The following is a 144,179-nucleotide window of genomic DNA, read 5'->3' on the forward strand; positions in this document are numbered from 1 at the left end:
GATGACTGGATGTTGTGTGATGTCCTTAGGTTAGTTAGGTTTAAGTAGTTCTAAGTTCTACGGGACTGATGACCATAGATGTTAAGTCCCATAGTGCACAGAGCCATTTGTTAAGTAGTTCCTTGTTAAAACAGCTAGCTGCAGAGATAACCAAGTACTGTTAGATAGCTACAAGAAATTATTTTGTAGTACATAATATTTCAGAAAATTATGTAACACTTAATATATTATTTGTTTAGTCTGGATCCACTCAAAATGCACAAAGTGGCTACAGCCAGACAACTATTAAAATGTATGCCAGTTCAAATGGCTCTGAGCTCTATGGGACTTAACATCTACGGTCATCAGTCCCCTAGAACTTAGGACTACTTAAACCTAACTAACCTAAGGACATCACACAACACCCAGTCATCACGAGGCAGAGAAAATCCCTGACCCCGCCGGGAATCGAACCCGGGAACCCGGGCGTGGGAAGCGAGAACGCTACCGAAAATGTATGCCACTCTTCCGTATCAACACACATGTAGAATTTGTCAGATTTGGATGTAGCATATTGACAAATATGAAAATGATCTCAACAAAAAATGTGACTTATGTGAATGCGAAACAATCTAACGAAGAAAAGCACTGCTCTGTAAACAGATTCTTGTGATGAGCATAAAAACTTTTTATTTTGCTAATTAAACGAAATTTTTGCTGTAATATTCGAGTTGAAACCACTACGGACCGTTCAGAACCATTCGAAGAAATTTGAAGGCGATCCGAAGCTTTCTCAACACTATGGTTTTCCATCCATCTGTGGCGTGATCACGCGGAAGTGTAACGTTAACGTGTGCATGAATCAAACGACAAAGGGTCCCTCTAAGACGTACCAGTTTGACAAGATCCGTGGTGACACCTATGTACCTTTGCCGACCACTTTAGTAATTTAGCTTAAGTAATTTCGACAGTAAATCAACTTGGTGAATACTCTAGCTCCTATGGTTTAGGCAACTATTCGATATCCCTTGAGTGGGATTTGCTCACCTTCAGGTGCTAGAGCAACCGGCAGGATGGACTGGTGTCTGAGCTTCTGGCATCAAGGGTTTTGCCGAAATGGGGGGGGGGGGGTGTCTTAGAGACATCCTTTGCCAGTTTCTTCTCACATATGTTAGTATTGCACTCTCACGTGATGACACCATATGAGGGCGGAAAACAGGAGGGTAGAAATATCGGAAGTGCCTTTGCTGCTTTGGTTCACGTTCAGAAATAGTGGAATGGTTTTGAACAGTTCCTAGTAGGTCCAAATTGTACATTAGAGTAAATATTGCTGTCGCGCTGGACTCCAAAGGGGTGCGATCACGTTCAATGTGAATGCATTCCCACAATGCTCTTACACGAGAGCCGAAACGTCAGAGGGTGTCAGCATTGAGACAAAAATGCGGCATCTTTTGACAGCGGCAAGATCATCTTGATACTATAAGTTACAGGCCACATGTTTTGTGAATTCACCTTACGTGTGATTAATGCAGTGGTTTTCATTGCCTTCGTGCATCAGTATGTATTGGAAGTGAGAAATATGACAGAAAAATAGAACTAAAAATTAATTACTATCAAAAAGTCACTATACAATATGTTAACCCGATTCAGCATGACAGGTTACATCTATCAGCCACTAACGCAAATTAGGACGAGTCGTAAAATCACTGCAGCAAAAACTGGAATGCGTTAATAGAAGTGTGGAATTCCACTCCAGACTCTTGAATTCTCGAGCGCCTCTAATAAGCCCCTAGTAAGGATAGGAAAATACCGCCACCATGAGTCAGATGAAATTCCACTTTTATTGGACTTCATGATATTAAAAATGTTTCGTCCATAAATGACAGCTTGGATGTAAGGAGACGATATTTGTACGCTTTTCTTAGGCCGCAAATGTCAAATAACCAGTAGCAGAATTTGCAGCGCCAGTGAGGATTTAATATGTTTGCCAAAATTGTTCTGATTCATAATAATATCTCAGACGATTTTCGCGTGACACTGAAAGGCTACGAACCACTTAGTTTAAATTTTGGTGTCAAATCAGGGAAATTATGTACAAATAACCAAGAAAACTGCAACATTTTAGCATACTATTTCGGGGACCTTCTCAACCGTAAAGAGCCTCCATAGGAACCGGAATTCCAAAGTCCAGAAGAAATCACTGCAGAATGACATCCACCAACTCTAGATGAAGTCCGGCAAGCTATAAAATCCCTCTACATCTACATCTGCATCTACATGATTACTCTGCAATTCACATTTAAGTGTTTGGCAGAAGGTTCATCGAACCACAATCATACTATCTCTTTACTATTCCACTCCCGAACAGCGCGCGGGAAAAACGAGCACCTGAACTTTTCTGTTCGAGCTCTGATTTCTCTTATTTTATTTTCATGATCATTCCTACCTATGTAGGTTGGGCTCAACAAAATAATTTCGCATTCGGAAGAGAAAGTTGGGGACTGAAATTTCGTAAATAGATCTCGCCGCGGCGAAAAACGTCTTTGCTTTAATGACTTCCATCCCAACTCGCTTATCATATCTGCCACACTCTCTCCCTATTACGTGATAATACAAAACTAGCTGCCCCTTTTTGCACCCTTTCGATGTTCTCCGTGAAGCCCACCTGGTAAGGAGCCCACACCACGCAGCAATATTCTAACAGAGGACGAACGAGTGTAGTGTAAGCTGTCTCTTTAGTGTACTTGTTGCATCTTATAAGTGTCCCGCCAATGAAACGCAACCTTTGGCTCGCCTTCCCCACAATATTATCTATGTGGTCTTTGCAACTGATACTTCAGTACTTAGTTGAATTGACAACCTTGAGAATTGTACTATTTATCGAGTAATCGAATTCCAACGGATTTCTTTTGGAACTCATGTGGATCACCTCATACTTTTCGTTGTTTAGCGTCAACTGCCACCTGCCACACCATACAGCAATCTTTTCCAAATCGCTTTGCAACTGATACTGGTCATCGGATGACCTTACTAGACGGTAAATTACAGCATCATCGGCGAACAACCTAAGAGAACTGATCAGATTGTCACCCAGGTCATTTATATAGACCAGGAACACCTGGTATCACTTCAGTTTTAGTCGATGATTTGCCGTCTATTACTACGAACTGCGACCTTCCTGACAGGAAACCACGAATCCATTCGCACAACTGAGACGATACCCCATAGGCCCGCAGGTTGATTAGAGGTCGCTTGTGAGGAACGGTGTCAAAAGCTTTCCGTAAATCTAGAAATACGGAATCAACTTGAGATCCCCTGTCGACAGCGGCCATTACTTCGTGCGAATAAAGAGCTAGCTGCGTTGCACAAGAACGATGTTTTCTGAAACCATGCTAATTACGTATCAATAGATCGTTATCTTCGAGGTGATTCATAATGTTTCAATACAGTATATGCTCCAAAACCCTACTGCAGACCGACGTCAATGATATAGGTCTGTAGTTCGATGGATTACTCCTACTACCCTTCTTAAACACTGGTGCGACCTGCGCAATTTTCCAATCTGTAGGCACAGATCTATCGGTGAGCGAGCGGTTGTATATGATTGCTAAGTAGGGAGCAATTGTATCAGCGTAATCTGAAAGGAACCTAATCGGTATACAATCTGGACCTGAAGACTTGCCCGTATCATGCAATATGAGTTGCTTCGCAACCGCTAAGGTATCTACTTCTAAGAATAACAACAAATCTTCTGGTGGACATGGAATCATAGCCGATCTTTTGAAACTAGGCGAGGAAAAAATAGCACTACACCTGCGTACAATTATTAAGGAAATTTGGAGAACCGAGAAGATCCCAAAAGATTGGAGGACAGCACTTATACATCCACTTCACAAAAAGGGTAACAGATCAGACGTAAACAATTACAGGGGGATTTCGCTTCTATCCGTTCCATACAAGGTCCTTTCCAAAAAGTTACCAAATAGGATTGAACCAGCTCTCGATGATAGGAGAATACCAAAGTGGATTCAGAAAAGGGAGGAGCTGCTCGGAGCAATTTATTAACCTTAAAAACATAATTAGAACACGTGCTGGTCAACCACATGTTACGACGTTTATTGATTTTAGAAAAGCGTATGACTCCATACACAGAGAAAGGCTCATTAGAACTCGGGAGGGATTTGGAATTGACAGAAAAACTAGAGAGATAGTAAAGCAAACACTGCCAGTTACTAAGTCCAAAGTCAAATTTCGAGGCAAGATTTCTGAACCTTTTAAAATATAAACGGGTTTGAGACAAGGGGATGGACTCCCCCCAATTCTATTCAACATCACTTTGGAATAGATTATGAGGGAGTCACTGGAGGAATTTACATAAAAAAAAGTAAAGGGAATTTCTTTTGGAGAATCAGTTAAAGGCCTTACGATACATGCACTAGCTTTTGTAGATTATATTTCTCTCCTATCCCCAAATATAGCAGATGCAATTAAACAAATAGAAACCTTAGCAAAGCATGCAGCTAAACTTGGTTTACAGACATTACAAGAAAAAAACTAAATTCATGTCTAACAAATGTAAGGAAATCAAAGAATTGCACACAATTATTGCATGTACCGAAAGGGTCAAACACTTTAAATATTTGGGAGAAACAATAACGGATACTGGCACAGGAAAAGAAGCTGTGAAACTTCGAGTAGCTAAACTTAAGAGGACACATTTTAACACAGAAGCTGTAGAACAAAAAATGCCTATCTCGAAATGCAAAGTTATTGCAATATAGTGGCGAGAACAGAAGTTCAATATGGAGCAGAAACACTCTCCCTCAAGAGCAAAGAACTAATACATGAGTTGGAGAAGAAGGAAAGAGTAATTCTGAGGAAGATTCTTGGTGGACACAAAGGAATTTGAGAAAAATGGGTAAAGATGAGCAATGAGAAGATCTACCAATTTATTAATCCAGTCACAACGGAAATGGGAAGGAGAAGGCTGATGTTCTCTGGTCATCTGGTGGGAATGGATGATGGCAGGTTAACGAAGAAAATCTTCAATATAATTCAGCAGAGGAAAACACCCAACTCTTGGTTGCAAGGAGTAAAGAACTCGGTGAACTTGGGCTTACAGAAATGGACGAAATGAATAGGAACAAATACAGAAAGGCAATAAATAAATTCGAGATTTTTCAGGAGGTTCCAAAACCGAAGACCAACAGGAAGCTATCAGCTGAACATCTGGAAAAAACGGCGGCAGTCAGAAGAGCAGCACGAGAGAAGAGAAAGAAAGAAAGTGAACATGAAGTAAAATTTGTAACGCAGTCCTTAGTTGGCCAATTCGTGTAAATAAATAAATAAATGGTTAGTTTGTGCTAATAAGGATGTGACAATAAAGTTACGATATCGCCTTAGAGATACGATATTTCTGATTTCAACAGATTCTTGCGTACTGACGTATTCAGATTTCCACATTTTCACAACCTGTAATATTTTTGGCATGACAGTTTTGGAAGAAATTCTACCACAGGGGCTTTCATAACTCAGGCACAGCGTTCCAGAAGAATACTGGTATGCAAAACTTAAGGATGAAAGTAAGTAGCGCGTGATGTGTCAATGCAAAATTACGTAGTTTGATGAAACTTGGGTCGTACCTAGAAGTAACTGTTAGAGTAGAGTACAGAAAGTTAATTAAAGAATTGCGTAAGGAGACGAACAGCAAGAAAGACAATAATTACGATGAAGTGACCGCGATTTCTGACGGTCCTCTGACGGTCATCACGAAAGACGCGGCATGGCTCTTAAACGGTGTGTGATCACCAAGACGCCAATGCATAGTCTGTGACGTGCGCCCATGCTGGCCATGAGATTGGTAAGGAGCTGCATTCATCCACTATCGCATTTGACAGTTGTCGGATGGTCTCTAGCGTATGCGGTCGTGCCGTAATACATCTCCTCAGACCATCCCACATGAGCTCGAGTATCGTCTCATACCTGGAGCTCCTCCATCTGTGTGTTCGATGTGGTCACGCATTGTCATTCATATAAATGCAGTCGGTGTCAAATCCAGACGTGAAGCAAGGAGTAGAGTCTCACAATGACGTGAGTGTACCGTCTTAGCCCGCATCTCGTGGTCGTGCGGTAGCGTTCTCGCTTCCCACGCCCGGGTTCCCGGGTTCGATTCCCGGCGCGGTCAGGGATTTTCTCTGCCTCGTGATGGCTGGGTGTTGTGTGCTGTCCTTAGGTTAGTTAGGTTTAAGTAGTTCTAAGTTCTAGGGGACTTATGACCACAGCAGTTGAGTCCCATAGTGCTCAGAGCCATTTGAACCATTTGTACCGTCTTCAATAATTTTAAGGTCAGCGTACCCATCCCCACATCACAACACCCGGACCACCAAAATGATCATGTTCGACGCTTCTGGCCGTAACCACATATGGCGAAAGATTGGAACACGTAATACACCTGAAAACATCGAATATGATAGTTTAGGTGATCCAAGAGTTAAGATGTGGAGAGGCATAATGCTGCATGCGGCTATAGACCTCATACTCCTTGGACGCGATACACTCACCATCAACGTTAGTTGGCTACTGTACTGCACCCCAAGTGCCTCTTTTTCAGGAGCGTATTTGGCCATGGCTTCATTGCTATAAATGACACTGTGCGCCCGCATCTAAAGGTGCAGGCGGTGTGAGCTCTTCGAACGAGAGAATATTCAGTGAATAAACTGGCTTGCCTGTCCCCCGACTTAAATCCCATCGAGCAAGTGTGAGATGCTTTGGGGAGACGCATCGCAGAACGTTCACACGCACCAGTGACAATTTGGCAGTTGTCTACAGCGCTGGTGGTGGTATGGAATGCTCACCAACCTTGTGGTCAGTATGAGAAAACGTTTCAGAACATGCGTTACGGTCCGTGGTCATCACACACACTATTAAGAAGGACGTCCCGTCTTTTGTAATGTACAGGGATGATAATGAATCACGATGACTTGCGTATAATTACTGTATTTTCATAAAAGTCTCTTCTGCTTGTCTCATTCTTATTTATCTGTACCATACTGAGCTCTTTTTCTACATAAAATCCTAATTTTATCGATTTGTGTTACACAGCAGTGGCATATCATACGAAAATTACTTTACTCCTCCGTTTCACATTCCAGTGTATTTGGGTACTCAGAAAATAATATTATGAACGTTATTAAGAGTACATGATATTTATGTTATTAAATTAAGGCGATGTGTAGTAACTTATTATGAGGACACGGTATTAAATATGTTGTATCCAGTGTATTTAATGTGCCTATTCAGAACCTCATTTACTGCCATTTCTTATTGAGCTCTATTTTGAATATATTAATTATATAACAAGAATAATACGATGAAATGCCTTGAGCTATTCTCTAAGTGATAAACTGGAATTTATTTTCTGCTTAAATATATGAGGAATTTCTTAAGATTTACTCAGATCTGTACTATTGCTATTGGCACACAAGTAAAAGCTTAGCTGTTTTGACGAAATTTTGGTACGTACTCAATGCCAGGGGTGAAAATTGGCATTGGAAGCCATAAAATGTACTTATAATTTGTAGTTACTAGTGGCACAGTAGAAACTATATATATATAAAGAAAAACTATGTATAATGTATGTACTTTTAACTTTCAATACTATAAAGAAGAAGAAAAAACATAATTGCAAATGAGGCCTAAAATTATAAAATAAAATTCGAAATAGCATTAAATAATAATGCGAAGGAAAATAAGGCTAGTGGTTTTTAACAATATTCCAGGTGAAAAACTTCAAGTATTAAACTTAGAAACAAAGCAACTCATAAATGATTTAATCATGTAAGTTATCAATAATGAGTGCGCAGAAGAGCAAAGCAGATACCTCTGGAGATTACAAAACATTACGCTTCCTAAGTCACCCCTCGAAAATGCTGACAAGAATAATACAGATACTCATTAAGAACAAAAGTTAAGGGAATTTAGCTGAAGACCAATTTCGCTAACGAGACGGCAGAGGCACTAGAGAAGCTATCCAGTTCCTTCGCAGTATAATTAAAGAAAGCTTTAGGGTCATCACTAAAATTTACCTTTCTTTGGTAGACGTCAAGGGAGTCATTCGACACTGCTAACTGGAACTAAGTAATGGAAATTGTAAAACTGATTAATCTAGTCTAAAGAAACAGAAGAACAATTAAAGAACAAGCTACAACTCTTAGAGGCGATAGAGAACGATACAATGTGTCCCCTCCCTTACCCAACATCTATATAAGAGATGCGATATACAACTGCAAATCATCGTACGGCAGAGCTCTGAAAGTTCCAGGTGAAACAAATGTCCAAAGAACGTTAGAAGTCATGGATAAAGTAGTTTGCTAAGAGATGAGAAGAAAAACTGGAACAGAAACGCTCCCGCATTCCAAGGAATCACGAGAAGTAAACATTAAAATGAGGGGAAACAGACTGAAACAAATAAGACCATTCCACTATTCACAAAGTAAGATAACAAAAGATAGGAGTAGCAAAAAAAGACAAATTGTTAATGGTGATGAGGTTCGTACAAACCAAGGACTAGAACAGGGCTCTACTTAAAATGTCGTATAACATACACAAGTGTTTGTGAGTGTTGTTAAAGGAACCAACGACTTTTCCAGTGAAACTGGTGTACAGCAAGGTGACTGTATAATATAACCTGAACTGTTTTCAGTAATTCTAGGGAAAGCAACACCTAATTTTATTAAACTGGAAAACAAAGGGAATGCAGATTCTGGGAAAGAGATAATCAAATGGTTCAAATGGCTCTGAGCACCATGGGACTTACCTGCTGAGGTCATCAGTCCCCTAGAACTTAGAACTACTTAAACCTAACTAACCTAAGGACATCACACACATCCATGCCCGAGGCAGGATTTGAACCTCCGACCGTAGCGGTCACGCGGTTTGAGACTGAAGGGCCTAGAGCCGTTCGGCCACTCTGGCTGGCGAGATTAATCAGTCTCATTATTGCTAATGATGTTGTTCAATGTGCAAATACGAGGGTTGCAACATAAATAGTGGCAACTATTTATTCACAGCCGATACAAAAGAGTTACATGTTTGCACCTGTTACTGTCCTTAAAAGTAGTCACCAGCGTTGTGTAGAACCCGTTGCCAGCGATGTGGAAGGCGTAGTATGCCGTTAACAGAGTCTGTTCTGTTGATGGTCCGAATGGAGCGGCCTACTGCCTGTCGAATCTCTGGAACAGTTCTGAAGTGAATGCCACGAAGTGGTTCCTTCATCTTCGGAATCAAATCAAAGTCACGAGAACTTAAGTCCGGGTAGTATGGTGGATGGTACAGTACTTCCAAGAGTCATCGACCGAACAGAGCAGCCACAGCTTGCGCTGTAAGCGCCTGCGAATGGTCGTGCAAAGTGAGGGGTGGGTTGCGCAGAAAGTGTCGCCGCTTCTTTCCCATATCTGGTCGCAGGTGATGTTCCAAAAACGAACAGTAATAGTGTTCTTTGACGGTGTGCCGTGGGGGAACGTAATGCGTTAGGATAACACCATCGCAGTCGTACACGAGAATCACCATAACTTTAGACCGCAACATTCGCACCATCAACAGAACAAGCTCTGCTAACGGTATACTACGCCTTCCACATCGCTGTCAACGAGTTCTACACAACGCTGGTGACTACTTTGAAGGACAGTAACAGGTGCAAACATGTAACGCTTTTGTATCGGCTGTGAATAAATAGTTGCCACTATTTAAGTTCAGACCCTCGTAGTAGAGAAGAACTTCAGATATTAGTTATAGAACTTGGATTAATCTGCTCTGAAATTGGTCTAAAAATAAACTATGACAGAACCAAAATTTCGAGGAATGAATGAACACCAGAGGGAAATATATATTGGAAATATACAAGTGCAAATGCTCACGGACTATATCTGTCTGGATCAAGCTGCAAATACGAAGGGGTAATCAAAGCCAGAAATTTTTCGACGTGTTACATAGTGCTGGAGAGCTTGGGGATGATGCTCCTCTGATTTCAAGCTTAAGATATCGGAGGCAGCAAAGAAAACAGACTTGATCGACGTATACCACCAGTAATAACTTACGGCTCTGAGACATGGACGTTAAATGGTTCCACTGATAGAAATCCATAGAAGCTCACAGATCAATAAAACGATCAAAATTAGTACAAAAAGAAAGACAGAAAGAAAGCGGTAGATGTCAGACGTTGAACGAATTTCAGTGAGATAATGGAAATAGTAAATATGTCGAAACGGCAGTGGGCTTCTCATGGCGCTCGTAAACAAGGTGGCAGATGGTAGAAACTAATTCTAGACTGGAGCCCAATTTACCAAAAGAGACCAAGGTGAAGGCTACCGGACGCACGAGACGGAGACTTGCGAAACCTGAAGATCGGCAAGACTGGCATAACTTTCTGGAATCCTATGTTTCACGACAACTCAACAATCCCACATCATCTAGTGCTTAAATCAGCTGACGATTATAGTAATCATGGCAAGAAGAATGAGAGGAGGTAGGTCTATGGGTAGTTTGTTAAATAAACTGTAACTTGTATAGTTTGAAAAACTGTATTTGCGATTTTGATGATTAGTCGATGATCACGGATTTAATGTTGGCAGAAAAGTTTTGGTAAGGACTGCTGAGTTTTTGCAATTGCAAACGTGTTGTATCGTCATAGGCGAAAGCGGAACAACGACATAGATTTCGTCACACTGTGTAACCAGCAGCGCTGTTGCACCGAGTTACGCTCCACTGGCGTCGTAATTTCTCCTTTGTAGTGCGTAAACAAGTCAATGCCGCCTGAGTCCCACACGTAATGAGGCACATCGCCGCTGACTCTCAAATGACACCACCATCGCGCTTGACTCACATCATGCACTCGAAAATGATGCCATGAAAGAGCATACAGGAACAAACTATACCTTAAATTCAGATAAAACAAGGATTATTTAGGAACAAATATACCAGGTGTTTCAAAAAGAATGATCTGATTTTTGATGGTAGTAATTGCGAAACATGGTACGCGCCGGCAACTAAAAGTGTGGTGTTTGGATAGGAGTGGCCTAGAGTTGACGAAATCGCTGTTAGATGTCAGCCGATGTGTCTTCTCAGTTGGCGGTCACTAAGAAGTAAGATGGTGTCCGCTCAACAGAAGGCGTTTTGCGTGCTACAATTTGCAAAGAGTGAGTTAGAGACCGGTTCATCAGCGGCGTTTATCCACTAATTCACCGGCACTCAAAAACTTCGTCGTTGATGCCCCCAGTTTGAAGGGACTGGATACGTCTGCAAAGGTAAGAGTCTAAGTCGACCTGTAAGAGTACATAATAGTGTTAAGTTTATTACGAATTTAGCTAAGATTTTGTTCTGTACTGCTGCTAGTGAACACATACAGAATTTGTAATAGCGTAACTACAACTTTAAGATTTTGTGAGTATTTCGCAATCCACTCCATGCTTGTAGTACGTTTTTATCAATAAATATAGGGTTCTTTTGGACGCCGTATATGTTTTTCAGTCACGAATTACAATGTGAAACGCTATGTACGCTAAAGTTGAACTTTCTCAAAAATAAAAAGTTCGTGCTACGCTGATACCTTAGGGTTTCATTTGCAAATTCCATATTACCTGCCTCGACCAAACACGTCTCAGAGTAGGGGTATAGATTTCAATTCCACAGTCCTCTTCCTGCTACTCTTCCAAACACTCTAGAAGTTTATCCATGTTTTAATGTGTCCATGGTGGTTATTCCATCTTTACCAGTATGACCTGCTGCCAGATTCGAAGGATTAAGCCATCGTCTTCAAGTGCGTGTTAAACAGGATTACGTCACTGAAATACTCCAGTAGTAAATTAACTGTGAGTGATTAAAATTAGTTCCACTAACATAAAACCTTTACTGGTCATACAGCATCACAGACAAGTAGCTATCCGACAATCGAACATAACATATTCTGCACATAAAATTATTTAATCCCACAGCTGCAACAATTCATATTCACTTCCACTCAGAATAGAAACGTCACTAGCAAATCTTTTTTTAATATCCTTTCACCTTGAATTTTAGTCTCGCTTTTGAAACTTTCTTTTAGCTACTTCATTACTTATTTGATATAAAGATTGAATCATAGCGTCCAAAGACAGTATCCCTGTCTTACAAACGAGCATTATGTTCCTCATCCTCCGTCCATATTGTTTCCTCTTGTTTGTTGTACATTACCGTCTTTCCCTGCGGCTTAATCTTATATTTCTCAGTTTCTAACATACTGCCCTATTATACACCGTCGAACCCATTTTCCTTTCTTACAGATCCCTTGAACGTATCTTAATTTTTATTAAGTCATGCTTCCATTATCAATCGCTACCTTCTCTGATACACTGAAATTTCCGAAAGCCAAACTGATAGTCATGTAACACGTACTCAGTTTTCTTTTCCATTCTCCTGTATGCTATTCTTTGAATGCATCGGTCGTTAAGCTGATATGCGATAGCTTTCACACATATCCGCTCCTGCTGTCTTGGTGACTATCTGAATGGTATTTTTTCTGGAGGTCTGAAGGTATGTCTCCAAATGTGTAGATTCTACTAGCCAACTTGAATAGTCATTTGTCTGCACTTCCCCAGTGGTTTCTGCCTTATTTGATCTCAAGTCCTCCAAACCTTAATTAAATTCTCCCTAATACTGGACCACCTACTTCTGCTACACTGGCTCCCATTTTTTCTTACATAACGTGATCAGACAAGTCTTCCCCACGTAATGGCCTTCAGTATACTGTTTCGATCTATTCACTCACTCCTCTGCGCTTAACAGTGGAGTTGCCACTACACCTTAATTTTGACACCCATGCTCTTAATTTCACTGCAAGTTGTTTTGACTTTTCTTTATGTTGAATCCGTACTTACGACTACCAATTCTTTTTCGCTACCTTCATATTTTTTCATGTAACTATTTCGTCTTGCCCTAGGTACATTTCCTATTTATTTCAGTCTAAAGTGACTTTTATTTCTGTATTCCTGAATTTTCTACATTATTTTTGTACTTCCTTCCTTTGTAGACCAATTGAAGTTTCTCTTATCTTACCTAAGGTTTTTCGCTGTTACCTTCCTTGTACCTATGTTTGTCTCTTCAACTAATTCGAATGCCCTTTATAAAGATGTCCATTGCTCTTCAAATGAACTGTGGTGTTCCTATCTCGTTCCTGCTATGAAGTCCATTTGATCCCTTAAGTCTATCTTCTAATCATTCCCTTGCGACAGCGTCCTGATCACCCTTGATTATTAGATTATCATTTGCCTTTTCATACTGAAGTACCTGTCCAATATCGTAAAATTTTCTCTCTTTTGACTTCGGCATCTATACCTGAACTAATGTGTTGGTATGATTTGTTATCAATTTTGCTGAAGACAATCTTTTCACCAAACTGTTGGCAGTAACTCACTCTCTGCCCTATTTTAAGTTTCATAACAAATCATACTACCGTTACAAAATTTTTTGCTGATGTTGATATTACCCCATACTTATTTCAGTAGAAATACTTATCCTCCTTCATTTAACTTCACTGACCCAAATACCTCATCAGCATTGCCTCATTGTACCTTCAATTCAATACCACGTTCAAACACTTGATATTTCGCACTCAGACAAGTAGTATGTTACATTGGTTATTCAGTGTTTTCTTACAGTTACCGCCTCATCTACAGTTCCTTGCGGGAGATCCTAACTGGCAACAAATTTGGAATGTTTTGCCATTGAGGACATTATCATCGCCCACTTTTTCATTTACAGGCCACACATCCTGTCGATTCACCTTATATATTTTAATACGGGAGTTTATTTTGCCTCCTTCATACTCACGCAACTGACCATTGCCGCTATTTAGCGGCAGTTTCACAGCCCAAGGGCTGTGCTTTTTCAGTGAAATAACGTAAAAGCAGTTTGTGGATAATTGTTGTTGTAGACTGTCAAGAATTCTGGTGTAACGTAGAAAGTTTACTATTAGAGGCCACCAATCGTCGTCACCACGTCGAGAAGCAATGGACGCAACTTTCATTATGCCGTTCATGACGTGATAACCGACACCAAAGATCGGAGGAGTCCTAACTTATACAGAGACTGTCTTGGCTTCCACCTGAAGTTAAAAGGAATCTAGATTTAATCAAGGAGAGATGAACTTCATTGTAGCCAAAAAACTACAGGGAATGAATCAACCATGTACAGCACATTCAGTAACGCGGATCTTCACGCTGTCGCTAGTACGCTAAATGAAATAACGTATTGCCCCTCTTCATTCACGTCATTTCACGTCGCAGACTATTAGCGCAGGGAACTGCACAGAGTAGATGTCAAAGATATGGTTTCAGTCATCCTGACAGTAACTATGATGCTATCTGCTTTTCACTTGACATCGCAACACGAAGTTCTACGGTACGGAAGTGTTTCCATTTCCTACCTCGCTGAATGGACCTTTTATTCAGTGGCACCTGACATCATTAGGATGCTATGTAATAGGCTGCGTTCCTGTATCGTCGTTCAGTTTTTTACGTTTTATTATTCTTTTACACGAGATTCATTTTGTAATAGGTGTATGAGTTCGAGGTGATGTATTAATACCTAAGTGACGTCATACATACAAAGGCACAATTCTTTGTTCCTTTGTTTCAGACATTCTCACTGCTCTCAGTAAAGCTTGGAAAGTCTTATTTGTTACTATGTATGATAAAGTATTGCCAAGTGATAGCATAATGACATGATCATAAATATAGTTAATGGACCCTGCACTCCATAGCGCGACGAAATCGTTATTTTTCCTTTGTGAAACTGCTTTTTATAACCAGAACCGTGAATAGATAAAGAATACGCTCAGTACCACATTATTTGTGCAAAAATTTCTGGGTGTACTAACAAGGAGGCCATAAGGCAATTGGATTTTTGTAATTTTTCTTAATTTTTAAGATATGTGAAGTTCAGAAGCGAAACATCAGTTTTCTAAAGTACTCCGATGCAACTCTAAAAATTTCGCTAGGAAACAATATCTTTCCGACTGTCGATAATAGGAAGTGGCTGTAGTAGTATGCTCGCTTTTACCCTGGATTCGATTCCAGCTGATGCAAATTTTTAAACAAAAGTGCATGTTCTGCCAGCATTTCCGTCAAGGGTAAAATACATAAGGACGCAATATTAATCAGTAGCGCTCCGTGCTCGCAACCGCTGGTTTAAATCTCGTTTTGGTCATTATTTGTTTCCTTTCAGTTGGAATACCTGCGGCAATGAGAGTCATCAAATATACGCTAATTGACAAATACGTTAATGTCATCTTTATGAAAATGCAAATCTTCTTAGGACACTAAAATCCACTTTTTATCGAAAATACATGAGGTGCGACAGTAAAGTAATGAGACTGATGTGAAAGAATAATTTTGCTTACCGTTTTAGTCAGATTTAGTGTTGTCTCCTTCAAAGTAGTTCCCTTCTGATTGCACACACTTTTGCCAGCGCGTCTGCAATTGATGGTAACATTTCTGGAAATCATCTTTTGTAATATCCTCCAAGACTCTTATCACAGCCGTTTGGACAGCTTGTGTTGTTTGAAAATGGTGTCCCTTGACCGCCGTTTGGACTCTTGGATACAGAAAAAAGTCGCACGGAGCGATATTTGGTGAATGAGGTAGCTGTGGTAGTACTGAAATTTGTTTTGAGGTTAAAAATAGCTGTACTGACAGAGCAGTATGGGATGGGGCCTAATTGTGATGCAGAATCCAATTATGAGCAATGTTGGGACGGACAAGAAGAACTCTTTTATGAAGTGTTTTTAAAATTTCTTTGTAGTAATATTGGTTAACTGTTTGTCCAGGAGGCACCCACTCTTTATGAACAATTCCCTTTTTTTGGTCTGGGTGATACCTTAGGGCACCATTGCGAACTTTGGCGTTTTGTTTCTGGATCGTCGTGATGGAGCCAGCTTTCATCAGCAGTGAGAACACGGCTCAACAATTCTGGATTGATTTCAGTTTGCTCTAACAGGTCGGCTGCCAAATTTTTGCGTGTTTCTCGCTATTGTGGTGTGAGATTTATAGGGACAATTTTTGCACAAATATTTCTCATACCAAGATCTTCAATTATTACTAGACGAACCGTTTCTCAATTGAGGTTCAGTTCTTTTACAATCATTTTCACGGATAATCTTCCATCACATCGTACTAGTTCACACATCCTCACCTAGTTGACATCCATCCGTCCGTCCACTGCGGTATTCATCTTCGACGTTCGTTCTGCCTTCACTAAACATTTATGCGAACGAAATCTTGAGCTCTTGACACAATCTTCTCTCCAAAAGCCTACTGAAGCTAACCGTAAGTTGTCGTCACCTTTTCACACAATTTAACGCAAAAAGAAATGGCACACCGTTGGGCAATATTATGCGGCTCCATCTCCGTGACGAGAGACACAAACATGTCTTAATTTATTACAGCACAATTGATGACCGAGCAGTTACATCGATGTGCCGCTTGGACTAGAAGCAGCTTATAGACCAAGGTCAAAGTTATTCTGCCTACGCAAGCCTGCAGGATTGTCACATCTTGCAAAGAAAATTAGTCTCATTGCTCTATTGTTGCACCTCATAAGTTCTTAATTACTGAGCTTTTTAAAAAGGCTGTTGATAAACACTGACGGGAAAAAATATCGCAGCACCAAAGAGGAGTTGAGTGACATAAACTAAAAGTGGTAGGTGTGTTGCTACATCTGAAAGATTATACCTATTCAAATTTCGCACCACTCGCATAAGAGTAGTGGTGGTAGCGCTACAACGCGGTTGCAAATGAGGTATATTTTAAATACATACTGGAACGGTCATGAGCGTTAGTTACCTTTGAGACTGAACGTGGTGAGCTGATGTTAGTCAAGAAAGCCTTTAAGGCGACAAAGGCACCATTATCAATCCCCTCACTGAGATTAAACGAGATCGTGTACAAGCTACGAGAAGGTAGGTATTTATTCTGCGATATTGCAGAAAATGTAGCAGCCACGTGGCAATACCGAAAAATAAGACTTTTGTGTTCTGCGTATGGCTTTGACGCATCTTACTGCATCTGCAACAGCAATGTGAGTAGTATTTGCACCACAGTGACACGACGAACTGCTACAAATCGATTACTTCAAGGGCAGCTCCGAGCAAGAAGGCCTGTATCGTGCATTCCATTGAAATTTTGAAAATTTGTGGTAAGATCTTATGGGACCAAACTGCTGAGGTCATCCGTCCCTAACCTTACATACCATTTAGCCTACCTTAAACTAACTTACGCTAGGTATAACACACACACCCGTGCCCGAGGTACGACTTGAACGTCCGACGGGGCATTCCACCGATCCCAAACCACTGACATTTAATACTTCAGTAGTGTCAAGCGAGAGCTCATCTGGGAGTAGTTAGGAGGCCTGTTGTGCTTTCTGATGAAAGCTGGTTCTGCCTCGGGGACAGTGACGGCCACCTGTCGGTTGAAAGGAGACCAACTGATGGCCTGCATCCCACCTGTCTGCGTGCTAGATGCACGGGACTTGCAGCCGGAATTATGGTCTGGGGTACGACTTCGTTTGACTTCAGGAGCACTCTCGTGGTTGCCCCACGCGCCCTGACTGCAAAACTATATGTCAATCTGGTGATTCGATCTATTGTGTTACTATGAACAGCATTCCAGGGGCAGTTTTCCTACAGCATAATGTTCTCCAAAATACAGCTGTTGTAACCCAACATGCTCTGTCGTATTGCCTCCACCTGCTCGAACACCAGATTTGTCTCCAATCTAGGCCATGCGCGACATCATGGGACAGCAACACCAGCGTCATACACAAACAGCATTAACCGTCCCTGTGTTGACCGATAAAGTGCAACAGGCGTGGAACTCCATCCTGAAACGTACATACGGCGTCTGTACAACACAATACATGCATTTTTGCACCCTTCTATTCAACATTCTGGCAGTTACACCGGTTATTAACGTACCAGCAATTCGCATTTGCAATGGCTTATCTCGTGCTTAAATTAACCTGTGATCGTGTAGGGTCAATCACTTAACTATATTCCCTAGTCTTGTATATTTACGAAATTTCACCATTCTACATTAACTGTTTCTTCCCGTCAGTGTAGATCCTTAAATTTAAAAAAGAAACATTGTAAATTCAATTATTTTTAATCAAGGATTAATTTACGTCCTTCACGGAAATGCACCTACGTTTAAAAATTGGCTACAGCTGGGAATCGAACCTATGTCGCCTAATTGGAATGTGAGTATTTTACGAAACAGCCACGAGCTCCTTCCAGCAATAATGGACTTGCTTCAGCGTATTAACGATGACGGAAAAATCTTCAAAATCGATTTTCTCGGGAAATTGTGAGAGTTGCATGTGATTGCCTTGGGCGATTAATACCTGTGTTCTGAACTTCACCTATCATAAATATTAAACAATGTACAAAAATTCGATTGCTGTGTAGTCTTTTTGTAAGCTCTCTTAACCGCACCAAGCTGGGTAGGCTATGGGTTAAAACATAGTGATAATAAGGTCCCATACACCAAGAAGCGTAGGGGCGATGCGCGAGATTCGCACCGCTGTACTAGGCAAGGTCCCAGCGGAGGTGGTTTGCCATTGCCTTCCTTCGACCGTAATGGGGATGAATGATGAAGATCACACAACACGCAGTCATATCAAGGCTAGAAAAATTCCTTATCCCGCCTGGAATCGAACCCGAAACCCCGTGAACGGAAAGCGAGAACGCTACTCTTTTTTTTCTTTTCTTTTTTTTTCTTCTATTTTTCAATTTGTTCGGTGTGGTTCGTTGTATTTTGTCGTAGCGGACGTCGCATGACGTTCGTTGAAGTTCGTTGTTGATCGTTTCACTCAGTTTTTTTATTGCAGAGGCCAGACAGCTCTCTGACCGAACACGCTGAGCTACCGTGCCGGCATACTCCAAGACCACGAGCTGCTGGCAGGTAGAAACATGGGTTAAAGCATTTGTTGAATATCCGAAAGGTCGGTTCAGGTTCTCTTCCGACAATTCTCTTTTGTTTTCTGTGATTTTTTTTATGACGTCACTTCCGCGGCCTGACTCAAGGGAAACCGGCACCACGAGAGTTAGCAATCGTGGCAATCACTGTGTAATTTAATACGGACCGCACAGAATCACTTGCCTATTCAATAGTGGACATCAACAAATGATGAGTTGCTGTACCACGGGGAACCATCTCGCCACCACTCAACTCGAGTATCGAGGCATACCGCGCATCACAGACCAGAGACTGACGTGGTGGGGGTGGAATTACATTCTCATGCAACGAATGAGTTGAAGTACACGTTGATACAGGCCGTCGGCAGGGTACGAGGACGTCGAATACCACATGAAGCGATCTATTCCGTTCGGAAACTGGACTCATGTCAGTTCCCCTGAGGGAAATGTTCACGTGGTGTCACCTGATGCGTCTTTCATCACCTGTCACTGATAAACGATTCATGAGTCTGTAATTAGATAATATGTATCAGTTTATTCAGCTACGTCACCCTGCAAGCGATCTCTACCCGCAGCAAGACAATACGCGCCTGGGTAGCTGTGGTGTCCAACCCATACTTGTATGGGGAGACTCGGGGGTGGTCATTCTGATACGCGGTGGAAGAATTTTCATCCCCACTATTAGCTCGGTGACACTAGCAGAAGCGTTGGCGTGCAGCTCCGTTTTACCGGAATTCTTAGGAATTCCCTGAACGCGACACTTTTCGCAGAGCCTCATGGAGAGAGGACATGGGACACTGTTGCTGGTCGGAAGGGAGCATTAACTTCAGCAGCAGTTTTTGTGGTATTTGAGACGAATAGGCTCTATGGTGGCAACACATTTCACCCTCTTTCTCATTGCGCCAATCGCACAGACGTGTCACTAAGTTCGACATCCATGCATCACAGCCAGCTACCCGTATAGATACACATAAGACACAACACACGTGCACTTCGGCAAGGAAGCGTGTATGCAAAAGAAAAAAACTTTCCAGTTATCTCGCTGAACTACCGCTCACGGTTCTACCAGTCAACAACAAAATATCATTTCACAATGGCAAGTCAATTGAGTTCCCATGGTTCCGAACGCCAGGGTGTTCATGTGATCCACTTGTCACATGGGCTCAATCATAATGAACATATCTGGAACGCCTTGAACAAGAGGTACGAATAGTGGATCTGTTACCTGTGCATCAGGAAACTTCCCCAATGCTTTTAGGAGTCGATGATGAACAGGCAAAGTTCTGTTGTCTATTGTCAATAAAAATGTCGACTCCTAAAGCAGGATTAAAGGGGATTGTCTTCCCAACTACGCAGATACATTTACAATGAGTTCCCATCTGGCTGTGTCTAGCCTTACTGTGTTTACTACGCTGTATTTTACATGTCAAAAATTATAAACACATAATAGTGTACGATCAACTGATAACGGTTAAAATTCAATAACATGATTTATATACATAGCAAATTGCTGTTTCCCCAGAAGCTAATATCTTATTCACATATACAAGTCACTAAACCCAGATTAGGAAATAAGTGGTACAGCTATGAAACTCACCCCTTACAAACAGGTCTTTGTAGACTCATCCACAGCGACCGACGGCAGTGCTAAACTCAGCTGATAGGGATTACTGGATGCAGATAGGGAAGGCAATGTGACCAGTCATCGTCAGTTTCTGTAGCTGGAGCCATTATTTCTCAGTCAGGTAGCTTCTCAATTAGCCTCACAAGGGCTGAGCTCAACCCACTTGCCAACATTCGCAAACCTGGACGGTCACCCATCCAAACGATAGCGCTTGACTTCGGTGATCCGATGGGAATCAGTGTTAGCACGATGGCAAAGCCGTTGGCGGTACTCTTTTTACCATTTTATGTTTTTTCGTTAATCAGCTTCGTTCCTTGGCTTGTAAGTTATTTGCAAAGTACAACCATTCCTTTTTTTCAAACGATAGAAGACAGTTAAGAAGCACATTATAAATGAAATATTCATTTGCCAGTTACCAGTCACAGAACCCACTTAAGTTGATCTTACACACTACAAGGAAAATAAACTCTGACAACAGAAATAAACCAGATATTCCTATTGTAAAATACTTTGAAAAATTCTATTTATCACGACATACTTAAAAAAAATTTCGAAATCAAAGACAAATCTCATTTAATCTATTCTTCATTAATTCCTTAACAGTTGTATACGAATTGCAGTACTAGTACCAAATAGATTCCAAAGCGAACATTTTCCGAATCTCACTCTTTTTCTCCAGTACGTCTTGGAAACGCTACGGCCTAGAATTTAAAAAGAAACCGATTTTCTGCATAAAACTGTCTATTCATTTGATAATACGGGTATTAAAGTGGGTTAAAACTTCGTCTTATCACATCCAACTACTGTAAAAAAGAATCACAGATTGACTCACAGAGATTAAATAGAAGATACTGGCATGCTCGCGAAATGAAATACAATGACGGAGACGTTAAAAGTTGAAGTCGTAAAGATAAGACAATAGGGAGTATGAATTCTACAGAGAGAGACCACCCCAATATAACGTCACTCCGGAAGAAATAGCCACCATAGAAGAACATCACAGGAAGTGTTCAAACGGGCAAAGGAAACGCCCCCGCTTTAACGGATACAACAGAATACAATTGAGAAATGATTGTTTGTTTGTGTGACTATCTTTCGCAGCAGCTGTTAACATCTGTTAGTATAGATTATCTGTCTTGAGCTGCCTGCGATCTAATGAAAAAGAATTTTGTTTAATTAGATTGCAGTCATCTCAAGACAGGTAACCTATAATAACAGACAAAAAGGACACTATCTACAAGATAATTATGAGTGCTCCGATGGAGAAGTTTATTGAGGAAACGCAAGCTGTAATTCAAGACTCAGGGAATGACTACGACACAGCCAGCGAACTCACCGCCAAAGTCACGATTACATCAAAGATTTGCAGGATATCTAAGATCGATGAGGTAAACTGTCATTTCAGGTGTATATTTAATGGGATCGACGCACATACTTAAAGACTAGTTAAGTGTCTACTTATAAAATTACGTCTCTTTGTGTAACAAACAGAACCGTATGCCAAGGATTCGACGAACTTCAAGATACACAGGAACAATACCTACATCAGACTATCAGATTCGACATAAAGTCTCTCTTCATCGAAGTTCCAATAGAAGAGGCTACTGACATCGTTCAGGAACGGTGGCTCTGTTTATCGTCAAAATGTTTCACCTGGAGTGGCTAATACACTCAAACAGATGGAGTGGTAACGGGATATCCCCTCTCCGACAGAAGCGCATATCTTTATGCAATCCATATGTTCAACGCCTGCCGACGCCACCAGATCGTCTGGTATCGTTTCTTCTTCGGTATGGACATCAGAGGCACTGAGGGCAACCGTTCCATAGGCACACTGACGACATCGTCGTCCAGTTCTCAGATGCTGGAACGTAGGTTTGCTCAACAGGTAGTGTATAATCCGGACAAGGAGAAGTGTGCCGTTACGATGACGTGCGGTGCGTCCTCTTTTGTCGTTTACAAGAGCGTAGTTTATGCAGTTGTCTTGGGTGTCCGAAGACCGGAGGGAGTTGTCCCGGTGTGGCAGAAAGGCCGCCGTCGGGACAACCAGGAAATGAACCGAGGAGTTACGCCTGACATCAGCGTTGGCCGTAGGTGCAGTCGGAGCACAACCTGAACTGAGGACGTGGCTGAAGTCTTTAGTCACATCGTCCACAACCGATTCTAAAATGATCGTAACACTATTCATCAGCTATTCACATGATTAAGAGTGCCACCGGGCGGCAGGTGGTGACTTAAGCGCCGTCTCATAGGTGATCGAAAGTATCGTAGACGATGAGGGATGTATCACTCCTCCAGTCGGTAATGACGTTATACTTGGATTCAGGCATTCAGATACGATGTGGCCCCCTTCTCCACACCCAGAACAAGTACGGGGCTGTCTGTTGTACATGATTAGGGACCGACATCTGCTGATGTTCACATAAGACCGAGGATGGCTGTTCAGATCTATTGATATCTGACGCAAACCATTAAGAACAGAGTCTGTGCGGAAGTGGGCACAGCATTGTAATGTATAGCAGCTATGACGTCCTTTGCAGGTACATCGAATGTCACTTTGAACACGTGAATAGTTCTAATGCCTAACCTCGAGTGTTCGACTTGACCAATCCGACGTTACCGTCAGCGTGACTGAAATGGATTCCCTGTTTGGTAGCGTTTAAAATGCATAGCACTCGAGAGCAGCGTCATTGACCATTCTAACGTAAACGCCGTTACTGAGAATCAAGAGTTGGATACGCAGGAGTTCCGATGGCAGGATCTTCGTCTCCTCATGGAAGAAATGTCCCACATCTACGGCTTTCGGTCGTGCATATTCCGGACAGAAGTTGAAACTTAGTGCGGATTTTCTGAACTTATTTGCCATGATGACAATGCGCGGAGCCCACGCGCACGCAAAATCGTAATGTAAATAAACACGAGCTCATACACTCTGCAAGCGGAAGCATGACACGCCCTCTCCGGCCGGCCGCTGAAGTCGGATTGCTTACTAGGCAGAGACGCTGACCATTGCGCCATCCGACGTAGTGGGCATCGCAATTGCAGAGGCTACCCTAGCACGCCTCCCGTCAGATCTATTTTCAGCTTACCCATACACTAATAACGTAGTGCCCCTCTGCCACTATGCTCATTACTCGCGGCATTCCGACGATACCCGCAAAAGTGCATCCGCACTGAAGTGATCACTTGGTCGTCCTCACCTTAATTATGTGTGCAGGGTTTGTTCTCTCATACGGCGCAGTCCGCAGTAACCAGGAGATCCGGGTTCGATTCACGGCGCGGCAAAGATATTCAACTCTCCCCATTGATTTAGCCAATGCCCACTGGCAGCTAATATTCATTCCTTTGTTACTGCTTCATGATGGCTGTAGGATTAAAAATTGTGTCTATTCTTTCGTGAATGTCCGAAAGAACAGACACCAAATAAGTAATCACAATAACTGAACTTATACTTCTACGCTGTTAAGTAATATTTTAATTTTCAGTTAAAAGAAATCAGTATCTTTGTACAAGGAACATTTAAATAGTGATTTTAAAAGCAAATAGATTTCCGATGTGGCCACAAAAACGGATAATTTTTCCTATACATAATGTATAGCAATGCTACGTTCTTTTGTAGCTGATTGCACACAAATAACAGGACACACCATGTATACGCATGAAAAGTAATTTATATGTACATTTCTTCGCGTTAATACGAGTCGCTTCAGCTTGGAAAATGATATTTGGGCCGATTTCAAGCAGCTTTCGTCATGGCAAAGCCTAATTAGCTAGGGAGACGGAGTTCCAACTTACCGCTCTTCTAAGGATATCACCACACTGACGTCACATTTATTAGATTCTACTGGTCCTAGAAAGGTGCTGATCAGTGTTAGAGGGAAGGGATAAGTGGCTGACTACCTGCCGGCTGCATTGCTTGCTGGCAACTAATAGCCCGCTACGAATCAGAGACAAGCTTCTTAGGGCCGGGTTTTCCTGTTGTTCGTTGCAGCAAGACGATGCCTGCTGCGCACAACCGGTTTATCGATCGCGGCAATGTCTCGTAAAGCAGCTGTTCAGGGATCAACGTGGCCCGTCGTACCGATATTAGCGACAGAAGGGATACCGGGAGCTCGTAGCCACCGACCTTGTTGATGTGGAGAGGATGCTTCAGGATTTCAGTTGCCTCTCTTATTTTTCAAGTGGTCCTCCAGGTATGTCTTGCCAGGATTCATGCTTTTTGATACCTGATACTCTGCCCACAATTGCGATGCTGCTCCGCTAGTGCTAATCGGATGCGCTGCCCCAAAAGAAAATAGCTCTCACGCTCTGCTACTCGGTTGCTAAGAAGCTTTCCGGTGTCTCCGTTGTAGGCGACGCCGTACTCTCAGTGTATGTCGTATTCTCATACACTTGCGGCGTTGAGGGCTTTAGCTGCATCCTTAGGGAACACAGTCAAATCCTGGGCCCTGCGGCCAATCTGAGAGTGTAGTCCGATGCGTGGTGGGCTAAGCGAATCACGTATTCTATCGTTGACGCCCATGAAGTAAGCTAAGCGTACCGTCGGCAGCTGATCATTTAACTTTCTGCGTTTTTGATTTCGGTGAACTTCGTAGCACTTCATATTTTTTACTGTAGTAATCGTTAACTCCATAGGCACTATGAAGTTCATTCAATTCTTTTTGTGGTTTCCGTGCGTCAGTCAGTAAAAACGGGAACCTCACTGCAACGCTTTGCTGTCCGTCCGTCTGACAGTCTGTCGGAGTGTAAAGAAGCCATTTCATAAGGAACGTATCAAATAGAAATTTGTGTCACGTACTAAGGTCACCCAAGTCGAAAGTATTTGTATGGAGTGTAGCCATGTATGGAAGTGAAACATAGACGATAACTAGTTTAGACAAGAAGAAAACAGACGCATTCAAAATGTGGTGCTACGGAAGAATGCTGAAGATTATATGGGTAGACCACGTAATTAATGAGGAGGTACTGAATAGAACTGGGGTGAAGAGGTATTTGTGGCACAACTTGACCAGAACAAGTGATCGGTTGGTAGGATACGTTCTCAGGCTTGAAGGGATCATCAGTTTAATGTTGAAGGGAAGCGTGGAGGGTAAAAATCGTAGAGGGAGACCAATAGCTGAATATACCTAGCAAATTCAGAAGGATGAAGGTTGCAGTAGTTATTCGGAAACGAAGAGGCTTGCACAGGATAGAGCAGCATGGAGATCTACATCACACCATTCTCTGGGCTAAAGACCAAAACAACAGCAACAACAACAACAACTAAGGTCTATGGCCCCTCTGTCGTATAAAATTTTTAAGCTTCTAAAACAATGTAACAAGAAGATACTGCCATTTACGTCATATACTCGAAAACTCATTCATCAAAATCTATAGGGTACTTCCCCTTGACCTGGAATCACAAAATTTTCAGAGACGCTCAGTTTCACAGTATATATAAAGGAAAAAATCCGAAAATCGTTAACGTGTAATTATATAAAGCCGGCCGGAATGGCCGTGCGCTTCTAGGCGCTACAGTCTGGAGCCGAGCGACCGCTACGGTCGCAGGTTCGAATCCTGCCGCGGGCATGGATGTGTGTGATGTCCTTCGGTTAGTTAGGTTTAACTAGTTCTAAGTTCTAGGCGACTGATGACCTCAGAAGTTAAGTCGCATAGTGCTCAGAGCCATTTGAACCAATTATATAAAATGAAAACAAATTCTTTATCATTTCTATCCATCTGTCCGTATGTCCCTTTCTTAAGTCACCTTTTTCTCTGGAACTCTTTGGCGTATCAGATTCAAATTTATTTTCTTTACTAAAGTCTATGAACCCTTAGTGGTATAAAGCATTTAAGCTTCCAAGTCAATTCAGTCAAAGATTGGGCCATTTATGTCACATATTTCAGAACTCGCAAACCAACTCATCAAAATTTATATGGTGCTTCTCGTTGACGTAGAATCATGAAATTTGGCAAGAGGCTTGTTTTCAGAGTACAAGTGAAGTAAAAACTCTGAAAATTGTTGAACTGTAATTATATCACAAAAGTGTCTTTTGCCATTAGAACATACATTTCACTCATCATCCGTCAAAAGTCAAATAGACGAAAATTACTGAATGCAGAATGTAAGTTCCAGCCAAGTTTTAGTAAGAAAGTAAATAAATATTTTGTTAAATCTTCTTTATCTGCATACATACGCTGAATCCCCTGCCCGCTTCTTTTCGTTTGCCTGGGCCACTCTGAGGGACTTCCGTACAGATTCTGACAAAGTTTTGAATTCCCTGGACAGATATCTTTCCAGTATCTATTTCGAAAATAGGCAAAAATCGTCCAGATTCTCGATTCTCGGGATGAATAAAGTATATGTATACATAATCAAGTTTGTACAAAACCCTCAGTGCGCGCATCCTACTTGTTCTTGGCCATTTTTTATGTTTATCACTTAAGAGGTGCCCCGAGAGGTCACTTCAGAGGTGGATGATGATGAGATTCGCTGTGTAATTGCCTGCCTGCTGACGTGGGTAGTTCTCCGGTAGACCTTGTGTTCCAATTCTCTTCTGATAGTTTTGCAGATCTCCGTGTCCAAACACGAAATCACACCGTCGCTTTCTCGTTTCCACTTGAATTGGATGTTTTTATGCAGGTTATTGATATGAAAGTGTGACGAATGTGCGTTATCTTTGGATCAGCTTTACGTCGTCAACGCGTGGTACAGCGGCAGTCAACTTTCGTCGCGTTTTGAGAATTATCTCGTGATGATCAGTCACAAATCCCTACGCCGCCCCAATACTTTGCAGCGTATTTCCTACCTGATTGCCTATATGACATCCAGAATAATTCATATTGAACGGTTTCTACCGATGCCATTTACAATCATGCGGCGGCCCATAATATGGCCACGATGTATAGGTAGGTAGGTGGTAAGTTCCTGTAGGATCAAACTGCTGAGGTCATCGGTCCCTAGGCTTACACACCACTTAATCTAATTTAAACTAAAGTACGCTAGGGACAACACACACACCCATGCCCGAGAGAGGACTGGAACCTCCAATGTGGGGAGCCGCGCGAAACGTGACAAGGCGCCTCAGACCACGCGGCTACCCCGCGCGGCGCTACGATGTATAAACAGTGGTGCGGTGTGAAGGTCTTGAGTACACTCGATTTACATGCCGTCTTTGTGACAGTGTCTCTCTCCCCGCCGGTCCCAGTCGATAGCATCATGCCTGCGTTTGCACACGTGGCAGAGTTCACTAGGGATCTGAGTTATGCTCTCGGCGAACTTCCACGAACCCGCCGGCCGCGGGCAAGGGATTTTTACATCCTTTTGCCGTGTAGAGTGTTGCCTGCAACTTTGTTGAACGTTAGTTTCAATTTTTGTGATAGACTGTGATTTGGCGGCACATTCATTACAATTTATTTCGACTTCGTATTATGTAACCTGTGGAAAGTATCCAACTAATCAGCGGACTCTACCCTCTGCGCCGCGTGTTATAGCTCCGACGATGATCATCACCGATCCAACTGTGCAGACTATGTGGACGTCTGAGTGCTGCGGCGACAAATGGTCATGTGTTTTCTGCGAGCGCCACCGCATGTTATTGACCCAGAGTCAATTCTTTATCCAGTGGTGGAATATTTTCCTGCCAACAAGTCTCGGGTGGTTCTCTGGATAAAGTGCTCGACCATGCCGCATCTATACGCAGATGATCGTCACTCGCGCTTTGATTTTTGGCTGTTCTTGCATATTGCACACGTGCAGGTTACGCGCTGTTCACGTTATCGCACGTATTTTGCCAGTTAACTTAACAGCGTTTTTACCATGCCCTCACTAAGTTGCCTTGTTCCCGGCGTGGTAAGCGCCCAACGAATTCGGAACGGAGCATGACGCGCGTACACCTTGTACTCGACAAGTCTGCCACCCTGTATCATCTTGCACGGTTTTCAGCACTCCGGATGGGTGAATTAGTTTTATTCGGCCCCTGCCCACCGTCTCGCTTGCAGTCTGTAGCTGATTGTGACTACAAAAAAAAAAAAAAAAACGTAATGTTTTGCTTGTTTCAAACCACTGAGAAATTTTGATTAATTTGTTACTGAAAAAAATAAGCAGCAGGCACAGGTTCGAATCCCGGTTTGGCAGAAATTTTCAGCTTTCATTTGTCCCGAAGAAAAAAAGTGTATTTTATTTAAACTCTTGAGTTTAACAAGTCCCTTCTTATAGAAAATTCATAATACTTCAACATCTCAGGTGCCGTAGATTTGTGGAGCTGAAGATTCTGTACTAGCCAGTGCCGTTCGTGCTGCTAAACTCAGTCGATACCTGTGACTCAGGCTCTTTTTAGTCAAGTTTTACGCTAGACAAGCAGGAGACCACGTAGGTAGACGCAGTGTAGTGTCCTCCAGTGAATATCGAACGCTGGCTTCCGAGCTTTACTGTATAAAGATAGTTCCTCTGAAAATGGATCTAATTTGGTGGAAGTGGACCGTGTGCAGCTTCGAAGCGACAATCAGACTTCATTGGAGCCGACTGTGTATACGTACACTTACACTCTCCAGCAGTCTTCAGATTGAGTACGAACGGCATCAGTGCAATATCCTCAACACGTTGCAGCTCACTACATTCGAATATAGGCACGCTGTTGGTGCTACAATGGTGGCTGCTTCGGAGATTTATACTGCATAAAGGAAAGCGGGAAAACGTCATTCGCTGAGTGACGACGCGGACGAAAATGTGATTTGAGTGATCGTGACAGACGGTCATTGTAGAGGATTGCGACGAACAATAAGAGGACGACAGCTGCAAAAGTCACTGCAGAATTGAATTTCGCACTCACGAACCGTAAAACCACCAAAACAACATGAATGGGGATCCATAAGCACAGCGAGTTGGAATTCCAAAACCATCAGTGAAGTAAATGGTGTAACAGAAAACGTGCCAAAGCGAAAAAACCTGGACTAGGGAGCAATGGAAGAATTTCATTTGGGCGATGAATATTGATTCACACTGTTTCCAACTTCTGGCTGAGTCGACCGCCAAAGAATCAAGCATGATGGGGATCCGGTGCTGATTTGGGCAGCCATGTAGCGGTATTCAATCGGAGTCATGGCTTCTGTATAAGGTAGCGTTACTGTCAAGTAGTATGTGGCCATTTCGGCTTATCATATCTATCTTTAGGAGCATCTGCTTGGTCTGCCCCATGAGGACAACCCGTTGACACCAAAAGTCCCGCCGTTTAGAATTTACTGAGGGCAGGTCACTTTGGATGCAAACTTCAGCAAGTCCTGTACACTTCCTGGAAGTAGGAAGCTGCTAACTTAACGTACCTGGCTTCACGGTACATACCGTACTCTCGGTACTCAGATTTAGTGCAGAGGGCCTTTCCATTATGAAGATGGTTGGTCGCAAGACACTCAGCTAGAAACAATAGCTGTTTGGATTTTAAAATTTCCCTACAGGCTGTAAGCAGTCAGCTCAACATTGAAAAAATAATAAGTACATGTAGTAGAACGTTACGAGATACAACGACTCGTATGTCGTTGTAGAACTGTGAGACGTCGAGGGGTTTTTCTCTCTCCGCACACAGTGGCCTTTTCCTTGCGGTGAGTGACAGTGGTTTAATGAAATGTATCTGTTAAGTGAAAATGACTGTAATAAATTTGTGTCTGTTTAGTTTGGTATTCTGTACTGCATAACGGTGAGGGGTCACTGTGAAACTCGGTGCCGATAAACGCTGATACGCCGGAACGTTATGACCACCAACTTAATACCCGTATGTCAATCGTTGGCACGGAAAACAGAGGCGACACGGCCCGGACTGGAATCAATGAGGCGCTGGTAGGTCGCTGTAGGGAGTTGGCACCACATCTGCACACACAAGTCACCAAATTCCCATAAATTCCGGGATGGGGACCATGAGCTCTTGCGTCACTTTCATTCACATGCCATATGTGATCGATCCGGCTCAGATCTGGCGAGATGGCGGCCAGCACATCAATTGGAATTCACCACTGTGTTCCTCTAACTACTTCACCACTCTCCTAGCCTTGTGATATGGCGCATCATCTTGTTGAAAAATGCCACTGCTGTTGGAAAACATGATTATCATGAAGGAGTGTACGTAGTCTGCAACCAGTGTACGATGTATGATACTCCTTGGTCGTCATGGTGCCTGACACGAGTGCCACTGGACCTATGGATACCCCGTGATTGTTCCCCACAGTATAACCGAGCCGACGGCAACTTGTCTCCATCCCGCAATAGAGGTGTCAAGGAGTTGTTCCCCTGGAAGAGGACGGACTTGTGCCCTCTCATCGGCATGACGAAGAACGTACCGGGACACGTCACACCATGCAACACAATGCCGTTGCGCCAACATCTCGAGCCGATGGTCACTTGCTCAATCCAGTCGTAGTTGTTGATGTTGTGATGTTAACACCGGCACGTTCATGGCTCTGTGGATGCGGAGTTCAATCGGCGGGAGTGGTTGGTGCATTGTGTGTTCGGACACATCTGTACTCTGCCCAGCATTAAAACCTGATGTTAGTTCCGTCACAGTTTCCCACCTGTCCTGATTTAGCAGTCATCCCAGCCTACGACGTCCGACGCCTATAAGAAGGGTGGACGCCCAACCCTACGACGTATGGAGATTGTTTCACCTCGGTTTCGCCACGTGTTGAAGACACTCAACAGAGCGCGTTCCCTATTTTGTACGTGGACAGCACGCTGACTTATACTAAACGCACCGTGCGTGTTCCTGATTAGCAATCATTCTTCGCCAGGTGACGCTGTTGTCGCCTGGACAGCTTTATACCGATAGTAGGTCGGTGGCCATGATGTTCTGTCTGATCAGTGTACATACTACTTCTTTCGAATAGCACCAAGATGGCCACCCTTGTCAATGTCCCCAGCAGACGGATTAACGTCTCCGGTTTCATATGTCCTCACTTAAAGATGTGCTGACATCCTCGCTGAATACAGCGGTTCCCGACAGATCACTGATGTTAAAGAACCCCCACGTGTCCAGTTCTTGGAGGGGTGACCCCTAGGACCGCCACGTACTGTCGGAAATTGTCCCTTTGCCTATCCAACAAAGAGGAGTGACGTTGGTGGCGTGATTTCCTGATCTTTGCGCCACTGTCCAAGATTAAATTCCAAACCTCTCCGCAGTGTCTCAACGAGTGATGGCTTGTGCACTGTTGATGATGATCTGCAAGCCGGAAGTGGACGTTAAGCTCGACGGCCGCCTTGGTGCTGTTCGAGAGGAGAAGGCTAGTGTCGCCACCGGATTTTAGCCTTTCCTTCTCCCACTACACGACGGAAAAATGATACTACACTGTACACACCCATACCAATTCCTGACGTTTATATGTATCACATACACTTAACACATGAAAGTTGTGCGTCTATGATTCTTCTGTATGCATACACAAACTCTGCGTCTGAGATATTATCGCGAGTAGTAGCAAGCGAGCAGGTGTCAAGAGGACGTATGATGCAGTGGAGACAAACCGCGAGACATGAGAGTTCGCAGCCTGCCTTGATCGAGCTAGTCGCGCCGAAGGAGACTATGGTACTGATTGAGGATTTTCTTGTACTTTGCCTTTTGCTGAACGTAGTTATTGGTTGCTTGCGCACTGGAGGAATTTTGTCAGATCTGTGTTTGGATACACTCAAAATAATATTCGTATCTTTGTTGTGGTCAGAACTGTGTTTATTGAGTATAGACAGTGTGGAATAATTAAAAGTCTGTGTAGAGTCTGTCAGCGGTTAAATCGTCAATACAGTAAATCGAAAATTTTATTGGTTTCTTTCATTTTTCTTTACATCGTTTAAAGTTAGTTGACCAAACCCCTCCTAATCATTCAATTTCTATGTATAAAAGTATGGCAGCTACTGTTGCAGTTAGTCCATGCATTACACTCTGCATGGATCGCAGTATTGTTTTTTGAAATATTTTAGCATATTTCTGATCACGCAGTTGCAGCGGCAAGACGAGGTAAGTTGTCAGTTGGGTACAGGAGCATTGTAGAACAGTTGTTAAGAGACGTTAGACAATATTTTAAAACTCGCAGTCACATGGTTGAGAATTGATTTGTAATTAATTTCGTGTTGTTTGTTCACAATCAGAATACTATCATTGTCAGGGAAGGAAACTGACACATTTCCGTTCCTTTTTTAAATTAATTATGAACCCTTTTCAGACACATATTTCACACTTCGCAGAGGGAAGGTGGTAGTGAGTGTGAGGTAGGTGGAACCTTTCCATTTAAGAGGCTGAATCTGACACTCTGTGTCTCCCAGACCACCGTACCTTGCGACTACTTCTTACATCATAAGACTCTGCAGAAAGGTTTGGCGTTTAATCCAAGACATTGGGCAAACTCTGGTGCCCTTGACCTTTACGTCTTCCCCCATGCTGGTAAGGTGGTGAATTTCTTTTTTCATTGCTGGAAATCGAACCGCTTACCTCCGCTGCGAGGGCCACCATAAAGACGTTCGTCAGCAACGCCGGCTGTGATCAGCATGCCAACGAGCAACTTAATGAAACTGTACTACTCGTAAGTTACTAGCTTCACTGCTCTGTTAAAAACAGGGAACAATCACGAAGTTTACAACTTTAGATAGAGAATATCCTGCGGTTCTTCATTCAACAAAATCTGAAACAATATCCTCCTTCTCTTTTCTTCTTTTCCGGTAACGTCTCTAAATTATACTTTATTTAGGCCATTTTGTATATTACGAAGATATTCCATTTTCCCAGGGATGTTTCTATGTGCTGAGTAACATTTCTAATGAAGGGGGAAATATGTCTGTACAGACAAATTTTAAGTCATTCCGACGCATTCGTAGCCATTACAGCATCATTATTATGCAAGAAGAAGAATGTTACGAAAATACAAAGATTATTCTGTACATTACCTCGGTTCAAGGATATTCTTCATTCTGTCTGCTACTTTTCACCTCTCTTCGTCTCTTTATTGGGTGGTGATTTGAGTTCTTAACTAAGTAACGATCATCGCATTACAATTTCCAACAAATTTTGTGGCACAGGCTACGATCTCATTTCTATAAGACTTATGCACAAAAATGTTTTATTTTGTAATCCTATTTTTCATCGTGTTAAAATAAGAGGCATAGCATACAGGCTGATATAATAATTTTATGTTGTTAGATGACAGTAACTTCAAATAGTTCATTATTTCGGTAGCTCTCGGTGACACATAATGCTGTAGACAGCGGCTCCCATGTTGATGCCGTGTTCCTTGACTTCAGGAAGGCATTTGAACTGTCCCTTATTGCCGTTTAAATGAAAATAATACGAGCTTATCGAGTATCGATCAAATTTGCGACTGGATTGGAGACTTCCTTGCAGATAGAACTCAACACGCTCACAAAATCGATGAATGTAAAGGTAACGTCCGGAGTACCCCATGCAAGTGTGATACGGCAGCTACTGTTCTAAATGTACTTAAATGATCCGGCAGAAAGCGACAGAAGCTCTTTAAGACTGTTCGCAAATGACGCGGTTGCCTATAAGAAAGTAGCAAGAAGATAGTACCGATTTGTAGACTGACCTGCTGGAGATCGATGAATGGTGCAGGCCCTGGGACTTGAAGGTGAACGTGAAAAAATGTAACAAACTGCACAAATATAGGAAAGATAAATGACTACTTTACAATTTTATTACCCGCTATTGATGAAAAACTGATGGAAACATTTTCTGCAGTAAAATATTTAGGAGTAACTATCGAATGGGAATGACCACATAAAACAAACAGCAGGAAAACAAAATGCAAGATTAATAGGAAGAATTTGTTTTTTTTTAGTTACGAGTCTTCTGACTGTTTTGATGCAGTACGCCACGAATTCCTCTCCTGTGCCAACCTCTTACTCTACAGATCTTACCCTCTGCAGCTCGGTTTCTAGTATCACTCGGTACCGAGTTCGAGTCTCGGTCCGACACACAGTTTTAATCTGCCAGGAAGTTTCATATCAGCGCACACTCCGCTGCAGAGGGAAAATCTCATTCTACATTCTATAATTGTTCTTCACTGTCATTAATGATACCAATATCATTAGCGAATCTGGTCGTTGATATCTTTTCACTCTTGAACCTTTGCTTCTTCGATGTATAGATTGAAAGGATGGGGCGAAAGACTACATCCGTCTCTTACACCCTTCTTAATCCGAGCACTTTGTTGTTGGGCTTTCACTATTATTGCTTCCTTGGGCGCTTGTACAAAGTGTACATTACACGTCTTTCCCTATAGCTTACCCATATTTTTCTTAGAATTTCCTACATCGTGCATCATTTGACACTGTCGTACTATTTTCCTGGTCAACAGATCGTATGAACGCTTCTTGATTTTCCTTTAGTCTTGTTTTCATTATCAAGAGCTACGTCAGAACTGCTTCCTGATGCCTTTACCTTTCCTAAACCCAAAGTGATCGTCATATCACACATCCTCAATTTTATTTACCACTCTTCTGCATATTACTCTTGTCAGTAACCCGGATGCATGATCTATTAAACTGATTGTGCGATCATTCTCGCACTTCTCGGTTCTTGCAGTCTTCGGAAGTGAGTGGATAATATTATACCGAAAGTCAGATGGTATGTCGCCAGAATAGTCGTCTTTCTACCATTTCCCCCAAATATTTTAGAAATTCTGGTGAAATGTTATCCATCCCTGCTGCCTTACTTGATTATAAGTTTTCCAAAGCCCTTTCAAATTCCGATTATAATACTGGGTACCTTATCTCTTCTATATCGACAACTGTTTCTCCCTCTATGACTTCATTTGACAGGTCTTCCCAATCATAGACGCCTCCAATGTACTCTTACCACGTACCCGCCCTCTCCATTGCATTTAACTGTGGAATTGAAAACGCACTCTTAATGTTATCACACTTGCTTTTAATTTCATCAAAGATTGGCTCAAATGACTCTGAGCACTACGGGACTTAACATCTATGGTCATCACTCCCCTAGAACTTAGAACTACTTAAACCTAACTAACCTAAGGTCATCATCAAAGATTGTTTTGACTTTATTTATATTGGGTCAGTCTTTCCGACAGCATTTGTTTTTCTATTTCTCCACGTTTTTCATTCAGCCATTAAATTACATGCACTTATTTCATTCCTAAGTGGCTTTTATTTTTATATTCCTGAATATTCCTGAACACTTTTGAACTTCTTTCTTTCATCGATCAACTGAAGTATTTCTCTTATTACCCACTGTTTTTTAGCGTTACCTGCTATCCAACTTCTGTGACTGGAGTTGACCATTCCTCTTCAACGTAACTGCCTACAGAGCTATTACTCTATATCCATAGAGAACTTCAAGCGTAACTCATCATTCCTGAATACTTCCGTATTCTACTTCTTTGTATATTGATTCTAGCTGACAAGCCTCTTAAACTTCAGCGTACTCTTCATCACTACTAAATTGAGATCTCAGACTACATCTACTCCTGGGAACACCTCAAATCTAGTATCTGATTTCATAATCTCTGCCTGACCATGATGTGAGCTATCTGAAATATTCCTGTGTCTCCCAGCCTTTTGCAAGTATACCTCCTCCTCTTGTGATTCTTATCAGCTGGAATTTATTGCAGAACTCAAGTAGTCTTTCTCCTTTCTCATTCCTAGTGGCAAGCCAATATTATCCTGTAACCCTTTCTTCTACTCCTTCCCCTACAACCACATCCCAGTCCCCCTTGAGTATTAGATTTTCATCTTCCTTTGGGTACTAAATTACCCGTTCAATAGCCTCATGTACCGGTAGATCAAAAAGTCAGTATAAATTTGAAAACTTAATAAACCACGGAATAATGTAGATAGAAATGTAAAAATTGACACACATCCTTGGAATGGCATGGGGTTTTATTAGAACAAAAGAAAAACAAAGTTCACAAAATGTTCGACAGATGGCACTGGACAGCAAAACTGCTACCGTAACGGGTGAGATGTACGCCGATATGTTACAAAACGCATCGTCCCCAGCCTGGCTGATAAACACCTGCTGGAACGTACGATGTTTATGCAGGATGGCGCTCCATCCAATACTGCTAGGCCCGTGAAAGATCTCTTGCGCGCGTCGTTTGGTAATGATCGTGTGCTCAGCCGCCACTTTCGTCATGCTTGGGCCTCCCAGGTCCCAAGACCTCAGTCCGTGCGAATATTGGCTTTGGGGTTACATGAAGTCGCAAGTGCATCGTGGTTCGACCGTCATCTCTAGGGATGCTGAAAGACAACATCCGACGCCAAGCCTCACCACAACTCTGGACATGCTTTACAATGCTGTTTACAACATTATTCCTCGACTACATCTATTGTTGAGGAATGATGGTGGACATATTCAGCATTTCCTGTAAAGAACATCATCTTTACTTTGTCTTACTTTGCTATGCTAATTATTGCTATTCTGATCAGATGAAGCGCCATCTGTCGGACATTTTTTGAACTTTTGTATTTTTTTGGTTCTAATAAACCACCGTCTCATTCCAAGCATGTGTGTCAATTTTTACCTCTCTATCTACATTATTCCGTGATTTATTCAGTTTTCTATTTTATACTGACTTTTTGATCACCCGGTACTTTCATTATCTCTTCGTCTTCGGTTTGCTGTGTTTGCATGTATACCAGGATCTTAGGGAAAGTAACTCTTGACTATTTCTCATCAGCACGTGATCCTTAGCATGAACGACTAATAGAAGGGGTAGAGAAAATCCAACGAAGTGCGGCTCCTCGTATCACGGGATCATTTAGTCAGCGAGAGAGCGTTAGAGTGAATCTCAACAAACACCAGTGGCAGAAGTTACGAGAGAGGCGTTGTGTATTACAGAGAGGTGTACTACTAAAATTAGTGATAGAGTAAGTACCCTCCGCCACACGCTGTTAGGTGGCGTGCAGGAAATAATATATATGTAAATGTAGGGAGAAAGAAAGAGAGAGAGGGGAGGAAGGTAGATAGGGAAGGAAGGAGAGAGGGAGAAAAATAGTGAGTCAAATAAGTCAAGGAGGATGCGTGAGGGAGACGTCGGCAGCGAGGGTAGAAGAAAAAGTTGGAGGAGAGAGATAGTGTTCAAACTGTAAACGGGATCAGTGAAGCCTGACATTGTCAGGGGGAAGACGGTTATCTTAATGTGGTGTATTAAGTTAAAGTACAATACCTTTATTGCCTAGGCCACAGTTTTCTTATCACAATTAAAGATCGATAATTAGTTTCGGTAGCTGTCTGCTACCATCTTCAGATCTTTAACAATATAGGATACGTAGCCTAAGAAGATTAGGTACAATCAAGTATAATACAAAAAACACTGTACAGAAGCTGAGCAGAAGTAATGGGTAGCCGATTTTAAAAGTAAAAGTGAACATTCGACAAATACATTTAACAGTGTAGTACAAAATATGTTAATGTTTTTAAGGTAACGCACCTTTCAGAATGAGAAAAGGCTGTGAATAAGCACTGGGAAGAGTCATTCTCTTTAGTCATACAACAACATGCAACCTCAAATACCAAAAAAATAATAGTACATACTTGAAAAACACCACCGTCAACAGGTCAAGTTGTAGATCTGTCGAAAGAATTGTAAACCAGAAATCTCAATCAGTTTAATTCAACATCCAAATGAATTTTAAAATTATGGAGATAACAATACATAAAATTAAATTTGCGGAGCAGAGATCTGTATTGCATCCTTAACCTACAACATGTCATTTGCAAGGAGCAGTAATTCAAGAATAAAATCCAACAAGCGCGTACCTAAGTCCAACTGATTTTAAAACCATAATAATAAGAGGTAAATGAAGCTGAAAACTACAAGATAGGGAAGCTCCTTATATAGCTATCTGGGAGCATGCCATATGTAAAAGATGGGTCATATGTGAGAGCCAAATGATAAAAACATCAAATTACAGAGTAGCGCTAACAAATGTAAATAAAAGAATAAAGAACAGAACATAAACGAGAGGCTACTGATAAAAACGTCTCTAAAAATATGTAGCGTACCATAATGTCGCAATAAGACGGAAATATATGAAAATGTCCAATAGAATGAGTAAAGGTTGGATCAAACGCACATTACTTGCAATAGTATAACAGGTATTACCGTGAGGACAGTATAACGGTTACAATAATTGTCAGCTATTTCGTAGCTGTTAACATACAAGCCAAAGAATTTGTATCAATATTTTAATAATGCTATGTGCTCTATACTAATAAAATGAGGGGAGGGGAATACGATACGATGGCTTACACAAGCCCACTTATTGTTAGTAGTGCAATGTGTATTATGGGATTGGATTTGTTGGTTTACTTCGTAATACAGCTTTTCTTGAACAGTTCTTCGCAAAAGTGACGCTAGTGCAACCTTTTTCGCAAGTTTTCTGGAGTCGCCGGTAAATTCACATCTATACAGCTTCACAGTTTCTATTTAGTTGACAGCACTCGTTTTGGTGGAGTAGGTAAGGAACGAACATGTCATTAATGTGACTGTATTGTCTATCCAAGACTTCTGATTTTGTGTTAGTTCGATAGCCATATACTGCAGCCTAAATAAACATACAACCTATGTTAATAAATATTTTAAACATTAAATGATATCATAAACTCTAAATGGTCAGCTGTGCCCCTCTCTCTCACTAATAGTGATCTAGCTTGTCATCCGCACCACTTGAAGCAAAATTACATTTTGGATTTTACCGTTGGTAAGAAATAAAAACTGTGAAAGAAAGAATTGTGTCCCGTCAGACACAAGATTACCTTAGAAATCGTACAAGCGCAAGCTGGATAGGTCCTTTCAAAAGAACCATCCCAGCATTTACCTTTAAGGATTCCCTAGGTAATTCATTCTAAATTTGCGTCAGGGCGATTATCTAATGTCACTCATTCTGCCGACCAGCGAGTCTATCGATCTCTCCATCAATTTCACTATGTGATCTATAGTATCTGGACACCCCCAAGAACATACGTTTTTCTTATTAGGTGCATTGTGCTGCCACCTACTGCCAGCCGGCCGCTGTGGTTCTAGGTGCTTCATTCCGGAAGCACCCGGCTGCTACAGTCGCAGGTTGGAATCCTGTCTTGGTCATGGATATGTGTGATGTCCTTAGATTAGTTAGATTTAAGTAGTTCTAACTCCAGGGGACTGATGAACCCAGACGTTAAGTCCCATGGTGCTTAGAGCCATTTTTGAACCTACTGCCAGTTACTCCATATCAGCGACCTCAGTAGTCGTTAGACATCGTGAGAGAGCAGAATGGGGCGCTCCGCGGAATTCACGGACTTCGAATGGGTCAGGTGATTGGGTGTCACTTGTGTCATACGTCTGTATGCAAGATTTCCACACTCATAAACATCCTTGGGTCCGATGTAATAGTGAAGTGGAAACGTGTGGGACACGTACAGCACAAGAGCGTACAGGCCGACCTCGCCTATTGACTTACAGAGACCGCCTACCGTTGAAGAGGGTCATAATGTGTAATAGGCAGGGACCTGCCCAGACCATCACACAGGAATTCTAAACTGCATCAGGATCCACTGCAGGGACTATGACAGTTAGGCTCCGGCCGAGGTGGCCGAGCGGTTCTATGCGCTACAGTCTGGAACCGCGCGACTGCTACGGTCGCAGGTTCGAATCCTGCCTCAGGCATGGATGTATGTGATGTCCTTAGGTTAGTTAGGTTTAAGTAGTTCTAAGTTCTATGGGACTGATGACCACAGAAGTTAAGTCTCATAGTGCTCAGAGCCATTTGAACCATGAGAGTTAGGCGGGATGTTAAAAAACTTGGATTTCTTGGTCGAGCGGTTGCTCGTAAGCCACACATCACGCCGGTAAATGCCAAACGACGCCTCGTATGGTGTAGGGACCATAAACATTGGACTATTGAACAGTGGAAAAATGTTGTGTGGAGTGACAGAACAGGGTACACAATGTGGCGATCCGATGGCAGGGTGTGGGTATGGCGAATCCCCGATGAACGTCATCTACCAGCGTGTGTAGTGCCAACAGTAAGTTTCGGAGGCGATGGTATTGGTCGTGTTTTTCATGGAGGGGGCTTGTACTACTCGTTGTTTTGCTTGGCTCTATCACCGCACAGGCCTACATCCCTGTTTTAAGCACCTTCTTGCTTCCCACTGTTGAGAAATTGGGGAATGGCGATTGCATCTTTCAACACGATCGAGCACCTGTTCATAATGCACTCCCTGTGGCGGAGTGGTTACACGACAATAACAACCCTGTAGTGGACTGCACTGCACAGAGACCCGACCTGAATCGTTAGGACACCTTTGGGATGTTTTGGAACACCGACTTCGTGCCAGGCCTCACCGACTGTTATCGATGCCTCTCCTCAGCGAAGCTCTCCGTGAAGAATGGGCTGCCATTCCCCACGAAACCTTCCTGCTCCTTATTGAACGTATGCCTGCGAGAGTGGAAGCAGTCTTCAAGGCTGAGGGTGCGCCAGCACCATATTGAATTCCAGCAATGCCGATGGAGGGCGCCACGAACTTGTAAGTCATTTTCGGCCAGATGTCCGGATACCTTTGATCACTTAGTGTAGCTTCGTCGGTTGTTTAAGAAAAATCCATTAATTTCTGCGTGGTGTACCCGAGTATAATGGCGCGCTCTGTAAGCAACGCATCTAAATAACATGCGGTGCTTATAAATTAGTTATACAAAGTTAGGGTAACCAGCTTACAGAAATGTTTGATACACCACTGACTGCTGTATATCTTTATGTTTTATTCACGCATAACTCGGTTATTTCCCGATGTTCCCGCTTGGTGGAATGCGCGAATCACTCGTTCCTACAGTCATCATGGGGACGTATAATGATGCTGAACTTCCGCAGTGTTGTCCAAGGTTTCTGGAACCAAAATCCGCTACTACAGCTCAGCTATAGTTGAGGACTAAATATTACAAGCAAGAACCTCACAGACAAACTTTTTTAACTGCTACAATCGTTTCACCGAGACTGATTGTGTATAGCATAGGACGCCGTGTCAGGGTCAGCCAGCAGTCATTGACGCTGCAACTGAACGAGGTCAGCAGTCCTACATTTGTAGTCTAGACAAATCAATGATAAGCGACGGCGTAGAATTGAATATGCTTAGTGTTACAGTGGGGAAGGTATTACAGAAGCGCTGTCATTCAAACTCTAGGAGTTGGATGACTTGCAACCTTTAAGAGAAAGTGACAAAGAAAAACGAGCTGAGTTTTGTGTAGCAATTTTTAACAAAATGCAGCCAGTATATAATTTTCTTAAGGAAACTGTGTTCAGTATCAAAATCACCATACAACTTGCGGTAAAATGAATCAGCATAATGTTCATATATGGTGTTAGCAGAACCACATCACATGATCGAACACGTTTGTGACTCGCCTAAGGTAAATGTTTTCTACGCTGTAAGCGGTAAAAAGATTTACCGTCCTTTCTTTTTCACGGTGAAGTACCTAACATTTCTGTATGCTACCTACCTTTTTCAGAATTAAAGGCTACTTTTGTATAAGTAATTTACAAACACTGTGTACTTTAACAAATTATGCTCACGAGTTTCTCAGATAAAAATAACCCTATAAAAAAGAACAAAGAAATGTTGTTACTTGAAGAGCTTTCAAGATGCCACACTACCTGTTCGTAGTTTTCAGCACTTATAAACTGCTCATAATGCCATCCGACACGAAAAGTTTAAACTCTCATCGCCTTGCACATGAACTCTTTGTACTCGTATTTTGGAATATTACAAAAGTCCTAAAGCTGAGTCCATAACATTAGCAAACAGACGTGACACGTTGATAAAGCTCGTCTTTTCACATTGTGGCGTTCGCTGTGTTATTCGGTAGTTTGGTATTTTATTAATTTGTAAATGAACATGGAAATCTTATTTTATTACATTGAGTAATTACTAAATAATTTTTCTCCCGGCTAAATATTTGGTCAAGTTGCTAAAGAACTCCAAGTTAACGTTGTGTAAGTTGCGTATGTGTCACTAAATCACAGTTCATACAGCAGATTCTATGCAACTATTGATTATGATGGAAACAGTTATCTTCAGCAAAATGATCATTAAAACTATAGAATATCGCCCGCGCACAACACTGACATATGGTACCTGAAACAATCTTCTTCGCAACTCATGCGTAATAAATTTCGGTTCCATACATCAGCTAGAAAAGTTTGTTATAACGATCGTGCTATGAGCACTGTTTATAAAGAACCAATCTGATTCGAATTGTTTTTATTAAAATGAGTTCGGGATCACCGGTGCACATTTTTTTTAGGTTCGGCATTTATATCTGCAGAGTTGCGTAATTTGAAGTTGCCACTGAGTTAGTTCTTAAGATGGCGGCAGACAATTGATAGAGACTTTCTATTGTTAAAGCAAATAAGATAAGTATTTGAAACGCTTATTAAACTTTACTTTCGTATTGTGCACTATTTAGACTAATTTTCATCAAGCAAACATTTGATACTTTTTTTTTTTTTTAAGGAAAACACAGACAAAAACGCGATACAAATCGCTATCATCAATGGCTGCGCTCCTTGCAACGGAAGGAAATAATTAACACAGATAATGCTTACTGAGAGAGGAATTAAAGTTACAAATAATTATTCACTCATACATATAATAATAATGAACCCTATTCTCAAGTAATAATTAACAAATAATTACAATTTCTTAACAGACATCAGTTTCATAAGCGTCCGCAAACTACAAAAGCCAACCAGCCAAAGGTTAAAGAAACAAAGGAAGACAAACGCAAATCATAAAAGGAATTTACAATTATCATTGTCTTTGTATGAAACATATCGATATGTCCAATTACATGATAAAATATTACATAAATAACTAATATTTATCATCGTTTTCACTGTTTTTTCATATGTTGAATAGATAATGTTTATAATTGTTAGAGGCATAATTTCCTCTCGTCCCACTGTAGCTAAAATTTATCTCGTGGATGTTACAACATCTCCACATTAAAAATATATTCATAAGACAGACATTGAGTGCACTTGCAGGTCATGAAACAGGGGTCCTCTTATTCACCCACTTGTTATGACAGATATTGCTCAGTGTATGTCGAGCTATTTATTTGAGTAAAATACGCTGAATTCCCGTCACGCACGAAGAACGGAAATTTCCACTGTCGTCAGGACTCAGTTTTGTAAGCGGTCGGCAGAATATTTGCTACGTTCAAAATGGTTCAAATGGCTCTCAGCACTATGGGACTTAACATCTGCGGTCATCAGTCCCCTAGAACTTAGAACTACTTAAACCTAACCAACCTAAGGACATCACACACATCCATGCCCGAGGCAGGATTCGAACCTGCGACCGTAGCGGTAACGCGGTTCCAGACTGAAGCGCCTAGAACCGCACGGCCACACCGGCCGGCTTATTTGCTACGAACCGTAACATTACATACTATCTTCTTACAATATTACATTAATAATTTTATGTGTACGTGAATGGGCAACGGTCTTGCCGCGGTGGATACACCGGTTCCCTTGTAATCATCGAAGTTACGCGCTGTCGGGCGTGGTCGGCACTTGGATGGGTGACCATCCAGGCCACCATGCGCTGTTGCCACTTTTCGGGGTGCACTCAGCCTCGTGATGCCAATGGAGGAGCTACTAGACCGAATAGCAGCGGCTTCGGTCAAGAATACCATCATAACGACTGGGAGAGTGGTGTGCTGCTCCACGCCCGTCCTATTCGCATCCCCTATGAGGGTGACACGGCTGTCGGATGGTCCCGGTAGGCCACTCGTGGCCTGACGACGGAGTGCTTTTTTTATGTATACGTGAATGTATTATTATATTACTATCGTATTTTCTATTTTAGTGTCCAGAATTCATACCTAAACGTTGTGCAGTTATCTGACACAAAATACTCGTATCTGAATTAACATCACTTTGTGGAAGTGAAGTCTAGCAATATCTAATCTGCAGATTTATCAAACCTGTAATTGTAAAGAGGATACAAAAAAGAAATATTGTGTTCTCGAAAAATGTTGTCTTATTTCGCAGCTCCACATGTTTTCCTATTTTCGAATGCTTTTGCGCTGTGTAAATGTAGCAATTTGTTAGTCTCAGTAGGATGTATAGCGTTTTAATGGAAACTCTGTTCACGCACTGTATAGTGGGACACGAAACGAGAGTTGGCGACTTAGTGAAAGGTGAGGTCATTAATTACTCTCACAGAGCCAGAGCTGTTTTCTGCTTACGTTAGATGGTTCGAATTGGATCGAAACAAGATGAAAGCCAGAATGAGAATGAAGGTAGGTCGTCGCTATTCGTGGAACAGCATGCCCGGGCCACTCCCAGAGTTTGAAAGATAGCTGGACACAGGCGTGACACGCAGTGGAGGACGGCACAGGTTGTCCAAAAGGGATTTTCCAAACAACAGAGTAGCCTTTGAAGTATTCGTTAATAAAGTCTGTTACGTGCCTATATCACTTTTGTGCAGCACGATTTCATCGCTCGTCTTTTCTTTAATGTCAGTGACAGTTCTACATAGGAAATACCTCAAGGTGTTCTTGTACACGGATGAAATTGCCTAACATGATAATACTATAAATTTTCAATGTTAAATTAAGTTTTCAAAATTGTTATTTATTTACTTATAACGCAGTAAAATTTATTTCGTTTTATTAGGAGATTTGTGGTAAGGACCATGGGACCAAACTGCTAAGGTCATCGGCCCCTAGGACAACGCAAGCACCCAAGCCCGAGTGAGGACTCGAACGGGGAGAGCCGCGCGAACCGTGACAAGACGCCATAGACTGGGCGGCTACACTGCGTGGCGATTTCATTCTAATACATGCTACAACCGTAATGTGTATTTTAAATTTTGAACCATACCGTAAGTGGATACCGAATAAGTAACTCAAGTCGGTACATTTACAAAGTCCGGGAAATATTGGCAGAAGGTCATTGTAAATTAGACAGTTTGTCAGTAAACGTCTATGGAAAAATAATTTTTTAGGGGTCTCAAATAACGCACATTATTAGGTAATTGCTTACGACGCTCCTTTTTGTCGGTTTCATCCACTGGTAATGAATGAAACTGTGTTTTGTAGTTAATTGAAAATGAAGACCTACGCGAGACGAAAATTATCAACACTTAACTGTTACACACAGTAACATTCAATATTTCCGCTTTGCAGAAAAAACTCACAAAACGGGGTAACAGATTTTGAGCTGAGTGCCTACACAGAACTCGTATATTCCCAGGCTTGCAGTCTTTACATACAAGCGGCCGACCACTGATAAAAAATTTGTAAGACTGCACAAGCTGCGAAGTATGTCCTGAAAAGTTAGATGTATACATTATAATGCGATGTCTAGATCAATAGGGATTTTTCACAAAGTTTCAAACCCTTACTCTGAATTTCCTCATGGTGAGAAATGAGAAGGAGCAAGTTGTACTATAATGTGGATTATCAATGACTAGAACATGCCAAGCTAACCTAAAAGGATACGCTAATCTGCATCTTACTGTACAGGGCTATTACAAATGATTGAAGCGATTTCATAAATTCACTGTAGCTCCATTCATTGACATATGGTCACGACACACTACAGATACGTAGAAAAACTCATAAGGTTTTGTTCGGCTGAAGCCGCACTTCAGGTTTCTGCCGCCAGAGCGCTCGAGAGCGCAGTGAGACAAACTGGCGACAGGAGCCGAGAGAGCGTATGTCGTGCTTGAAATGCACTCACATCAGTCAGTCATAACAGTGCAACGACACTTCAGGACGAAGTTCAACAAAGATCTACCCACTGCTAACTCCATTCGGCGATGGTATGTGCAGTTTAAAGCTTCTGGATGCCTCTGTAAGGGGAAATCAACGGATCGCCCTGCAGTGAGCGAAGAAACGGTTGAACGCGTGCAGGCAAGTTTCACACGCAGCCCGCGGAAGTCGACGAATAAAGCAAGCAGGGAGCTATTTTCATCTTTCAACAGGATGGTGCTCCACCGCACTTCCATCATGATGTTCGGCATTTCTGAAACAGGAGATAGGAAAACCGATGGATCGGTCGTGGTGGAGATCATGATCAGCAATTCATGTCATGGCCTCCACGCTCTCCCGACTTAACCCCATGCGATTTCTTTCTGTGGGGTTATGTGAAAGACTCAGTGTTTAAACCTCCTCTACCAAGAAACGTGCCAGAACTGCGAGCTCACATCAACGATGCTTTCTAACTCATTGATGGGGACATGCTGCGCCGAGTGTGGGAGGAACTTGATTATCGGCTTGATGTCTGCCGAATCACTAAAGGGGCACATATCGAACATTTGTGAATGCCTAAAAAAACTTTTTGAGTTTTTGTATGTGTGTGCAAAGCATTGTGAAAATATCTCAAATAATAAAGTTATTGTAGAGCTGTGAAATCGCTTCAATCATTTGTAATAACCCTGTATATTGTGAAATTTAAGCATTAACAGTTATCTATAAGTGGCACATACAGGAACAGGGTCATCTGGGCCAGGTGTTTTTTGATAGTAAATGTTTTATTTTTGACAAACATTAGTATAATCTGCTATAATTTATCAGCTAATATGGCAACATGCCATGCGGTTCCAACTCACAATGAACATGATTTGAAACAAAAGTTTTTGAAGACCGGAAGAGTACAGCAAAGTCCTTCGAAACCTGTTGTCGAAAATACGTTAAGTGTTATGCGATCTTGGCTATAGAAAGTTTTACCAAATCCTTAGAAAACTGGATGGCACTTAGCGATAACTTATATGTGTTTTATTGTCAAATACAATGTAGCTTTAACACGAGGAGTAACTTCCTTTGAGAACTTGTTGATTATTAAACTAGCTAACTAGGAGCCAGACCTCAACACCTACATACACGAGCTTTTTTGCAGACTCTGCTTTTCTCTATTACTACCCTTTCACCTGCCATAGAGACCGTTACTTTAAAGTCGAATAAACAATGAAAAAGCTTTGAGATTATCTATAACTTACCACCTCAGGCTGTAGCGATGAGTCAGCTACCAGTATATCGACGGTCACCCCAGGTAGGAGAGCGCTGCCTGATGTGCTTATCCTACAGGTTCTCGGTGAGCTTTGCATGTGTCGTTACGGCAGGTGTGAGTCCAACACCACAAGTTCCAATTATCCAAGAGGTTCGTGCGCACATATCACTGTTACCAACCATCTCCTGTAAGTCAAAACTCTGTAACTTATTCTTCCAGGTGATATTCAGCAATGTTGCAGCATATTTACAGGATGGATGAAAAATAGCTTTTTAAATGCCCTGAGCATAAACAGAGATATCTTCATGTTCCGTTTTTTAATATTTGCTCCAACTTTGGAAACATTTTGATATACTTTCTGAGTCCCCCCCCCCCCCATACTGCGCACTAATCCTTTAATGGCTGAACAAAAGGAAGCAAAAGAACAAAGAAAAAAAGGACAGTGATGTCTACGGAATACCACGCAAAACCTACGAGTGTCTCACCACAATCTTGGTCCATATTAACGTTCAATATACTTCTCATGAATTAACTTAGTGAATACACAACTCATCATAATTTCCCTACTTATTTACAATGCCACTTCCACTTTAAATTTAATTTAGCTTTGCCTTTTCCAATGGTACACGTAATTTGACTACAATGAGTGTTCAAGAAACCATTTAATTCAGTAAGTCGTTACTTTATGTTGATTTTCTTCTTAAATTTAATTTCTGATATTACACACTGTATTGACTGTACTAAAATTCATAAGGAAAACTAATATTATTTGAGTGAACAGAACGTGTTCCTAAAATTCGATGTAATGCTCAATTTCATTACTTTCAGACTTGAATTTTACAGCTCATAGCTTTGTATAGAACATGTATACTTTCTCTCTGTGAATATTCGGATTTCTCAGCAGGAATGTTTTCCTAAGAGACTGGACCAAGTGTACTTAATACACGTGTTTCGCTATATACTGTAAAAATTAGACTATATGCTTAGCACAACATTAAATTCTGGTATTAAACCTTCGTGCAAGTCCGTTAAACGTCTATTCATGCCAGTTGTTATTACGTTGCGTAAAGTAAGCTACCCCTATTCTGCATTTGCTATTTTCTTCTATAACCCTTCTAGTCAGCGTAATCGTAGTATACATGGGTCCTAACTTTAGACATGAGCGGAGCATATATCAGAATGCTTGTCATCCGACTTAAAGCAGAAGGCAGATTCAGCTGCAGCAGTTAGGCTTCCAAAAACGTTTCTGTATAGGTGCAAATATTACTGGTAACATCGGTGACAAATACCAAGCAGAATTTTCTTATTTCCTGTGATAAATCTGTCGTTGGATCCTAGTGCTGTATCGTTTTCTGAGATCTGTTCTGAGCATAATATTCAAATATAGCTGACAATCTGAGTACTGAAATGTGAAGTGCTGACAGTCGTACTCTGTTTAATGAATACACGACGTTGTGGTTTTTCTTGTCCCTGACGTTGACGTTCGGTTACCATCATGAACCTGCCACAACCTCGATTGGAAAGCTATTAGCCATATAGTAGGAATGTGATTGTTTGCAACAACGTATCTCTTTTGAAGAGGGTTAATCTCGCGTTTTTGTAAGTGTAAATCCATTCAGTCTTTATCGCAATTGTTACTCACTGAAAAGCCAGCTACCTAGATCTTTAACACATCAGCGTCCACTGGTGAGATATCAAAAGGGTCGCAACACGCATATCTCGGATTGTCTACTTTTATAGTTCACTTCTTCAGTTAGCCTCGCTAGGGTGGATAGGATGTGTGCATGTTGTGTGCAGACACAGGAAGAGCTGGCCGCAGTTCGGGAACAGCTGAACGTGTAGTTTCCTACGGTCAGTCACCTTCAGGCTGCTGCCTCAGGGTTTAGGGGTGGCGGAGAATCTGGCAGGACACATGGGACACCTTACGTACGCTTGTTTTGCCCACAGGCTCTGCTTCCGAGGTACCTCCTAGTGCACCCGACGCGGTGGATCCGCACTGACAGCAGGGTGAGTGGTGGCTGGTAAAGTGTTAAATTCGCTCGAGGTGGTGGGCCAATGTGAAGACTGGCTGCCTGGAGTCCCACATTCACCCTGTAAGTGGACAGGTGGCCGCTCCTTCTGCAGGCTCCGAGCAGGTTATTAAGAACTCCAATGTCAGGGGCGTTATGGAGCCCCTTAGGCAGATAGCGTTCAGGGCGGGAAGCAAAGAAATTGTGCACTCGGTATGCCTGCCAGCTGGGCATCATCCGTGATGTGGAGGCGGCCTTGCCTGTGGCTATTGACCTTGCAGGATGCAGTCGTCTGAATGTTGTGGCTCAAGCCACCACCAACAACGCCTGTCACCTGGATTCTGAGGCGATCCTCAGTTCGATCTGTGGCTGTCAAAGGTGGTGAAGACTGCTGGTCTCGCGCGCGGAGTGCAAGAGTTCCCAGAGTTGATCGGGGCCTTTGGTTTGGAGCCGAGTGGAGAGTCTCAACCAAAGGCTTCGTCTATGGTGGTCTTGGATGCAGATTTCTAGGCCTGCGTTATCGTGTGGGGATTTGTAGGACTCCCGTTAATAGGTCAGGGTTGGACTACACAAAGGAATCAGCTACTGGTAAAGCAGAGTACTTGTAGAGTGCATATGAGGGTTTCTTAGGTTAGGCGGTAGTTTGATGTGATCTAATCATCATTCGCCAGTTGATTCACACCTAGGGAGGTCAAACGGCGTTGAGAACAAAGACTCTTCGAATGTCGCTATCCTGTAAGTAAGCTATGGAAGTATTCGTAATGAACTTCGCGAATGAACTGCCCTCCAGTAAAGTTCTTGTGCTCACTACAGGTCATAGGAGGGGGGAGAGGGCGTTCATTGTAGTTGACAAAACTGTTTTCTCTGTTGAGGTCGAAGTTTAATGTGACAGTGAAGTCATCAGGTCGTGTATAACAAGTGTAGGTGGAACTAAATTAATTATTGGATGAATTCTACATCTACATTTATACTCCGCAAGCCACCCAACGGTGTGTGGCGGAGGCCACTTTACGTTCCACTGTCATTACCTCCCTGTCCTGTTCCAGTCGCGTATGGTTCGCGGGAAGAACGACTGCCGGAAAGCCTCCCAGCGCGCTCTAATCTCTCTAATTTTGCATTCGTGATCTCCACGGGATGTATAAGTAGGGGGAAGCAATATATTCGATACCTCATCCAGAAACGCACCTTCTCGAAACCAGGACAGCAAGCTATACCGCCTCTCTAGCAGAGTCTGCCACTTGAGTTTTTTAAACATCTCCGTAACGCTATCACGCTTACATAAAACCCTGTGACGAAACGTGCCACTCTTCTTTGGATCTTCTCTATCTCCACTGTCAATCGGACCAGGTACGGATCCCACACTGATGAGCAATACTCAAGTATAGGTCGAACGAGTGTTTTGTAAGCCACCTTCTTTGTTGATGGACTACATTTCCTAAGGACACTCCCAATGAATCTCAACCTGGTACCCGCCTTACCAACAATTCATTTTATATGATTATTCAACTACAAATCGTTTCGCACGCACACTCCCAGATATTTTACAGAAGTAACTGCTACCAGTGTTTGTTCCGCTATCATATAATCTTAAAATAAAGGATTCTTCTTTCTATGTATTTGCAATACATTACATTTGCCTATGTTAAGGGTCAGTCGCCATTCCCTGCACCAAGTGCCTATCCGCTGCAGATCTTGCTGCATTTTGCTGCAATTTTCTAATGCTGTAACTTCTCTGTATACTACAGCATCATCTGCGAAAAGCCGCATGGAACTTCCGACACTATCTACTAGCTCATTTATATATATTGTGAAAGGCAATGGCCCCATAACGCTCCCCTGTAGCTCGCCAGAGGTTACTTTAACGTCTGTAGACGTCTCTCCCTTGAGAACAACATGCTGTGTTCTGTTTGCTAATAACTCTTCAATCCAGCCACACAGCTGGTTTGATATTCCGTAGGCTCTTACTTTATCAGGCGACAGTGCGGAACTGTATCGAACGCCTTCCGGAAGTCAAGGAAAATAGCATCTACCTGGGAGCTTGTATCTAATATTTTCTGGGTCTCATGAACAAACAAAGCGAGTTGGGTCTCACACGATCGCTGTTTCCGGAAGCCATGTCGATTCCTACAGAGTTGATTCTGAGTTTCCAGAAACGACATGATACGCGAGCAAAAAACATGTTCTAAAATACTACAACAGATCGACGTCAGAGATATATGTCTTTAGTTTTGCACATCTGCTTGACGACCCTGCTTGAAGACTGGGACTACCTGTGCTCTTTTCCAATCATTTGGAACCTTCTGTTCCTCTAGAGACTTGCGGCACACGGCTGTTAGAAGGGGGACAAGTTCTTTCGCGTACTCTGTGTAGAATCGAATTGGTATCCCGTCTGGTCGAGTGGACTTCCCTCTGTTGAGTGATTTCAGTGGCTTTTCTATTCCTTGGACACTTATTTCGATGTCAGCCATTTTTTCGTTTGTGCGAGGATTTAGAGAAGGAACTTCAGTACCGTCTTCCTCTATGAAACAGATTTGTAAAAAGATGTTTAGTATTTCAGCTTTACGCGTGTCGTCCTCTGTTTCAATGCCATCATCATCCCGGAGTGTCTGGATATGCTGTTTCGAGCTACTTACTGATTTAACGTAAGACCACAACTTCCTAGGATTTTCTGTCAAGTCGGTACATAGAATTTTACTTTCGAATTCACTGAACGCTTCACGCCTAGCCCTCGTTACGCTGACTTTGACATTCACCAAGCAATTGACTCCGCTGTGACAGTTATTGAGTCATTAAAACAAAGTCTACGGTCGATAGCGTGTAAATATCCAGATGGTGCAATACTACACTCCTGGAAATGGAAAAAAGAACGCATTGACACCGGTGTGTCAGACCCACCATACTTGCTCCGGACACTGCGAGAGGGCTGTACAAGCAATGATCACACGCACGGCACAGCGGACACACCAGGAACTGCGGTGTTGGCCGTCGAATGGCGCAAGCTGCGCAGCATTTGTGCACCGCCGCCGTCAGTGTCAGCCAGTTTGCCGTGGCATACGGAGCTCCATCGCAGTCTTTAACACTGGTAGCATACCGCGACAGCGTGGACGTGAACCGTATGTGCAGTTGACGGACTTTGAGCGAGGGCGTATAGTGGGCATGCGGGAGGCCGGGTGGACGTACCGCCGAATTGCTCAACACGTGGGGCGTGAGGTCTCCACAGTATATCGATGTTGTCGCCAGTGGTCGGCGGAAGGTGCACGTGCCCGTCGACCTGGGACCGGACCGCAGCGACGCACGGATGCACGCCAAGACCGTAGGATCCTACGCAGTGCCGTAGGGGACCGCACCGCCACTTCCCAGCAAATTAGGGACACTGTTGCTCCTGGGGTATCGGCGAGGACCATTCGCAACCGTCTCCATGAAGCTGGGCTACGGTCCCGCACACCGTTAGGCCGTCACGCCCCAACATCGTGCTGCCCGCCTCCAGTGGTGTCGCGACAGGCGTGAATGGAGGGACGAATGGGGACGTGTCGTCTTCAGCGATGAGAGTCGCTTCTGCCTTGGTGCCAATGATGGTCGTATGCGTGTTTGGCGCCGTGCAGGTGAGCGCCACAATCAGGACTGCATATGACCGAAGCACACAGAGTCAACACCCGGCAACATGGTGTGGGGAGCGATCTCCTACACTGGCCGTACACCACTGGTGATCGTCGAGGGGACACTGAATAGTGCACGGTACATCCAAACCGTCATCGCACCCATCGTTCTACCATTCCTAGACCGGCAAGGGAACTTGCTGTTCCAACAGGACAATGCACGTCCGCATGTATCCCGTGCCACCCAACGTGCTCTACAAGGTGTAAGTCAACTACCCTGGCCAGCAAGATCTCCGGATCTGTCCCCCATTGAGCATGTTTGGGACTGGATGAAGCGTCGTCTCACGCGGTCTGCACGTCCAGCACGAACGCTGGTCCAACTGAGGCGCCAGGTGGAAATGGCATGGCAAGCCGTTCCACAGGACTACATCCAGCATCTCTACGATCGTCTCCATGGGAGAATAGCAGCCTGCATTGCTGCGAAAGGTGGATATACACTGTACTAGTGCCGACATTGTGCATGCTCTGTTGCCTGTGTCTATGTGCCTGTGGTTCTGTCAGTGTGATCATGTGATGTATCTGACCCCAGGAATGTGTCAATAAAGCTTCCCCTTTCTGGGACAATGAATTCACGGTGTTCTTATTTCAATTTCCAGGAGTGTAGTTGGAGGTGACTTTAACGTGCCGAGTATAGACAGCGTAGTCTATGGATTCATTGCGGGGCTTACAGACAAACAATGCCAAATACTTTTGAACACGTTTTCTGAAAATTGTCTTGAGCAGCTGGCTCGGCAGAAATATAGTAGATCTTGTAGCTAAAAATAGGTCGAATCTTACCGACAATGTCAGGATAGAAACGAGGGACTACGATCATGTAATTATAGGAACAATGATTAGAAAGTTAATAGATCAGTCAACAAGGCTACGAGAGTGTTTCTCCTTGATAAAACATATAAGCAGTTATTAACATTTCACTTAGTGAACTGGCATCACTTAGTTCCAGTAAGATGGATGTAGGGGATTTATAAGCACAGTTTCAGCTGAATGTACATCGTGGCCTGGAAAGTTACATGCCTATTAAAGACAACATACAAATGACGACAACCGAAGGATGGTAGAGATTCGTGCTTTAGTGAAAAGATCTATGCGCGAAGCATACAACAACCATCGTCACGCATTATCAAAAGATCTGGCAGAGAACCCGAGAAAATTATGGTCGTATGTAAAAACCGCTAAGCGGATCTAAATCGTCCATTCAGTCCCTTCTTGACCATTCTGGGGTGGCATTTGAAGATAGCAAAACGAAAGCCGAAGTTTTAAATTTCACGTTCAAGAAATCATTCACACAAGATAACCGTACAAACATATTTATGGTGAATCTCTCCCACTGCACAAAGTCGCAAGCGACTGGAAAAAGGCGCATCTAGAATACAACAAAGGTAAATCAACGGACCCACAAATATACAGGTCAATATCCCTAACTTCTGTTTGCTGCAGAATCCTTTAACATATTCTCAGTTCGTATATAGCAAACTTTCTTGAAACGAAGGAGCTTTTGGCTACGAATCAACATGGTTTCAGCAAGCGTCGCTAGTGTGAAGCTCGTCTTGCCTTTTCACACTTGATACACTGAGAATCGTTGATGAAGGGCAACAGGCAGATTCCATATTTGACCTAGAAAAGCATTTGACACGGTGTCCCATTGCAGGCTGTTAACGAAGGTACGAGCATATGGAATAACTTCACAGATATGAGTGGCTCGAAGACTTCATAAATAATAGAATCCAGTATGTTGTCCTCGACGGCGAGTGTTCATCAGAGACAAGGGTATCGTCAGGAGTGCCTCATGGAACTGTGAAAGGACCGCTGTTGTTCTCTATGTACACTACTGGCCATTAAAAGTGCTACACCAAGAAGGAATGCAGATGATAAACGGGTATTCATTGGACAAATATATTATGCTAGAACTGGCATGTGATTATCTTTTCAGGCAATTTGGGTGCATAGACCCTGAGAAATCAGCACCCAGAACAACCACCTCTGGCCGCAATAACGGCCTTGATACGCCTGGCCATTGAGTCAAACAGAACTTGGATGGCATGTACAGGTACAGCTGCCCATGCAGCTTCAACACGATACCACACCACGATAGCGACTGGCGTATTGTGACGAGCCAGTTGCTTTGCCACCATTGACCAGACGTTTCCAATTGGTGAGAGATCTGTAGAATGTGCTGGCCAGAGCAGCAGTCAAACATTTTCTGTATAAAGAAAGGTCCGTACAGGACCTGCAACATGCGGACGGGCATTATCCTGCTGAAATGTAGGGTTTCGCAGGGATCGAATGAAGGGTAGAGCCACGGGTCGTAACACATCTGAAATGTAACGTCCACCGTGCAAAGTGACGTCAATGCGAACAAGAGGTGACCGAAACGTCTAACTAATGGCACCCCATACCATCACGCCTGGTGATACGCCAGTATGGCGATGACGAACACAAGCTTCCAATATGCGTTCACCGCGATGTCGCCAACACGGATGCGACCGTCATGATGCTGTAAACAGAACCTGGATTCATCCGAAAAAAGGTCGTTTTGCCATTCGTGCGCCCAGGTTCGTCGTTGAGTACACCATCGTAGTCGCTCCTGTCTGTGATGCAGCGTCAAGGGTAACCGCAGCCATGGACTCCGAGCTGATAGTCCATGCTGCTGCAAACGTCGTCGAACTGTTCGTGCAGATGGTTGTTGTCTTGCAAAAGTCCCCATCTTTTGGCTCAGGGATCGAGATGTGGCTGCACGATCCGTTACAGCCATGCGAATAAGATGCCTGTCATCTCGACTGCTAGTGATACGAGGCCGTTGGGATCCAGAACGGCGTTCCGTATTACCCTCCTGAATCCACGGATTCCATATTCTACTAACAGTCATTGGATCTCGACCAACGCGAGCAGCATTGTCGTGATACGATAAACCGCAATCAATATAGGCTACAATCCGATCTTTATCAAAGTCGGAAACATTATGGTACGCATTTCTCCTCCTTACACGAGGCATCACAACAACGTTTCACCAGGCAACACCTGTCAACTGCTGTTTGTGTATGAGAAATCGGTTGGAAGCTTTCCTCATGTCAGCACGTTGTATGTGTCGCCACCGACGCCAACCTTGTGTGAATGCTCTGAAAAGCTCATCATTTGCATATCACAGCATCTTCTTCCTGTCGGTTAAATTTCACGTCTGTAGAACGTCATCTTCGTGTTGTATCAATTTTAGTGGCCAGTAGTGTACATAAATGATTTGGCTGACAGGTTGGGCAACAATCGGCTGCTGTTTGCTGATGATACGTGGGGTACGGTAACATGTCGAAGTTGAGTGACTGAAGGAAGATACAAAACGACTTAGAAAATATTTCCAGTTGGTGTAATGAATAGCAGCTAGCCCTAAATGTTGGTAAATGTAAGCTAATGCGGATGAGTGGGAAGAAAAAACCTATAATGTTCTGGTACAGTATTACTAGGTCCTGCTTGACACAGTCAAGACGTTTAAATATCTGGGCATAACGTAGCAAAGCGATATGAAGTGTAACGATCATGTGAAAGCTGTGGTAGGAAAGGCAAACGGTCGACTTCGTTTTATTGGGGGAATTCTAGGAAACAGTGGTTTACCTATGAAGGAAACTGCATATAGAACGCTGGTGCGACCTATTATTGAGTACTGCTCTTATGTTTGGGATCCATACCGGGTCGGATTGAAGCAAGACATTGAAGCAGTTCAGAGGCGGGCTGCTAGATTTGTTACCGGCAGGTTTGAACAGCACGTAAATGTTACAGAGGTGCTTCGGAAATTCAGATGGGAATCCCTGGAGAGAAGGCAACTCTCTTATCGGGAAACACTATTGAGAAAATTTGGAGAACTGGCATTTAATGCCGACTGCCGAACGACACTACTGCCGCCAACATCTTAAATCGCGTGAAAGGACCACGAGAAATTAGGGTTCACACGGAACCTGTAAATAAACATCACTTCTGCTCTTTTTATTGCTCATGAAAACCACACATTGCATGTTGGACCACTATACAGTCAGACCTTCAGAGGCGGTGTTCCAGATTGCTGTATTCACCGGTACCTCTAATACCCAGTATCACGCCCTCTTGCATTGATGCATGCCGGTATTAGTCGTGGCATTCTATTCACAAGTTCATCAAGGCACTTTTGGTCCAGATTGTCCCACTCCTCAACGGCAATTCGGCATAGATCCCTAAAAGTGATTGGTGTGTCACGTCGTGCTTAAACATCATTTTCAGTTTATCCCAGGCATCGATGTCGTTATCCTGAAGGAAGTCATTCGCAAGATGCGCATGATGGGTGTGCGAATTGTCGTCCATCAAGACGAATGCCTCGTCAATATGCAGCCGACATGGTTGCACTGTCGGTCTGAGGATGACATTCACGTATCGTACAACCGTTACGGAGCTTTCCGTCACCACCAGCGGCGTACGTCAGCTCCACATAATGCCACCCCGAAACAGCAGAGAGCCTCCACCTTGCTTCTCTCGCTGGACAGTGCGTTTAAGGCGTAAATAAATCCTGACGGGGTTGCCTCCAAATACGCCTCCTTCGATTGTCTGGTTGAAGGCATATACATCTACATCTACATCTATACTCCGCGAGCCACCTTACGGTGTGTGGCGGAGGGTACTTATTGTACCACTATCTGATCCCCCCTTCCCTGTTCCATTCACGAATTGTGCGTGGGAAGAACGACTGCTTGTAAGTCTCCGTATTTGCTCTAATTTCTCGGATCTTTTCGTTGTGATCATTACGCGAGATATATGTGGGCGATAGTAATATGTTGCCCATCTCTTCCCGGAATGTGCTCTCTCGTAATTTCGATAATAAACCTCTCCGTATTGCGTAACGCCTTTCTTGAAGTGTCCGCCACTGGAGCTTGTTCAGCATCTCCGTAACGCTCTCGCGCTGACTAAATGTCCCCATGACGAATCGCGCTGCTTTTCGCTGGATCATGTCTATCTCTTCTATTAATCCAACCTGGTAAGGGTCCCATACTGATGAGCAATACTCAAGAATCGGACGAACAAGCGTTTTGTAAGCTACTTCTTTCGTCGATGAGTCACATTTTCTTAGAATTCTTCCTATGAATCTCAACCTGGCGCCTGCTTTTCCCACTATTTGTTTTATGTGATCATTCCACTTCAGATCGCTCCGGATAGTAACTCCTAAGTATTTTACGGTCGTTACCGCTTCCAATGATTTACCACCTATGGCATAATCGTACTGGAATGGATTTCTGCCCCTATGTATGCGCATTATATTACATTTATCTACGTTTAGGGAAAGCTGCCAGCTGTCGCACCATGCATTAATCCTCTGCAGGTCCTCCTGGAGTACGTACGAATCTTCTGATGTTGCTACTTTCTTGTAGACAACCGTGGCATCTGCAAATAGCCTCACGGAGCTACCGATGTTGTCAACTAAGTCATTTATGTATATTGTAAACAATAAAGGTCCTATCACGCTTCCCTGCGGTACTCCCGAAATTACCTCTACATCTGCAGATTTTGAACCGTTAAGAATGACATGTTGTGTTCTTTCTTCTAGGAAATCCTGAATCCAATCACAAACCTGGTCCGATATTCCGTAAGCTCGTATTTTTTTCACTAAACGTAAGTGCGGAACCGTATCAAATGCCTTCCTGAAGTCCAGGAATACGGCATCAATCTGCTCGCCAGTGTCTACGGCACTGTGAATTTCTTGGGCAAATAGGGCGAGCTGAGTTTCACATGATCTCTGTTTGCGGAATCCATGTTGGTTATGATGAAGGAGATTTGTATTATCTAAGAACGTCATAATACGAGAACACAAAACATGTTCCATTATTCTACACTCATCGGTAAAGAGATCGTGATGCCAATCCTCAGCGGTCCATTCGGCATGTTACTGGGCTCATCTGTACCGCGCTGCGTGGTGTCATGGTTGCGAAGATGGACCTCGCCATGGACGTCGGGATTGGAGTTGCGCATCATGCAGCATATTGCGCACAGTTTGAGTCGTAACACGACGTCCTGTGGTTGCACGAAAAGCATGATTCAACATGGTGGCACTGCTGTCTGGGTTTCTCCGAGCCGTAATCCGTAGGTAGCAGTCAGGCATGCCAGGCATGCCATCGATAGTTCGTGTCTCTTTTTGCCTTCTCCATGGCCGAACAACGTCGCTTTGGTTCACTCCGAGACGCCTTTACACTGCCCTTCTTGAGAGCCCTTCCTGGCACAAAGTAACAATGCGGACGCGATCGAAATGCGGTATTGACAGTATATAGACCACACGAGCCAATTACCCTCTTCCTCGCGGAATGAGTGGAACTCATCGGCAGTCGGACCCCCTCCGTCTAATAGGCGCTGCTCGTGCATGGTTGTTTACATCTTTGGGCGGGTTTAGTGGCACCTCTGAACAGTCAAAGGGACTGTGTCTGTGATACAATATCCACAGTCAACGTCTATTTTCAGGAGTTCTGGGAACCGGGCTGATGTAAAACTTCTTTTGATGTGTGTATTTATGAATGCTTCCATTTTGATATTCCTTTTATTAGAAATTATTACATTAACGTATGAATTCTGATTCGGCTTTGATATTACTGTGGACACTGTTGTACATATAGGATTGCCGATAGATGTACATTGATAATTTGCATCTGACTTTGTTCGAGATGTTACCTAAACCGCTGCAAAGAAAAAAAATTATTACACTCGCTTTCACGAGACGTTCTGTGTCATGTATGATTCTCGAGCTTGCTGACACAATCAACGTTATTTTTATTAACTGATACTCTTAAGACAATATATGTTTTGGAATAGCAGCACCAAGGATGTTATAAATGAATTACATTGATATCTTTCGAAACATAAAGAAATTGCTGTGCAAGTTCTTTGGTATCAATTTTATGGGTAGGTCTTACTTATGGTTATGAATAAAAGTACAAACATAACAGCTTTTTAACTGTGACTCAGTGAAAACATTAAAAAAGAGAGGTAATAAATTCTGTGATTCATAATAGTGTTAATGTTCTCGCTTACAGCCGTTTCAGAGTATAAATATTGTGTGAGAGGTATTGAAGTTATACTCATAGAAAATATAGTCACTTTGATATACGAGCAGCTGCATTTTTTAGCTGACACGCTTTCATGTTCCCTGTGAAATAGTACCACACAGTACGTTCGCAACAACAGGAACGCTGCAGCTGTGTTGGTGTCATCATAGAGTTGCTTTAGCTGACTGATATCTAGCTACAAGTGTGCCACTTTCAGTGGAATGATACCAGTTTGACCTATCATTTATGCAATCCATTTGCAAAAGGCAAAATGAATATTAACCAAAATCACAGCGAGATGCCACTGACGTGGACGATATACGCCATTTCTCGTGTGTTTGACGACTGCCGTTAAATATTTGCCTCTACATCTCTTTTTCATATTCATGCTTTGACATCCATATAAAACAAACAGCCTTTTGAAAGAGACTACAACATTACTAGACAGTTTCTGCATCTCTTTTCGAGCTAACGCTTGCCAGTTTTAGTGATTAGTCGAAGTTCATAAAGGCTTTCGCTGGTAGAAAATCTACTCATTTTTAAACCAGTTTCAATTAAATTCTTGTTTCAGTTAACATTAAAGCGTATAAACTATGCAGTATTGGTTCTGGTGGAGTCCCAAATCTGCCAGACGACTATGTCTAGGAGTCGGAGAACGTCAAAATTGTAACGTAACGTAATAGGTATAACTGCTAGAAACTTGTGTTTGAATTGCTGTTGACACGTACATTATGTTTTGTGTTTGTTCGATACTAAGGTCTCAAAAGGATAAAGTACAATATGGATTCTTAAATTGTTTGATGCGACCGAAGAAAATGAGAATAAAGAAAAGTATTTAAAATGAATCAGGGAATGTTACAGTGATTAAGGAGGGCAATAGAAGAATACTAAGAATGTGACAGGAAGTGACAGTAAGTGTAAATATGTTGAAGCAGAATGAATGGGAAATACACGAACAGAAACTGAGAAAGTTGAGTTCGTCGATGGACTGACGCAATTTCACAGACGTAAAATGCATTAAAGTAGAAGGTAAAAGCAGGTAATATCATGCGGGTACTGTGGAATGAGTAATTGGTGATTAGAATCAATCGAAGACGCAAATGGAAAGGAAATGAGAAGCAAGAAAAAATGATTGTTTATCTTTAACACTAAGAAAACTTTTCATTAACTTGCTTATCTCCCCATATGCAGAAAAGGAATGAAAAGAAGCATTTAAACTCGCATATGTTTGCATTCTTTGTGTTAAAATAATTAAATAAGTGTTATGTGTCCACAGATACCGATGGAATTTTCCACAAATGCCTCTATTGATTATACCTAAAATCATAACAGAAGACCGACAACTCTGCCAGGTACGTAAAAATTACATGAAATAGTTACCCCTCATTTTCTATTCGATCACACCATTTAGATGAGCTAGCATGAGTATCACTGTTAAACACAGAGGGCAGATAGGTGGAAAGATTATACTGAAGGCCTCTGTGAGAAGAGAGCCTGTCAGATGACGCGACAGAAGTGCAAGTCCTAGCTGCTACAATACCTCTAAAAACATTTAAGGAAATGGCAACGAAGCGATTATTCAAGTAGGCGTGTAGAATCTTTGAAACTTGAGACATATCATCGAACCTCCAGGAACCTATCGTCAACACAACCCCGAAGACATAAGGTGCACGTATTTGTAGTAACTATTGCACAATCATCTTCAAGTACCACACATCCAAGAAGATGAAGTGAATAATACACAGAAGAAAGGAAAAGAAATAAACGGTCAACTGGGTGATAAATACACTACTGGCCATTAAAATTGCTACTCTAAGAAGAAATGCAGATGATGACTGCGAAATAGGAGGAGTGGAATGTCAGAAGCATGAAGAGGGAAGGGAAGTTATAAAGTCAGAATAGGATAATGCAAAGACTCAATCTAGATCTGTTGCAGTCAGTGAAGTGAAAAAGAAAAGAAGACAAGGATTTCTAGTCAGGCGAGTGTAAGGTGACATGAAAAGCCGCAGAAAATGGTATAATTGGAGTAGGATTAGTTATGAATAGGAAGGTAGGGTAGAGAATGGGTTACTGTGAATAGTTCAGTGACTAGGTTGCTCTCATCGGAATCGACTGCTAGCCAACACTGACAACAATAATTCAGTTATATGTGCCAAAGTCTCAAGCAGAATATAAAGCGCTTGAAGAGTACATCAGGATATTGAACGGATAGTTCAGTACCTAAAGGGAGATGAAAATCCAATGATCATGGAGGACTGGATTTTGGAGTAGGGAAAAGGAGTAGAAGAAAGGACGATGGGAGAACATGGGCTAGGTAGTAGGAAAGACAGTGGAGAATAATTCAGTTCTCCAATATAGACGAGCTGGTAATAGCGAATAATCTGTTCAGGAATCACAAGTGGAGGAGGTATACTTCGAAATGGCCGGGTGATATGGGAAGATTTGAGTTAGATTACGTTATGGTCAGGCAGAAATACACTCCTGGAAATGGAAAAAAGAACACATTGACACCGGTGTGTCAGACCCACCATACTTGCTCCGGACACTGCGAGAGGGCTGTACAAGCAATGATCACACGCACGGCACAGCGGACACACCAGGAACCGCGGTGTTGGCCGTCGAATGGCGCTAGTTGCGCAGCATTTGTGCACCGCCGCCGTCAGTGTCAGCCAGTTTGCCGTGGCATACGGAGCTCCATCGCAGTCTTTAACACTGGTAGCATGCCGCGACAGCGTGGACGTGAACCGCATGTGCAGTTGACGGACTTTGAGCGAGGGCGTATAGTGGGCATGCGGGAGGCCGGGTGGACGTACCGCCGAATTGCTCAACACGTGGGGCGTGAGGTCACCACAGTACATCGATGTTGTCGCCAGTGGTCGGCGGAAGGTGCATGTGCCCGTCGACCTGGGACCGGACCGCAGCGACGCACGGATGCACGCCAAGACCGTAGGATCCTACGCAGTGACGTAGGGGACCGCACTGCCACTTCCCAGCAAATTAGGGACACTGTTGCTCCTGGGGTATCGGCGAGGACCATTCGCAACCGTCTCCATGAAGCTGGGCTACGGTCCCGCACACCGTTAGGCCGTTTTCCGCTCACGCCCCAACAGCGTGCAGCCCGCCTCCAGTGGTGTCGCGACAGGCGTGAATGGAGGGACGAATGGAGACGTGTCGTCTTCAGCGATGAGAGTCGCTTCTGCCTTGGTGCCAATGATGGTCGTATGCGTGTTTGGCGCCGTGCAGGTGAGCGCCACAATCAGGACTGCATACGACCGAGGCACACAGGGCCAACACCCGGCATCATGGTGTGGGGAGCGATCTCCTACACTGGCCGTACACCACTGGTGATCGTCGAGGGGACACTGAATAGTGTACGGTACATCCAAACCGTCATCGAACCCATCGTTCTACCATTCCTAGACCGGCAAGGGAACTCGCTGTTCCAACAGGACAATGCACGTCCGCATGTATCCCGTGCCACCCAACGTGCTATAGAAGGTGTAAGTCAACTACCCTGGCCAGCAAGATCTCCGGATCTGTCCCCTATTGAGCATATTTGGGACTGGATGAGGCGTCGTCTCACGCGGTCTGCACGTCCAGCACGAACGCCGGTCCAACTGAGGCGCCAGGTGAAAATGGCATGGCAAGCCGTTCCACAGGACTACATCCAGCATCTCTACGATCGTCTCCATGGGAGAATAGCAGCCTGCATTGCTGCGAAAGGTGGATATACACTGTACTAGTGCCGACATTGTGCATGCTCTGTTGCCTGTGTCTATGTGCCTGTGGTTCTGTCAGTGTGATCATGTGATGTATCTGACCCCAGGAATGTGTCAAGAAAGTTTCCCCTTCCTGGGACAATGAATTCACGGTGTTCTTATTTCAATTTCCAGGAGTGTAGATATTAGATTTCAAGGCATATCCAAGAGGAGATACACACTTCGATCACAATTTAGTAATAATGAAGCGTATGTTCAAGAGAGCAGTCAAGAAGATGTGGGATACGACAGTACTAAGAAACGAAGAGATACGCTTTTAAGTTCTCTGACGCCACAGATACTGCAGTGAGGAATAGTTCGTTAGGCACTTCAGTTGAAGAGGAGTAGTCGTATTTAAAAAGAGAAATCACAGACGTCGCAAAGAGAAACGTAGGTATAATGAAGGTAACTGCAGACAAACCAGGGTAACAGAAGAAATAATTCAGTTGATCGGCGAAGAAGGAAGTACAAAAACGTTCAGGGATATTCAGGAATACAGAAATACAAGTCACTTAGGAATCAAATAAATAGGAAGTACAGGGAAGATAAGGCAAAGTGGCTGCATGAAAAGTGGTAATATAGAGGAGAGAGCGGATAGGTGCAAATGATACAATGAAGGACACATGACAGGTAGGACTTGTCTGATCACATGATAGAAGAAGAAACAGACGTCGAAAGAGAAAAGACAGTTGCATCCAATATTAGAATCAGAATTTGAAAGAGTTTTGGACAACTTAAGATCAAATAAGACTGTAAAGATAGATAACATTCCATGGCAATTTCTAAAATCTTTGTGTGAACTGGCAGTTAAACGGTTACTCAAGATGGTGCATAGAGTGTTTGACAATGGTTATGTACAATCATCCACACAACTCCGGAGGTAGCATGGGAATATAGATGTGAAAAACTATCGCACAATCAACTTAACATCGCATGTATACCACTTGCTGACAAGAATAATTTACAGAAAACGGAAAAGAAAATTGAGAATCTGTTAGATAACTATAACTTTTAAAGAAGCCAACGCAACACAGAGGCAGATCTCCCTCGATAACCGAAGCGATACTGAAAAAATATCGACACATTAATAGGGTTCGTCGACTTAGAAAAAGCGTTCGACAATATAAAATGGTGCGATGATTCCGCAATTCTATGAAAAATTGGAGTAATGTATAGCGAAAGATGGATAACATACAGTATGTAACTCTTCAGGCTTTCCCGACGATCTAATGACATCTTGGGTTGTCGGGTGTTCTGCCGGATATCAGCGTCGTACTTGCACGATATTTCGGTCACGTAGCTCATAACCTTCATCAGGTGCGACCTATCAGTCTCAGGTCGCACCTGATGAAGGTTACGAGCTACGTGACCGAAATACAGGGTGATTCAAAAAGAATACCACAACTTTAAAAATGTGTATTTAATGAAAGAAACATAATATAACCTTCTGTTATACATCATTACAAAGAGTATTTCAAAAGGTTTTTTTTTTCACTCAAAAACAAGTTCAGAGATGTTCAATATGGCCCCCTCCAGACACACGAGCAATATCAACCTGATACTCCAACTCGTTCACACTCTCTGTAGCATATCAGGCGTAACAGTTTGAATAGCTGCTGTTATTTCTCGTTTCAAATCATCAATGGTGGCTGGGAGAGGTGGCCGAAACACCATATCCTTAACATACCCCCATAAGAAAAAATCGCAGAGGGTAAGATCAGGGCTTCTTGGAGGCCAGTGATGAAGTGCTGTCACGGGCTGCCTGGCGGCCGATCCATCGCCTCGGGTAGTTGACGTTCAGGTTTCATAACTAACCTTTTTCGTAGGACTCTCCATACAGTTGATTGTGGAATTTGCAGCTCTCTGCTAGCTTTGTGAGTCGATTTTCCTGGGCTGCGAACAAATGCTTGTTGGATGCGTGCTACATTTTCATCACTCGTTCTCGGCCGTCCAGAACTTTTCCCTTTGCACAAACACCCATTCTCTGTAAACTGTTTATACCAACGTTTAATACACCACCTATCAGGAGGTTTGACACCATACTTCGTTCGAAATGCACGCTGAACAACTGTCGTCGATTCACTTCTGCCGTACTCAATAACACAAAGAGCTTTCTGTTGAGCGGTCGCCATCTTAGCATCAACTGACGCTGACGCCTAGTCAACAGCGCCTCAAGCGAACAAATGTACAACTAAATGAAACTTTATAGCTCCCTTAATTCGCCGACAGATAGTGCTTAGCTCTGCCTTTTTTCGTTGCAGAGTTTTAAATTCCTAAAGTTGTGGTATTCTTTTTGAATCACCCTGTATCGTGCAAGTACGACGCTGATATCCGGCAGAACACCCGACAACCCAAAAAAGAAACATACAGTATATTCATGCCCATACAGTTCAGTCTATACATCGTAAACCAATTAAGGAAATAAAAAAAAAGTTCAACAGTGGGATTAAAGGAACGAAATCAAGGATAAGATTCACTGAATACATTTCTATCCCATAACGTGAAGAAGAACTACGGAAGCTGTTGAATGGTTTCAAGAGCATAGCGAGCACAGAACATGCGAGTAAAGCGAACAAAGACGAATGTAATGAGAAGTATCGGAAGTGATAATAGCGAGAAATGTAACATCAAAATTGGTGATCACGAAGTAGACGAAAATGAGGTATTGTGCTATCTTGGAAGCAAAATAACTCATTAAGGACGAACTAGGACAGTAAAGAGGACATTATTGGCCAAGATAAATCTGCTGCTATCGACCACGGCAGTAATTTGAAGAGCAATTTACGTTTGGCAGTGGATTATATAGTGTGGGAAAGCAGGAAAAACAAAGGATCGAAGTACTTGGAATGTGGTACTCAAGAAGAATTTTCAAAGTGACGTGGAATGATGGAGAGAGAGAAGATTCTCCGCAGAGCCAGGAAAGGAACATATGGATATTTCTGACAAAAAGAATGGACAGGATGAGTAAACATCTGTTAAGACTTCAGACTGCAAGTGCATTTACACTCTAACTTCAAGAGAACGTGCGGTCTTATTGACATTAATACAACCACTGATTTTCACTAACAGAATTTAATGCAGTCAATCTTTAAATTGTAAGACGTTTTTAGGGGCAAATGTGGACTCTGATCACATTCTGTTGGTTATGAACTGTAGATTAAAACTGAAGAAACTGCAAAAAGGTGGGAATTTAAGGAGATGGACCTGGATAAACTGAAAGAACCAGAGGATGTCGAGAGTTTCAAGGAGAGCATTAGGGAACGACTGACAAGAATGGGAGAAAGAAATGCAGTAGAAAAAGAATGGGTAGCTTTGAGAGATGAAATAGTGACGGAAGCAGAGGATCAAGTAGGTAAAAAGACGAGGGCTAATACAAATCCTTGGGTAACAGAAGAGATATTGAATTTAATCGATGAAAGAAGAAAATACAAAAACGCAGTAAATGAAGCAGGCAACAAGGAATACAAACGTCTCAAAAATGAGATCGACAAAGAGTGCAAAATGGCCAAGCAGGGATGGCTAGAGGACAGATGTAAGGATATAGAGGCGCAAATCTCTAGGGGTAAGATAGATATTGCCTACAGGAAAATTAAAGAGACCTTTGAAGAAAAGAGAATCGCTTGCAAGAATATCAAGAGCTCAGATGGATACCCAGTTCTAAGCAAAGATGGGAAAGCAGAAAGGTGGAAGGAGTATATAGAGGGTCTATACAAGGGTGATGTTCTTGAGGACAATATTATGTAAATGGAAGAAGATGTAGATGAAGATGAAATAGGAGATATGATATTGCGTGGATAGTTTGACAGAGCACTGAAAGACCTAAGTCGAAACAAGGCCCTGGGAGTAGACAACATTCCGTTAGAACCACTGACAGCCTTGGGATAGCCAGGCATTACAATACTCTACCATCTAGTGAGCAATATGTATGAGACAGGCGAAATACCCTCAGACTTCAAGAACAATATAATAATTACAATCCCAAAGAAAGCAGGTGTTGACAGATGTGAAAATTACCGAACTATCAGTTTAAAAAACCACGGCTACAAAGTACTAACACCAATTCTTAACAGACGAATGAAAAACCGGTAGAATCCGACCTCGGGGAAGATCTGTTTGGGTTCACTAGAAATACGGGAACACGTGAGGCAATACTGACCTTACGAATTATCTTAGAAAGTAGGTTAAGGAATGGAAAACCTACGTTTCTAGCATTTGCAGACTTGGAGAAAGCTTTTGACAATGTTGACGGGAATACTCTCTTTCAAATTCGGAAGGTGTCAGGGATACAATACAGGGAGCGAAAGGCTATCTACAATTTGTACAGAAACCAGATGGCAGTTATAAGAGTCGAGGGGCATGAAAGGTAAGCAGTGGTTGGTAACGGAGTGAGAAAGGGTTGTAGCCTATCCGCGATGTTATTCAGTCAGTATATTGAGCAAGCAGTAAAGGAAAGAAAAGAAAAATTCGGAGTAGGAATTAAAATCCATGGAGAAGAAATAAAAACTTTGAGGTTCGCCGATGACATTTTAATTTTGTCAGAGACAGTAAAGGACCTGGAAGAGCAGTTGAACGGAATGGACAGTGTTTTGAAAAGAGGATATAAGATGAACATCAACAAAAGCAAAACGAGGATAATGCAATGTATCTGAATTAAATCGGATGATGCTGCGGGAATTAGATTAGGAAATGAGACGCGTAAAGTAGTAAATAAGTTTTGCTATTTGAGGAGCAAAATCACTGATGATGGTCGAAGTAGAGAGGATATAAAATGTATACTGGCAATGGCAAGGATAGCGTTTCTGAAGAAGATAAATTTGTTAACATCGAGTAAAGACTTTAAGTGTCAGGAAGTTGTTTCTGAAAGTATTTGTTTGGAGTGTAGCCATGTATGGAAGTGAAACGTGAACGCTAAATAGTTTAGACTAGAAGAGAATAGAAGCTTCCGAAATGTGGTGCTACAGAAGAATGCTGAAGGTTAGATGGGTAGAACACATAACTAATGGGAAGGTATTGAATAGAAGTGGACAGAAGAGAAATTTGTGGCACGACTTGACTAGAAGAAGGGATCGGTTGGTAGAGCATATTCTGAGGCATCAAGGGATCACCAGTTAAGTATTGTAGGGCAGCGTGGAAGGTAATAATCGTGGAGGGTAATAATCGTGGAGGGAGACCAAGAGATAAATATTTTTTTAAAGTTTGAACTGTTCTCTGGTATCCGACCGGGTAGCGTCGTAATTTCTCAACAATATTTCGGCAGACGTACAAGCTGCCATCTTCAGGTGGTTCCTGATGAATACTGTGCTGTTCCTCCCGGTGCCCTGTATATAATAGCCGTTACCCCCTCCACCGTTACTCTCCTGGTGTTTTCGGTGCGACCGGCGCGGCGGCTACTGGAGGTGATGGGGGAAGCGGCGCCTGGGTCTGAACTGGGGTGTGCAGTCTCCCTGCTGCGGCCGTCGGCGGCGGTCCTCAATCTCTGGGAGCGCAGCTTTCTCTCCAGGCTGAGTGCAGGGTTCCAAGTCTGACTAAGTTGAAGGCCGCTGTCTTTATTAATTAAATCGTCCTGTAGTCGGATTTCGACTTTAGTAACGCAGTCCCAGCAGTAGGAGGATTGACAGAGTATTTTTGTTTTTTCATAGTCCATAGTATGGCCAGTCTTTATACAATGGTCAGCCATGGCTGATTTAGTGGCCCGGCGTAATTCGGAAGGGCGCTTGTGTTCGCGGCACCTCTCACAAGTGTATGATTTTCAGCACTGACAGGGAATTTGATAAACGCCTGGTTTTCGAAGGCCTAGGTCATCTTTCACTGAACCCAGTAAAGTTTTTGCAGGGGATCGGAATACACATTCCACGTTGTGTTTCCCCGGGGTTCTACCGATTTTTCTTGAGGTTTTTCCGACAAACGGAATGCACGCCAATGACTTGTGTTCTTCTGTTTCTTTTTCTTGTTCTCTTGGCGCAGTCTGTCCGAGTGCGTGTCTTATTTGTTTCTGGTTGTACCCATATTTCCGAAATGTTGTCTCGAGGTGCTGCAGTTCTGCTGGAAGGCTCTCCTGATCGCAGATCGATCGTGCCATGTGAACAAGTGTGCGCAAAACGCCTTCACTGAAAAACTGAAGTCATTTAGGTACAATTCGGTGTGTGTAGGTTTTCTGTATACGCTGTGTCCCAGCTTGCCGCTAGGTGTGTCAAGCTGGGACACAGTGCCATGGACACTCCCCAACTGTGATTTGTGGTTGTATCCAATAGCATCCCACACCGTAAGGCCATGAGTTGGCACTGCATGTCTTGTACGAATGCAGTCACTATGATGACGCTTATCCCGCAGCGAACCAAAATGCGGCCATCATTTTCAAAGAAACGGAACCCGGTTTCGTACGAAAACACTATCTGAAGCCACTCCTGTCCACAATAGCGTTGATGAATACGGCATCGCCATCCGCACATTCGTCAAAGGTTGACGGAGAAGTGGGTGACTCGCAAGTAACCCATGTCGTAATAAATGGCGACGGACTGTCACTCGTGATAGTGTACGATGTGTTACACTGTTGCGACGCGGGGTAGCCGTGCGGTCTGGGGCGCCATGCCACAGTTCGCGCGGCTGCCTCCGTCGGAGGTTCGAGTCCTCCCCTCGGGCAAGAATGTGTGTGTTGTCCTTAGCATTAGTTAGGTTAAATTAGATTAAGCAGTAGTGTGTAAGCCTAGGGAATGATAACTTCAGCAGTTTGTTCTCATAGAACTTACCACAAATTTCACAATTTGTTACAATGGTCCACCGTTGCGCCACAACTGAGGAGGACGCAGACCTATCCTGAAAAGCCTTTTGGATGAGGTGTCGATATGCTAAGGGGGGGAGGGGGAGGGGTTGGTGGGGAGGGGGGGGGGAAAGGAGGGAGCGGTAAGACCTGACCCATCTCGTCACGTTCTACGGCCTTCCGCGAACCATTCGGCACACACCCGTTGCACTGCCGAAACACGTCCCACACGAGCAGCAATTTCCCGGAGTGATACGTCACATTCTGTCATGCCAATAATGTGCCCCCTTTCTAGCTCACTGATTTGACGGTACGGTTCGTGCATACTTCTGTGAGGCATCCTGTACTCTGCTCAAGTCACAGTTATCTCTTGCCTTCGATTTATAGTGACAACGACAGCCGCAGGCACACTTTACCGGTAGGTGACATCGATGTTGACATTGAACACGCGAGACGACATCGTTCATATCCTAATACCTTCTGCAGCACATACTAACGTACATGCCCGGTGAATATAAACGTCCTTCCCTAGCCATTCAAGGTGTTCAGCTTTTTTCTGAACATGAGTGTATTATCAGTACTATCACGATCAGAGGAGAAAACAAAGTTAAAAATAAAATATTCTGTGATAAAAAAGTCATGGTAGTTGTAGAAAGCTTTAGCAGCAATGATATTTTACTATTTTTGTAGTTGTTGCTGTACTGAAGTACCCCCATGAGCCATGGACTTTGCCGTTGGTGGGGAGGCTTGCGTGCCTCAGCGATACAGATGACAGTACCGTAGGTGCAACCACAAGGGAGGGGTATCTGTTGAGAGGCCAGACAAACGTGTGGTTCCTAAAGAGGGGCAGCAGCCTTTTCAGTAGTTGCAGGGGCAACAGTCTGGATGATTGACTGATCTGGCCTTGCAACACTAACCAAAACGGCCTTGCTGTGCTGGTACTGCGAACGGCTGAAAGCAAGGGGAAACTACAGCCATAATTTTTCCCGAGGGTATGCAGCTTTACTGTATGGTCAAATGATGATGGCGTCCTCTTGGGTCAATTTATTCCGGAGGTAAAATAGTCCCCCATGCGGATCTCCGGGCGGGGACTACTCAAGAGGACGTCGTTATCAGGAGAAAGAAAACTGACGTTCTACGGATCGGAGCGCGGAATGTCAGATCCCTTAATCCGGCAGGTAGTTTAGAAAATTTAAAAAGGGAAATGGATAGGTTGAAGTTATATATAGTGGGAATTAGTGAAGTTCGGTGGCAGGAGGAACAAGATTTTTGGTCAGGTGAATACAGGGTTATAAATACAAAATCAAATAGGGGTAAGGTAGTAGTAGGTTTAATAATGAATAAAAAAATAGGAGTGCGTGTAAGCTACTACCAACACCATAGTGAACGCATTATTGTGGCCAAGATAGACACGAAGCCCATGCCTACTACAGCAGTACAAGTTTATATGCCAACTAGCTCTGCAGATGATGAAGAAATTGATGAAATTTATGATGAGATAAAGGAAATTATTCAGGTAGTGAAGGGAGACGAAAGTTTAATAGTCATGGGTGACTGGAATTCGAGAGTAGGAAAAGGGAGAGAAGGAAACATAGTGGGTGAATATGGATTGGGGTAGAGAAATGAAAGAGGAAGCCGTCTGGTAGAATTTTGCACAGAGCATAATTTAATCATAGCTAACACTTGGTTCAAGAATCATAAAAGAAGGTTGTATACATGTATGAATCCTGGAGATACTAGAAGGTGTCAGATATGTTATATAATGGTAAAACAGAGATTTAGGAACCAGGTTTTAAATTGTAAGACATTTCGAGGGGCAGATGTGGACTCTGACCACAATCTATTGCTTATGACCTGTAGATTAAAACTGAAGAAACTGCAAAAACTAGGGAATTTAAGGAGATGGGACCTGGATAAACTGACTAAACCAGAGGCTGTACAGAGTTTCATGGAGAGCATAAGAGAACAGTTGACAGGAATGGGGGAAAGAAAAACAGTAGAAAAAGAAAGGGTAGCCCTGAGGGATGAAGTAGTGAAGGCAGCAGAGGATCAAGTAGGTAAAAAGACGAGGGCTAGTAGATACCCTTGGGTAACAGAAGAAATATTGAATTTAATTGATGAAAGGAGAAAATACAAAAATGAAGTAAATGAAGCAGGAAAAAAGGAATACAAACGTCTCAAAGATGAGATCGACAGGAAGTGCAAAATGGCAAAGCAGGGATGGCTAGAGGGCAAATGTAAGGATGTAGAGGCTTATCTCACTAGGGGTAAGATAGATACTGCATACAGGTAAATTAGAGAGACCCAGTTCTAAGCAAAGAAGAGAAAGCATAAAGGAGGAAGGAGTATATACAGGGTTTATACAAGGGCGATGTACTTGAGGACAATATTGTGGAAATGGAAGAGGATGTAGATGAAGATGAAATGGGAGATACGATACTGCGTGAAGAGTTTGACAGAGCACTGAAAGACCTAAGTCGAAACAAGGCCCCAGGAGTAGACAACATACCATTAGAACTACTGACGGCCTCGGGAGAGCCAGTTTTGACAAAACTCTACCATCTGGTGAGCAAGATGTATGAGACAGGCGAAATACCCTCAGACTTTCAGAAGAATATAATAATTACAATCCCAAAGAAAGCGGTGTTGACAGATGTGAAAATTACCGAACTATCAGTTTAATAAGTCAAAGCTGCAAAATACTAACGCGAATTCTTTACAGACGAATGGAAAAACTGGTAGAAGCCGACCTCGGCGAAGATCAGTTTGGATTCCTCAGAACAGAAATGTTGGAACACGTGAGGTAATACTGACCCTACGACTTATCTTAGAAAATAGATTAAGGAAAGGCAAACCTACATTTCTAGCATTTGTAGACTTAGAGAAAGCTTTTGATAGTGTTGACTGGAATACTCTCTTTCAAATTCTAAAGGTGGCAGGGGTAAAATACAGGGAGCGAAAGGCTATTTACAATTTGTACAGAAACCAAATGGCAGTTATAAAAGTCGAGGGGCACGAAAGGAAAGCAGTGGTTGGGAAGGGAGCGAGACAGGGTTGTAGCCTATCCGCGATGTTATTCAATCTGTATATTGAGCAAGCAGTAAAGGAAACAAAAGAAAAATTCGGAGTAGGTATTAATGTCCATGGAGAAGAAATAAAAACATTGAGGTTCGCTGATGACATTATAATTCTGTCAGAGACAGCAAAGGACTTGGAAGAGCTGTTGAACGGAATGGACAGTGTCTTGAAAGGAGGATATAAGACGAACATCAACAAAAGCAAAACGAGAATAATGGAATGTAGTCGAATTAAGTCGGATGATGCTGAGGGAATTAGATTAGGAAATGAGACACTTAAAGTAGTAAAGGAGTTTTGCTATTTGGGGAGCAAAATAACTGATGATGATCGAAGTAGAGAGGATATAAAAATTAGACTGGCAATGGCAAGGAAAGCATTTCTGATGAAGAGAAATTTGTTGACATCGGGAATGGATTTAAGTGTCAGGAAGACGTTTCTGAAAGTATTTGTGTGGAGTGTAGCCATGTATGGAAGTGAAACATGGACGATAAATAGTTTGGACAAGAAGAGAATAGAAGCTTTTGAAATGTGGTGCTACAGAAGAATGCTGAAGATTAGATGGGTAGATCACATAACTAATGAGGAAGTATTGAATAGGATTGGGGAGAAGAGAAATTTGTGGCACAAGTTGACTAGAAGAAGGGATCGGTTGGTAGGACATGTCCTGAGGCATCAAGGGATCACAAATTTAGCGTTGTAGAGCAGCGTGGAGGGTAAAAATCGTAGAGGGAGACCAAGAGATGAATACACTAAGTGGATTCAGAATGATGTAGGCTGCAGTAAGTACTGGGAGATGAAGAAGCTTGCACAGGATAGAGTAGCATGGAGAGCTGTATCAAACCGATCTCAGGACTGAAGACAACAACAGCTGTACTGAAATGGAGGTGCCTGGCTGTGGTGATAGTACTGGTAATGAATCCGAGTAATGTTACTTATGGAAACTGTTTTAACAGTGTAAATAAATATTTCGTTAGATGGGGAGAGAGCTTTACGGAGATGCTAAACAAACTCCACTGGCAGACGTTACAAGAGAGGCGTTGTGCATCACGGAGGGAATTAGTATTGAAATTTCGGGACAGCACTTTTCAGGAGGATTTGGTCAACGTATTACTTGCCCCACACACATTCGCGTATTGACCAAAAGGAGAAAATTCGAGAAATTAGAGCCAATACAGAGAATTACCGACAATCGTTCTGCCCACGCAGTATTCGCGGGTGGAACGGGGTTGGAGGCATCGGATAGTGGTACCGAAAGTACCCTCCACCACACACCATTTTCTGGCTTGCGCAGAATGATCTAGATGTAGACGAATACAACAAAACCCAATAAAAGTCAGAATAAATCTAACATATTGAAATTCGATTCCTTTCTTTCCGTGACAGAAGGTTTCACTTGACGACGATCATAAAAATGATTCTTGGGAAACTTGTCCATATGTAAAGTGATTTATTGGTCTCCCATCTGCAGGTAATTGGGTTTTCCACTGGAGTAATGTTCCTGTCACGTGGAATATGAAGACAAGGACTGGCAGTTCGTCGCTGCATTATAGCTGAATCTTAGGGCAGGTAGTTCTTTGCCTAATTGGTACGCCTTTTCACTACGCGGAAATTTACTATAAGGTAATTTTGGGATAACTTGACACCCTGGGAGGGAAACTAAAATTATAGGACCACTGATCAAAAAATTGTCCAATACACAATTTTCAGGTATTTGTTAGGCTTTTAACTTATTTATTTTGATACAACAGCAATATTTACTTAGCACAGGTCGTTTAATGTTTCAATCATTAGAATATAACGCAAAATGTCCGCTTCTTCCCAAAGTTTTGGAGGTATTGGCAGATGATTGTAGGTGACAGACAAAATCGGAAACAAAAATAAATAAATAACGATGAAACTTAAGAAAATGACAAGAAATTGCTGTCACATAGTTAACTTATAAAATCTGTGTAAATCATACAAAGTGAATATGTGCATGTAAAATTGAGTTCATCACTGTTTTCACCACACGTCTCTTGGAACCATCTGTTGCACTGACCAACATACTTGACCCACTTTTGTCCAGCAGTATCATCACAATAAAAACAATTGCATTCACCCCAGCATTCACAGTAATTACAATCAAATGACGTAAGTTTCACATAATTTTCGTAAATGGGTAGTTTTCATCACTCACTCACACATACACACACACACACATCTAAACATTTGTATTTCATCTCTCTGTCTGTCTGTCTGTCTCTCTCTCTCTCTCTCTCTCTTTCTCTATGTCTCTCTCTCTCTGGCTATCTCACTCTCTGTCGCTCACTCTCTTTCCCTCTGGTTGTGTGAAATAACTGCGCTGCTTCACTGTTCAATTTTATCCCATAGGTTAAAGAAAGTACGTTCAGTATTTCCACATCTGATTTATCAACAACATCATAATGAGTTAATCTGCGACAACACAAAAAATGTTTATGTCAAATACTGTACAGCATCAGTACTTTGCCGCCACCCCTCTCTCTCCCTCTCCCTCCCTCCCTCCCCCCTCTCTCTCTCTCTCCCCTCTCTCTCTCTATCCTTCTGTATTTGTTGCTTTAATTAACCATCAAGATTTCAATTCGTTACTTAGATCTAAACAAAACTGCTATAGTATAAATTTAATATAAATTCTTTACATACTTATACACTGAATCTTATTTTCATATGTATCTTAAAATCGCAATTAACTTTGTCTTGCAGCACAAATCGTCTGAAATATTACGCTGTCGTACAGTGCAAAAATATAAATTTAAGCACCTGCAACACTTTCTAGAAAATCATCTATTGTAAACAGTAGGTTGTTACAATTTGAGCGAACATTTGAGATATCTCCATCAGCTAAACAAGTTTTAACGTGTGTATATCTCTGTATCTGTCTTAGTAAAATCGAAATGTTGAATTGCATTTCAGGGTCAAACTGCATACAATAAAATTAATATTTCCTTAATGTAGAATCAACATTTTTTTTAAATATTGAAACTGAAACAGTTCAGTGCAACAAATATGTTCATTTCCGTCATACACATCAAAGTAATGGGGTTGAGAATTTGAAAAGCAGTACTTCTTGAGCGACGGTGTTCTTTTCATTCACTGTAAAAAAACATTTAGATTGTACTAAAGAACAATGACTATGTATTTGACGCCTAAACACTCCGTTGAATTAAACACACAGTCATAACAATTTTCTTTTAGGAAGTGACCATTAGTATCTCTTATAGTTCTCCTTAGTGATACGTTTTGAATGAACAGACATTTTTATGTACAGAGTTTTGTACGAGACGCATGCGGAAAAAAGTTGCACTAGTTCTTATGCCTATTTTACAAATCAGCTGCCTCCATCTTGTACACTCTATATCGATATATCACCACGATGCACCGTTGGGAAAGTCAAGTTCACCATCACTGATAGCCGAGAATCCGAACGTCACATATATTTTGCAGTCCTTCAGACAAACTCGCACTGCCACGCTAGAAGGTAGATGGAACGTCACATTCAGGATTTTGAATACGTTATGCAATTTCATTTACGGACAGTTACAACAGGCACATGATAGGAATCAAACAGCCGACTGGTTGGCTATGTGATTCCCATGCTGAAACTTATATACAGTTGCTGAGAGACAGCCATATTTAAACTTTGAGTTAAGAGAGGTTTTGTATTAGTCCGATTCTTGTGATTTTTTCGATATTTTATCAGGAAACGAGTCTAAAACGTATCTGTACAACGTACGCCGTATAGGACATTTAGTATGTCGTGTAGCGTGAAAAAGGTTACATGAGTTTTTAATGTTACGAGCAACCGGGTCGGAGATCATGTATTAACTTTCGGTATAAAAACTGAAGTGTTGTAAAATTGTAGAACATTAATTATAGTTGGTGATGTGCCTCCTATGAACAAAGCAAGGGTTTCGGGTGATAAAGCCGTTTAGAAGAAGGGCGTGAAGAGGTTGAAGATGACGAACGCCCTGGGCGCCCCATCGCATCATGAAACGATGAAATCGAGTAAAAATGGTTGTGGACGGCCGCCGAATCACAGTAAGACACGTCGCTAATGATGTTGGCATACCAAATCGCTTATGAATTTTTTTCAAATTTTTGCGTATAAAACGTGTTGAAAAATTGTTGGGGTATGCAGGTTCCGCAGGAGTCGCTATATGAAGTCAGCAGTGAAGCAGAACTACTGAAAGTTGTCGTAACATGTGCTGAAATATGAGTTCACGTAAAAAGCAGGACTCAGTTGTCGCAGTGGAAGTATTCTGGAATGCCAAGTCCCAAAAAATATTAAGATTATTCTCACAGCGTTCTTCCATTTGTAGCCTCATATCGCACTGTGAGTTGCCATAAGCTGGAACGAACAATAAGTAGAGTAACTTACTTCGTATAAGTTCAACACCACTCCCGTGAAGATAAAAAAAAGAGGGATTCGTGGCGAAACAGGTAATACTTGTTTGTGAATTTTTTGCCGAAAACAATTCTGTACTGTTGGCGCAGCTTTCATATTCACCAGACAGGGCCCGGTGTGACGCTTTTCTCCTCCACGAAATTAAAAAGCGTGAATGAGTCAAAGAATCACTGAGAGAAGTAAAAGCTATCCCAAAGGTCAAGCTATCGAAATGTTTCGGGGATTACAAAAAGCGATAGTATATATGTATAATATCTCCTGGTGGCAGTTATAAAGATGATAAAGCTTTTGTAGACGAACAAATAAATTCTTTCCAATAAATAAAATTTTTCAGTATTTTCTTAACACACCTCGTACCAGATTCATTACTCATCTCGGAACTAATCGTAATAACTACATGCGAGTACTTGCTTTCGGTGACGAATCTATTTTCGCTACTTAACTGACCTACGAAGTCGTGGTAAGTAAATCCAGAGCGGAGCGCGTGTGAAGTATACCCAACAAAGAGCCAGGCTTAATTCCCAGAGGCACTCTGTCCGCTTGGAGCGTTAACTAGCTGACTCGGTTAGATTATCCTTTTAACGAATTCCTGGCGATGATTTACGCTGCAAATACTGCGGTATTCTACTGGCACGCAGTTAATCCGTGAGCTAAGTTCCGTATCTGGTCACCTCCAGTTTTTTTCTACCTTTCGTTTCGGAGCAGTTTTCTTCTCTCGCCTCTATTTCCTTTTCTTCTCATCCTTTCCTCTTCAGAGAAAATCGTGTATTGGGGGCCAACCAAACGGCAACCTGCGCCCAGTGGCCGCCCGGGCTGCGAGGCGTGTAATCTGCTGAGAGCTGTGTGTGAGTGTGTGTGTGTCTGTGTGTGGGGGGGGGGGGGGGGGGGGCAGGTAGATGGAGCTATGGAGGGCCGCAAGCCGGCCATTGCCCCAGCGCCGCCGTCTGCCGACTGAACGCCTCTGGCTACGCTCTCGAAGCTCTGGCATTTAGAGGCGACCAAGTCGTAAAACGGACGGGAGGGCTGTCCGCTGCAGTTAAGTCAAGCACCGTGACACCGCTTTAGAGATTTTGAGATTTACGATGTGTCGAAACAGAGCGTCAGCTGGGTTGTAAACGGTACCTAGCACTTCATCGTTACAGACGCTATTTACTCGCACTATTGGTACAGACGCACAGGAGCCATACTTATGGATATCCCAGGCCGAGGCGTCTGTTTAATTTGGTCCCAGTTTCCCACAGTGCCACTAAACTCTGTCAAAAAGCGCGGGTTGTATAGCAAACCACGGAGTAATACAGGGTGATTATAAATTAAGTTAAACTTTCAAATCGCTGTAGGAATAACACCACTGGTCAGCATGACGTCAAATTTCAACACAATTTTAACGGAGGAGCGGGAAAACTATGGCAGAAGAAATAGTTATAACATGTAGCAATAGATGGCGCTGTAAGCATCACAATTTAATAGTGGTCGACTGAAAATAACAAATGAATCATGCAACAATACCTAAGGTGTACGTTTGACGTTAAACAAACTGTGCTACTCACAAGGGAACCTCTCCATCGCACCCCCCTCAGATTTAATTATAAATTGGCACAGTGGATAGGCCTTGAAAAACTGAACACAGATCAATCGAGAAAACAGGAAGAAGTTGTGTGAAACTATGAAAAAAGTAAGCAAAATATACAAACTGAGTAGTCCATGCACAAGATAGGCAACATCAATGACAATATGATCTCAGGGGCGTCGTGGTCCCGAGGTTAGCGTGAGCAGCTGCCGTTCGAGAGGTTCTTGGTTCAAGTCTTCCCTCGAGTGAAAGGTTTAACATTTTATGTAATCAATTTCGCTCTCCAAAATTCCAGGGCAAATTCGGATTTGCTTGGACATATGCAGGATTTGACGGTATACACACGGAAAAATTTTAAAACGTTAAAAACAATTGTTTTGACAGAGCACAGGGAAAACGGTGCGACTGTGAAACTGTTGCATTCATTTGTTGCAGTTTATGTGACAAACTCTTATGTTTTCGTCACTTTTTTGGGAGTGATTGTCACATCCACAAGAAAACCAAAATCGGGCAAGGTAGAAGAATCTTTTTACCCATTCGCCAAGTATACAAGTTAGGTGGGTCGACAATATATTCCTGTCATGTGACGCACATGGCGTCACCAGTGTCGTATAGATTATATCAGACGTGTTTTCCTGTGGAGGAATCGGTTGACCTATGACCTTGCGATCAAATGTTTTCGGTTCCCATTGGAGAGGCATGTCCTTTCGTCTACTAATCGCACGGTTTTGCGGTGCGGACGCAAAACACAGACACTAAATTTATTACAGTGAACAGAGACGTCAATGAACGTACGGACAGATCATAACTTTGCGAAAATAAACTTTTCACCCGAGGGAAGACTTGAACCAAGGACCTATCGTTTCACAGTTACTCACGCTAACCACAGGACCACGGCGCTCCAGAGCTCAGAATGCCATTGATGTTGCCTATCTTGTACATGGACTACTCAGTTTGTATATTTTGCTTATTTTTTCATAGTTCCACACAACTTTTTCCTGTTTTCTCGATTGGTCTGTGTTCAGTTTTTCAAGGCCTAGCCACTGTGCCAACTTATAACTAAATCTGAGGGGGGTGCGATGGGGAGGTTCCCTTGTCAGTGTGCGTGGGTGCACAGGTGTGATATTATTAGTTGCCATCCGTCACGGTAATATAATATCACATCGATGGAAAAAATCGGTTCTTAATTGTTCGAGGCCGATAACCGCATAGAAAGTACCACTCACATCGGTTTTTAATTGTCCTGAGGCAAAAAACCGCATAAAAAGCATCAATCTCATCAGTTTTTAATTTTCTTGAGGCTAAAAACAGCATAAAATGCATCAATACAAATCAAATGGGATTATTAATTTCCATGTGACTGGCACAAAACATGTTCAAAATGCTGCCCACCGTTTTATGCAACAAAAATCGAGAAACAACATGGTCCACAACTGATCGAAGTGTTTCCGGGGTCACGTTCAGAATGTGTTGCGCAGTGCGTGCCTTCAATGCAGCTAATTCAGCAATCGGAACACTGAACACAACATCTTTCAGCTAGCCCCACAGTCAGAAGTCACATGGACTAAGATCGGGTGATCGGGACGGCCAGGCTGTAGGGAAGTCGCAGCTGATAATTCTAGCATTTCCGAAATGGCGCTTCAGCAGCTGCTTAACTGGATGCGCAATGTGCGGAGTTGCGCCATCTTGCATAAAAATGATCCCATCCACACATTCACGCTGTTGGAGAGCTGGAATGACGTAGTTGCGCAAAAGACACTCATAGCGCTTACCAGTGACGGTATAGGTAACAGGACCGGAAGCACCTGTCTCTTCGAAAAAATATTGCCCTATAATAAAAGATCCTGAAAACCCGTACCATGCAGTGACCTTTTGAGGATGAAGTGGTACTGATGGATTTGCGTGTGGATTTCCCGTTCCCCATATTCGACAATTCTGTGTACTGACATATCCCGTCAGATGGATGTGCCAATCATTGTCCACTTCCATGTAAGCAAGAAATTCTAAAGCAAAGGTCTCTCTTGCTGGCAGGTCAACTGGAAGCAACGTGTGCACGTGGGTAATTTTGAATGGATTGCAAAGACGGATGTTTCGTAAGATCTTACGCAACTTGCTCACGGGTGTGTCCAATGTCGGACATTTCTCCGTGCGCAACACGTTTGCACACAACCACTCGCCTCCCCCTCCACTGCTGTGGCCACCGCTTCCACTGACGTCAAATCAATTCGTTTCCTCCCTCTGCCTGGTCGCATACCCAAAGAACCCATCTTTTCGAGTTTCCGGATAATTTTCTCAAGACTCACGGCAGTCATCGGACCAACGCCTTTCTTCAAATCCTTCGGTGTCCGGAACTTCTGCAGAGCGACGTGTGCACAATCATCATTCAGATTTACAAGCAGAGCGCGATCCTGCATTGAGACAGTCGTGGCGAACGTCGCAGACGTGAAAGGAGGGAAAGCCGAGTATCCGGCGTGTTTTTACCAACTTCAATGGGTCGGGCGCATGACAGGTTTTTTCAGTTACGTATTCTGACACATACAGCGCTAGCTATTGATCAATTTTACACTATTATTTTTCTTCCTCCATACGTTTTTCTCCTTCTCCGATAACATGCCGTTGCAATTTGACGTCATTCTGACGAGAGGTGTTATTTCCACAGCGTTATGAAAATTTAATTTTAATTATAATCATTCTGTTCATCACACTAGTTTTAGATTATCTTCAATTATCGGCTTTTCCGTTGGTTTGTTGCCATACTCCACTGATTCTACCTTAAAAAACTCGCTTACATTAATGTATTACACTATTTCACCGTCCTGCGATTCCGGTATATATAGAAATTACATAGCGTGTTATTTTTTAAATGCTATTGTCGTATTGTGGATAACATATCTAGCTCAAAAAAATGGTTCAAATGGCTCTGAGCACTATGGGACTTGACTTCTGAAATTCACGATTTTATTTTTATTTATTTTCATTTAAAGGGTTTGTCTCTAATCACCGGATGTCAACCTATTTAAATTCGGTAATTATTCTGAGGAACCAAACTGCACATAGCGGAAGTTTTGAAAAATGAAATATATTTGGAAATGCAACAAGTGATTACCAAATTGTTTCGGGTTGCCTTATTTATTAGTTATAGTTTTCTCGTGTCGCTCTCTATGACTTATGGTTTCAAAAAATCTAACGGTTACTTGAGTCGTACGTTAGCATTGCTCGTTAGGCGGTTCAACTTTCATACGTGCTGGCTACAGCAAAGATCCTCGTCTGAATTGAGAAAGGGGCAAATTCATGGATCATCTGAAACACATCAACGTCAGAAATATATTTACGAACTAAATAATATACTGTAAAATACTTGCCTGTACAAGAATACGAATTCATATAAAAACATACTTGTTATGAAATGGAAGATGATTACGAAGTAAATAATAAATGTAAAGAAATAATAAGATGAGTTGAAAAACTTCCAGACCTTGACCGTGAATAAGTAGAAGATTTGGAATACGGTAATCCAGTAGAACAGGAATATAATAACAAAGGAGATGATGCTGGTTACCGACGAAAAGAAGAACGAAAAAAGGGCAGAGTGGCTTGAAAAGTACGTTGTATGATCACCGACGACTAAAAATGCAGTTATTTAGAACCCGTGTAGAATCAGCTCTAAAAAATCAGGGGAATATGTAAACGTATTGTAAAGAACTTCATCATAAGAAAAACAGAGATACTTATCGGAAGATTGGTCATAATGCCGCAGAAAGGAAAATAAACATAAGTCTTTTTCTGTTTTGGAAAGACAATACTGATGACAGTAGCACACACGTCTTTACCACGATTATGAGCTGACCTTAGCGTGATACGTTTCTGTGAGAGAGAAAAACAAGATGAACATAAATAATATCAGAGTATGCAGTGAATCAAAGACGCCGATGCCATAGTTCCTAGTTGAGAGTTGTGTCATTCGTACCTTACCAAAGTGGAGGTTTCTCCAGATAATACTTCTACAGAGTAAGGTAGCATAAAATGCTTATTATTCACATAAGAATGGCGGTAGAGCACTAAAAAAGGCCAATGGTTTGCAAGATACCAAGAGAGACAGAGAGAGAGAGAGAGAGAGAGAGAGAGAGAGAGAGAGAGAGATAGAGAACAATTTGAAATGCAAAATGAAGTAAATTCAGAAAGTTGCATTTTGATGCCCTTATCGAGGGGCACACTACGTAAGAAATGTAATAACTCAATGTAATCAACAAAGATTAGGATATAACTAGAGGTCTGAGCAGCTGTAGCATCGGCGAGCATATTCTCGAATACCCGCAGTAACGTTGACAATGCGGATAATGACCTGCACTGTCTGCGAACAACGGCAGTAATAATTAATTCGTGGTTAATAACTGAAGTACATTGTAAGTACTACGATTGCCCCTTATTTTCTTCATTATAAGTCGTCATTAAAAGTGATTGTTAACGTTTGTCATTACCATTGCTCGTCCGATGTGTAATACCGTTACATGGGCTCTAATGCACAGCAACCTGGATACCGTAGAAACATTGATGACATGGCAACAACCTTGATTTTCGGCACAATTACAAGCATATCCACCTTCTATCGTACCAGCAGCTTTCTTAGGGCTGAGTCATTCCTATTTAGTTTACGTCAACCAAGATCACTTACTTAATTACCAAAGGATGCCACAAAGTGAAATGTAGGGTGTTCTAGTATATTACATCCACTGGTAGCTTTGATTCATGATCGAGCTAATGTTTTTTTATCATATACGGTATAAATAATGTAGTTATGCTATCCAGGTTTCTCTACAAAATATTTAGAAGTGTAGAATTCACGCTCATTACCCTGAGAAGCGTAGGACTTAAAATTATTTAACACAATGATGAGTCACAATTCGGGTCGTAAAGGAGCTACGTGACTTATTTACCGCTCATCTGGATATGACGACAAACTGTAATACGACTTTATTTGACTCCACAGTGTGGAGAAAATGTTCTACAGAAAATCCGTTCGAGCGATTGCGGCTGGCGGTTGTAACTCAAAGATATGAGGAATATGTTCTATTAAAATCTAGTCACGACCAGCCACTGTATTCATAATCAATGGCGTGTGAATTAGGAGCTATAATATCAGTAGAAAATAATTCAGATTAGGCTCAAGCCTACCACCAGAACTTTATGGTACCCACAGTTTAAAGCGGTTTAAAATACTTTAACATTCTCGGATATGGATGGGAATAATAGACTTACGAATGCTAATGCTGATGAGGGCCTTGCAGATGTCGAAAGCCTTTTTTTCATCCGTGATACCTAATGGTTGCATTGTTCATGAGATTGTGTAATGTGTGAGTCACAGAAATAATTAAGTGTAGGAACGTTCCAGAACAATGGTAGATGTACAAGCAGAATAGATACAATTACGTACGTGTACTAAGCTACACAGCACTTTTGGTACAGTGCGTCAAATACCTATTTGGAAATGTTGAAAAACTTGATCATGATACTTAGGAGGGAGGTTAGAAATTAAAGAAACCTGCATTTAGACATGCAAGAGTAGCTAGTCGGCAGATTAACACAGATGGGCCTGCTCCACACCAACGGTTCCTACTGTCATCAAGGATTGTAAGATCCGAAGAAGATCTTAGAAGATCGAAACTGGTCATCTAAAAATAAAAATGAACAGCTTAAATGCTACCATAGCTATGGGTACTGAAATAATTTTAGTGAAACAGAAGCCAAAGATGAAGGTGGGGAATAGTAACGGAACACACAACAGTAACTTCAGTATACATCAAAATTGGAGGATAGACGGTAGTCGAAGAACTAAGGAAAACATGCCGTGTACAAAACAGATGGATAATAGTATTATGTACTTGTGCAAAAAGGAGAAATTAAGTTTGACGTCGATGTCTATAACCTATATTGTTTAAAAATCAGTCGTTGATGCAGGTTGTTGTTGTTGTTGTGGTCTTCAGTCCGAAGACTAATTTGATGGAGCTCTCCACCCTACTCTGTCCTGTGCGAGCTTCATGATCTCTGAAAGTCTACTGCAACCTACATCGCTCTGAATCTGTTTACTGTATTCATATTTTGGTCTCCCTCTGCGATTTTTACACTTCATGCTTCCCTCCAATTCTAATTTGGTGGTCCCTTGATGCCTCAGAACGTGTCCTACCAACGGATCCCTTCTTTCGATCAAGTTGTCCCACAAATGTCTTGTCTCTCCAGTTCCATTCTGTACCTCCATCTACCCATCTAATCTTCGGCATTCTTCTGTAGCACCAAATTTCGAAAACTTCTGTTCTCTTTTTGTCTAAACTGTTTACCGTTCATGTTGCACTCCTACACTCCAGAAAAGACTTGATGATATTTAAATCTATATTCGACGTTAGCAAATTTCTATTTTCAGAAACTCTTTTCTTGCCATTTCCAGTCTACATTTTACATCCTCTCTGCTTCGGTCATCATCAGTTACTCTGCTGCCCAAATAGCACAACTCATGTACTGCTTTCAGCGTCTCGTTTCCTAATCTAATTCTCTTGCATCACCTGACTTAATTCGACTACATTTCATTACTCTTGATTTGCTTTTGTTGATGTTAATCTTATATCCTTCTTTGACGACAAAGTCCATTCCGTTCAAATGCTCTTCCAAGTCCTTCGCTGTCTCTGAGAGAATTACAATGTCATCGGCGTACTTAAAATTTTTATTTCTTTTCTCTGAATTTTAATTTCTACTCCAAATATTTCCTTGGTTCCCTTTACTGCTTTTTCCGTGTACAGATTGAATAACATCGGGGATTGGCGACAACCCTGTCTCACTCCCTTCTGAACCACTGCTTCCCTTTCATACCCCTCGACTCCTATAACAGACGTCTGGCTTCTGTAAAAGTTGTAAATACCCTTTCGCTCTCTGTATTTTACTCCTCCTAGCTTCAGAATTTCAAAGCGAGTATTCCAGTCTAAGTTTTCAAAAGCTCTCTCCGTGTCTACAAACGTAGCTTTGCCTTTCCTTCACCTATCTTCTAAGATAAGTCGTAGGGTCAGAATTGCTTCGCGTGAGCGTGTAAAGAGAGAAGTTTATGGAAGTCTCCTCGCTAGACGAATAACAAGGTACAGTAACGTAAATTGATGCCAGCAGGAGTAACTAATTGACAATGGAAGAAGCTATTGTACTGGGGTAGTATACTTAAGTAAGGGATATCAGGAGAAAACATTCGTGAAGTTGAAAATTTTTGTGCAGGGGTAGAGGTAAGTGTCATGAATCTGACCTGCGTAAGGTGAGCCTGGGGATCAGTTTTAGAAGGCGGGGGTGGCTATTAAAAGTCGCTTTTTAGGTTTTTCTTTGCTATCTCGAAAACTGGTGCTCATAGAGAAACTACCCAGTATGAAATTAAACTGCATTAAATTTTCTACAAATAAGTAACTATTAATTTTTTTCTCTTTGTCCTGTAGTTTCAACGTTGAAGGGGATGAAATAGACCCCTACTATTGAAAACAGTATTTTATTAATGTTTATTGTCAAATAGCAACGGGTTAACGACAAATATTAAATGTTTATTTCTCGTGTAAGTGCAGTAGAACCGTGTTAATGGATTAACTGCGTTGTTGGAGTGTAACGCTGTGCAAAGATGGGAGCGGAGTATAGAAGTGTGAGGGAACGTAAGTCGCCCTATTGTTATCATGAAACTCCCTCCGTCAAGGGTCAGCCTTTTTCTGTAGCGCACTGCGTCACAAAAAGGAACTTCATGATGTCTCACAAAGTTACACCGACCTTTTCAAAGCTCATCTATCATTAACGGTGCAATGTACAGAAACGGCAGGCGATGTTTATTTTCTGCAAACTGCGCTAATAGTACAAGGAATACGAGCTTGAATTACTAATAATACTAACACAAGAAACGTATATGGACAGAATTTAAGTAAATCTCAGGACACTGTTCTAAAATGCTACAGAGCAGTTGTAGCGTTCTTCCGAGAAAGGCAACTTTCCCACAAAAAGGGGTGCTCACCTTCCAGTTTACAGACAGACTACACGCCCCCACCATTTCCTGTCCAGTTCTCTCATGTGAGATATCTTCACTGAGCTCGTGTTTACACAGTTGATTTTTTTTCAGTTTATTAAGTGAGTATTTATTTGCAGCTATGAGGAAAATACAGGTGATACCTGAAGCAAAACCATAGATTGACGACGGAAAAAGGAACGGAGCTCCATGTAACTGAGTTATATAAACTGTAAAATGACATGATCTCAGATACGATCGATATAAATTTCTGTATAATTCCTGCTCTGTGGATTATATGTCAGCTACCGGGTCCAAGACATTCATTTCCACAAACCGAACTGTATGTTGGAAGCACAAAGATTTGTCCTATGAAGATAGTCATCATAGCTTAACAGGATGGCGACACGTTCCTCTTTGCTCAAGAGTTCGTGTTGTTTTACTAAGGCAAAGAAATGTTTAAATTTGGGCACCAAAATATTTTGCTTGTTTAAAATAATTTAAATAAAAACATAATAATCGTACGTATTACATAATTACATATGCTCAGCCGTGTACCGATTCTTAAACCAAAAGAGAATGTAGTGAAACAATAACCAAATCCAATAAAAAAAATACAGTTTGCAACTTACAGAATTGTAAAACTACAATAATGACCCGATAAACAGCTTCTTTACATGCATAATCATAAAAACGAAGCACAGTGAGCAGTACACAATGATGACAATAATATTTACGCTTTGACATGCATATAATTTCCTTTCAGACCTACCAGTCAAAAATATACTCTAACACAAACAAAAAAAAGGGCCGCACCACAAAGCAATTATACCAATCGTACGTAAATCAGTAGTACATAAACAGACAAACAAACGATTAAAATTTCACGAAAAATTGCATGATTCATTTAAAAAAAAGAGCCTCACAAATTGAGCATGTCAATAACGCCTTGATTCATCTCTGGCCCTTATGGAAGCAGTTATTCGACTTTGAATTGATTGATGGAATCTTTTTAGCTGTCAACCTGAGGAATAACGTGCCACATTTTCTCCAGTTGGTAGACCGCCAAAATCCCGAGCTGGTTGGTTGGCCCTGCCCATAATGCTCCATACGTTCTCAATTGGAGAGAGATCTGGAAACCTAGGTGGCAAATTTAGGGTTTGGTAAACATGAAGACATGGAGCAGAAACTGTCACTGTGTATGGGCGGGCATTACCTTGCTGAAATGTAAACTCAGGATGGATTTCCATAAAGGCCAACAAAATGGGGCATAGAAAACTGTCGAAATACCACTGTGCTGTAAGGAAGTCGCAGATGACAACCATAGAGGTCCTGCTATGAAATGAAATGGCACTGACCAGCATCCCCTGTTGTTGGGTCGTACGACGGGCAACAGCCAGGTTGATGTACTATAGCTGTCCGGGGCGTCTCCAGAACCGTCTTCGGTTGTCATCGGGGCTCAGTTCGAAGCGGCACTAATCACTGAAGACAATTCTACTCAATTCAATGAAATTCCCAGTCGAATGTGCCAAACACCGATGCAAACGGGCTTGTTGGTGTGCAGAGACTAATGATAATCGGCGCAAGGGCGCCGTTTGCTAGATCTTCTTTCTGTGAGCCGCCTGTTAATGGTTCATGTGGTCACTGAAGGACCAGTTGCACGTCGGATCAATGATGATGATGAATTCGGGGTTCTGGCTGCCTCTCTGACGATTGTTTGGTCATTCCATTCTGTTGTGTCTTCAGATCGAAAAAAAAAAATGGTTCGAATGGCTCGGAGCAGTATGGGAGGTCATCAGTCCCCTAGAACTTAGAACTACTTAAACCTAACTAACCTAAGGACATAACGCACATCCATGCACGAGGCAGGATTCGAACCGGCAACCGCAGCGGTCACGCGGTTCCAGACTGTAGCACCTAGAACCGCTCGGCCACCCCGTCCGGCTTTTAGATCGACCTCTTTCGTCCTGACACTGTCTTCGGCTATGGTACACCCATTCCCGCCAACATCGATGAGTAGTGGCATCGCTCATATTTAAATATCGAGTGATTCGCTGATTACTCCAACGGGGTTCTTAGAGTCCAACTACATGTCGTCTCTCAAATGCTACGTATACTATTCAGGGTATGTCTGTGGGGCATAGTGTCCAAATGAGAACACAGAATGCAAATCCCAAAGACTTTATGCCTTGGTACCGACATGTCTCCTGTTTACTGTCTTTGCCTACTTCGCGGTGAAATTGCGACTGCAGCGTCACAGACATAAATCGGCCACGAAACGTTTCAATTTTGCATTTTTCATTGAAGCTCTTATGAGGATCAGTTTCTGGCGAATTTGCATAAATTCATGGTTATGTGTCTTTTTTTGTTCTCTTTTCTTACAGTGTATAAGAAAACGTTTCAACAAATTAAGCAGACGTCTCCTTTATACTTCGGTTTGCGGATTTAGTTCTCAGTAATCTAATGTTTGCTGTTATATCTGACTTTTAACAGTATATTTTTAATCCCATGTGTCCTTTCCTTTGCGACGGTGATTTTAAGCATGGCTTGTTACTCTCAGAAAAATTACCACAGAAGCAGTCACATACAACGTTCTTTGACGTTTCTTACAGTGCTACCGAACCAAGGTAGTTTTCCTTTGGAGGTTCCTGGCAAATAAAATCTGTGTGGCGGACCGTGACTCGAAACCAGAACCTTTGCACTCCGCTACCAAATGCTCTACCGACTCATGAGCTCCCTTCTGCCATTCTCCCATTCCCATTCTCCCAACTTCACAGGAATTGTTCTGCATTTCTTGATGGGCAGAGACTGCTGCGGAAATAATACTGTGTGGACGTGCCGCAAGCAGTGAGACGACAACTCCGTCAGTAGAGCATTTGGCTGCGAAAAGGAAGCACTGTGGGCTTAAGTTTCGGTCAAACACGTAATTATAAGTTGCCATTAAGTTTCGAGCCAGCATCCCTAGAACTTAAATAAAAGCAAGTCACGCTAGCATAAGATAGTGATACGCCAGATAAAATATGATCTTCAGGCTACTACATTGTAATTTATTTTTTCAAAGAGCCTGTTTGGTATTCGATGGCAGTATGTAGACTTAGTAACACTACAGCAACAGCTAATCAGTATACGAAATTTGAACGCTGCACTCGCAGACGAGCACTTGGAGTTGTATCTCTGCCAATAGTAAATCCGATACCTCTTCATTTAGTACCTTATTCATCTATTTCGCGCCCGACGCTCAAATGTTTCCAATTTCTACTTCCCCGTTCTCTCCGTTCTCCTTAACATTAAGGCGACAAAATCGTATTGGGAAGAAAACTGTTTGCAATTCCAGCCTCACCATTCTGATATAAGATTTCTACTGTGTATCTAGTTGATGTGGAATTATTCTGCTGTGATTCCTTATAGATCGAGTTCTTACTATAGTTCTCGCCTGTTTCGTTCTGTCTCCTCAGATTTCCAAATCTCACTTCTTGTTCTGCATGCGGTAAATATAAATATCGGCAAAGACGTAGAATACATTCAGACAGAAATTAAAAACTACTAAATCTATGTTAAAGGGCTTTTCATCGCTCTGTCAACACTTACTTTGAAAAAAAAAAATACTTTACTGAACAAATAACGTTACTCTCCATTCAAGACGTGAAACGTACTGACTTAAAAACGGTACTTTTTGGCTGCATGGATACCTTGCCAGTCCATTAGATTATAACTGGAAGGACGAAGGGTGTTTTTAGTTTAAAGGAATTCCGGAAACTACATTCCGGGTGGACGGTTTGGCGGGACTGGGGTGGGAGGAGCGGCAGAGAGGAGGTCGGTGTGCAGGAATTCGCTTGAATGAATAAAAGTGTAATGGAAACCGTATTTCAAGCTCTAGCTAGGATTAATGGCTCAGAACCTTTAAGAGAAGAGAGAGATTTGGGGAATTTTTTTTAAAGGCTGCAGTGCGGTAGCTTCCCAAACGCATCGTACGAATGACGTTACAGGCTTATTAGTCTTTAATTTTTATCTTTTTTTTTTATTTACGCATCTAGTACCGTAGGACCAAACCGAGGAGCAAATCTCCAAGCTCATGGTACGTATTAATACATGGAATTGCAACATAAAAGTAATAATGAATAAAATAAAATGTTTTTGAATCCAAAAACCGTTGGCAGAATGCAGATGATTTTGATTAAAATATGTCAGATTCGAGCATAATTTACTTGGTGAAATAGTAATTACTAATCCGTTTAACAGGAAAAAGCATACTGGTGGGTGTATCAGTTCTCTTTCAAGATAACTACAATCTACATCTCGCCACCTTGAGTTATCATCACTGCTACAGGATTTCAGGGTTAACTATATTTTTAATCTGCTAAAACCATTGGTTGTCATACTTCGTCCTAGCACTCTAGTGTGTAATAAATAGTATAAGGAAGAAAGCTGCCATATAATTTAAACTCTCGATATCTGCTTTGTTAAGCCCTATCTTATTTAAAAGCGTCATCTACAAGTATGAGATTGTAACTACATCAAGTTTTTGTGGTTTTAATACAGAAGATAGTTCTCTATTGCTGAGTACCTAGTGCCGCAAAAAATATCTATTTATTCCAACCGTGTATTAGTCTCCTCTTACGCTCTCTCCCTCTCTCTCTCCTCATCTCCTCCTCCCACCTCTCTCAGTCCACCTCTACTTTCATTCTCTGTCCATTTCCTCCTATCTGTCTCTTTACCCATTTGTTCCTCCATCTCTCTGTATACCTGCTCCACCCCTCTCTGCCCATTTCCTCTTTCACCTCTTTCTGTCGATCTCCTTTTCATCGCTCTCCTTGTCCATTTCCATTTTCTTCACTTTCGCTATCCTTCCTCTCCCCCCCTCCCCCCCACCGCCCCTCCGTCTCTGACCATTTCCTCCTCCTCTCCCAGTCCATCTTCTACTCCACCCTCTCTTGTGTATTTCCTCTTCCATTCCATTTCACAATTCCTCTTCCACCCTCTCTGTCTATCTCCTCCTCCTCCCCTTTTCCTCCACACTCTCTCTGACCATCTCCTCCTCTTTACCTTCTCAGTACACCTTCTCCTATTTCCTTTCTCAGTCCCTCTCCTCCTGTTTCCTTTCTCAATCCCTCTCCTCCTCTTTCCTTTCTCAGTCATCAGCTCCTCTCCTCCCTCTCTGTCCCACACCTCCTTTCCCCTTTCTGTTCATCTCCCTCCCCCACCTCTTTCCACCTTTTTCTCCCCCTGTATCTGTCCATTGCTGCCTTCAATCTCTCTGTCAGTCCTCCTTGTCCCCCATCACCTTCTCTCTCTCTCTCTCACCACGTTATCACCTCCATCCCAATATGAGGTTGTTAGCTCATACTCTCACAGTATTTCTATCCAGAGTACGTAATAGTTGTAACAAAACTGGCTGAAATAGGTGGGGTTTAGAAGGAGCTTTCGACCCATGGCTTTTCCTGTGTACACATGTAACATATATTTCATATATGTTTAACATATTCTCACATATTCGTACGTATATTTCATGTGTACGACCAGCGAGTTTCAACATGCCGTTTTGTTTTCAAGCAGCTCAACTTCTTTGACGTCGTGTCACCTTAAGTATGATTCGTACAATGATATATTTGCAAGTGCATTCCGTGTGGCATACGTGAATACTGTCTGCTAATTGTCTTGCTAAAAGAATCATTAAATAAGTAATAAACTAAAATCTAATGCCGCAAATTTATTGCAAAGACAGCGAAAATGTACTAACTGAGAAATGCTTTTTCTTTCATAATTTTGTAGGAGGTGTCGGTGACAAAAATTCTCTCAAAGGTTTGGAATTATGAATCAAGTTTCCTCCAAGTCTCTAAGTGATGCCATTCTCGAATAATGGATAGATTTGATCTGCCTATTAGTACTTCGGGAGCTACCCTCCTTTTCCAACCACGCCCCTACCCCTCTGAAAGGCAGTTCGTACCAACACAGTGGTTTTCTTTAGACGCTAAGTGACACGTACACCATGTTTGGCTGAAATCGATCTTGCAGTTTACGAGGAGATGAACACACAGACAGGCATATATACAGGGTGATCAAAAAGTCAGTATAAATTTGAAAACTTAATAAACCACGGAATAATGTAGACATAGAGGTAAAAATTGACACACATGCTTGGAATGACATGGGGTTTTATTAGAATAAAAAAAAATCCCACATTGCTAGACGCGTGAAAGATCTCTAGCGCGCGTCATTTGGTGATGATCGTGTGCTCAGCCGCCACTTTCGTCATGCTTGGCCTCCTACGTCCCCAGACCTCAGTCCGTGCGATTATTGGCTTTGGGGTTACCTGAAGTCGGATGTGTATCGTGATCGACCGACACCTCTACGAATGCTGAAAGACAACATCCGACTCCAATGCCTCACCACAACTCCGGAAATGTTTTATAGTGCTGTTCACAACATTATTCCTCGACTACAGCTATTGTTGAGGAATGATGGTGGACATACTTAGCATTTCCTGAAAGAACATCATCTTTGCTTTGTCTTACTTTGTTACGTTAATTATTGTTATTCTGATCAGATGAAGCGCCATCTGTCCGACATTTTTTGAACGTATGTATTTTTTTGGTTCTAATAAAACCCCCATGTCATTCCAAGCATGTGTGTCAATTTGTACCTCTCTATCTACATTATTCCGTGATTTATTCAGTTTTCAAATCTATAACGAGTTTTTGATCACCCGGTACATCCATGTTTATAATATCTATGGATATAAACAGTGGCTGCGCAGTATATAGTCGTTTCGAGACCCATTGCTGCAAATCATTGGAGTGTTATAGATTGAGTGGTGAATATAATTTACATCTCAGGGTAAGAACGGAGTAATATCATTCCTGAATCCTATATTCTCGGTAGCACTGCTTTGTTGATGTTCGATCTATCGTTGGCACAATTTTAACAACAAAGTGTGTGTGGCTTCTATTTGAAGGGGGCATTTCTCTCTGGATGCCGATTCCATGACCTTTCAAAGCACTTTCTAATGGTAAGTAGGGTATATATTTATCGGTTTATAGGGCGGATACTGCAGACGCTAAAAGTTTGGCCTTTCCTACAGCAACATGCACACTTCGTACTCCAACAGGTACAAATGTGACGTACATAATTTAGTAAACAACGGAACAGGAGAGCCATCTAGACGAGTTGTTCCAAAGATAAAATGACGGAAGCAATGTGGAACAGTGTATCACTCATTATTTGTTTTTTATTTTTTTTTTATCCCTGAAAATTTGGGCCGTCAAACCCTCACTTTTAAACATAGTGACTTGGAAATTGGCTCTTTCTTATTCTAAGAGACTTGCGCACATGCGTCGGGATTAGGTTTTACTCGATACATTGTTCAACTTAATGTTCATTGATGATTTCACAGATTTGTATTTAAACTTCCGTAGTGAATACGCCACTCCTTTTTTCTGCCTCATTAGACAGACTATCGTAAGAATTTTTCCGCTTCATAGCAGGGTTGGTATAGCAACCAGTATGTATTATACGAAGATACAACTAGACTTGGTTGCAATGTTACAATTTTTTTTATTATTTCCCAGTGACTTGTTTCGCCTTTGTTTAGGAATATTCGTACTGGGTTACGAAGAAAATGTGAAATACACTCCTGGAAATTGAAATAAGAACACCGTGAATTCATTGTCCCAGGAAGGGGAAACTTTATTGACACATTCCTGGGGTCAGATGCATCACATGATCACACTGACAGAACCACAGGCACATAGACACAGGCAACAGAGCATGCACAATGTCGGCACTAGTACAGTGTATATCCACCTTTCGCAGCAATGCAGGCTGCTATTCTCCCATGGAGACGATCGTAGAGATGCTGGATGTAGTCCTGTGGAACGGCTTGCCATGCCATTTCCACCTGGCGCCTCAGTTGGACCAGCATTCGTGCTGGACGTGCAGACCGCGTGAGACGACGCTTCATCCAGTCCCAAACATGCTCAATGGGGGACAGATCCGGAGATCTTGCTGGCCAGGGTAGTTGACTTACACCTTCTAGAGCACGTTGGGTGGCACGGGATACATGCGGACGTGCATTGTCCTGTTGAAACAGCAAGTTCCCTTGCCGGTCTAGGAATGGTAGAACGATGGGTTCGATGACGGTTTGATGCACCGTGCACTATTCAGTGTCCCCTCGACGATCACCAGTGGTGTACGGCCAGTGTAGGAGATCGCTCCCCACACCATGATGCCGGGTGTTGGCCCTGTGTGCCTCGGTCGTATGCAATCCTGATTGTGGCGCTCACCTGCACGGCGCCAAACACGCATACGACCATCATTGGCACCAAGGCAGAAGCGACTCTCATCGCTGAAGACGACACGTCTCCATTCGTCCCTCCATTCACGCCTGTCGCGACACCACTGGAGGCGGGCTGCACGATGTTGGGGCGTGAGCGGAAGACGGCCTAACGGTGTGCGGGACCGTAGCCCAGCTTCATGGAGACGGTTGCGAATGGTCCTCGCCGATACCCCAGGAGCAACAGTGTCCCTAATTTGCTGGGAAGTGGCGGTGCGGTCCCCTACGGCACTGCGTAGGATCCTACGGTCTTGGCGTGCATCCGTGCGTCGCTGCGGTCCGGTCCCAGGTCGACGGGCACGTGCACCTTCCGCCGACCACTGGCGACAACATCGATGTTCTGTGGAGACCTCACGCCCCACGTGTTGAGCAATTCGGCGGTACGTCCACCCGGCCTCCCGCATGCCCACTATACGCCCTCGCTCAAAGTCCGTCAACTGCACATACGGTTCACGTCCACGCTGTCGCGGCATGCTACCAGTGTTAAAGACTGCGATGGAGCTCCGTATGCCACGGCAAACTGGCTGAGACTGACGGCGGCGGTGCACAAATGCTGCGCAGCTAGCGCCATTCGACGGCCAACACCGCGGTTCCTGGTGTGTCCGCTGTGCCGTGCGTGTGATCGTTGCTTGTACAGCCCTCTCGCAGTGTCCGGAGCAAGTATGGTGGGTCTGACACACCGGTGTCAATGTGTTCTTTTTTCCATTTCCAGGAGTGTAACTTACTGATATTTGGTAGCGATGTGTACATGGGATAAAGCGTGTAAAATATCCCAGAAGATAAATTTTCATTGTCAAAGCTTTAAAACACTATGCGCTGTCCTATAAAATACAATAAATTGCAGACTACAAAGTATAAGAAGCAGTAAATGACCGAAAAGTCTTTTCAAAAAACATGTAACCTGCTTTGTCTTATGTTGACGACCCACACTGGAAATAAGAAGGAAGCAACAGATTACGTTATTACGATATGTAGTGCAGGCCAGTGCAAAGGAAACGGGATGAGGCCCAGGGCAAAGCATCACAAAAATATGCTAGAGGTATGATGCATATCCTGATGGCACACATCACACTGGATATGAAAACACATAACACACTTAAAACTGATGCACACAGCTCTCGGCAGATGAGCCTACAGGCTGTGAGCTACGATAGTGTTGACCTTCTAAATCTTGTCATAACAACAAATAATGACAGCTGCTGTACAATGTCTTTTGTTCTAAGACTTGCTGATAAAATGCTTGCATTAGTAACCAGAATACTGAGGCTGAATAAAATTAAAAACCACCCACATCTCCCTTAAACCTGAATTTACATCCCTCCCCCCCCCCCCCCCATCCTCTCCCACATTCGAACGTCTATCCGCCAGAAGAGCCTAGCCAGATCGACGAAAAGTTTTCTAAAAGGGCAAGAGTACTTAATTACTTAATTAATGTCTGCTCAGTCGGGATATTGGGACACACATTTTTGCTTCATAGAGTTTGTTTACAATGGAAGGGCTGTAAACATACGTTATAGCAGTGTATCTGAGGTTTTTAAGTTCTGTGCCGATGGCTGAGTTACTAAGAGGGAACTCGAGAACCTGGGCAATCATTGCCTTAGAAACAGTGAGCTTATACTGGCGGGGGTGCATCGATTATGCGTGAATAACAGCGTCGCTCGTGGTTGGTTTTCTGAAAATGCCAATATGCTCTTTATTATCTACTAAATGAAGCTGCAGATAAAGATAATTTAGGACTCCAGCTTGGTCCATATTCTCCTGGATGAACACTATTTTTGGATGGAGCGCACTGAATTCATCGGTCAGCCTAACAGGCCCAGAAGCACCACCAATAAAGTTAATACTGTCATCGACATAGCGCAGATAAAATGGGATATTATGACATGCCTGTGACATATTATCGAAAAATTTACATTCGAGGAGATTTGCAAAGACGTCTGCTAGAAAACCAGCCAGGCAGTTACCCATAGTCAGTCCATTGCATTGTTTATAAATATGATTATTAAATGACAAGTAATTGTGTGACGTGAGCAGCCGAGGAAGAGAAATAATCTCAATAATTTCTTCCATTATTATGAGCTCATTAATGACTAATTGTTTTGCATGATGAGGATGGTCTCCTCCAGGGGGACGTCCGGCTGTAAAGTTTTGATGTCCAACAACAAGCAACGAACACCCTTTTGGAAATGCAGAGTAACAGGTTCTTCCCGACTGGCAATCTTAAAACTGTTTAAAATCAATTTCTTTTCCAGAAACTGCAACAAAATCCCTTGGCCAGGCTCTCCAGGATTCCCCTTAACATTAATTAGAGGGTGAATTGGGAAGCCATCTTTATGTACCTTAATCTGACCCCTAAGTGCCAGCAGTTTTGGGTTCCTAACACGTAATTCCCCCCCCCCCCCCCCCCCCCCCCCATCATGAACCATGGACCTTGCCGTTGGTGGGGAGACTTGCGTTCCTCAGCGATACAGATAACCGTACCGTAGGTGCAACCACAACGGAGGGGTATCTGTTGAGAGGCAAGACAAACGTGTGGTTCCTGAAGAGGGGCAGCAGCCTCTCCAGTAGCTGCAGGTGCAACAGACTAACCAAAACGGCCTTGCTGTTCTGGCACTGCGAACGGCTGAAAGCAAGGGGAAACTATATTTGTAATTTTTCCCGAGGGCATGCAGCTTTACTGTATGGTTAAATGATGATGGCGTCCTCTTGGATAAAATATTCCGGAGGTAAAATAGTCCCCCATTCGGATCTCCGGGCGGGGACTACTCAGGAGGACGTTGTTATCAGGAGAGAGAAAACTGGCGTTCTACGGATCGGAGTGCGGAATGTCAAATCCCTTAATCGGGCAGGTAGGTTCGAACATTTAAAAATGGAAATGGATAGGTTGAAGTTAGATATAGTGGGAATTAGTGAAGTTCGGTGGCAGGAGGAACAAGATTATTGGTCAGGTGAATACAGGGTTATAAATACAAAATCAAATAGGGGAAATGGAGGGGTAGGTTTAATAATGAATAGGAAAATAGGAATGCAGATAAGCCACTACAAACAGCGTAGTGAACGCCTTATTGTGGCCAAGATAGATACGAATCCCATACCTACCACAGTAGTACAGTTTATATGCCAACTAGCTCCGCAGACACGAAGAGATTCATGAAATATATGATGGGATAAAACAAATTATTCAGATAGTGAAGGGAGACGAAAATTTAATAGTCATGGGTGACTGAATTCGATACTAAAATTTTTCACAGAGCATAACTTAATCATTGCTAACACTTCGTTTACGAATCATAAAAGAGGGTTGTATACATGGAAGAAGCCTGGAGACACTGGAAGGTCTCAGATAGATTATATAATGCAAAGAGAGAGATTTAGGAACCAGGTTATAAATTGTAAGACATTTCCAGGGCAGATGTGGACTCTGACCACAATCTATTGCTTATGAACTGTAGATTAAAACTGAAGAAACTGCAAAAATGTGGGAATTTGAGAAGATGGGACCTGGATAAACTGAAAGAACCATCGGTTGTAGAGAGCTTCAGGGAGAGCATTAGGGAAGGATTGACAAGTATGGGGGAAAGAAATACTGTGTAAGAAGAATGGGTAGCTTTGAGAGACGAAATAGTGAAGGTAGCGACGGATCAAGAAGGTAAAAAGACGAGGGCTAATAGAAATCCTTGGATAACAGAACAGATATTGAATTGATGAAAGTAGAAAATGTAAAAATGCAGTAATACAAACGTCTCAAAAATGAGATCGACAGGAAGTGCAAAATGGCTAAGCAGGGATGAACAGAGGACAAATGTAAGGATGTAGAGGCGCTTATCACAAGGTGTAAGAGAGATACTGCCTACAGGAAAATTAGAGACACCTTTGGAGAAAAGAGAACCACTTGCATGAATATCAAGTGCTCACGTGGAAACCCAGTTCTAAGCAAAGAACGGAAAGCACAAAGGTGGAAGCAGTATATTGAGGGTCTATACAAGGGCGATGTACTTGAGGATAATTTTATAGAAATGGAAGAGGATGTAGATGAAGATGAAATGGGAGAAATGATACTGCGTGAAGAGTTTAAGAGAGCACTGAAAGACCTAAGTCGAAACAAGGCCCCGGGAGTAGACAACATTCCATTAGAACTACTGACAGCCTTGGAAGAGCCAGACCAAACAAAACTCTACCATCTGGTGAGCAAGACTTCAAGAAGAATATAATAATTCCAATCCCAAAGAAAGGAGGTGTTGACAGATATGAAAATTACCGGAATATGAGTTTAATAAGTCACAGCTGCAAAATACTAACGCGAATTCTTTACAGACGAATGGAAAAACTGGTAGAGGTCGACCTCGGGGAAGATCAGTTTGGATTCCTTAGAAATGTCGGAACACGTGAGGCAATACTAACCTTACTCCTTATCTTAGAAGAAAGATTAAGGAAAGGCAAACGTACGTTTCTAGGCTTAGAGAAAGCTTCAAATTCTAAAGGTGGCAGGGGCAAAATACAGGGAGCGAAAGGCTATTTACAATTTGTACAGACACCAAATGGCAGTTATAAGAGTCGAGAGGCATGAAAGGGTAGCAGTGGTTGGGAAGGGAGTGAGGCAGGCTTGTAGCCTATCCCCGATGTTATTCAATCTGTATATTGAGCAAGCAGTTATAGAAACAAAATAAGAACTGGGAGTAGGAATTAAAATCGACGGAGAAGAATTAAAAACGTTGTGGTTCGCCGATGACATTGTAATTCTGTCAGAGACAGCAAAGGACCTGGAAGAGCAGCTTAACGAAACGGATAGTGTTTTGAAAACAGGATATAAGATGAATATCAACAAAAGCAAAGCGAGGATAATGGAATGTAATCGAATTAAATCGAGTGATGCTCCGGGAATTAGGAAATGAGACATTTAAAGTAATAAATGAGTTTTGCTATTTGGGGAGCAAAATAACTGATGATGGTGGAAGTAGAGAGGATATAAAGTGTCGACTGTCAATGGCAAGGAAAGCGTTTCTGAAGAAGAGAAACGTGTTAACATCGATTGTCAGGAAGTCGTTTCTGAAAGTATTTGTGTTGAGTGTAGCCATGTGTGGAAGTGAAACATGGACGATAAATAGTTTAGACAAGCAGAGAATAGAAGCTTTCGAAATGTGGTTCTAAAGAAGAATTTTGAAAATTAGATGGGTAGATCACATAACTAATGAGGAGGTATTGAATAGAATTGGAGAGAAGAGAAATTTGTGGCACAACTTGACTAGAAGAAGGGATCGGTTGGTAGGTCATATTCTGAATTATCAAGGGAGCACTAATATAGTATTGAAGGGTAGCGTGGAGGGTAAAAATCGTAGTGGGGGACCAAGAGATGAATACACTAAACAGATTCACAAGGATGTACGTTGCATTAGGTACTGGGAGATGAAGAAGCTTGCACAGGATAGAGTAGCATGGGGAGCTGCATCAAACCAGTCTCAGGACTGAAGATCACAACAACACCAACTACACGTAATTTCTCAAACTGGCTGGGACGGATGCTATACAAAACATCGGTCTAAGCAATACCTCAGCTCTCGCGTGTAGGCGGCTGAGGAATGTGATCCAGTTTATTTTGTATGTTAATCTCCTCAAAAAACGGTAGTTCTAGGTCAATGTAGTCATTTAGGTACCAGAAAACGGCTGTAATTCCTTTGTCAGCTCACGCCATTCTGGCATCTTCTTCAATGTTTTATTTATGTGCTTCAGCGCTATAGAATCGTTACTATGTGACTGCACCCTAATAGTTTTAACAATAACTTCACTCGCTTTACACTCAATCTTTAGAGTTTCCTCTTTATGAGAGCCAAATTTGTCAGTTGCCGTGTAAGTCAGATGCGACGTTCGGTCTAGTATTATATTATAGCTCTTTCTCAAGTACTTTTGCTTGTTTATCGTACAACGAGATTTCAGTAAGGCTGGCCACCCTTCTCACAAATGAAAAAGTTCCTTCACGAGAAAGTGGGGGGGGGGGGGGGGGGGGGGGGGGTGGTACCCTTTTGGGCCGATGGTACTGTGGTACTGTTGTCTAAGTCTTTTTTGTTCACGGTAACGCCCCTGTTCGATCAGCTGCAGCTTACCTTCCTACCCAACAATTACGTTAATAATTTGCATTAATACATCAAAAGTGGTGGCATTAAGTAACGAAGCCGCTGATAGATATGCACTGTAAGCTAGAGCATTTAAACCATCTCTACATGTCATTGTTGATTTCCTTGGCAGTTACAGTCTAAACCCATTTAAACAAATGTGACTTGGGAATTGTTTTTTTTTATTCTAATACACTTGTACACATACTCCGAAATTACCTTTTCCTCCATATATTGTTCGTTGATGCTCTCATAGTTTTGTATGTGAAGTTTGATAGTGATTACGCTGCCTCTTCCTCTGCTTCTCTAGACAGACTATCGAAAAACTTTCAGCATTTCATAACGGGGTTGGTACTAAAACCGGTATGTATGATATGAAGGAACATGCTTTCTTGGTTGCAGTATTAAAATTTCTTATTTTCCAATGACGCCTTTCATCTTTATTTAGGTATCTTCGGATTTTCCTATGGAAGAAATACAAAATTTCATAATAAACGCGTGATACTTGGTTACCATGTAAATACTAAACAACTTACTGATATTTAGTAGCTATTGGTACATGAGATAATATGAATTAAGTATCCCAGCTGGTAAATGCCCCTTGTCAAAGCTTTAAAAACATTATGTGATGTGATACAAGACAGAATACATCGGAGATGACCGAGAGGCATTATTACAAAAATGTGCACTCTGCTTTCTCCATAAATCGACAACCTAGACTGGAAATAAGGAGGAAACAGTAGATTATTTTATCATGGCATGTGGCGCTGTCCAGTGCCTACCAAACGGGATCAGGCCCAGAGCAAAGCTTTACATCAAAACAAGCTGTAGGTGTAGTGTATATTCTGGCTGCACACATCACACAGGACACGAAACCAAACAAGGCCCCTACGATAAGAGCATACAGCTCTTGGAAAATGGCACCTGCAGGCTATGAGCTTTGACAGTGTTCAATTGATAAATCTTGTCACAATAACAAATCATGACAGCTATTATAGAAGATTGTTGTTCTAAAAATTGCTGGTAAAATACCTACAATAGTAGCAAGGATGAATAAAATTTAAAAGCTATAGCATATAAAAATGCATTGCATAATTGGAAAGGATAAAAGTACGAAGGGGAGCTCCAAATACCAATTTTGAGTGTCCCTAGTAGTATTATAGCCAGCAATAATATGCATACTTGAACCTCCCTCAAACCAAAATCTATCCTCCTGATCCTCCCCCCCCCCCCCCCCCAAATTCATCAGGCCGCGTCTACCTATGTACTGACCTACAGTATCAGTGCTATGTCCAGATGCCAGACAAGTTCAGCATCTAAGTCGTAAAAAACACTACACTGGGGTGCTGATAAATGCAAATACAAAAGTAAAATATATAATCACATCAACAATAAAAACCGCTAGTGTTAGCCGGCCGGTATGAGCGAGCGGTTCGAGGCGCTTCAGTCTGGAACCGCGCGGCCGCTACGGTCGCTGGTTCGAATCCTGCCTCGGGCATGGATGTGTGTGATGTCCTTAGGTTAATTAAGTTTAAGTAGTTTATGTTCTAGGGTTCAAAAAATGGTTCAAATGGCTATGAGCATTATGGGACTCAACATCTGAGGTCATAACTGCCCTAGAACTTAGAACTCTGTTCCAGACTGAAGCGCCTAGAACCGCTCGGCCACAACGGCCGGCTATGTTCTAGGGGACTGATGATCCCAGATGTTAAGCCCCATAGTGCTCAGAGCCATTTGAACCATTTTTTTTGCTAGTGTTAACTGTATGGCACCCTACATCACACGCTGAGGTCACACAGTGTAAAAGCTGATAGCTAGAATCAAACTTAAAAATTCGACTGCCATACGATAATGAACCTTCTTATTAAAAACAGAGCTAGATCAGCACAATAGTGCCAGTGGCAGCTATATGTGACAGTGTTCATAATATAGAACTCCCACTGAGTGTAAAAACTAAAAATAAAAATCAGTTAACTATAAAAGTAGGAAATTTAAAAATAACATTTCGAAAAATGTACAAGCTGAACTGCCCTCCTGCATTACCCAAATAGAACATGAAAATGTCAAATATCGATTTAGGATTAAATTTTAATCAAAATAAATGTTACCCAAGAACAATCATGAACACAAGTGAAAGGGCAAAATTACGTTCTAGCTCGGGAGCCAACAATTTTAAATTCACAGTACTTTATTACAATGTGTTTCATGAAATAAATAGCTGTACCAGAAAACATAGTTAATTACAGAGGCGGTTACAAAAGTGCACAACACGACCATAGGCCCCACAGTACGCCAACGGCGGCCTCCTATCGTATGAAGAGCACTCTGAGGGAAACGTAAATGAGCGTTTGGCGTTATTAGGCGGAGGCCCCTTGCGGGGCAGATCCGGCCGCCTTGGTGCAGGTGTTGTTGCATTCGACGCCACATTGGGCGACCTGCGCCCCGGATGGGGATGAAATGATGATGGAGACAGCTCAACACCCAGTCCCTGAGCGGAGAAAATCCCCGATCCTGCCGGGAATCGAACCGGGGCCCGCAGGGCGGCAATCCGTCACGCTGACCACTCAACTTTGGGGGCGGACTAGCACTCTGATTACAGGCTCGTACAGCAAATTTCTGAAACAGGAAACTGGCATACATGCAACAACAAATGTAGTGATCTGAGAAACCGACAATTCGCTCCGAGCTCTGGATTGTACAACACAATGAAATTAACTACGATTAATAAAAAATTTTCATAAATAAGAAAACTTTAAAACCCAGCTTTAAGTCAGATGCACAGGGCCTAAGTTACTGGTGCTGATAAATTACTCATCAGTTACTTTACTTGAAAGGCAACATGCACTTTAGCAACAGCTGTCCAAAACGTAATTACTGAACAGTTGCTACGATAGGGTAATGGGCAAATGATTCAAATTTAAGGTTATTAAACAAGAGTGTGTTTCAATAATGCGGCCCACTTATGGTACTCAATAAAATGGAAATCACACAAAGCCTTTAAAAGAAACTTTAACCCACATATGTAAATAAAACGCCATTTTTTTAAAAGCGACCAGTACATTGACATACTAAATTCATGTAAGGCTAATGAAGCTCTGCGCTGTTAGGAGTATGGCAAAGTACACTAAACAACAGAAGTTATTTGCAATGAACAAAGATGTACCGACTTGCAGACGCTCACTCGTATCGTGCCGAAGCGCAGCTCAGATCTATTCAGCGACATAGAATAACTTTCCACCAGTACACAACGCCTTCCCAATGTGACAGCAACTAAAGACGCTTAGCACTGACCGTATTCCGCTTAAGCGAGCCACCAAAAAGCCGCCGTTCAGTACGGTTACAACGGCCAACTCAGCTCGCTGCAACGAGAAATTTCCTTCGAGCCGAGCGCCGTCTCTCCACGTAATCCCTTACCCGACGGTTTAATAACGCGTCGCAACGTTGCTCGGGTTCCACCGCTGTATACCACAAGTTGTAAAGGATACTTCGGCACCACACCACCTCATACCTGCCGCAAACTCAGCTTCGACGAAACTCTGCAATCAGCTGGCCGGTAAACCGCAATGTTCACTTGAGCATCCACAACCATCCTCACCGGTCTCGAGCGATGTATGGAGGGCCGATAACAAGACTTGCTGCAATCGACTACGGACGGTTGCAAAGTCATCAGGCCATCGTCGTCATCGCATGGTCCTGATAGTGTACTCCTTCCCGTTCTGGAACGAAATTTCACTAACCATGTTTCCAGCTAAGAATAAAGGAAAACCCAGTTCAAAAAGATGAAACTTCAAATATGGCGCAACAGTGTCCCAACCTCACTGCTTTTGGCTAGTGCCATCCTATTTCTGTCAGTTATTCCCAACGACCTCTCACAAAACGTGCACTCTCTAATGTGACTCAAAGCTCATGAATTCTAGAACAAAACTCTGAAAATTTCGAAAGCATTCAACAAAAAGCTTTTTTCTAAAGTGTCGTTCTAAGGATTTTTTCCTCATCAAGTCCAGAATCACTAGTCTAAATACATACAACTACTGCCAAGTTCTTTACTTTGGAACCCGAGCGAAACATACGCCTTTGTCGCCTCTGTCCCCACACTGTTACCTTTGCACACAACTCGCTGACTATCGTTGCTGTGGTCACATGTTTTAATCCCAAAATGAAACTGCAGGATATCACGCAGTAAAACCCACGCCATCCTGCAGATACAAACTGCCACGTGAATCTGTCAACTTTCATTCAGAATCCTCAATCACAATCGATCACCTCGTCAAACACAAAATCACCATCTACTGCAGCGAATGGGTGTACAGCTATCCAATGTGAAATTTCAAATTATATGTTGATGGTGCTGGGACAGCAACCAGCCACAAATTTACTTTCAGTTTCTTTATTCAAGGGGTACCGTTAACGTTTTCGAATCGTTATGATTCATCTTCAGACGGTTTCCATGCTTTCCTTACAACATGTGATGCGTTTTTTTCAGATTAATGGTCCTAAAATACAGATAATGTATAATTATAGGCACGCCACACAGATGGTTGCGTTACAGACTATCATTGGATGTGACTTACGTGAAATGTCGGTTTCGAGTGTTCGTTTTCATAACATTCATCCAACAGATGTGAATACATTCCCACTGCCTTTTTATAGTTGCACACGTAAATTTTTCTCACTGAACACTTTAGATTTGTCACAGAAAAGATTTCTACCACGCACCACATGTTTTGATACATACAAAGTGCTTACAAAAATATGAGTGTCAAAGATGTTATGATATGTCGTAACATACGAAGATGTCCCATCTTTGGAAAAAAATCTTGTATTCACTTATTTAACTGAAACGCCTTTTACACTAGTGCAGAGAGATTGATTTTGTGGGGTTTAGAGCGAATACTGTGTAAAAGAACGCAGCACATGTTGTAAGCAAAGATGGAAACCGTCCGAAGATGAATCATAACGATTCCAAACCGGTAACGGTACCGTTTGAGTAAAGGAACTGAAAGTAATTTGTGGCTGGTTGCTGTCCCAACACCATCAACATTTGTATTCAAATAACAGCTACGGTCTCCAGCCATGTCATCATATGACAAAATTGCATTCTCGTTATATAATGATTTTGATGTGAGTGACCCTGCAAAGTAAGAATGGAGTCCATTCCTCTACTGCTAAACCAAGCCTCTTTTAAAAATCCAAATGCGCTGTCCCGGCTCAGCACATTGTTTTGCCTGTTATCCTAAAAACTCATTTCCAACGTCTAGAGATATTATCTCTTGTTGTTGTTGTTGTGATTTTCAGTTAGAAGATGGTTTGATGCAGTTCTTTACGCTTTCTTGTACAAGCCTCTTGATCTCTCTATACTTAATGCAACTTACTTATATACCGTGTAGTACATTCCATAGATTCTCGATTCGGTTTAAATCCGGGGAGTATGGTAAGCTCATCCATCTGCTCTTCGCAACACGCATGCACACTGCTAGTTGTGTGTTACGTTGCACCGTGCTGCTGGTACACCACTGGCCATTAAAATTGCTACACCACGAAGATGACGTGCTACAGACGCGAAATTTAACCGACAGGAAGAATATGCTACGATATGCAAATGATTAGGTTTTCAGAGCATTCACACAGGGTTGCCGCCGGTGGCGACCCTACAACGTGCTGACATAAGGAAAGTTTCCAACCGATTTCTCATACACAAACAGCAGTTGTCCGTTGTTGCCTGGTGAAACGTTGTTGTGATGTCTCGTGTAAGGAGGAGAAACGCGTACCATAACGTTTCCGACTTTGATAAAGGTCGTATTGTAGCCTACTGCGATTGCGGTGTATCGTATCGAGACATTGCTGCTCGCGTTGGTCGAGATCCAATGACTGTTATCAGAATATGCAATCGGTGTGTTAAGGAGGCTAATATGGAACGCCATGCTGGATTCCAACGGCCTCGTATCACTTGCAGTCGAGATAACAGGCATCTTATCCGTATGACTGTAACGGATCGTGCAGCCACGTCTCGATCCCTGCGTCAACAGATGGGGACGTTTGCAAGACAACAACCATCTGCACGAACAGTTCGACGACGTTTGCAGCAGCATGGACTATCAGCTCGGAGACCATGGCTGCGGTTACCCTCGACGCTGCATCACAGACAGGAGCGCCTGCGATTGTGTACTCAACGACGAACCTGGGTGCACGATCGGATGAATCCGGGTTCTGTTTACAGCATCATGATGGTCACATCCGTGTTTGGCGACATCGCGGTGAACGCACATTGGAAGCGTGTATTCGTCATCGCCATACTGGCGTATCACCCGGCTTGTTGGTATGGAGTGCCATTGGTTACACGTCTCGGTCACCTCTTGTCCACATTGACGGCACTTTGAACAGTGGAAGTTATATTTGAGATGTGTTACGAGCCGTGGCTCTACCATTCATTCGATCCCTGCGAAACCCTACATTTCAGCAGGATGCAGGTCCTGTACGGGCCTTTCTGGATACAGAAAATGTTCGACTGCTGCCCTACCCAGCACATTCTCCAGATCTCTCACCAATTAAAAACGTGTGGTCAGTGGTGGCCGAGCAACTGGCTCGTCACAATACGCTAGTCACAACTCTTGATGAACTGTGGTATCGTGTTGAACCTGCATGGCAGCTATACCTGTGCACGCCATCCAAGCTCTGTTTGATTCAATGCCCAGGCATATCAAGGCCGTTATTACGGCCAGAAGTGGTTGTTCTTGGTAATGATTTCCGAGGATCTATGCAACCAAATAGCGTGAAAATGCAGTCACATGTCAGTTCTAGTGTAATACGTTTGTCTAATGAATACCCGTTTATTATCTGCATTTCTTCTTCGTGTAGCAATATTAATGACCAGTAGTGTAGATGCCACTGTGCCGCGGAAAAACGATCTACTTTAGAGGCGGACATGCTCCCCAAGAGCAGATACACGCTTCTACTAATCCATTTTTCCTTCCAGAATGACGAGCTCACCCAGAGAACGCCAAGAACAATTTCCCAGACCCTAACGCTCCCTCTTGGTTCCTAGGTGTTTGCTTTCAGATGTTTCACATCGTACACACCAACGGCCATCTGATGAAACATAAAGCGTGATCCATCGGAAAAGGCCAAATGTTGACGCCCACTCAGTGGACGTCAGCTTATGGTATTGGCGTGGAGATACCTGCTTTCGTCGCCGCTGGACAGCAGTCAGAAAGGGTCCACGAATCAGACGCCTGCTGCGGAGGCCCATGTCCAGCAACGTTCGCTGAACGGTCGTTGAGGAGGCACTGTTGTTATCCCCTTGGTTCGTCTTGACGGTCAGTTGCTCAACGGTGGCCCGTCTATTCGCCTGTACAAATCTCCGCATACATCGCTCACCCTACCGTCTACGGCCCATGGTGCACCGAAGTTGCCTTGGTGCCTGTTTTGGATAGCACCATTTTGCCCGCTATACTTTACCACGGCGGCACACGAACAATTTACGGACTTAGCCGTCTTGAAATGCTTCCATCCTATGCCCAGAAGATAGTCCTCATGACCTTTTGGAAGTCAGAGAAATCGCTCTGTTTCCACATTTAAACACTCACAGCACGTATTCCGCGTGCCCCTACACGCTTTATACGATGTGTGACAATAAAGTAATGAGACTGATGTGAAAAAAATGTTGTTTACCGTTTTAGTCAAGTTTAGTGTTGTCTCCTTCAAAGTAGTTCCCTTCTGATTACACACAAGTTTTCCAGCGCTTCAGCCATTGACGGTAACATTTCTGGAACTCATCTTCTGTAATATCCTCCAAGACCCTCGTCACAGCGTTTTGGACATCTTGTGATGTTTGAAAATGGTGTCCCTAGACCGCCCCTTTGACTCTTGGAAATAGAAAAAAATTCGCACGGAGCGATATCTGGTGAATAAGGTGGTTGTTGTAGTACTGAAATTTGTTTTGAGGTTAAAAATTGCTGTACTGACAGAGCAGTGTGGGATGGCGCATTATCGTGATACAAAATCCAATTATCAGCAATGTTGCCACGCACACGAAGAACTCTTTTACGAAGTGTTTCTGAAATTTCTTTGTATTAATATAGGCTAACTGTTTGTACAGGAGGCACCCACTCACCCTGGCCAAGTTGACACCCGTCTGTGAGGTTGATGGTCGTCCACTGTGTTTTTCATCTTCAACATTCGTCCTGCCTTCACCAAACATTTTACGCCAACGAAAAACTTGAACTCTTGACATAATCTCCTCTCCAATAGCCTTTTGAAGCTTACTGTAAGTTGTCGTCGCGTTTTCAGCCAATTTAACGCGAAAAGAAATGGCATACCATTGAGCAATATTATGCGGTTCCATTTCCGTGACCATAGACACAAACACGTGTTAACTTATTACAGTATAACTCACGACTGAGCAGTTGCATCGATGTGCCGCTTGGACTACAAGCAGCTTATAGACCAAGGTCAAAGAAATTGTTCCTACGCAAGAGAGCAGGGTTTCCACATCTTGCAAAGAAAATCAGTCTCATTACTTCATTGTCGCACCTCGTATACCCTCCACGGATGGCGCTGCCATCTACTGTCTATGAGTGGGTATTGCAAGTTGACGTCGAACATTGGTGGTGGTCACATTAATGTGACCGGACTTGTACGTGGTTCCCTGTTCGTACTACACTTTCCCACCACATCTTAGATACCATAAAACAGGAAGCGGGATGGAATCATGGTTCGTAATCACAATATATAATTAAGACAGTTTACTGGCATTATGCCTTTTAAGGAATTTGTCAATTACAAATTGTGGAGGAGCCACTAGATAAAGCTTTGCAAATACAGTTAGAAACCAAACGTACTCAGTACTCAAATAAACAGTCCCTTAGATGAAAGCTATAAAAACCTTAATAAGCCAGCCATTTATAGAAACCTTAAGCACAGAAGTTATCAATTACTTCACACAGCCAATTCATCAAACTCCTTAAATCCAGTTATTACAGTCAGATGGCCACACTTAACATTCTTCACTAAAATACCCTCATAAATTTACTATTTCAATCCGTTAAAGAAACACTTGTTAAAAGGTCAGTTACAAATTTAACGTTGCCGGGCCCTAATACCCCTTGCTTTATTTTCCATTATTAAGGTAACAAAATTACTGACAAACTTCAGAAATTCTAACTCCTATATACGATTTCCCTCAAAATACGTACAATGAAAACAGTTACCAATGAAGGGTGGCTTAATGACACTTAAGCACTAGTGCCAGGATAAGATCCAATTACTTAACGTGATAGAACCACTTACATAAAAGACTACAGCAGAAACACTGATCTTTAAAAAAAGAAATCTCACGTGCTCAGGCGTGTTAATAAAAGACTACTAGAAAGAGCTGTGCAAGGAACTCAGCCAGTTGCCAGTCGCTATCATTTAAGAAAACAGTTTCGTATAAGAACAGGTTACATACTATATATATTTACATGTCTACCAGCTTAACTGGCCTTGGCGGAAGGATGATAAATACTAAACTTTGGAAGGCGGTATGTGAACAACTCCCAGTAGTGGCCAGGTTCTTAAACACTGCCAGGCCTAGACCTCGGATGACTTTTCACTCCCCGCCAAGGCGCTGGCGCAATCAACGGTTTCTGCGCGAATCACAAAGACATTCCAATAACTCTCAAACATAGAAACACTCAGCAGAATCTTTGATTCGATATATGGGTAAGCGTGTAAAGAAACACGTTACACTAGAGACAAATTCGCAACTTCGACCTTAAGCATTTTAGACATGGGCAACTGTATTAATAGCCGGCTGGTATGACCGAGCGGTTCTACGCGCTTCAGTCCGGAACCGCGCAGCTGCTACGGTTGCAGGTTCGAATCCAGTCTTGGTCATGGATGTGTGTGATATATACATACATACATACATTAATCCTTGTTCCATAGAACATGAATACGACATTTCGTAACGATGTGCAACGTGTCACTTTAACATAAGTTTTCTTTACACAAAATGATTAATTAATTAATTAATTTTTTTACAGTTACTACTTCATAGCTAAGAATTCATCTATTTAGTAGAAGGCGTGTCATTCAGAAATTATTTTAATTAGCTTTTACGTATTGGTTGGCTATCTGTCAGATATCTAATACGAGATGACAAATGACCACACATCTTTGTGGCAGCATAATTCACCCCTTTCTGTGCCAAAGTGAGATTTAATCCAGCATAGTGAATATCATCCTTTCTTCTAGTGTTGTAGCTATGCACTTCACTGTTATTTTTGAACTGGGATGGGTTATTAATGCCAAATTCCATAAGTGAATATATGTATTGCGAAGGTACTGTGAATATCCCGAGTTCCTTAAATAAATGTCTGCAAGGTGATCTTGGGTGGGCTCCAGCTATTATTATGATTACACGCTTTTTTGCAATATATACTTTCTCTCTTAATGACGAATTGCCCCAAAATATGATGCCATATGAAAGTAGTGAATGAAAATAGGTGTAGTAGGCTAATTTTACTGATACGTTTATCACCAAAGTTTACAATAAACCTAATAGCATGAGTAGCTGAACCTAACCGTTTCAGCAGATGATCGATGTGTTTCTTCCAATTCAATTTTTCATCAATGCACACATCCAGTAACTTTGAGTATTCTACCTTAGGAACAGACTTCCCGTTCATAGTCTATATTTATCAATGATGTTATGACATTTACTGTACAGAATTGTATAAACTGTGTTTTCTAAAAATTTAGTGAGAGTCCATTTGCACAGAACCACTAAATAATTTTCTGAAAGACATTATTTGCAATTTCCTCAGCTGCTTCTTGATTCTTGGGAGTGATTACAATACTTGTATCATCAGCAAAAAGAACTAACTTTGCCTGTCCTTAGATTAGTTAGGTTTGAGTAGTTCTATGCCTAGGGGGCTGATTATCTCAGATGTTAAGTCCCATAATGCTTTGAGCGATTTGAACCATTTGAAACTCCTGTATTATTAAAGTGCAGGCTTTGAAAACGCCAACATAAAATCACTTGATTACAAGAAACACAGAGCACTAGGAAAACTTCTGAGAAAACATTCAAATAACGGCCACCATTTAACTAGGCCAACTGAAATCTTCCACACCATCTTAAAGTTCGACTATGAAATTCTCATCATAATAATAAAATTTAAATGCCTCTTAGTGCGCCGGCCGAAGTGGCCGTGCGGTTAAAGGCGCTGCAGTCTGGAACCGCAAGACCGCTACGGTCGCAGGTTCGAATCCTGCCTCGGGCATGGATGTTTGTGATGTCCTTAGGTTAGTTACGTTTAACTAGTTCTAAGTTCTAGGGGACTAATGACCTCAGCAGTTGAGTCCCATAGTGCTCAGAGCCATTTGAATCAATGCCTCTTAGTGCGTCGGTCAACATGCACAATTACGACTACTTGCTTCATATCACATACACAATACGAAGGAACTGGTTCCACAGCTTCACCGCTTCACTTCAAATTTTGTTCCCAGTGAAGTTACAGAGGCTGCCCATGTCGCGAAAACGGCCGACCAATTCCACACCGCAACACATAACGGTCATCACGCACGTTCGGCAGCCGTTGACACTCGTCTCCCAGTGAATGTCAGGAGATCTCGAGGGTTACCCGTCGAAAGCTAACAACCCAATCCCTTCGCCCACCAACCCGGAAATAAGACACGCGAAAAGCAAAGATAGCTTAGCTCAACCACAATCGATCTCAACGACACATGAACAAAATAACACTGGCGCCAGCTCGCCACGGCTCACGGACCATGTGTATGAAATGCACATTTAAGGATCTGCAGTGATTACAACTGGCCGTAGCTTTTGTCGCCAACATACAGCCGTTAGTGCTCCAACTCTTCGAAATTCCTGTTTATGGCCTGTTCATTAATTTTTCTGGTATTTAGGTTCCTACAGGGATAGCCGGTTAGTTTTGGTTCTTACCTGTGAAATACGAGATTGTTCTCAATAAGGCTGAAATGCTTATGAATAAATTAGTGAGGGAACATGAACTGACCGTGCAGTAACTCCCAACAACACCGGCCCCTGCGGGGGTTACTTGCAGCGGGTTACAACAGAAGTACTTTAAAGTAGTCCATAGGTGCTTCATACTGATAAGGTACACCATTAATCATAAATGCTAACGAATAAGCTGTGATGTTTTTATTCATGTTATCTGAGATAGAAGTGGGCTTTGAATCGATGGAAGCTGTAGATGAGGAATTAGACGGGATGGTCGAAATAGACGGGATGAATTTATAACGAAGCGCCACGTCACCAGAGACTAAATGGAATTACTGTTTTCTCTCTTATGCTGTGTATGCACAGAAAGTCAACGAGACATACAAAACGTTATACAAATGAAGGTCATAACAGCGAATTCTTTCAGATGTACAAAACAAAAAGCGTTCCATGAGTTTTGCCGTTATATCATTCAAATTTCCACAGAAGAAAATAGCATTACTACGGCAGAGCACATACTATGGATTGAGAGTAAGCAGACGCAAGATGAACGTAATAACGCGTGGGTGAAATGAGATTAGCAATAAACGTAACGTCGTAATTGGTGATCATGAAACAGACGGAGTGACTGAATTCTGCTACACTTTAAGCAAAGGAACACAAGACCGACGAAGCAAGGAGGACATAAGAAAAAGGGTCTGGCACGGGCGAAATGGGCAGTCCTGGGTAAAAGAAATCTAAAATCTACATGAAAATAAGAAATTCTGAGAGAGCGCGTTTGGAGCACATCATTGCATCTAAGTGAATCATGGACACTGGTAAAACTGGAAAAGGAAGGAAAATGAGGTACACTGATAAAGTGTGAAATGAAGTTCCGCACAGAATCAGCGATGGGAGGAAACCATGGAAAACTTGTAAAAAAACGGGACAGGATGATAAGGCATGTGTTCCGACATCAAAGAGTAACTGTCGCGGTATTTGGGAGAGCTGAAGAGGGTAAAAAATTGTATGGGAAGACGGAGATCATAAAGAACCCAAAAACGTTGAGAACACAGTGAGCAAATGCTACTCTGAGATGAGGAGATTGGCACAGGAGAAGAATTTGTGGCTAGCCACGTCGAGCTAGTAAGAAGAAGGATAGGGTAGAGGGGTGCCACTTGAATAGACGGGCTATGTAAATATATATACGGTGTTACGCATGTCACGTGACATCAACAGTGATGAATGGCCGTTTGTTAGTGTCTGTGGTAGTCAGAAGTCTTGTCTTTCAAGTGAACAAGTCTTGTGAGTTCAGAACTTTAGTCAACATTGCCGAAAATGTGGAATGTAAGTCATTCAAAATTGATCATTGTACGGCTTATAAAAGTTACTTAGTATTTGCTACGGATTTCCTGCGGTTTGTGTGAAACGAAAGACGTGAAGTAAGTTGAGAATGAGACTGGGTGCTTCTTACGGCCGACTGGTGACTGCTTATACCATGTGTTAGTGTGCTGGGGAGCTGCGTCACGATAGCGTTTTTAAATTTGTAGGGTGGTTGTAAGTAATGTTTCGCTACTTGGGAGGGCTCCGTGAAAAATGACAGATCGTAGAGCAATGAAATTTTTTGTAAATATTTGTAAAGACATGCGGAAGAGAAAGAACGAATAAACCGTCCTAAGAAACACATTTTCATATCCACATGAGAAGATACCGTTTGTTAACTGGGTACCAGTTTCACACTCCAGATGACAAATGTTGCTTGGAATCAGTGGATACGAAGACCTCAAGCTTTGTTCCATGCGTATATAAGATAACCTGTAACGGGCATGAGGTTGCAGTTTCAGCTTGAAGTAATTCAAAGAAAGTACGACAGATTGCTCGTGGTGGTTGGACGAAGATTAGAGCTGCACAGATGCCTTTCACAGATCTAGCGTCGTACTACTGTGTCGTGTGCTCAGATAATGCCAATTACCGTTCTAAGAGAAGCCGTCATATAATGATGTACAACAATATGGTAGTGCCACGGGAATTATGCACAGTTTTCTAATTTCTAAACCAATCAATGACCTACATAAGAACTTAAGTTTGGCTCCTGTGTGGTACAAACGTTCTACGAAGCATACAATGATCAGCCAGAGCATTATCACTACCTATCTAATAGCCGGAATGCCCACCTTTTTCATGGATAACAGCGGCGACGCATCGTGACTCGCAAGCAATGAGGCGTTTGTAGGTCATTGGAAGGAATTGTCATCGTATCTGTACAAATAAGTCACCTAATTCCCATTAATTCTGCGGAGGGGGCGATGAGGTCCGACACCAAGTTCAATCAAATCACAGACGTGTTCAGTCGAGTTCAGATCTGGCGAGTTGGGAGCCAACACATTAGTTGCAATTCGCCTCTGTGTTTATCGAAGCACTCCATCACACTCCCGACCTTGAGATATGGCTCATTATCCTGCTGAAAAATGCCACTGCACTCGGTAAACACGATTGTCAACAGGGATGTACGAGATCTGCAACCAGTGTACGACACTCCTTGGCCGCCTGGTGCCTTGTACGAGCTACACTGGACCCATGGATGCAATGTGAAAGTTCCTCAGAGCATAATGGAGCCCCCACCAGTTTGTCTCGGTCCCGCAGTAGAGGTCTGCCCATGGAAGACGACAGATTCGCGCCCTCCCAGTGGCATGATGTAGAAGGTATCGGGATTCTTCAGCCACTGCACCAACTTCCAGTGTCGATGGTCACATGTCCATTGCAACCGTAGTTGCCGATGCCTTGGTATTAGCATTGGCACGTGTATAGGCAGACGCCTGCCGAGGCCCATTGTTAGGTGCGTTCGGTGCAGTATGCATTCAGACACATTTGTACTCTGTCCAGCATTAATGTCTGGTGTTATTTCCGCCACAGTGGGCCCCTGTTCTGTTTCAGGTTGCGCAGCTACGAATCTGCCGAAAATAACGTGGTGGCAGTTATTTTCACATTTCATACTCAACCATGGATAGTCATTTACACTGAGACGGAATTAAACTGGTGGTCACAGTTACGTGCACGAAACTTTCCTCTCCGAATTCAATTCACTCGCTTTTGTACTGCTCTGATTTCCGGGGCGCCTCTGGCATGAAGCTGCAACTGAAAGGCGGGTGCTCTCAATGCGTGTGTTTTCGTCGCCAACACTTCACGTCCGAGCGACTGAGTACTCTTCTCTCTGTCCTGTAGTACCGCCCATCAGCAGCGTCCACCCGACAGCAGTTGCCGGAATCAGTGTGTGGAACTCGTACTGCGCCGTCCCCATTCCCCACATGAATAAGGCTCACTCTTCAAAACTGCCCACCGCTTGTGTCGCGCTAAAACACTTTCATGCCTCTGCTTACTCTGAAAGTCAACGGCAAGGACTAGGTTAATGAACCCAAAAGTATTCATTTAAAAATGACTGGATGTACTATTTTGTGCCCAGAAGCGGCGACTATTGTTAAGAACGACAGATTTCCGTTTTCTAACAGTAGTAAGTGTGTACGTTGGGTGCAGTTGCAGATAATTTAATGAAGTTTTTAATTTTCTTATAAACAGTTATTTCTTATATACAGCTAGGCTGCTCACACAAGTCACTTACTTCCTAAAATTTTTTATAAACCGCTGCAAGCTAATTAAAAATTTACAACTAAAATTCAATGCTCTGAATCATAAGTCAAATTCTTTTTACCATACATCACCACATACATAAGTGTATCTTTCGGAATTTTATCATTAAAATATACACACAGCTTCATTGTAGTTTTCTGTGTAGCTAACGCATTCATTCTTCTAGACATATTTATAACATAGACAGGATAATTTTCAATAAAGTAATATGTATACACTGTAATTTAACATGATCGAATAAGGAACTGATTATTTTTAAAAATTCTGCAGCTACACAACAAACTCTAGATCATGAAATTCGTTATCATTACTTTTAGTTCTCTTCGTTCCTTTATATTTTAGTTTAATTTCACCATCTTTAAAAAATTGGAAGTCGCAGTTAGTTATTATTTTATTAAACCTTTCTGGCAAAATAAATTTAATCTTATTATCGAGCTCAAGACAATTTTTATCGCCATATCTAGTTTTTAAATGTTCACAGTCAGTAACGTAATACCGCTCATTTACATCAAGCTCACTAATCTCTTTAAACAAATTATAATTGCTTGCATTATTGAGCTTCTTCGGTAAAGTGTCCATTTATATAGAATAAAATTTTAATAATCTTTTAAATTTTAATCTTTATAAATATGACTAATGTATGTGATGAATTTCAATTTGACATATTTGTCAAAAGAATTAATAATACAAGAGAAAAAAAAGTTGATCATATTACATGCAAAGAATATTTTAAACAATCATTAATTATAGAACACTTGAGAAGTCAGAAGAATAATAAAGAAGTTAGTGCACAAAGAGAATTTATGGAGAAGATTACGATAAGTACTTTGATAACTATGAGGAAACAGATATAGAAATATGGGAGGAAATAGAAAATTCCAATTCTCTCTTTTCTATGAACGTAAAACAAATAGTAGATGCTAATTTACCAATTAATAATTTACCTACAAAATTATGTTAAAGCTAATTTGTTATTTTTGAAAGTTGTGTAGCTGCAGAATTTTTAAAAATAATCAATTCCTTATTCAAACACGTTAAATTACAGAATATATATATATTACTTTATTGAAAATTATCCTGTCTATGTTATAAATATGTCTAGAAGAATGAATGTGATAGCTACACAGAAAACTACAATGAAGCCGTGTGCAAATTTTAATGATAAAATTCCGAAAGATACACTTAAGTATGTGGTGATTTATGGTGAAAAGAATTTGACTTATGATTCAGAGCATAGAATTTTAGTTGAAAATTTTTAATTGGCTAGCAACGGTTTATAAAAAATTTTAGTAAGTATGTGACTTGTGTGTGCAGCCTAGCTGTTTGTAAGAAATAACTGTTTATAAGAAAATGAAAAACATCATTAAATTATCTGCAACTGCACTCAACGTACCCACTTACTACTTCTGACCTACAGAATCTTAAACATGTGATTAAAACAGTATATCTGATGTCTAAGAAAATCAAAGTTATAATATACCTCAAACGTTTGTAATATTCCAAGTAAATGTGACAAATGATATGTGACACAATCAATTCGATAAGTTTCCAACGCTATACCGAACACACGTCGTATATGTCACTGGAGTCTAGAAAAATCAGCTGTAGCCTAATACACCCTAACTAATAAGTACAACATTTTGTTTGAGAAGAGATTGATTCCAGATAACATTTCAATCCATTCAGTCATCAAAAAAGTTGGAAAAATTTGAGTGTGTGTCAAAAACTGTAATAGAGATACTCTCGCTGAGCAGTGCTTGGAAGTGAGCGCTTAACGCCCAGTAACTGTATAGTTTCTTTGTTTTATTGTCAAAAAATCCAGAAATACTTATCAATAACTAAATACGTATAGGAACCAGATATATGCCCCACTATCCTTCTTCCCTCTCTTTCTGTTTATCTCGTCCTCCCCATCTCTTTGTCCACTTCCTCATCCTACCCTCTCACTGTACATCTCCTCCTCTTCTCACTACCCCACACTATCCATCTCCTCCTCCCACTCTCACTGTCCATCTCCTCCTTCCCACTCTATATGTCTATTTCCCCCTTCTCCCGTTTATCAGCCCATCTATGTCCCACCCTCCTCCCCTCTCTGATTCTACAATCTTGTTTATTGTTACTGAAAACTGCTTCACTAGTTGTATTCTAATCGTAAGCTGCTAACCGATAAATAAATCGTTCTTGTTTTCTGTGAAAACCGACAGCGAGGAAGAAAACGCAATATTTAGTTGCTATGTATATGATTCCTGTTTAAAAATATAAATAAAGAGGAAACGTATGTGCAAGAGAAACAATTTTTCTGGCAATTTAAATGCCCTACTATCGTAGCCAAAATTGACTACGAGAAGATAGATAAAACCACAAATATTCACAGTAGACCAGATACCAACATTCTTTTTTCTCGTAGTCGGTTATAACCGAAAACCTATACATCACTGTTCGAAAAACTTTGTCATCGAACTTCATGTCAATATTAATTCCAGTGTCCTGTGAAGATTTGAAGAAAACTGGTCAAGCATTAATCGATAATTTGCGTGATATAGTTTCACAAACTTGGTTACTTATATATTAAAATTTGTTCTATGCGGATGTTCATTGAATTATGTAAAATTGAGAAAAGAATCGGTGAAGTACTTTTCGAGATTTTTGGTGACAAAGTTTTCCCCATACATTTATGTAAATAATTACATATTACTTACATTAAAACACAGACTGTGTCCGTCCGAATGTTCATTATTCAGCAAAAATTTGAACTAAATCGGTCAAGTATAAGACTTTTTGCCGCTATATTCTTGCATGGCTATGTCAGTCTTACTTTTGCACAGTTTGTTTACGGAACGTTGTGGATAGTTCTTAGCGTATTTTCGTAATCGAAGGTTCAGTGCAGGGATTGTTAAAGACAGATGAACATACAGTGTCTTCGTGTATCATTTTAAAACACTGATATTTATCCGTAGAATAGTAAGAATATACGAGTCTGGATCAGAACACCGGCAACAATTGAGTATTACGCCATCAAAACGGACCACCTACTGTTTGAATTCGCCCTGCTGCCACACTGACTGGCGCGTACACACATTACGTTGGTCTAGTAAACGTTCAAGTCGTGTCTATCGCCAGCAATTCACAGTATTTGGCATTATTCACTGGAAGAAGCCAAGACTCCTTTTGAGGTGCAGAAGGCAATAAAAACCGTTACATTAAAGACACATAACGTGTATCCATAGAACATGTGGCCTGTAATAGAAAAGTGTCATGAGGATCTCTCTATTGGCGAAATATTTCGGAATAGTCCCCCATCCGGATCTCCGGGAGGAGTCTGCCAATGGGGAGGTGACCATGAGAAAAAAATTGAACAAAGAACGAAACAATAACGTTCTACGAGTCGGGGCATGGAGAGTCAGAAATTTAAATGTGGTAGGGAAGCTAGAAAGTCTGGGAATGGAGACGCAAAGGCTAAATCTAGATGTAGTGGGGATCTGTGAACTGATATGGAAAAAATACAAGGACTTCTGGTCAGATGAGAATACGACAAATCAACTGCAATCAACCGCAATCAACTGCAAGAAATTTCAGCTACGAATACAGAATACTCCGTTCAGAAGTCACAAGAGGAGGAAGTATGCTGGGAAGAGGCCGAGAGATACGGAAAGACTCCCGTTACATTACATCATGGTCAGGCAGAGATTCCTAAATCCCATAACCGACTGTAAAACGTACACAGGAGCCGATATAGACTCAGATCACAATTTAGTAGTGATGAAGAGTAGGCAAAAAAGTGGGATACGGAATTAATAAGGAATGAAGAACTTCGATTGAGGTTCTCTGGGGCTATAGTTACTGGGATAAGGAATAGCTCAGTAGGCGGTTCAATTGAAGAGGAACGGAAGTCTCTGAAACGGGCAGTCCCAGAAGTTAAAATCGTTGGCACGAAAAACGTATCTCCGAGGACACCATGGGTGACAGGAGGACTTCAGTTGATCGATTAAAGAAGGAACTACAAAAATGTTCAGACAAATTCAGGAATACGGAAACCCAAGTCACATAGGAATGAAATAAATAGGAAGTACAGGAAAGCTAAGGCGGAAAGGCTACATGAAAAAACGTGAAGAAATCGAAAAAGAAATGATTGCCGGAGGGACGGAATCAGCACATAGAAAAGTCAAAACACCCTATGGTGAAATTGAAAGCAAGAGTGGTAACATTAAGGATACAATGGAAAATCCACTGTTAAATGCAGGAGAGAGAGCAAATATGCGGAAAGAGTACACTGAAGGTCACTGTGAAGAGGAAGACTTACATGTTAGTTTGACAGAAGAAGGAACGGGAGTCAGTACAGAAGAGATAGGGGATACAGTATTAGAATTTAAAAGAGCTCTGGACGACTTAAGATTGAATAAGGCAGAAGGGAGAGATCAGATCCCATCGGAATTTCTGTAACTGTTGGGGATGTGGGAACAAAACTAATGTTCTCGTTGGTGTGTGTGCAAATTTCGCGATGTACCATCTAACTTTCGGAAAAACATCACACACAAAATTATGAAGGTTACAGGAACCTAAAAATGAGAGAATTATCGCATAATCAACGTAACAGTTAACGCATCGTAGCTGCTGACAAGAGTAAGATACAGAAGAATGGAAAAGATTATTTGAGGTTCTGGTAGAGTACATGCAGTTTGGCATTAGAAAAGATAAGGGCACCAGAGAGGCATTTCTGGCGTTGCGGTTAATAATGGAAACAACATTTTTAAAAAAATCGAGACTCGTTCATGGGATACTTTGACCTGGAAAAAGCTTTCGACAATATCAAACTGTGCAAAATGTTCGAAATTCTGAGAAAAATAGGGGTAAGCTGTAGGGAAAGACGAGTAATGTACAATATGTACCAAAGCTAAGAGGGAACAATAAGAGTTGAAGACCAAGAACGAAGTGCTCGAGTCAAAAAAGGTGTAAGACTTAAATTCGAAGTGGATAAATCTGAATGATGAGATTCCCTAATGACGCTGCTATCCTCAGTGATAGCGAAGAAGATTTACAGGATGTGTTGAATGGAATGAACAGTCTATTGAGTACCGAGTATGGATAGAGTGTAAATCGAAAAAGGACGAAACTAAAGTAGCAGAAATGAGAACAGGGAGAATCTTGACATGAGGTTGGTGATTACGAAGCAGATCAAGTTAAGTAACTCTGCTACCTAGACAGGAAAATAACCTATGACGGACGTAGGAAGGAGGACATATAAGGCAGACTAGCACTGGTAGAAAGGCCATTCCTGGCAAGGAGAAGTCTGCTAGTGCCAAACATAGGCCTTGATTTAAGAAAGAAGTTTCTGAGAAAGCGTTTGGAGCACAGCATTTTATGGTAGTGAAACATGAACTATGGGGAAACCAGAAAAGAGGAGAATGGAAACATTTGGGATGTGGTGCTACAGACGAATGTTGAAAATTAGGCAGACTCATAAGGTCAGGAATGAGGGGAATCTCCGCAGAATCGACGAGGGAGGGAATGTATGGAGAACATTGACAGGAAGTAGGGACAGGATGGTAGGACATCTGTTAAGACATCACGGAATAACTTTCATAGTACTGGAGGGAGCTACAGAGGGTGAAAACTGTAGAGGGAAACAGAAACTGGAATGCATCCAGCAAGTGATTGAGGACGTAGGTTGTAGGTTGCGATGAAGAGGTTTGCACAGGACAGGAATTCGTAGTGGGCTGCAGCAAACCAGTCACAACACTGATGAGTTCAAAAACAATGCCTGGTAGAAGATCTCCGTAGAGGTTAACTTGTGTACTAAAGGAAGATACCTTCATGTCATTACAAAATCACACTACTATTAATTACATTTCGCCCACTGTACTTGGTTCTACATTTTTATCATTTATGTGGTGGGAAACTTGCTAGGATTTGTTCCATACAAATGGAATATTTTCGAGAAAAAAAGAAAAAATAAGGTTGTAAATTAATAATACTTGGAGTTTTCTGATCTGAGCTTCGGACTGAGTATTCTTATTTACTTTATTGGTTGACATAGTTAATAAACCTAGATTAGTATAAGCGTTTGTTAGGTCATTACGTAATCATTCAGACCTCTGAGGCTGCTAGTATTCATATTTTAGCTAACATAGGTAACCTTATGTGCTCTACATGTGACAGTATCTGTTTATTACATACTTATTTCATAAAAATCATTATATATCTGTTTCCAAGTCCGTTAGTTAAATCCCATTCCTTATGGAAGATCGATCTATTCGCCCATTCCCAATATTCCGTGCTCTCCACCAACGTGGATCTAAACGCTTATTTGGGCCCTGTCATTTGACTCTGGTTCCCAATTAAAAAGTGGTCGCATACCTAGTGTGTACTTACTGAGTAACATCAACAAGCCGCTATAAAGGCACATTTGCATGCCGAGCGTGAGTTTCCTCGGAAACGCGAAATATTAATTAAATAAATAATCAGTGACAAATAAATAAAGCCTATGGCACACAACTGCAGCGCTGTGTCGCTGATAAAACAAAAGCACAATTACGTTACTCTTATGTTTGATTAAGAAATGGAGAGCTCTGGTTGAAGTGGTGCGAGAAGCACGTATTTTTTTTTTATTGTCTGGCACACCGCCATATTTCATGTTATAGAAGAATACTGCGAGTTGCAACCACACTAGGCACTCGATTCTGTAAAGAATTTATATTTATAAAAGTAAGTAGGATTATGAACTGTAGGCTTATTCATTGAATATATCTGATTTAACTAACTGTGTAACTTTTTTATGTTTAGTAGACAATCACCTCTGTACGACGTATTGGCATGGCTGGCAAATTATTGTAATATTGAGATTTAGATTATGAGTCCGCACCTACCGCAGCAGTCTTTGGAAACGATTTAATTACGAAGTCCGATTATTCAGTTTTATTTCACGGTCAACTACGAGTAACATTGCCTTTACGAAAAAGCCATTGTCAAGCGTCTGATACCGAATAATTAAACGTCCACGTTCCAGATAAGCAAATACAATTGCAATCACAATCACCATCATACAGATAGAATAATTAACATATTTAAAATAACATTTTTTATTTATTTTATTTATTTTATATTGGCGACTGCGTGTCGGACTTGTTATTTTGTCATTTGTTACATTGTTCTCTTTGTTTCATGTAAAAAATCAACTTTCTGGACCTGGACGTCAATGTATGAGAGATAACAAAATCTGAAGATATTTTCCAATTCTGAAATTTTGCGGGAAGACGCAATGAAACTTCCAGCAAAATAAGGTAAGACGTAGCATCTTTGTATTGGTAGGCTTGACCAGATGTATAATTCAGTGTATTAGCTTTTCAGTAAATTCTGTAGTGTTTCTTTTCTGCATAACAGTTTCAGTGATAAATTTCATTCTCAGTACTTTTCCCTAAACAATAACGTATGCAACAATACCAATACACGAGTGTACAATATGGCCGACTTCTGTACGATATCATGTAACATGGCCAGCAGCCATTACCAATAATCTCAAATTCAGTCTATATTTTTAAATTAACAGACAGCCATTGTTGCTACGAGCGATTCATGCTCAACTACATTTTATTTTAAAATCAGTGTCAAAAATTTTCTTGAAACATATATCACGTGTGGCATGGTAATAACTAGAAAACAATACGCAAAAATGGAACAGCAAGGACGTACTAATCAGACGCAATCCGACTCGGACGTGAGACAAGTGTTAGAAAATGACTTTACGACAGCAACCGGTAGTGACGATTCATCAAACATTGACGCAAGTGTTGACGAAAATTTTGACGATAGGCCGTCCACTACAAAAATTTCAAAATCTCAATCAGAGCCCATGTTAATGCATGACGTCACGTCTAATGACGCGGCGGGGGCAGAGACCTTGCAAACGGTAAACATTGCCGACATGTTACAAATGCTAATGAAACAAAACGCCGAAAACATGGCAACCTTAAAGGCACAATTAGAAACACAAAATGACGAAATCAAATCTGATCTCATAGCAATCAAGATAGGTAATGACACTTTATGTAAGCGTGTGGAACTTATAGACGCCACACTGACCAAACAGATGACCGAACTCAGTACTAAATTTTCCCAGCTCAATACGAGACAAGAAAAGACTACAACTGACGTAGCACTTTTACAGACACAAGTAAAAAACCTTAATGTCACGTGTGAAGTTCTTACTGAACAAATTCAAACATATCCTTCAGTACATGACAACCTTGAAAAACGAATTACTGACGTACAGAATAAATTGGACAATGTTGAACAACACCTGACTGACATCTTACAATCTGATGCCACAGCTCATTTTCAAAATATTAATAAAGAATTTCATGATTGGGTTGAGAACAAAGACAAACATTTTGATAGATGCTTACGTGAAAATTTACCAACAATTGTGCACGACTCCGTAGCGCAATACATTACTAATAACAAACAGCTGATCAGTGACGCAGTACAATCCGTCACTGCACCCATGAGACAATTCACCGATCAACTACAGTCTGAATGTAACGAAAATATCAGTCAAAATATACAGTTCAGAAACCAATATACATTCGAGTATGATACACACATTCCGCACACGACAAATACACAAGAACAAAACACACCACGACTACAACACATACCACGATGTGGAAACACAAACACAAGCTATTATATTGGTAAACCACAGCAACATTATCGTAATTACTCGCCAGCTGAACATACCAGTAATTACAGTGGAATAAATCCATATCACAATGCGAAGGAAGATGAAAGCTTAATGAAACACAGGCAATTTCAGATTTTTATCCCAGAAAAACGAACCATTCATCCGGTGATTTTTCTTAAATCTTTTAGTAACGCATTTCCACGCACTTGGAGTGACCGGAAAAAGATTTCATATATTGTCGGTTACATCCAAGGCGATGCAGCTGTCTGGGCATACAGTCAAGCTGACGTATGTACCACGTACAGTGAGTTTGAGCGTGCTTTTCTGAACAAATTCTGGTCGCAATCCGTCCAGGAGCGACTCAGAAGACAAATTTTAGAACCTGAAACTTTTAACAGTAAAAATGGTAACTTACGCAGATATTTTGAAAAATACTTGAACATGGGACATTTTTTAGACGAACCAGTCGCAACGCGTGATATACTCCGAGCGTTGAAGGCCAAATTGCCTTTCAACATTAAGGAAAAACTTCTACATATCCCGGATGACGATTCAGATTATTTTTTAACAGCTTTAGATTCGGTTGACATGTTACTTGAAGATCAGCGCTTCGCGCGGCAAAACAGCAGCCACAATGTTTACACTAGTGGTATGCAAAACATGCAGGCTTGCCAACACAATTCTGGCGCGCCCACAGTTGGATACGCGGTACAACAAAAACAGCAAACTCACATGCCGTCTCAGTACGGAAATCAAAATCAGCACGCGTATTCCGATACAAACAATAGTTACAACGGTAATAACATTTCATGCGGCAATCCATACAAAAGGCACCGCGGTGATAACTACAACGGTAACAACGGATACAAAGGTAATAACAAAAACACAAACAGAAATAGAAATAATAATAACTACCAGCCAAGACAGCATCAAGGTTGGACTCGTAACGATCAGTACTTTCATTCAAACTCTGCTTTACCACAGCAGCCACCAGGACAAAATTGGAGCATACCTTACGACCGACAGGTAAGTTATAATGCGCAACAGCAACAACAACCGCAAAAGTTTGGAGATCATAATAGGCAATATCCGAATGTGAATATAATAGAAATGACACCTGATGCACAACCTCAATCTGTGTCAGTACCTAGTACAAATGATAATCCAACAAACTAGAAACAGTCACTACTTTGCCCCAGGTCGTGGCTGAAGAATTCTTGGGGGGCCACTTCAATGTTAATCAGTTATTTGACACCACACTTGAACAACAGAATAATGATATGCCGAGTAATTCTAAACAAAAACTACCTGTTTTATTTATAAGATACAACCACAATAACAATATATCAGATGAACTTTTACAAGACAGTACACAATGTCGTTTAAACACAAATGAAATTGTTTTAGCATCTACTACTGGTGTAGTAGGTGGGATTCCAACTACTATTATCCTAGATACAGGTGCAGCTGTGAGCGTTTTGTCTTTTAATTTCTATAAAAAGATGTGTGAATTGGAACCTGTGCCTGAGTTTCCTGCCCAAAACTGTAAAATAACTACTGCACTAGGTAATAAGTCATGTAGGGTTACGAAGCAAGTTTTTGTAAACGTTAAAATAGGTAATGGAACCGTACAATGGCCATTCCTGGTTGTACAAAACCTTGTGACAAATTGCATATTAGGAATAGATATTATGAGCGAGAAGGACTGCATTATAGACTTCTCCAAAGGTAAATGTATTTTAAATGGTAAAGGCAGTGTAATTATTATTGATTTGGACAGGAGAACTCTAAAGCATGACAAACACTGTACAGGGTACAAGGTTCAGTTAGTACTTGACAATGACATTCAAGACATGCAAACACACTCATCTGACACAGAGCTAATGGACTTGAAAATATTGCTTGATCATAAGATAAGTGAAGCTACAGCTCTCAGTGTACATGAACGTATAAAACTACAGGAAGTGTTATCCAAATATTTACAAGTTTTTACCAAACGATTAGGTGTTATCAACACGTATGTGTACAAGATTGAAGTTAAGCCTCACAAGATCTTCTACCATAAGACATATAACGTACCGTTATCTCAACGACCTGCTGTGTGGCAAGAATTAAAACAAATGTTAGACTGGAAGGTCATTGAACCATCCACCTCACCTTATTGTAGTCCTCTACTTGTTGTCAAAAAAAAATCAAATGGAAGCATTAGGTTAGTGTTAGACGCACGAGCTATTAATGAAATAATTTTACCGGTTCACACAAAACCTGAAAATTTAGAAGAGCAATTACAGAAATTTCTAGATGCAAAATATTTTTCCACAATAGATCTCGCTAATTCGTTTTGGCAGGTGGGTATCACTCCTGATTCTCGGAAATATACTGCATTTATGTTCGGGGGGCGAACCTATCAGTTTTGTGTTCTACCCTTCGGACTGAATGTCAGCTCTGGGGTATTCATTACAGCCCTGGATACCGTGCTTGGCGACGATTTAGTTGAGACAGTCACACACTATGTAGATGATATACTGATAGCTACACAATCTTGGAATGAACACGTTGACACTCTTCAAAGAATTTTAGAAAAATTTGCACAAGCTGGAGTCACAGCCAACCTAAGAAAATCAAAATTTGGTTGCAGTGAGATAAAGTATTTAGGACATATCATTAATTCACAGGGCATACGTCCGGATCCCAGTAAATTAGATGCTATCAGAAACTTTCCTAGCCCTCGAACTAAAAAGCAGTTAAAATCATTCCTTGGGCTATGTTCATTTTTCAGACGTTTTTTGCCACAACCACTTTTGAACAGTAAACATCTGCTAAATCTACTCAGAAAGAATCAAGTTTGGATCTGGTCGGAACAGTGCCAGAATGACTTTAATACAATTAAACATGCTTTAGTGGGTGCTAACATATTGAGCCATCCAGATTTCAATTTAGATTTTTGTATGACTTGTGACGCTTCACGTACTGGCTTGGGCTGTTGCTTATTTCAAGTTGTAAAGAATAAAGAGGAGGAACAGATAAGAATTATTGGGTTTGCGAGTCGCACTCTAACTGAATGTGAGCGTACATACTCCACTACTGAGTTAGAAACACTTTCCATAGTATTGGCATTCAAGAAATTCAATTATTATTTATTTGGAAAACATACGGTAATTTACACCGATCACCAGGCCCTGACATTTTTGTTAACTTGTAAACTTGTACATCCTAGACTATCACGATGGGCAGTTACACTTCAGAACTACTCTTTTGAAATTAAGTACATAAGAGGTAAGGACAACACCATTGCAGACACTTTGTCTAGACTTCCACAAGGTATGAATGATACCAACAGTGACTTAGAAAATATAAATGACTACAGGATTCTCTTAATGCAAGACAAGCAGTATCACCAATATTATATTGATATGTGCAGAAACATGGCTGAATTACAAAAATCTGATCCTCACTGGTATAAGATAATAACATTACTGGTAGAAAAACACAATCATCCTTTGTCTAAGTATTACAAGTTACACAATGATGTGTTATTTTACCGCCGACATCCAAATGCTACTAACTGGTGTGTATGCATTCCCAAAGAGTCTGAACGTAATCTAATTTGGCACACACACTTAGTTTGGGGTCATTATGGGACGAAAAAGTGTTTGGCAAAGCTCAGCACATACTGTTATTTTAGCAATATGAGAAGAAAAATTTACAGGGAACTAAAAACATGTGTCATATGTCAAAAATCAAAACCTCAGAATTTATCCACAAAAACAGATTTACATTCTATTTTACCGAGTAAACCCCTGGAAATTCTGTGTACTGACATCAGTGGACCGCATCCAGCAGGCTCTGGAGGCGTCAAATATATCTTAGCTTTTTACGATATATTTTCTAAACATGTAAAACTTTATGCTTTAAAATCCGCCACTGCAAATGCTATAATACGAAGATTCTCAAGTGATTACCTGACGCACGTGGGAAAACCTAAAGCAATTCTATCAGATAATGCAGCATACTACTCTGGGTACAAATGGAGAAATTTCTTGAAGGACAATAACATTAAAAGTATATTTATTTCGAGGTTTAGTCCACAATGTAACGCGACTGAGAGACTTTTTCGAGAATTAAACCGTTTCATGAGGACCTATATTTCATCAAAACATACTAATTGGGTGTCCTACCTAAGTCTTTTCGAAGACGTACACAATAACTTAAATATTTACGATACGAATTACACACCTAACGAGATCATGTTCAATTGCAAACAGAACGATCAGTGGATAGAACCATTACCTAAGTTGTCAGACAAGGAAATCACACCTGAACAGAAAATAAAAGAAATATTGACTACATTGACACATCACGCACAAATACGAAACAAACATCACAGAAACATAATAAAAAGAAAACAAAATTTCGAGGTAGGAATGCTTGTACTACTTCGTACTCATCATAAATCTAAAGCACTCAAACGACGGAATGCTAAGTGGCGTCTGCTATATGAAGGACCTTAACTAATTGTTAACATACCGCATCCTGGTGCGTATCTGTTACAACATCCTAGAACTAACAAAATTATTGGGCTATACGCACACCGAGATCTTAGAGCATTTCATGCTGAAATAATGTCAAAGTCATACCCATCAAAATATTGCTAAGCAACTCGAAAAACTCTGTTGTTACAACACAGATAATAAGTAGTATAGAAATTTTCATTTCAGCGCTTCCAGTGACGCAGTTGAAGACAGAAGAACTCTTCTTTCAGCGCGCGCCTCCACCTGAAAGACGGAATATTAAAGTAAAATTTATGATTACGTAGCAGTGGATGACATATTAATTTTTCACGGAACATTTGTTACTGAAGGTACCACTGACTTGGTGTGACACCTGACGAACTGACAGACGTCATCTGTGAAGCGATCTTTTACTTTGAGAAATAGATTAGACGCACATCTCTCAGCACGAAAAGCATCTATCAGTAGTCAAGGCCACACAGACACACTACACACACGCACAAAACGCGAGGAATCGAACATTTTCTCTCTCTTACTATTTTGAATATTTATTGAGTAGTGAAAACGCCTGGTCTTGCCTACTGATGTAATGAATGTTGTGTCTAACCTATCTTAATTTCAGATGACATCACAAAAAACATCGATAATATCCCAGCAAAACCGCTAAAGAGGATGTAAATATCTGCAATTCATGTAATCAAATGTGACACAATGTAATAACCTATAGCGATGTAATGATGATGTAAACATGTTTATGTGCAACTATATTATGTTTATGCTAAGAAAATATGTGACGTGTGTATGTATAATTACTTATTTTTTTAACTGATGTATAGTGTAACTGTTACTATGTAAAAATTTGAACAAAACGAGTGCCAAAAAGACATTGCATAGTGAACCACTGTTCACGGACATTAACAAACATTACTAACTCTGCAACTACGCGGAAACCTATGTGAAAGAAACTGTTAATGCCATTCATTATGCAGCGTATCTATGTAAATGCGATGAACGATTTCCTTGATTAATAACTACGAACATTTAGGTGAGCTATATTCAGCAAAAAAACTGAAAATGTGAAGTGCATAATTCGTGCATCGTCTAGTGATATTACTACAGTACCCAACTTCAAGATGTTAACTGGATTAAATGGACACAAAGTGCCTGTCCAGAAAACAACACGACGGGTGGAAGAATTTTGGTTGGAACTTCAGGGAATGAAATGTTCTCGAAATGTGACGGACACTCTTACCTGGACTGTCCAAGGATCGACGCTAGCTATGTGCCGTCCGAGGTTCTGCAACCAAGCTTCCACGGAATGTAAAAAACGAACTGCACGTGGACCAATTACTCGACGGGTCACGTCTGATCTGTAATAAGCAATGCTTTTAGTCACAACGAACTGCATCACTACGACTATAATGGAAATGAGAAATGGACACGCTTATGTATTAATCACGTTGTTATACAACGATGTTACTGTGATCAAAAAACTTTACCACGACGATACTAACCTGTAAAAAATTATTGTGCAGCGGATGAATATGAACTGTAATAACGACACGATGTGTATAGGTCAACGCACCTGAAAAATATGGACATTTTTCTTTGAAGTATTTCAAAACAATACTATGTAACTAAGAACATTCAACAATCTAAGTTGTATTGTGTTATAACAAATATTGTAAATTTAAAACTAAGTTACCTGTCATAGAATGTAGTCTTCATATGTAATCTTGGTTGAATATTTTCTTTGTGCAACGACTGAAAAACGCGCGCACACGAACAATATGATCTGCAATACTGTGCCGCGTGATCTAACTGTACGATATAACGGCAGTGCCGCAGTTACACAGAAGCTTCTGCGCATGCGCGCACTCTATCTGCCAACATTAGAACTTTTACGGCGCACCCGCGTCATTCAAATTTTGTATATAATGTGTATAATGTGTAATGTAAGTCATGTAAATAGTTGTAGATAACTTAGATTTTCTTGTGCCTTTAGGTGAATTGCTCGCCTGCAGGTGTGTCCTTTCGCCTCGCAATTCAGGGGGCAATATAAAGGCACATTTGCATGTGAGCGTGAGTTTCCTCGGAAACGCGAAATATTAATTAAATAAATAATCAGTGACAAATAAATAAAGCCTAAGGCACACAACTGCAGCGCTGTGTCGCTGATAAAACAAAAGCACAATTACGTTACTCTTATGTTTGATTAAGAAATGGAGAGCTCTGGTTGAAGTGGTGCGAGAAGCACGTATTTTTTTTTTATTGTCTGGCACACCGCCATATTTCATGTTATAGAAGAATACTGCGAGTTGCAACCACACTAGGCACTCGATTCTGTAAAGAATTTATATTTATAAAAGTAAGTAGGATTATGAACTGTAGGCGTATTCATTGAATATATCTGATTTAACTAACTGTGTAACTTTTTTATGTTTAGTAGACAATCACCTCTGTACGACGTATTGGCATGGCTGGCAAATTATTGTAATATTGAGATTTAGATTATGAGTCCGCACCTACCGTAGCAGTCTTTGGAAACGATTTAATTACGAAGTCCGATTATTCAGTTTTATTTCACGGTCAACTACGAGTAACATTGCCTTTACGAAAAAGCCATTGTCAAGCGTCTGATACCGAATAATTAAACGTCCACGTTCCAGATAAGCAAATACAATTGCAATCACAATCACCATCATACAGATAGAATAATTAACATATTTAAAATAACATTTTTTATTTATTTTATTTATTTTATACCGCCAATGTATTCTAGTTACTTACAAAATAGTATTAAAATTCAGTTAATGGGACATAGGTAAAGAATCTCAGAGGCAACCTTGAACATTATTCACTTCTTAAAAGCGGGACAATACCTGTTCACTTTTATTTTGAATTACTTCAGCCACAATTTGAATGAACATAGTGGTGATTAACTGAACAATAAATAAATATGATGTCACATAAAGAATTGTAATTTCTGAGCCCGTTGTTCACCTTCAACTTCTGTACTAAATGAAAGTATTTCTTAAGGTCTCGTTGTGAATCGGGTCCTTTCACCTTTTTTTTTTCGCAATGGGATATGCCAACAAATAACTGATTTACATTTAAAATGCCCGCACCTGTTATGGTGGTTTGTTGTTTGTATAATGTGTCATTGTTGTTGTTGTTGTGGTCTTCAGTCCAGAGACTGGCTTGATGCAGCTCTCCATGTTACTCTATCCTATGCAAGCTTCTTCATCTCCCAGTACCTACTGCAACCTAAATCCTTTTGAATCTGTTTAGTTTATTCATCTCTTGGATTCCCTCTACGATTTTTACCCTCCACGCTGCCCTCCAATGCTAATTTGGTGATCATTGATAGCTCAGAGTATTCCTACCAATCGATCCGTTCTTCTAGTCAAGTTGTATCACAAATTTCTGTTCTCCTCAATTCTATTCAGTACCTCCTCATTAGTTATATGATCTACCCATCTAATCTTCAGCATCCTTCTGTAGCACCACATTTCGAAAGCTTTTTGTCTAAACTATTTATCGTCCACGTTTCACTTCCATACATGGCTACACTCCATACAAATACTTTCAGAAAAGACTTTCTGACACTTAAATCTATACTCGATGTTAACAAATTTCTCTTCTTCAGAAACGCTTCCTTGCACCTGCCAATCTACATTTTATATCTTCTCTACTAGTATGTCTAATATGTCATGTTCCGTGTATTGCGTCATAATCGGGAGAACGGTAACCGGTTCGATTTCCGTGAAGCTTCCTATATTGATGCAAGACGGGCAGCGCCGTGCTTGTGGAGTGTATCGCAGTAGCTGCCCCATGGCTCGCTCCAGCAAAACAAGTTCACCGTCTTGTGACGCAGCGTGCCAACAAAGTTTTACTAATAACTGCGAGAACTAACTCGCATCACAACTGCTTTGTAGTTTTTATGATTGTCGACGTCGCTGCTCGTCATAAAGGTGAACATTTGAAGCTGTTTGTATTTGAGGAGACTTATGTCTGGCAGAGTAATAGAAAGGGTTGGCTCTGCGCCCACACTCTTAGTTGTATGGTTCTGTGGCGGCAGGCTACAACAGTGCGTTTCATCAACATAACTATTATCATTGGGTGCTGGACTATGATAAACATCACAGGTCTCAGCTACCTGAACCACGCGGGATGTCTTATTCCTAACCTGTCTCTTTACTGCGTTTAATTATTTTTCTATGTTACCCACCTGATCATTAAAGTGAGGTTGGATCCTCTGTTGCCATTTAGGCAAATTTTATGTCAAGGCTTTCTGTATCTGTCCTAACTGATCTCTAACAGCTTGTGATGAAATACTCCGTTTGGTATACACTTTGGTAATAGTTTACTGTGCTCCTGTCTGTAATTCCGATTGTAATCTTTCTGTAATTTGTTCGTCCTTTTCCTATAAAAATTCATCTAATCTGCTGTTAGTGACCGCTGAAGAGATCTGCTTGCGTTACAGTCTGTCGAAGAGTGGATTTCCAAGTTTCTTGCTACAGTTGCGAAGTAATAACGTTTTCAGTCAGTTTCTCTTCAGATGCATGAGTACCACTAATATTGTTTTTCAAGCCGGTAATCTCGTTCATTGTAGCTTGTAGATCAGCTCGCGACTGATTGATCACGTGACGATCAACATAGGTATTTAATTGCTCAGTCTGATTTTTGGCATGACTAGACAAATGTTGCTTCATAGGCCTACTTTCATGTCTCTGATTCGTAGTAACTATTTCATTTTTTAGTTCCAGGAGTAGTTGCATAAAGGTATCTAACAGGCTTAGTAATATTCTCGTCTGTAGTCGGCGAAGTAATTTCACTTCACGCACCTATCGTATTATTTAAATTTTCAGTGATGAATCTGCCTTCTTCTATCTGATTAGATTCAGTTTCCTTATCTGAATAAGCCATCATTCCAAATTGGTGACAGGTTACCACTGTACTTCTGTTCAATACAACTGGCAAATTTATTACATATCATAATGCAGCTAACACTTTACAGATAATTTGCGAGCAGCTCAGCACTATAAAATGCTTCTTTGAAAAAAAATCCTCATCGGTGCTACATGCTGCGTGCGCATGATTATGATCATGCGCCATCTTGTGGCCTTCTTTCCAATGTATGGAACAATTACGTAATGATTTCAAATTTTGCACGTGGTTAAAATTTTCAACCGACAAGCCTCAAAGAAATTAATTTTACTGCTACAAAATACGGCACTAACACTACGGCTGAATGAGCAATGTACACTGAAGAGCCAAAACATTATGGCCCACCAGCTGAATAGCTTGCTTGTCCCTCTTCGGAACGAAATATATCCCTGATTCTGCGTGTCAGGGATCCAAAAGTTTATTGGTAGTTTTGTGGAAATGGTGCAAATGGGTCTGAGCACTAAGGGACTAAACAGCTGAGGTCATCAGTCCACTAGAACTTAGAACTATTTAAACCTAACTAATCTAAAGACATCACACACATCCATGTCCGAGGCAGGATTCGAACCTGCGACCATAGCGGTCTCGCGGTGCCAGATTAAAGCGCCTAGAACCGCTCGGTCACCATCGCCGGCTGCCTACGAAAAGGTCATGTAATTACGTAAATGCATGGCAGGTGATTTGTGTACACGGTGATAGCGCCCGAAAGTGACCCATATGAGTTCCTTAAGTCTTACATAAGACGAATTTGATCGGTGAGACATCGACCTGAGTTCACAGTAACGCTACTCACACCACCTTAGCAACGTTCTGGTTCCGAAACATTGCCAATTGTATTGCTGTAAGATGATATCGCCGTGGGGAAGACATCAAGCATGAAGGGATGCAGGTGGTTCGCAGCTGTTAGCGTCTCTTCGATTACAACAGATCCCATGCAAGGTCAGGAGAATGTCTCCCACAGCGTAATACTACTCCCACCAGCCTGCGTACGTGGTACACCGCACGTTTCAAGCCGCCGTTCACCTCGATGACGGCGTTTTTGGGGACGACCATCTATCTAGTGTAGCAAAAACCTCATTCACCTGAAGAGTCGACACGTTTCTATTGGTCGACTGTCGAATCTCTATGGCCCCGTGCCCACTGCAGTCGTAACTGACTTTGTCATAGGGTCAACATGTGAACACGCAAGGGTGGTCTGCTGCAGAGGTCCTTGTTCAACAATGTATGATAAGCGGTGTGCTCCGAAACACTTGTGCGTGAACCAACATCGGGCTCTTTCGGCAGAGGTGCCACAGATCATTATCTATCCTATTTTTACAGAACAGAGAAGCCCCACAAACCTACGCTCTGTGAAGAGTCATGGACGTCCAACCATTAGCGCGTAATGGTAGTTTCACTGTCCTCCTACCTCTTTACATAGATGCTGGCGACAGTAATAGATGAACATTTGACCAGCTTCACAGGCTCTGGGTAATAATGATCTGCCGCGTATCAGAATCGTTTATCTCAATGGATTTCCCAATTTGCGGCCCGTATCTTCGCTAGGATGATCTCCCGCCTTTGTCTGCTCCGCTTAAATACTTTTGATACCGCGTCACTTCCCTCCAACGCCACCAGGCGGCATCCAGCGTTGCAGTGGGCAGTGATCATAATGTTTTGGCTGTTGAATGTACGAGGGAGAGTTGGAAAATAAGTTTCCCCTGTCGACTGTGGGAAGAGTTGTGTGATATGGGCGAAAGACGACACGGCAGGTGAGCGCGCACGTGCAAGACACCGATACACCATTGGTTTAGAGGTCGACCGCGATCAAGCAGATGGCGCTGTCGCAGTGCCTGCGCAAAGCGGAGGCCAGCCGCTCAGTTTTTTCCCAGAGCTATGGAGAGAAAGCGTGTTTTGGAGTCGTGGTCAAAGGCGGAAATGAGAGCTGTTATCCGCTGTGAATGGGCACGTGGGGCATCAGGCACAGAAATTCATAACAGCCTTGTTGAGGTGTATGGGTCAGGTGTGATGTCGAGGCAAATGGTGCGGAGATGGTGACAGCAATTCAGGGACGGACGTCAGCAAGTGCAGGACATACCGACACCTGAACGGACGCGCACGGCCACTACAGATACAAATGTCAGGACGGTGGACGACATGATTCAGGCGAACCAGCGTTTCACCAAAGATGGAGTAGCGGCAGAACTTGGAGTCGGACGTGAGCGAGCTCACAAGACCATCCACGAAACTCTTCGATACAGGAAGGTGTCAGCAAGATGGGTGCCCAACTGACCCCGACACACATGGAACACCGCATGGAGTTCAGCCTGGAACAGCTCGTGCGTTACCATGAGTCTGGCAATGACCTTCTGTTTCGGTTTCTGATGGAACGTGGATCCACCATTACACGCCCGAATCGAAGGCCGCATCCATGCAGTAGAAACATTCGTCATCACCTGTCCGGAAGAAGTTCAAAAGCACTCCGTCTGCAGGTAAAGTGCTACTCACCGTTTTTAGGGACGCCAAAGGAGTTTTGCTGCTGGACTTTCTGGAGGATGCAACCATCAATGCTGCGCGGTACTGTGCCACTCTGTCGATCTGGCGTTCTGCTGTTGGATGACAATGCGAGACCACACACGGCAACGCAAAACCATATTGCAACTCTTTGTTGGGAGCGCCTACACCACCTGCCTTACAGTCCGGATCTCGCACCAAGTTCTGTTTCCTGCTTTGAAGAAGACTCTCGGCGTAAGGCGCTTTGGCAGCGATGCTGACGTCAAACAAGCCGTTCAACGCTTCTTCCGTATTCAACGCCATGATTTTTTTCCTGGAAGGCTATTGGAAGCTTATAAAGCGGTATGAAAAATGTCTCAATGTACTTGGAAATTATGTAGAAAAATAAATATATGTCTCACCTTTAATGTCTCATTCTCTTTTTTTTTTTTCCTTTCACGCACAACTCTGACCACAGTCGACAGGGCAATCTTATTTTCCAACCCCCCCCCCCCCCAAGTACATTGCTTCACCATATGTTGTAGCCATTAACATTCGTTTCTTCACAAAAACTTATGTTTTTGGGCAGGACATACCGACATCTGGACGGACGCGCACGGCCACTACAGATACAAATGTCAGGAAGGTGAATGACATGATTCAGGCGAACCGGCGTTTCACCATCGATGGAGTAGCGGCAGAACTTGGGAGTCGGACATGAGCGAGCTCACAAGACCATCCTGTGTGTTTGGCATACATGAAAAAAGAAACAGATAATCACGGAACACACATGTTTTGAAGAAAAATCACATACAGCACATTAAAGATCTATTTTGCTAGTTCTACCAGCCGTCGCCTGTTTAATTCTAGTGGACAGTTAAACTTAACGATGAACAGAAAATCTCAATCTGCTCCAAGTATTATATACTTCGGGAATAGCTGGCGTGGTTTCTTGTTCTGTCGACCTTGTCAGCTTCGAATACCTCAAGTGGGCTACTATTGTTCGCACTAGCAAATCGGACTCCATAAATTAACAATTACCAGAATTAGTAGCGATGTTAGTGAGACAGCCATAATGGTGATTAAACAGACAAGCCGTTTATTCGCCTTCACACAATCAGACTCACCCGCATTTCCACTGTAAAACTTTTCAGTAACATACCACGGGTAATTATTACTAAAATGAAAATAATACTACAAAAGGTTTGATAAGAAATGAGTGATCATAGTGTTTTCGCTTAAAGAAACTTACATTCGTGCATGCGTCTTAACAGATCGCAGCAAGGAGGAGGAAAGGTGAAGGACTAACAAGTGAAGTATGTCAGACAAAAGACAGATATTTATTTACAACTCCACAGTAGCTGAATGTTTCGTATACATATGTTTTTTTTCCATCACATATAACGCATTTATTGCCAGACTCTTACGTTTGCTCTAAAAATAGTTTTACTAAAACACACAAATGATAACTCTAATAAGTCGTTTTATGGAAACTGTCCTTCGCGTACCAGTGATGGGTAACTAGTATTTGAAGAATCTGTTGTCATTCTAAATACGCATATACATAAGCTTCACTGGGCTTGATAATTCTTATTGTTTTTATTTAATGGTTAAATGAAATAATGTGGGACTGCCATCTCAACTATTTATATCTTGACTGACTAAATCAGTTCATACAACTTAAAACACTTTGGTGTTTTCTTCAAGAATTATTCAGAAGAACATAGCTTTTTATTATTTTTATTATTATTCTGACTTACTATAATTCGTTTTTACTTAAAATATCGCATGTCAGTGGTTGGACAATTAACCTAAAGGACCGCAAGTTGTAGCTATTCTCGCAACGAATTTAGCAGCTGGGCATGAGAGCAGACTTGTACAGCACAACGCTTTGACTTGTAGACGACCCGCCCAGCGCCTAATTTCGTGTTAGAATTTATTTAGTGAAAGTATTAGTGTAGGTAAATCGCAAGCCAAGCAGGAAATATATTTGAAATTCTATTTGACGGAATTCTCTGTACTTAATGAAAACATTTTCTCCCTATGCCCACCCCTTTGCCTCCATGCTCGCCACATGTACATTGCGCATCTTCAAAGATTAATATCTAAACAGCAGATTAAGTCTTATGGTTGAGCCGTGGTAAAAATTGCTGTTTCGAAGAGCGCGCCGCAGCGCGTAGTGTGAAACAGTCGCCCTCGGTTTCTGGCGAGTGCGCCGCTGTGGCAATCGCAGCTTTGGTGCCTCCCTCTGGTGGGAAAGGGGAAAGATTGCCTGTTCACGTGCATTTAAGGGGCGCTATGTGCTCGCCAGTCGGTCAGTCTGGATCAGTCTCTCGTCCCCAGCTTGCTAGTCTGTCTTTCGTCCGCATTTGTTAGGCGGTTAGTTTCTGTCTGTCGTTCGCAGTGCTAGTACGTCTGTCGTTCGGATCAACCTTCAAAGCTGGCAAATGAGAGTCTTTCCACTCCGCCAGTAAAAGAACTCAGCGAGTGGTCGCCAGGTCGGGGCTTAGTTCCTGCATCTGAGTCTGCGCGTTAGGCCGCCAGTCTGCTCGAGTTTGCTCAGGCAATGGTCAGTGGCGGTTGGATCGATCGGTTGGGCGGTCGCGCACTGAGACACAAGATGACTTATCCGTCTTGAGCGTCGGCGCATGTGAGGTCGCTACGCGAGTCCAGTGGGCCGCGGTGTATAGCGAGGAGTAGTGACTTCGCGGTCGACACGAGAGCAACAGGAGTCAACCCACGACATCAGTCTGGCCGGTGAAAGCTGCGACGCCGTGAGACGGGAGATCGGCGCGCCTTCCTGCGTCCGTTGAAGCGGCTGGCAGCGGACGCTTCGGGAGAGCGATTTCGGGGTGGTGCGCCAGGTCTTCTCGAGAAATCGCAGTTTATTAGAAGTTAAGTGATTGGTGATATCTTGTTTGATTTACTCTTGTTAAATTCTACTTGTTTTCTTGGTGAGGTCACCAGCCATTTTGCTTTGTGGTCGTCCCACTATTCTTCTCCATTTGCCCACCCGCGGGAAGGTGGTTGTTTATAAATTGGGTGGTCCGTTTTTTCCTTGTAGAGTAGGGGCGGGTTAGAGCAACCTGCGGTTCGGGTTGTTCGGTAATCTCCCTATCAATCCACCGTGCGTTAGTAGCTGCCTCTGTCATGTTTGTCGGATTTGGTGTGTTAACGAATTTATTGCTTGGAATGTAACGGCCTAATAACTGAAATATGTTTTGATCTTTGGAAACTGTGATATTATTGCCTATGATATTGAGAGGCGGTATTTGTGTACTGTAGAGCATCTTAACTACTGCTTGGCCAAGCTTGTAGAATTTTATATAAGATTACATTTCATGGGCTTTTATTTAAATGATCGTTTTAGTATATAAAGTTGCCACCCTTGCACCGTAAGACTCTTCTTAGAAGTTAAAATCAAGTTGCACCTTCGGTGGAAAGGTTAATATTTTAATTGTTAGTGTTTTGTACCATTTCCATCCTTCCTACGGGGGGTGCATAGTTGTGTGCTTGTGTAAATTGTTAAAACTTTTAGTTTAAAGTTATCTGGTGTGTTGCAGATGTGCACCAGTGTAATCTTTCAGAGGCTGTTGTGAGCGGTCGTAACTACGGCCGTGTCAAAAGGGAGCGGCAAAGTTCTCAGCCCGAAAGCAATCCAAACTTGTTTCTTTCTGCCTCTGAATAAATTGTAACTTTGATATTTAGAGGGTGCTTTCTGATTATAATTTTCAATCTGTTTCTTTTTTTAAAAAAGGTTTTAGGCACTATTAAAGTGAATAAAATTCCCATTTGTTAAAAGGAATTTGGTTACGATTTCATCAGTTACTCCCTGGCAACTACTTCCATGCTTACATAGTGTGATTAAATGTGTTAATGTTCTTGATGAATCGCTAGTTAATAAAATAAATTCTTGAGAATATTCTTTGGAAATAAATCACGGTTCAATGGTGTTGAAATTCTGTGCTAAAAGTCCACCGCCCTAGAGTTCGCGAAATGTTGAAAGTGTCAATTTGACGGAAGGATGGTAGAGTGGGGGTTTTACGTTCAGTTTTAGATACGACTTGATTAATACAGGCAACAGTACCCGCCTCTTCTATGGTTAATTTGTCAGACCGTGCACATTCACTTTAGCTCATACACAGGTAAAATTCTTTAATGGTCAGTACAGTCGATCAGTTTCTGTTGAAATTTCACTTTGCTGAGCTTATATATGTCGACTGGTTTGTCTCTCCTTAGCACACCCCTGAAGGAAAAAATCAGAGTTTGGTACACTTCTGCACCTAATTAACACATTTCACAGTTGCTAGGAGAAAGTTCTCAGTGATTTAAGTTAAACCTCTTGCAAGGTTTAAACCAACGAGCGTAATCTTTTAATAATTTTCGGGTTTAACGCAACAGTACCACAGCTGCATAATAAAGAGACGAACGGAATTACTTTTTCACGATCTCCACGCCGTCTGCACTTAGCTAGATACAATCAGGAATTATGGCGGGATCACCTCCGAAACTACCAACAGTCCAATTTCAAACCTGTTATCAAAATGGCTCATAATCTAGCTAAAATTTTTAATACAGTCACACAAATATTTCCTGACATGGTCACTCACAATCTCCTGTTTTAACAACAACATTTCCTCTGTTATTTTACATAGATAAAATATAGTCATAGCTGGGCCATCATATCACATTATACAGGGTGTCCCACGAGAAATGGTCGGTATTCAGGCTTATGACAGAGATGGTCATTCGAAGCAAAAAATGGTCTCGAAAATGCGTACCTTAAGACTTATGAACACTTCTTCATCTTCGGCGCTGTGAAACAAATGTGTTCTGCAGCAAGCTCATTGCGTTAGATATTTTGGAAAGAGGTAGTATGGACCAATCCAAGAAAAAGGAGTCTAGAAGAGAGGGCATCTAAAATACATGCCTTAAGAGCTACGACCCTGGTTCAGTTTTCACGATAGTGAATATGAACAACTGCTCACAGTTCTTAAGGTATGCATTTTAATGCCAACGTTCAATGAACACTTTTTTCTTTGTTTTATTGGTTCCATACTACCACCTCTCAGAATATGGAAATTACGGAGCCTGCTGTAGAAGCGATTTGTTACACAGTATCGAAGATAAGTACTCATAGCCCTTAAGGTATACATTTTAGAACCTGAAAATATCACTTGTGACAGCTTGCATACAGAACAATATTTTCAGATCATCTTACAAGTGCAGCTAGACAATATCGATACATCTGAAAAGAAAAATGAAACGCAACATGATTGTAGTTTGTCAGAAGAAATGGTTTACCAAAGTAAGGAAAAAAATTGCACATGGAGATTGAAGTCTGAACAAATGATTGAATGACTTTCTGGCTGCATACGCTTTCAATACGTACATGTTTGTGTTTAAAGTGTGTGTTTAGCCTCTATGGTACTTAACTGTAACCATAGAGAACACATATGGGACGCCGTTGTGGGAAATATAATCTGGACCCAGCGCTAATGTTTCAGTATGGCTCTCCAAGGCGTTTTTCGTGGAGCTGAGACCAAGTTGAATCGTCGCCATTTTCGACGCAACACCGGGTGTTTATAGCTATTTGGTGGAGGTATGTAATACAGCCGCTTGTGTCAGTACACGACATCTGAACTGGACATCTGGC

The sequence above is a fragment of the Schistocerca piceifrons genome, chromosome 1, assembly GCF_021461385.2.
Source record: "Schistocerca piceifrons isolate TAMUIC-IGC-003096 chromosome 1, iqSchPice1.1, whole genome shotgun sequence".
NCBI lineage: Eukaryota > Metazoa > Arthropoda > Insecta > Orthoptera > Acrididae > Schistocerca > Schistocerca piceifrons.